Source organism: Mesocricetus auratus, unplaced genomic scaffold (assembly GCF_017639785.1).
Source record: "Mesocricetus auratus isolate SY011 unplaced genomic scaffold, BCM_Maur_2.0 Super-Scaffold_100038, whole genome shotgun sequence".
Lineage (NCBI taxonomy): Eukaryota > Metazoa > Chordata > Mammalia > Rodentia > Cricetidae > Mesocricetus > Mesocricetus auratus.
In genome coordinates, this window is record NW_024429216.1 from 75,296 (window position 1) to 190,827 (window position 115,532).

Here is a 115,532-nt window from a genome sequence, read left to right on the forward strand (position 1 = left end):
ATAACTAAAGCACTAAAATTGCAAATGTTTTGGACCCTCTGATTGTGCTTCAGAAGGAAAAGCACCAGGTAATCACTGACCCATGTCATGATTCCCAAACACATGGTAGCAGATGAGTTAAATAGGATTGCATGTAATGCAGACATTTAGCTTTGACATTTGGTCCCAGGACACTATAGAAAATCTCTAAACCCAGTGCACGTTTTTCCATTGCACGTGTATGTAATAAGCATAGGAATGAAGCCATTTATCATCAGTTGAAAAAACCAGCACAGGCTGGAAGAAAGTTAAGTGTGATGACGAGTCAAATGGTCCTACTCTGGAAACTCTATGAAAATAAAATAGAAGCTTACATGCAATGAAATTGAAAGAATGTGTCTAACCAAGAGCAGCCATTGTCTATGGAATTCCTTTATGGAGAAGATCCATGAAGTTATCCCCAGTCAGGTGTTTGACAATTAGCTCTGTAGACCTGACTCTGATCCTAGAAAATTCATTAATGCTAAAACAGCAAAGTAAGGTTGAATTACCCAGTATTCCCAGTGCAGTCTGGTACAGGAAGGATATCCCCTTGGCCAGGTCTGAAGATGACGTTCTGTTTATTTCTGTGCCTGTCACTGAATGTGAGATCCAGACAACTTTTTACACACATGATGGATTACTCTTTCCAGGCCATGCTAAATATTATTCCTACCAGCAACAAATGCATTGCATTCTTTTTTGGTTTTTTTTTACGAGGCAGGGTTTCTCCGTATTGTTTTGGAGGCTGTTGGTCCAGCCTGGCCTCGAACTCAAAGAGATCCGCCTGCCTCTGCCTCCCGAGTGCTGGGATTAAAGTCGTGTGCCACCACCGCCAGGCAAGTGCATTGCATTCTTGAGGAATTAGAATGTCTTTCATTTTCACAAGTAGCTTAATCAGTTTGAAAGTGTCCTGGCTGTGGTAAAGTTCATCTATATAGCGTCCTTCACATTGAGTTGGCATGTTGCACAGTGCCCATAATCAATATGCAATTCAAATTTATTGCAGCCTTGTTGCAGAGGTTCCACTGTGAGATGTTTAAAACTGTTGTCTATAGTTTAGAAACAGATAAGAACAGACAAGTTAAAAGAGAGTAGAGGAGAGGAGAAGAAAGAGAAAGAGAAGAGAGAGGGGAGAGAGAAAGCTTACAGGAAAACAGGAGACAGATCTGACTTACAACCATGTAATCCCCTCAAGCTTGAAGGTAGGTAATTTCCCCAGTACCCAACATGCTAAGCCTCAGATTCACAAGACGCCACCCATTGTAAGACAGATACCTAGCAGGGCTGAGTACATCTGGGGCAAATAAGATTATGATCATTGGAATTCATGGAACACTGCTCTATATCACCTGTTAAAATAATTCTTATTTGAATATAAAAATAATTTGTTCATCTGATTGTTGTTTTCTTGGTTCCAACAACCAAGGGGTTGCAGACAGTTCTATTGAATTCTGAAATATTTTGTAGGGCTGTATTTTGTAGATATAAAGTACAATTGCCCAAAGACAACACTTATTGTCATGTAAAGACAATTTTTATATAAAAGTTGAACTCAATAAGGTAAAAAGAGCATCAATATCAGAATGTATTGCCATGTGAGGTTTTAATGTGGTATCATAATTCATAAACATATAATGAACACTAATATAGTTTAGTCGTCTGAAAATATTGGAAATTTAATTATATGTAAAAATTATACATCATATTATATTTCATATTACAAAGGACAAAATATTGTGATCTGTCTGTACATATATTCAAGGAAGTACTGAGAAGAGACAATCTTATCTAACAATTAGAAACTTAAACAGCATTGCTGTGTACACTTAAGTGCAGCTATGAAAATGGAAATTTGGTATACAGAGCGAAACCCCATTAGAATTATTTGCTATTGGTAGCTACAGATGTCTGACTTTTCCACATGTCACATATAAACATAGTTTCTCATTACTATTACTTATATTTACAAAGGGAATATAGTCCTTAATTTCCACTCTGCACTGATGACTGCCATACAGTGTAGCATATCACTGAATAGAGCCTGAGATTTCTTCAAAGGAAAGAGAGAGGTGGTGAACCCATAAGCACTGTCAAGATTTTTTTTCTGGTACAAACCTACAGATATATTCATAGCACATAATTCCAAGAATTGCTGAGCAGGATTGAAAGGTCATCACACATACAAGTTTCTTAAATCCTTATTATGTTAATGCATCAGATCCCTATGTGGGTATTTTGCTAGTGCTTTTTTCACTAATGAATTAGAAAAGATCAGTTCAGAGCTGCATTAATGTGCTTGCAGCAGACTGTCCTCAATTCTGCAGGCAGCAGGAAAGAAATTAAGACTTGCCTTTGAGTCAAGGGAAGGATAGAGGAGAGCAAGATAAGAGGTAACATAATAGAGGGAGTCATTATAGGTTTAATGAGAACTCAGGAAATGGGAAAATGCCCAGGATCTACAAGAAAGACAGCCAATGACAATCTAAGCAATAGTGGAGAGGCTAACTTAAATGCCCTTCCCCGATAATGAGATTGATGACTACCTTATTTGCCATCGTAGAGCCTTCATCCAGTAGCTGATGGAAGCAGAAGCATACACCCACAGCTAAACACTGAACTGAACTCCTGGAGTCCACTTGCAGTGAGGGAGGGGTGATGAGCAAAGGTGTCAAGACCAGGCTGGTTAAACCCATAGAAACAGGTGGCCTGAACAAGGGGGGGCTCATAAACCCCAGACTAATAACTGGGAAAACATCACAGAACTGATCCAGACACCCACAACATGGGTGTCAGTGAGGAGGCCTCAGCAATCCCTGGGACCTCTGGTAGCAGATCAATATTCTTCCCTAGCATACAAATGGACTTTAGGAGCCCATTCCACCTAAAGGAACACTCTATCATTCTAGACACATGGGGGAGGGTCTAGACCCTGATCCAAATGACATGGCAGACTTTGAAGATGCCCCATGGAAGGCCTCACCATCCCTGGGGAGCAGAAAGGAGAAGGGATACGGGATTAGTAGGGGTCACGTGAGGAGGGGAGGCATAGGGAACTGGGTTTGACATGTAAAACAAACTTGTTTCTAATTTAAATTAAAAATAGAAAAAGGAGATTTCTATGAGATAGCAAATACTGATAGGACATCAGCGATCAGAGAGACAGACAACGTGTCTCTTTTTAGGAGGGAGGCCCTAATACAGTGAGACTGACATACTGACATGCTGATAACTCATCTCCCTGGTGGTCTAGATGATGTCATAGGAGACAGACATGCTATTGTCAGGTGAAGGAATTGATGCCACCCCTGAAGAACACTTATTCCACTCACAAAATTTGAGAAAACTTCAATTGGATTTGATCTCCAGAGAAACAAGATGAAGAATAGTCTTGGTTCTGTTCTCCTGGGTGTTAGGACCAAATGGATCCCAGGCAGCTGGAGGAGAGGGATGAAGTCTGACTAAGAGTGAGTTATAGAGAAAGGCAAATCCATTTATGACCTTTAAATTGTTGAATGATCTCCCCAAAAGTTGTGTAATAAACCAATAGAAAATGACCATCCCACTACAGAAAAGTTATATCAAGACAAAATAGATTTTCCAGGAAGCAAAACACTCCTTTCAGACATTTCTTTAAAGTAGCAACACTTTAATTCATTAAGGCCACTTTCCTAAAATTCTTTCAAGATATGTTATTCTAATTTAATGACAGAGGAATTCTAGTATTCACTCTGAAAATGAAACTCTGCATAGCATAGTTTGCCTTTGTTATGAGTTGTGGGTTAATCAGAGATTTACCATGACTATGAATTGATTTTATTAAGAAGAGGATTGTTATATAGTTACCTGCACCTGTAGATATAGGTCTACACTGAAGTGCTCTTCTAAGATGAACAATCTAGCCATTTGCACTCAGGGATTGTAATGGGAGACCAAAGGATTACTTGTACTCTGTCTATGTGTAGATAGTGGATAAGCTTAAAATATATGACTTGCAGATGTCCTAGTCATCTTTGTGAGAAGAATAAGTAAGTTTTGTTACAAAGGCAGAAATAACAGTTAGACTTATGGTGTACTATCTTAAAAGAACAGAAAAATTTGGAGCCACTGGAGACCTGAGGACTTCGCACTGCGGATCCAGAACCCAGCCTGACAGGATTCAGCCTGCCCAGAGACTGCCAGCCTCCAAGTGAGAAATAAAAATCACAAGATCATCTCACTAGTTGCTAAAATATCCTTTGACAAAATCCAACACACCTTCATGATAAAGGTCTTGGAGACATCTGGGATAACAGGAATTTACCTCAACATGATAAAAGTTATTTGCAGCAAACCAACAGCAAACATCAAACTAAATAGACAAAAACTCAACATGATTTCTCTGAGATCAGGAACAAGACAAGGCGGTCCACTCTCTCCATACGTTGTCAATATTGTACTTGAATTTCTACCTAGAGAAATACGACAACAAAGGAGATCAAGGGGATACAAATTAGAAAGGAAGAGGTCAAACTTTCACTATTTGCACATGATATGATAGTTTACATAAGTGACCCAAAAAACTCTAACAGGAACTCCTGCAGCAGATAAATACTTTCAGCAAAGTGGCAGGATATGCGATCTACTCAAGAAAATCAGTAGCCCTTCTATATACAGATAATAAAAGGGCTGAGAAAGAAATCAGAGAAACATCACCCTTTACAATCACCACAAACAACATAAAATACCTTGGGGTAACATTAACCAAACAAGTGAAAAACCTATATAGCAAGAAACTTGGGTATTTAAAGAAAGAATTTAAAGAAGACACAAGATGTTGGAGAGATCTCCCATGCTCTTGGATAGGTAGGATCAACATAGTAAAAATGTCACTTACCAAAAGCAATACACAGATTTAATGCAATCCCCATCCCAGCACAATTCTTCACAGACCTTGAAAGAACAATAGTCAACTTTGTATGGAAAAACAAAACAAATAGGATAGCTAAAAAAAACCTTATTCAACAAAGCAACATCTGGAGGCATCACCATCTCTGACTTCAAGATCTATTGTTGAGCCTTAGTCCTGAAAACAGCTTGGTTTTGGCACAAAAATAGACAGGCAGAACAATGGAATCAAATTAAACACCTTGATATTAACACACACATGTATGAACATGTGTTTTTTGACAAAGAAGCTAAAAATATACAATGGAAAAAAGAAAGCATCTTTAACAAATTTTTCTGGCCTAACTGGATGCTGGCATGTAGAAGAATGCAGATAGATCCCTGTCTATTGCCATGCACAAAACTTAAGTCCAAACGGATCAAGGACAACAACATGAATCTATCCACACTGAATCTGTTAAAAGAGAAAGTGGGAGGCACCCTTGAACAAATTGGTACAGGAGACAGCTTCCTGAACATTACTCCAGTAGCACAGACACTAAGATCAAAAATTAATAAATGGGACCTCCTGAAACTGAGGAGCTTCTGTAAGGCAAAGGACACAGTCAGCAAGACAAAAAGGCAAGCCATAGATTGGGAAAAGATATTCACTGAACCCACATCTGACAGAGGACTGATCTCCAAAATTTATAATGAACTCAAAATGCCAAAGGATACAATCAAAAAATGCAGTATAGAACTAAATAGAGAATTCTCAGTAGATGAGTCTAAAATGGCTGAGAAACATTTGAGAAAGAGCTCAACATCCATAGCCATCCGAGAAATAAAAATCAAAACAACTCTGAGATACCATCTTCCTCCTGTCAGAATGGCTAAAATCAAAAACTCCAATGACTGTTTATGCTGGAGATGATGTGGAGAAAGGTGAACATTCCTACACTGCTGATGGGAGTGCTGACTTGTACAGCCACTTTGGAAATCAATATGGAGATTCCTCAGGAAAATGGAAATCAGTCTACCACAAGACCCAGCAATCCCACTCTTAGGCATATACAACAAGGATGTCTGTTCCACTGTGTTCATAACAGCATTATTTGTAATAGCCAAAACCTGGAAGCAACCTAGATGCCCCTCAACTGAAGAGTTGATAGAGAATATGTGGTACATTTACACAATGGAGTACTATTCAGCAGAATAAAACAATGGAATCTTGAAATTTGCTGGCAAATGGATGGCACTTGAAGCAACCATCCTGAGTGAGGTAACCCAATCACAAAAAGAGAAACATGGTATGTACTCACTCATTTATGGATTTTAGACATGAATCAAGGGAGTGCCAGTATACAATCACACTGCCAGAGTCTAGGAATCAGAACCTTCATCCAGCAACTGATGAAAGCAGAGGCAGATACACACAGACAAACACTGAACTGAACTCCTGGAGTCAGGTGTGAGAAAGAGAGAACTGATGGGCAAAGGAGTTAAGTCTGGGCTTGTTTATCCCACAGAACAGGTGACCTGAACAAGGGGTAGCTCTTGGACCCTAGATTGTTGACTATGTGGAAAGCAGGGGACTGACCCTGACCCACTTGAATGTGGGTGTCAGTGGGATGCCTAGGTAATCTATGGAGCCTTTGGTAGGATTTATCTTTGACATACAAATAGAATTTGAGGGCCCATGCCACAATATGGGAGGCTCTCTCAGCGGGGACTCTTGGGGGAGGGCCTAGGCCCTGCCCAGGATGAAATGATAGTCACTGGAGATCCACCATGGAGGGCCTCACCCTCCCTGGAGATAGGAGTGGGGGTTGGGGACCGGACCAGAGGACCTAGTGGGGAGGGCAGTGGAGGAGGGGAGAGAGAGGGAGCTGGGATTGACATGTGATACAAGATTTTTTAACCTAAATAAAATAATAATAAAAAGAAGAATAGAAAAATTTACAAGGTTGGTGTATTTTAGAAATAGATGGCCAAGTCTGGAAAATTGGGAATGATCTGTTTTGGTACAGATTATTAATTTAGAATATATATATATAATAAGTGTAGCAATTAAAACCTCAAATGTAGTGTCTGATAACCTATTCTTTTGTGTATTTAAACTGTGAGTTATGGAGAAAATATTTCAGAGAATAACATGTTCAGTCTCATACTATGGATACAAATGGAAGGTTTATAATGTGTTACACTGTGGAATTTATGGACCTATAGAATCATACAACATAGAGAATGGCCCTTTAAATATCTGGTGGGACAAATTGTCTGGACCACACTGGATATGGTAAACCAGAAGAGGTGAAGAAAACATTTGGAATCATGTGGAAAACAAACCTGAAATGAACTCACACAAAAGCATGGGGTTCAGGAGGTAAAGCAGCAGAGTGAGTTAACCTATAAGATAACTCTGAAAACCACTAAGTTGTGTTTTTCTTCACTCATGATTATCCATAAGAAACTCAGACAGGGTTGAGGGTTTTTAGTTTCCAGTCCTCCTCATGTCTATGGACACAATAAGTCAAAGCACACAGAGCTGCAGAAAGATGTGAAATTGCTTATCACAATACAACTTTAATTGAATATTTTTATTTCCAAAATAAAACCTACAAGCTATTGAAAGTAACAGGAGAACCGTGTAAGTAAAGTTGCAGAAACCAGACAAACTCTGGTTACAACTAAAAGCTGTATTTTATCTACTTGGAGCTCTGTTTTCTCTGGTTTGTCAATGATTCTCTTCTCTCAATTATTTAATCCACCTTTATCTCCCATCCTCTCCAGTGTCAGCTTCTTTGCTCTCTGTTGGGAGCTGCAGAGTACCACACCCATAAGATGGCACCGGTTAGCTGGGCGGTGGTGGCACATGCCTTTAATCCAGATACTGCTATGCCATTGATTAAGCAGTTGGTTTATGAACAGTGCACAAAGGAGTGTAAGGCTGCTATAACCCCATATAAGGGTAAAGGCCTTAAAGTCTGGATGAAGGTCTATAGAGAGTTAGGAGGTCCACTGACCAATGCAGGCCTAGCAGCTGTGGTGATGCAGCTAAGAAAGGACGAAATGCAGTGGTCTGTTTCAACTGTGGCAAACAAGGACACCTTAAAAGGCAATGCCCTGAAATAGGAAGTAGTAATAGAGGCAGTGGCTCCACCCTGTGGCCTAAGCCGGAGTTGTGCCCTAGGTGCAAGAAAGGAAATCATTGGGCTAGTGCCTGTAGATCAGTGAAAGACATTAAAGGACAGCCTTTTGCTCAGGGCAATTGAGGAGTTCGTCCAAAAAATGGACAGCGGGGCCCACGACCCCAGGGCCCACAAATATATGGGACCAAGGAGAATCAAGCCCAAGAGCAGAACCCCGAAACCTGACCCTCTCTTCGACATCCGAGGAACAGAGGAGAGCCACTTCAGGCTCCGCGGGGCTGGACTCATGCTCCACCACCAGACTTGTATTAACACCCAGGATGGGGGTCCAACATGTAGACACTGACTTTAAAGGACCCCTTGAGCCTGGTACAGTGGGCCTGCTTCTAGGAAGATCATCTGCAACTGTAAAAGGGCTACGAGTACATCCAGGAGTGATAGATCCTGATTACACAGGTGTGGTAAAGATTATGGTAGAATCCCCTAAATGGATTACAGCCATTTCTCCTGGAGACAGGATAGCACAGTTGCTGCTTCTGCCAAGCCTACATGATACATTTCCAGCTCAAACCAGGGAGAGGGGAGAAGGAGGTTTTGGTTCCACGGGATCAGACTTGACCTTGCTTGCCCTAGATCTCGACCAGCGCCCAACTTTAGAATTACTAGTAGATGGAAAAAGAATTCTAGGCTTATTAGATTCCGGTGATGATAAAAGCATCATAGCCACCAAAGATTGGCCTTCTGGCTGGCCTATACAACTCTGCTCCCAAACTTTACAAGGGTTAGGCTATGCTAAGGCCCCTGACATCAGTGCCCGACAGTTGTCTTGGAGAGATCAGGAGGGGAACTCTGGCACATTTCAGGTATTAGAGTTACCAATTTCACTGTGGGGTAGAGACTTACTTAAAGCATGGGTTTGAAGCTCACCAATGAATATTCCGAGACATCTCAAAATATCATGAAAGGAATGGGATATGTCCCAGGTTGGGGTCTCGGAAAACATCTGCAGGGTCACACTAGTCCCATTATTCCACAGCAAAGACCAAAGAACCTAGGTTTGGGTTTTTCCTAGGGGCCACTGGGGGAGGTATTCCCATTACCTGGAAAACGGAGGAGCCAGTATGGGTTCCCCAGTGGCCACTCTCCTCTGAAAAGCTGAAGGCTGCCAGAACTCTAGTGCAAGAACAGCTAAATCAGGGACATATAAAGCTCTCTGTGTCTCCATGGAATACTCCCATCTTTGTAATTAAGAAAAGTTCTGGCAAGTGGAGATTGCTTCGGGATCTTAGAGCTATTAATCAGCAGATGCAAATTATGGGCCCAGTACAACGCGGCCTTCCACTTTTAACTTCTTTGCCCACAGCCTGGCCTATTATTTCTATAGATATTAAGGATGGTTTCTTTTCTATACATTTATGTGCCAAAGATTCAAAGTGCTTTGCATTTACATTGTAATCAGGAGCAGCCCAATTTGAGATATGAATGGGTAATGCTGCCACAGGGAATGGCCAATAGTCCAACTATGTGTCAATTGTTTGTTGGGGAGGCTATCACCCCTTTAAGGGAAGAGTTTCCGATTAGATGTATCCATTATATGGATGACATTCTATTGGCTGCTAAGGATGATGAAACACTCAACAAGGCATACTTAGAATTGGTGAAATTACTTGAGATATGTAACTTAGTCATAGCTTCAGAAAAGGTACAAAGAAACACTGTTATTAATTATCTATGGGCTAAGATTTTCCCTCATACAGTTATCCCACAAAAGATAGAGATTAGAAAAGATAATTTGAGAACACTTAATGATTTTCACAAGTTGCTAGGAGATATAAATTGGATCAGGTGTTATTTGAAATTACCTAATTATGAGTTAAAACCATTGTATAACATCCTCAATGGGGACTCAGCTTTATATTCACCTAGGCAGTTAACCACTGAAGCCCTAGAAGCACTAAAGAAAGTAGAGACAGAATTACAAAATTCCAGCCTTAAACGCCAGTGAGAAAATATGGATATTCTTTTGTGTGTGCTTCCAACATTTTCTCAGCCTTGCTATGGCAAAATGGCCCATTGCTATGGATTCATTCCCGATACTCCCCAGGAAAAACTGTTGAGCATTTTCCAACAGCGATTGCAGAATTAGCACAAAAGGGAATGCAACAAAGTCTCCAATACTTTGGGAGGTTGCCAAGTAAGATCATAATCCCATATACAGCTCAACAAGTTAGGGTCCTTTGTGGGGCAGTAGATGAATGGGCCATTCTACACTGTGGATATTCAGGAGAAATAGATAATCATTATCCAAAGCACCCTTTCATGTCATTTTTAAGGAACACCCTGTCATATTTCCTAAGATGACTGTGACTGCTCCTATTCCTGGAGCCGTAAACATTTTCACTGATAGGTTGAAGACAGGCTGCGGGGTTTATATGATAGAACATCAGGATCCAATACAATTTCAGTATCCACCTGGTTCCACCCAGATTATTGAGTGTAAAATTATTCTTGAAGTATTTAGAAATTGCCTGTTTTCCTTTAATATGATTTCTGATTCTGCATATGTTGTGAATGCTGTTAGAGCCCTAGAGGTTGCAGGATCTATTAAACCAAACAGTACAGTTTGCAAGCTCCTACAGGACTTGCAGATGTTGATTTGGCATCGCGATCAGAAAGTTTTTATACAGCATATTAGGGCTCATACTAACTTGCCAGGACCTTTATCAAAAGTCAATGAAGCTGTAGACTTGTGCACTAAAAGAGAATTTTTCGCTTCCCCCGTGGAGTGAGCACAGCAATTTCATAAACTATTTCATGTATCTGCAAAAACTTTACAGCAAATATTTCAGCTATCCTGAACAGAAGCTAGACAGATAGTATCGAATTGTCAACAGTGTGTAAATTTCTTGCACCCCCCTGGTATGGTAGTTAACCCCAGAGGGTTACTACCCTTGAAGATTTGGCAGATGGATGTCACTCATTTTTCTGGGTTTGGGAATCTTAAATACATTCACGTGTCCGTGGACACATGTTCAGGCATTGCATTATTCATGATATGCTATGAGTGGAGAAAAGACTCACAATGTCATTAGGCATTGCCTTGAGGCATGGGCTGCCTGGGGTAAACCTCAGCAATTGAAAACAGATAATGGACCGGCCTACACGGCTCAGTCTTTCCAATCATTTTGTAAACAGATGGAGATTCATTTAAACCACGGCCTACCCTATAACCCCCAAGGACAAGTAATAGTTGAAAGAGCTCATTGCACATTGAAAGAATGTTCATTAAAACAAAAAGGGGGAATAGGCCATGGTAGAACACCAAAGGAACAACTATCCTTAGCTCTCTTTACCTTAAATTTTTAAAATTTGGATGTTCAAGGTCTGTCTGCTGCAGATAAGCATCAGAATCAGACCCCTGTGGAGAAGGGTTATGTCAAATGGAAAGATGTCATCACGGGACTATGGCATGGACCAGACCCAATGTTAGTGTGGGCGAGAGGTTCTGTTTGTGTTTTTCCCCAGGATCAACAAGATCCAGTGTGGATCCCAGAGAGACTGACGAGGCAGTACAACAAGCAAGTTGAAGCATCTGATCAAGTTCCTGTTAATGATGATGGCACTGGCATCCCCGCTGCTGATTCAGGCCAATGAACAAATTCTGTGGGCCATAGCAAAAGCATGGCCAATTACCTTACCTGTTCATTCTATGTCTAAGATTTTGCCTGTCTTCTTTTCCACTAGTTGTGAATTAGGTTTGCCCTTCGTGAATTTAGATCCCAGCAAGGCTATATATAATGCAACCAATGGTTTTCTTCAAGGAGCCTTATGCTTTTCCCTCATAAATAATTCTAATCCATGCATATGGGTGAAAAATGGCTCGGTTGGCAATTTGCTTGATCCCCTGAGTCAGAATCATATTCCTGTTGCAATGCTCAATGAAGTGTTAAGTCAAGTAAGTGCCGGTGCTTCCTCGGGCTCAGGCAATGGCAGTGGAGGTAGTAATGCTACGAACATTACTACCCTACTAATGCTGATAGAGGGGCTCCGACCCTCGAACTCATGATTTGGACTAGGGAATCCCACCGCCCATCAAGTATTATGCTATTGTGCCCCCAACCTAGGGTACCCTCTTCAATGGACGCCCTGCCAAAGCCCAGACCGTAAGGATAGGCAGATCGTGCCAGGGTTTGAGTTTTCCACTCCTTTGGGCAAATATTATTTCAACGTTGCCAATCAGACTAATCAAAAGACAAGTAAGAAAGATACTTGGCCCTGGTTTCAATGGGTACTATCTAATGAATGGGGAGCCTTCACATTCCTGGAACCCTTTGTTGTTCTTCAAAATGTGTCTGTTCAGCTCCTTAACATCTCTGCTACTAGAGACCCAAAAGACCCAAAAGGTGTTCTTAAGAATGTTACTATATATAAAATCATGAACAATTTTACTGTTCCTGCCAGTCCAGTGTGCTTAAAAGCACCATTCTTCTTTTTTGCTGGCTAATGTCACCAATGCCACAGGAGATGCAATCTCTTGTAATACATCTGAGGCAACCTGCATCACAAGTCAGTGCTGGAATGGTACTTATAATACAGCTGTGGTAATGACGGTTCCCACATATGTTCCTATCCCAGTCAAATTAGATACTGGGTCTTTCCCAATCTCTCACCTGCTCAGAACGAAAAGAGATTTTGGGATAACGGTGGCCCTAGTCACAGCAATAGCTATATCTGCCACAACGGTGATGACAGCTGCCATTGCCATGGTTGCGACAACTCAGACTGCTTAGAAAGTTAATGAAATTGTGGAGAAGACGGCCTCCACATTGACCACTTTGAAATCTATTGATGGTCATTTGAAAGCTGGCATCTTGACAGTAAATCAAAGAGTGGATCTTCTGCAAGAACAGGTGGATGACTTGGTAATATTGACCAACTTAGGATGTATTCATTCCCTCTCTTCTTTGTGTATTACCTCCATGGTGGCTGAGAACTTCACAAGAAATAGTAACCTGAGCTGGCAATTTAGTGAATACCTCCGGGGTAATTGGAGTAAGGAGTTTGAGAACCTGATGGATACCCTGACTAGTCAGATCATTTCCCTGAATGCTACGCACATGGAGATGCCCACTGTCAATGCTGTTTTAAATACGCTTAAACAAGCTTTTAGTTATATTAAGGAATGGGCTGGCATGGGTGTTATGCATTCCATGATGTTGTTAGCCATTTTTGTCTGCCTGTGGTGTCTATGCAGGATTAGGAAGTCACAAAAATCCCAAGCTGCCATGTTGGTACAGGCCTTTGCTGACAAATAGGCGTTTGTCTCTCATTTGCTGAGTGAGTGATACGTATCTGATTCAGTCATGCTCAATGACATGCACCTACCCTTCTTGCAAAATGAAAGTATTCCCTTCAACCTAAGACATGAGCCTGTAAGGGTGACACAGAGACTCTATGACAAGTAAGATAGGGACACTGGGGTTGAACCTAAGACAGAGATGACTGAAATCTAGTAGCAGATAGATACAGCTACTCCTCTTATATAAAAACAAAAAAGGGGGAACTGTTGGGAGATGCAGAGTACCACACCCATAAGATGGCACCAGTTTCCACATTCCGCCAGTCCCCCTGACAGCGAGTGCTCCCAGTAAGTAAACAACTCCTTATTAGGAGTAAGGTCACATACCCTTCTAGATCTGCTTGGTGACAACCTATCCTAGTGTGCCACCTGGGTGTAGTTGATTGGCTATCGCTGAGTATATTAAGCCCCGAGTTCCTGGAGTTGGGGCCACTCCCTGTAAGCAAGCTTCCCGAATAAACTGTGAGAAGAAGATTCCTCGTTGCCACGTCATTCTTGCTGGTCAAGGGTGGTCATGACACCTCTCTACTCTCTACTCATGATTTACTCTCCTCATGTCCTGTCATCTCTTCTTTGCTCTAATTCTTGCTGAATTATTCATCCTATTAAGAAACAAATTCTGTGATCCAGGATTTTCACTTTCGAGGATGAAGGTTAAAGTTGACTCTTCAACTCTGGATTGTGTGACCTGATGTTTTCCTAGTTTAACTCCTTTTGCCAACAAGTAATTTCACAGAAGTTCTGCTCCTCCTTCCAAACCATCAGACTTTTTATACATTGAGCAACACAGAATGTAATGGACTTTTGCAGAATACAATGATTGTTTCAAGCCACAATTTATCAGTTTTCTCTGAATTCTAGGGAACACATAGATTCCACGTGGCCCAAATGCTTCAAAGTCTGGGGGACTACCTTTGTTTCTTAGAATGTGAAAGACACACAGTGCCCCAGGAGCCATGAACACCACCCTGAACAAGGCAGCTCTACTGTTCAAACTCAATGATTCCCCACAAAAGACAAAAGTTGTTAACACAGAAGCAAATGAGAAAAGGAGAGGAAAACCGTTGGTAACTGGAGTTTTGCTATGATGAGGAACAAACAGCAGTTTATTTTATTCTGTGTCATGACACAAGAATATAATTCACTAAGCATATTTCCCTCATACTCTTCAGATGCCATATTCTTGCTGCTTCCATAGGTCTGCATTGTTCACCTGGAGACTTTTGCTTGTGTTTTCATATATACATATTTTTGTGTCTATATAACATCTATGAACCATACATGGGTAAAAAAATTGTGTGATTCACTTTTCAGTATAACAAATCTCCATAAAGTTTTCACTGTGAGCCAGGTGTTGGTAGCACATGCCTTTAATCCCAGTACTGGGGAGGCAGAGGCAGGAAGATCTCTGTGAGTTTGAGGCCAGCCTGGTCTAGAGAGGAAGTTCCAGAACAGCCTCCAAAACAATACAGAGAAACTCTGTCTCAAAAAAACAAAAAAAAGTATTAACTGTGTGTTGGACAGTGATGTCTGATACAACTATACACTCCAACTTCATCTACAGCATGGGGTCAAAGAAGAACATATTTTTAAAGGTTTCAAGAGAGAAACAGGAAGTTTGATGGGAGATTGTACCATCTAGAAATTCTGTTTCCTAAGGCCTGAACAGGGTTAATAATGACAGACATGATAACATGGAAGATAGATTCTTATGAATTGTTAACTATCAAAATCTTTAAGTTGCCTTGCTTTTAAAATTTTGCTCAGCATTGAAATAAAGGAACTACAAATAAGTGAAGGAACTAACATCCGAGGGAAGAAAGTATTGATTCACACACAAGTGCGTCTCTGTACCTTCCTTTATTCTTCTGCTGTTATCTTTCTTCTTTTTTCTTTTTTTTCTGTTTCTCTGGTTTTTCACAGTTCTTGGGGATACATTTACAATAGTAATTATTTTTACAATACAATGGGAGTCTTGAATTTCTCAGGGTCATCAAGGATGACAAAATTTCCACATACAGCAAAAAAACTAAAACTGCTAAGAGAAATTGTTAGCAACAATTGTTTAGGGTTATAAGTCAAAAAGGTTCTAAGTTTAATTTGCAAAAGGAACAAAACCTGGCACCTTCCAGTGCTATGACCTAAGTTGTGTCACAGGTCTTCAGGAAAGTTTACTTCTCCCTGAGGATGAGTAAATGGACTGATTACCTTTGTCTTTATCTTCTCAGGGGAAACAGGAGGGAGCAGTTAATCTCTGAACTAAAATATTGAGTTAATAAAACAAGAACAAGAAATTTCAGAATCTTTTAGTGCAGGGTTAGTTTAGATTAATGTTTTTCTATATGCCAATGAGATAAAACAAAAAATGCTTATTTTTTTCTATCCATTAGACAGCTATAAATCAACAATTGTGGGCATATAGTAATTATATGTCCTTGGATATCTGAGAAAGACTTAGATGGAATGAATGCTTTTGCCTAGGCACTAAATATTGACAAAATGGCTGTCTGTAAGGATAATTGCAGGAAGTCAGATCTCTACAATGCAGAAGGAAGAAGGACATGATAGCTGGAAACAGGTCTCATGCATGGCTAATAAACTCAATCAGTAAACTAGGACCTATTAATGGGGAAGAGGTTTTATACATATCTAGGAAGTGTACTCAGTAAACTCCAAATGCATGGGAGAATTTGTTCCTAGTAAATTATCAGATAGTCCTAAACTGTGGTAAGTAAATATGCAACAGGAAGTATCTACACCAAGACACAATCAATTCACTCACAAGACTTAAATGACAAATAGAAATTTTGTACTGGTTTAATCCATTAGAAGAATCCTTGTTTCTATTGAGTTGTCTCATGATATGGTAGCTGTATAATTACTTTGTGATCTTGCAGCTTGTATCAATTAGCTATAGACAAATACTGCAGACAACTAAGGAATGTTAAGATTGGGGGAGATAGTCCTCCGTAGGGAGGAACCTCCCAGTTGGTCAACAAAAACCAACTGATCAGCACTGACATGTTGTATATGATAAGACAGTGTATGGATTATGGAGGTAATATTTTTATATTTAGGAATGTGTGTGTGTGTTTGTGTAACAACATAAGAAGAAAAAGGCAATGAAGTTGACAAAATTGTGGTGTGTAAATATTATGGCTTCCAGGCAGTTAAGAGGAAATGGGAACTGACTCAAGGATTCTTCTATCTCAACAATAATGATAACATACTTAAATTTGTAATGTTATAAAATTAAAATTAATTTGTACTCCATGATACAATGTATTCTAATACCCTCCTTTCTAATTGCCATATAATGTTTTTCCTTTTACTCCTAATTCATTAGATGTTCTCATATTTGAATGACTATGTTTTTAAGCTGACTACTAGAAAAATGGGAAAGATTAGATATTTGAATGTTTATAAATAAATTTAACATAAACACAAACAATTCCAATATCCTATAATGTTTAGGCCTCTATGGTTTTTAGATGAAAAGTCCTTATTCCTGAAGATACCATATACTTAAGTGATAGACCATGAGGAATCAAGACTGAAGTCAACTGGAAGCTTCATCCCTATTGGGTAGTATTCATAGTGCTGAAAGTAATCCTAAATCTTCTACATGTGTGAACCCTGAGAGTTATAACAATAAGAAACCTGGTACGATAATTTAGTGAATACCATTGGCATAACCAAATATTTTAATTGACATTAAAGCCCACTTCTTATGATGTAATGTATGCCTGGCAATATTATCAGAGACAAGGCCATGTGGATAGAGAGTACATAAACCCTGGGGAAGAACATAATATTATTACTCTGCTAAATGGATATACTAATGAACTGTATCATATGCTCTTATCTTTATACAAGATACTAGGATTAGTATATCTCTCAACCCTTATTGGAAAAGCTTCTTTCAGAAATATATTGTGATTAACATGTGGGTCCACTATTATTATAGGTGCTTAGCATAAGAGACTTTGAAAGATTCACAATAAAATGCTACATTTATATCACTCCTTTTCCTCTGAACACTCAACAATCATCAAGGAAAAAGAGGCAAAAAGAATTTAAGAACCAGAGGTGACAGATGATCTGTGGGAAAAGGTTTTGCACATATGAAATTATTTGTTAGAAATCATGCATAAAACCTGCAGTAAATTAGTCTAGGCAAAATTACAGCACAGTGAAGGGTGTCAAGCATGCATAGGGTTCCCTGAATTAAGCATAATAGCATCAGTCAGTAGACTCAGTGTTTATTTTCTTTGGCTTTGAGCACTTGAGATTTAGACAGAGTAGAAGAGGGAAGATATAATAAAAAAGAAAATGATAATAAATATAGGGCATTCACTGAACTACAACTCATATTCATCCATGAAATAATCATAGAAACATTTTATGTACTAAGTGGTATAAATCTTTTTATTTTAAAGCCCTATTTGGATTTCTGATCAAGTAGTCAGTGAAAACTGTGTCCACTGAGAAATAGAAGCTTCCCAAACTTTGTTGTGAAATAGACCTCAAAGTTTCTACCACTTTTCACAAGAGATTGATCAGCCTTTGTGGATCATAAAAACTCAGTTACTCCTGAAAAGACTGTGTCTCTGTGGAGATATTCTCATGAAAGTCTTAAGTACCTTTGTTTATGAGAAACTGGATAAGTTTCATGAAGTATTTTGTCTCCCAAAGATAGCACTTCATTGCCAGGTGAAATGAAAATTTTAGATCTGGAGGGAGATGAGGTCACAGACCTCTAGGGAAGCCCTTAGACTCTCTTACAGCTGCTTCTTAATGAGTTAGGAACTGCCAAATGATCCAACCATTCTGCAGAGGCATGAAGTCAGGTGAACACTGTGCATTGCAGTTGGACGAGAAGAACCTTTAAAGGAAAGAGAACTGTGTGGAAATGGGAATTTGGGGTAGAAAAAGATCCATGGAACACAGAGAGAAAGCAGAAGATTAATAACATAACTAAGAAGTGACTGATAAATATAGAAGTGTTTCTGATCTTGTGACAGTTCCTTTTGGTCCTCACTGCAATGTCAGTCCCCTTGGGTACACGAGGATTATTCAGGCCATCTTTGGAAGTGCTGAAAGACTATTATAATAATTCAATGTGAAAATTCACCTTACACTCCATGAAGTATTGGCTTTCTTTGAATTATTACTAAATTTCCTTTTACCATGGTTTCATGCCCATAGTCACGTTAAAATGGAAATATAAGAAGAATACAACCCTGGGAAGGTGCAGGATGTGAATAGGCTTCTGGAATAAAAATGTATTCTATGTGACAATACATTTATCATCTGGTTATAGAGGCAGTAGTAACTTTGTATTGAATGTATAGTGGTAAAATGACTGTTAGAAACCTGTCCCTCCCAAAACAATACAGAGAAACCCTGTCTCATAAAAACCAAAAAAGAAAAGAAAAAAAAAGAAACCTGTCCCTCTTGAACTTGGAATTGTAACACACAATGAAAGATAGAGTATTGGGCAGTGACAACCATAAACATGTGACCTTAGCCCCTGGGTTAGTCTTACTCTAATGTTAAGCAGAATCTATTCTATGCCTTCCCTCACTGTTTTTTGTTGTTGCTAAGACAACACACTGCCTAGTGCCCAGCAGACATGGGCTGGGCTCCTCAGCTATGTTCTATCCACATTAGCGCTGTATCCCATTGGGAAATATTTAAGGTTTCACATTATCCTCATTATACTTTATTATCTAATGTGCACCTACTCTGTTTTAATACATCATGAATTTCTTCATAATAGATAAATCAGCATAAGAATTATCAAGTAATGTAGTTGTAACAATGCATATTTGTGGTAGAATCATATTTCTGTTAGAATCATAAACACTGGATGTATCTTGTACTTGTGAAATATATCTGGAAGATGGGACAACTTTCTATGATTTCAAATCACACTCAGAACTCTGTATGTAGAAACAACCTTTAGAGATTTATTTGCACTTGGCATTTCCCTGTGGAGTGAATGTTCATGTTGAAATAAAAATTTATTTTTAAAAAGGTCTATTTATTTATATATTTTTATTTAGTGTGTCTGAATATGTTGCCTGCATGTATGTGTATGCCCTATGGGAATTCAGTGCCTTCAGTGGCCATAAGAGGATGTCAGTACGTACTGGAACTGGATTTGGTGCTGGGGAGAAAAATCAAGGTTGTCTACCACAGCAGCAAGTGTTCATTATCACTATACCACTTCTATATTCCCTTCAGATTAAAACTTTTGCCAGAAAGCTTGCAACTGCCTAACAGCAACATGAAAAATGAAAGGTGAGGAACACAAAGTTCATATTAGAATTAAATATGTGTGAGAAAAGCTCTCATAGCACTGTGATCACAGACTGAGGTGACAGTTTTGGAGTCACACTATCCATGTTTTTGACCTTCCTGTACCTACTCTGCATATAAACATCTTTTGAATTTAAAAAGTCACTCATCATCAGGGTTTCTAAGGTCAGATCTTGACAGTGTTCACATCATATAGTTATGAAAATCAACAACGGTGTCAAATTAAGATAGATGTGAATCAAACTTTTAACTACTATCAACAATATGTGCAATTACCTCATAAAATTTTTATTTGCCATTTTGTAACACAGAAAGATATTTGGGATAAGGCTGAAGATTAGAGAAGTAAATTGGCTAGTCACTAGAGCGTTCTCACTTCTACCAATGTTCAGACCAAAGGGGCCATCTATCAAACCACAGACTCCACTGCTCTTCACCACACCACAGAGTATCTCAGATCCTGTCTTCTGCATCATTTTATTCCTCTCTAGTTCTGGGATTGGAGGTGTGTACCACTACTGCCTGACCTCTATGGATAGCAAGTGTGGCTACCTTTAAACTCTAATGTTCAGGCAAGCATTATTAATTATATCATAAACAAAATATCACCAAGCCATATACAGTCGATTCTTAAAAATAAACCAAGTGAATATTTACTAATAAGAATATTTGTTTTCATATGAAATGACAGATTATGGACACCCCCATGGAGGGCCTCACCCTCCCTGGGGAAATGAGGGGATAATGGGAGGGTTAGGGGAGGGCACGGGAGGAGGGGAGGGAAAGGAAGAGGGACCTGGAACTGACTTGTGAAGCAACCTTACTTCGTATCTAAATTTAAACTGAAAAATTAAAAAAAAGAATATTGGTTTTCACAGGACATACCCAGTACCTTCTGTACCATGTGTGCAGTATACTAAGGCTGTGAAGGCAAATATTCATTAACAAAATTGGACAGAATCTCCCAGGTCTTCTCTTCCAACAAGGAGACCACGGGACCAGCTGGTCCAGTGGGACCAGGTAAAACAGGCCCTGCATCTGGGCCTGCATTCCAGTGCCTGGGGATTGACTGGGAACTACCCAGAGCTTCCAATCCTGGTGAGAGTCAAACACCCCAGATCCCAGGTCTTTTCTTCCACCAACGAGAACAGGAAACGAGCAGATCCAGGTAAAGAAGACCCCGCATGCCAGCATGCCTTCCAGTGACTGGGGACAGCCACAGAGCTTCCCATCCTGGCAGGAGCACATCAGATACCAAGTCTTCTCTTCCAGCAAAGGGACCAGGGGACCAGGTAGGAGGCTAAGCATCCCAGATTCCTGTTATTCTTCTCCACCCACTGAACAAGAATGAGGACCAGGAATAGAAAAACTACCAGATTATTGGACTTGTTAGCACCCACCGAAAGGGAACTTTGGTCCTCTAACCACCAGACCAATAAGGGGCTCTTTCTGCACCCACTAGAAGAAGAGATCGGAAAGAGACAATACAAAAACACTCAACAACAGAAAAACAAATATGACACCGACAGATTCTAGAGACTCCACACTAGCAAGACTCCAACATTCTAATGCAAATGAAGCAGAAGAGAATGACCTTAAAAACACCTTAATGAGGAGGTCATTACATACTCATCACAGGCTAAATCACCAAGATGAAGTGTCTATCCTGAACATCTATGCCCCAAATACAAAGGCATCCACATTTGTAAAAGAAACATTAATAAAACGTAAATCACATATAAAGCCCCACACACTTATAGTGGGAGATTTCAAAACACAATTCTCACCACTAGGCAGGAATACCAGATAGAAACGCAACAAAGAAGCAGTGTCAGCCTACAATCCCATGGCCAGAGTCTGGGAAACAGAACCTTCATTCAGTGGCTGATGGAAGAAGAGGCAGACTCCCACAGCAAGCACTGGGCTGAACTCAGGAAAGCCAATGACAGAGAGGGAGGACTGATGACCAAAGGGATTAAGACTGGGCTGGTTTAAGGCCCAGAAACAGCTGACCTGACAAGGGTTAGCTCTTGAATCCCAGGCTAATGCCTGGGAACCCATCATGGTACTGATCAAGACCCCCTGAATGTGGGTGTCAGTGAGGAGACCTAGGTAATCTATTGAGCCTTGGGCAGTATATCAGTATTTATCCCGGGTATACAAATGGACTTTGGACTCCTGTCCAACAATTTGAGATGACTCTTACCCTGAATTCTTGGGGGAAGGACTAGGACCTGCCCTGGATGAAATGACAGACTGTGGACACCACCATGGAGGGCCTCACCCTCCCTGGGGAAATGAGGGGACATTGGGGGGGTTTGGGGAAGGGCACAGGAGGAGGGGAGGTAAACGGAGAGGGACCTGGAATTGACTTGTGAAGCAACCTTGTTTCTAATTTAAATTTAAATTTAAAAATAAATAATAAAAAACAAAAACAAAACAATAAAAAGATTAGCTGAAATGAATATGAGAGTTTTGTCAGCTGGTTAAATCAGCAGCCTACATGATCCAATCCTACTTTATATGGCCAATTGTATTCTTCAACTTGAAGGTGTGAGAGTCTCCCTTTTTCCCACACGATGTTCACAGACTCCATCAAAAAACCATCAGTAAATATGCCATTCAGGTGGCTTTCATTCTGTCAGAGAACCTTATTTGCTTGGTAACTTCACATACAGGGCTGTGTAGTATATAACAGCACAAATACTGAAATAGTCCATGAACTTGTGACTGAGGCTCTAGTTGCAACACTACTGCTCTTGCCTGCATCAATAAAAGAAAACAAGAGGATCAATGTATTTTTCCTTGTACAAAAATCAATTCAAAATGACCTGTGGTTTTGGTGTAATACTGAATTTTGTTTCCTAGTATTTTATTGAGAATTTTAGCATCATCAGGGATATTGACTTATACATGTCTTCTCTGTTATTTTGTCTTTACCTGGCTTGGCATTAGTATAATGGTGGCTTCACCAAAGTGGAGGAGGGAAGGGAGAGGGAACTGGGATTGACATGTAAAACAAGCTATTTAAAATTAAAATAAAAAAATTAAAAAGAAACAGAGAACTCCATATCATACCCTAAAGACATTTCTGCTCTGTGTACTAGAACAATGGGGCCACATACATGTTAATAAACAGATCAATTTGATGATAAAATATGTTTTCATATGCAAAATGGAATATTGACAACAGTAAAAGATGAAATTACAAAATGTGTAGGAAAGTTGATGGATTGATAAGGGAGAATATTAAGCCAGGTCACACATCTCATAATGAAATTTTTCAAGAAATCAAGTTTTCCATTATATGCAGATCCTATCCAATAATGCTCCCAGATATATATGCAAATGAGTGTAAGTATAACTTTAGTATCACATTAAGAAAGCAGGTATAGAAAGTAGTAAGTGATGACCTGGTGAAGGGGTCCATGGGTAATGAAGAAAGAAGTAAGCATGATTATTTTATATTATCTATTCTACCATTTTGTCATAATTTTGTTTCAAGGGCCATAAAATGTAATTTCCAGTGACAATGTAAAACTCTAAAGCAATGTTGTGATTCTAACTCTATGAAGATCAGTGAAATGTACAAATGTTGGTGGGGGCAAGTGTTGTTATGATTGGCTATTTCATTTTTGATCTTTATTGCTTGTATTTGTGAGTTCATTGCAGTAAACTGATATTCATTTAAAATAAAAAAACATCATGATCTTTACAAAGATGTGGGCATGGTTCCATATATGGCCATCAGTAAATGCAATGCATTATACAGATGGACTCAATGACAGGAATGAAATTATTATCATATTATATGTCAGAAAAACTGTTTCTTTTCTGAACATATTATGGAAAATAAATTCTATTCTCATATAATATATTATGATTACAGTTTCTACTCCCTCAACAAATCCCAGCTTCTCCCCACCTCCTCTTCCATGCAGAATCACTCTTTCTGTCATTACGAAAGAACAATCTTCTACTACACAACAACAAATATAACAAAATAATATTTAATAATCTAAAACCATCATATGGAAGTTGGAAAAGTCAAACAAAAGGAAACAGCCAAAGAGAAGGCATGAGAACCCGAGATCCACTCATTCATATATCCTGAGTCTCATAAAAATATGTAACAGAGCCGGGCAGTGGTGGCACACACCTTTAATCCCAGCACTCAGGAGGCAGAGGCAGGCAGATCTCTGTGAGTTCGAGGCCAGGCTGGACCGACAGCCTCCAAAACAATACAGAGAAACCCTGTCTCGTAAAACCAAAAAAAATGTAACAGAAACTTATTTTGTTTCATTCTCCTTGAATTCATGTGGGATTCCCTGTAGAACACAAAAAACAGATATTGGAGTTCAAACTTCAAGCTGAAGATCAGAGAAATAAAGCAGACAAGCAACTAGCTCTTACCTCTACCTCAGACTGAAGTAGCAATTCCATCTCCACTAAGCATCAGAATGTAATCCCAGAATGCTGCTACTTTTCAGTGTGGCTGGAGACTAATTATCTCATGAGACCCTTTATTCTTCCTTTTATTCCACCCTAGTGCTAGGATTAAAGTTGTGTATCAGTGCTGCCTGACTTCTATACCTTGTGACTGGCTTTGCATCCTGAACTCTCAGGCAAGCTTTATGAAATCATAAATAATGTCACCACAATTCTCCTGTTTTGACTAATACAAAAAGAAGAAGGCTACAACTAACTAAATACAATGAGTACAATAGCTATGTAAATATTTACAGGCAATGAATACATCAACAATGTCTAGTTCATTTACATTTGACAAATTCAGAGAAAATATCGAGACAAACATTGTAAAAAGGTCAAGTGTTCTGGGCACATGGTAGTAGCTATAGATCCTCAGAGTCCCTAAAAGAGTGAAAATAAGGAATTAAGGTTGATGAGGAATTGGGAAATACCAGTCACTTTATTAGTATGGACAGAGCCATAATCTAGGGGATAAGAGGGGCTCCAGAGATGGGAGACCCCTTCAGGGGATTCTCGTTGGCTCCTGGGGCATCTGCACTCCAGACTCCCTCTCTTCCCCTTCCTGTACTGCCCAGTCTTGGTCTCTTTCCCAAGATTGCCATTTCGATATGCTTGCAATATCTAGGCAGAGGATTGGGGAGAGGAGTTTCCTAGGAACAATTAGTAACCCTCTTAAAGTGGACAGTGTCTGTTTTACAGGTTAGCCTAACTTCATATGGTCCGCCTTCAATGTATTCACTAGTTGATCGAAACACTATGGCAGAGCTCACAAGGACCTAACCTTTCCCTAGGAGCACTTGCAAATCTGCTTCAACCCTTACAAGCACAGTGTGAATAATGACATTAGAGAACAGACATTTGAATGCCAGGATAGCACTATTAGAGATGATGGTAGAGAGGCGATGTAACACATAGTCTAGTTATTTGGTGTAAACAGGTTAAGGGAGGTTTTTCTGTCATCTAGATCACCTGACAATGGTATTCTGGCATCCTGATTTACAGGTCCATTTCTCCATGCAAGAGCAGGAAGCCCATGTGTCTCAGAACATGTCTTTAAGAGAAGACATCAAACTTCTGAAACAAAAACAGTCAGCAACAACTCCAACAAAAGACAATGCAGATGCCCCAACATAGGCCCTTGACCACAGGTAGCATAGAACTGGAACAGCAATGTGCTTTTGTGTGCAGATACATTCTTAGGCACAGTTTCATAGATTATCTTATTTCCAGATGGCATAAAAACAGAGAAGATGCCTACAGCACTCCCTGGAATACTAGTGATGAAATGTCAGGGTTAGTATTCTCAGAACTGTGATGGAATCCCTTCTCATAGTGCAGTAATTGCAGCATGCAGATCCTGTAGAGGTGCTGTTTCTAATGTAATCTTTCAGAATGTCCCAAGGGCAAGTGAAGGTGCTTCCAGATACCAGTCAGAGTTCCAAGGGACACCTTCTTCTGAGGATGTCCCTATGGAGGTATAACCAGTGATTTTTCTCCAGGCCAGACATTTTTGAAGACAGAGAAATCATCTGCACCACTTCCTAGAATGCTACTGAAGTAAATAATGATGGTAATAGTCTTGGAAATGAGATGGAAACCCTTCTCTTTATACAGAGAGGGCAGTATCCTGATATGGAAGAGAAAGGATTTTCTTAGGGAATTCCTTAAGGAGGCAGAAGAGCAAGTCAAGGCACCTCCAGGTGCTAGGAATTAAGCTGGAGAGCAACTTTGTCCTCAAAGATGACCCTCAGTTTTTTCCAGGCCAATATGCCTACCTCTGTACCTTGCTCTGGTTCCTTATATTCCCTCAGTCGACCAGAGAAAACACAGGATGGGAAGATCATTTTTCTGTACCCAGTGACATAAATGCTTCTTCAAATCTCAGATCTCTGTGTGCATGAAGTCATACACAAGTGAAAGAAGCAGCACATGTGAATAGTACTTCAGCCACAGGACCAATCTGCAGGATCATGAGAGCATTCACACAGGAGTGGATTCACACACCTGCTTCCACCAGTCACCCTCATACCACTATCACCTGAGAAATTACACAAATCAGACTGAACTGTGTCCGTTCCTTACCAGAGGCTAGCCGGGCTACTGCCTCAGTGTCTCGTCTACATGAAGAAGCATGTAATGTCTAACTAGTACTCAGCCAGTGAAAATTTGTCATTTAAGTTCTTTGTTGCTCCTTCCATATGTTGTCCCATCCCATCAATATGTGAGGGTAAAGAAGATGAGTAGTTGATCAGTGTGTTCGCTGTTTTCCAAATGCCTAAATATTGTCTGATATCTTATTTCCCTTAAAATAAATAAATGTTTCATGTGTATCCTATATGTTAGTGAGTGACTCTGTGTAGGGCTGTTGGGCCTTACTTTCCAACTTATTTGAGACAGATATTATTGTCATAAAATCTGAACCCAGGCAATGTGGTAAGCTCATAAGGACCTCTTGTCTTCATTTTCCACACCTCTTAGGAAGCTGGTATCACAGATGTCTCTGCTATTGAATCTGCCCTTAAATTTTTTATTTTAATATTTCATGCATGTGTTTCTGAGTGTGCATACATGCACCACATGTGTGAAAGAGCCCTTTTCTGCCCTTCAGATCTTCTGAATCTTAAATTATAGCAGTTGTGAGCTACTGTGTAGGTGCTGGCAGCTGAACTTAGCTCATCTGCAAAACAGTACAGGCTATTTACCACTGAAACATCACTATGATCCTTAGAGCTGGGTTTTAACTCTGTGTTTTAGATCCTAACTCAGGTCATCATATTTCTACATAAAGCACCTTTATCCACCCAAGTATTTTCTCACCCATAAGTGCTTCTTAAAGTTAAACAATGTAGCTCATGTTAGAGGACAGTTCCTCCTTATGAAAGTAACAAACATGAGAAGCTCACAGTAATCAGAAGATACTTTCTCTGAGTTACTCCACTGTGTGGGAATGAGTTTTCTCCTATAACCTTGGGGGACCCTCAAGTGGAATTCAGATCCCCAGATTGAGGGAAGGAAGAAGGGCTCTTACATGCTAAGTCATTTCTTTGACCCCTTTCAGAATTTTGAAATGTGCTCCAAGTAGTTGGAATTAAAAAGGGGGTGAAAATGGATGTGTATTGGAATATTATCCATAGATAGTTACCAAAAAGGCAAATGTTTTCCAATGAGTGATTCCACAATGGCAGTAGGAAGGGAAACAAGTGGACTTTCAGAATCAGGTTAAACAGGTTAGAGAAAAAAAATTGTGAAGATGGAGGTAATGGACCTAAACTGGTTAAATCGTATTCGATGTTAGTTTATTTCTACTGTAATCTCGTGCTTAACAGACATGGAGGAGGTGTCCATGAAGAAAGGCCTAAATGATGACAAGGAGGGAATCCTGATGTCCACCCGACAACTCCTGTGCAACCTAAAAATGACTAATTATGCAGCTATGCAATGTGCAGTACTTGACGCCAGGAGAAGCTGATTATTCTAGACTCTCACCAGATGTTCTGCTGTTCTTCACACTGTTGTAAAAGCATCTTTGCCCACAGGAGAGAATTTATTTTCTTTTGGAAACTGATTGCAGTGGTTTGCTTTTATTTGTAGGGCATAAATGGCATGCCTATATGTATATATGTTTATATGTGTATAAGTAAATGTGTCTATACGTATGTATGTATGAATGCATGCATGCATGTAAGTATGTTGTTATTACTGGGTTAGTATTTTGAGTTTAGTCATTATACCCCCATTGGCGACAAAATCTTGAATGTGCAAATCTTCTCCAATAGTTGCTAGAGCATTGCTCAGCACTGAACATTTCCATCACTAGGCTTCTTCCTTGCATACAGTGAGCCCTTCAAAGATTCATGGTAAATGTTTCCACCACACTTTTCCAAATAGCTTTTTATAATTTGTGCATGTAATTTTTCCTCAATATATGTTTTCATTTAAATTAGAAACATGAATGTTTCACATGTCAATCCCAGCTCCCCCTCCCCCTTTGTCCTTCCACCAGCCCCTCACCCCATCCACACATCATTCCCCAGGGATGGTGAGGCCCTCCTTGGGGGGATCTCAAAAGTCTGTCATTTCATCCAGGGCAGGACCTAGGCCCTTCCCTGTGTGTCCAGGATGAGAGAGCATCCCTCTATTTGGAATGGGCTCCCAAAGATCATTCTCACACCATGGTAAACACTGATATACTACACAAGGCTCCAGTGATTTCTGTGGCCTCCTCACTGATACTACATTCATGGAGTCTTAGATCAGTGCCCTGTTGGTCTCTCAGGCATCAGTATGGATTCAAGAGTTCCCCCTTTTCCAGTCAGCTGTCTTTGTAGGTTTCACCACCATGGTCTTGACCTCTTTGCTCATCACTCCTCCATCTCTGTCACTAGGTTCCAGGAGTTCAGTTCAGTGTTTAGCTGTGGGTATCTGTCTCTGCTTCCATCAGTCACTGTATGAAGGTTCTAGGATGGTATATAATTTGTTCTTATTTTTACTCCAAGAAAATATTAAGGCCAAGTGAATTGAAAATAATTCTCAATCCTTCCAGTAGATGGTGCTAACAACACAAACTTGCTATGAAAATAACAATTGATCCATTTAGAAAGAGGCCCAGGCATAATAAATCCATAAACTGGGTGCTCAGAGTCTGATCCCAATCACAAGTTAGACTGAACCATTCAGCAAAGAACACAAATTATGTTCCAGTATAAAACAGTTGAGCATTTTTCCTTTCATATCAAGACACAAGAAACAACAGAGTGAAGACATAGATGTAGTGTGGCACATTGGTTCTCAGTCTAGATTTGGAAGGATGACCCTTAAACGATGTTCATGGGTAATAGGACCCACTTCCCACTATGTGGAGGCTACTTTCTGATAGGCAGAGTGCCCCCATTCTCTATACTCTCTGCAAATATGATCTCATACAAAGCCAAATCTCCCCTTTATTTTACATTTTTAATCTGTAGTATCTTCTTCTCTTTTGTTTTCTCCACCCTTTTGTTCATTAAAAGAATGTATGCTTCAAATCCTAAGTAGAAAACTGGACATTCTGAATTCTTAAAATAATTTAACTAATTAACCATTTTATCTTAAGGAATTTTCTTCTGACTTGTTTTGTTTTAACTTATTCCTTTAATTTAGAAACAATGTTACTTTACATAGCAATCCCAGTTACCTCTCCCTCCTATCCTACCATGCCCCCCATCAAATTCCCCACCCCATTCTCCATCCACTCTCCAGGGATGGTTAGGTCTTCCATGTGGGATCATCAAAGTCTGTCACATCATTTAGGGGAGGGCCTAGGCTCTGGACTGAGAGACCATCTATCCAAGGGGCTCCCAAAGTCCATTTGTGCCCTAGGTATAAATACTGGGAAATAAGAGGACAGATAGGGGTGCAAGAGAAGAAGAGAAGAATTAGAAGAGAGGGCCAAAGGAATGAAGATAAGAATGTAGAAATGGAAGACCCAGAGAAAAACTAAGAGCCCAGGAGCACATGGCCAAAATATCTGGGTTTATAGGAAAGAAAAGCAGGGGAAATTAAAGTGAAACTCAAGAGCTAAAGTGGTTAAGCTTCGGGCTTTGGTGGGGGAGAAGTGCTGAGAGGAGCCAGGATTCTAAGAAGGACTTGCAATGCTTTGAGACTCTGGTAGCCAGCATGTATTTTGGCATGTTAATTTGTCCTGAGTTTCTTTCCAACACAGCAGTATTGAGATGTTAAAATAGTCTAGGACACTTGAAGATAGGGAAATTCTCTCCAGGGGCAAGGGTATGCTACTTGTTTATACTTTAATAGCAATGGAACCCTGTTCCTTCTGCAGGGCTCTGCCATACCCCTTGTGCTCCAACGACTGATTGAAAAGCTTCCACCGGGATTCCAAATTGCTTCCTTGGAGTTGCTCATGCAGTTTGTGCCTCTCTTGTGCTCACTCTTTTTGTTTTGTTTTGTTTTCTGACAGGAACTCAGGACCCAGGTCTTTCAAAGTTACTTCAGACCCTTGTGGAGATGCTGTCATGTGTCTAGAGTTGAACTGAAAATCACCAGTCTACAGCAGGAGATCAGGAATATTTAAGTGAGGGACAGTGTGTCATCACAGTTATGGCAGTCTCCTCTCATGGTGACACACCCCATCACGATGCCATCCAGCCCCGAGGTGAGTGACCAGAACAAGTCATTAGAAAGAAATCCTTGGAGAAGCCATGCTCATGCTCTTGAATGCACCTTACTTTCTTCTCCATTACCCCTCTGGATCTTAGTGGTTCCGAACATCTACATTAAGAAATTCAGCAGCTCTACTAAAATAAAGGAAGTTAGGAGGGGGGAAGGAATCAGGATAGAAACAAGCAGATATGATTCAAAGAACAGACAGGTTAGGGGAAGGGGCTGTGGTATTGGTTATGGAAGTGGGAACATGAATGGGCTTTTGAATGAAATTGGAGCTGTCTCTAACTCAGGGAAAAGTAGACAGTCTCCAATTGTCCCTAAGATGTGTAAACTCCGTTCCTCCCATAGCTACTACCGAGTTTCTCTATCACTAATATTACCTCATTTTCATGCTTCTATCTGAACTTAGTTGACCTCTCTCTCTGCCTCCAACTCAATCTCCATCTCCCTCACCCTTTCTCTACTTCTTTTTGCATGTCTCTTCTTAGTTTTTAGTTTATGATTTGGATAGGTTTTTAGTTTTTCAATGTAGGGTTTCTCTGGCTGTCCTGTAACTCAGTAGACCTCCATTGGCCTTAAACTGTCATTATTAAATAACAAGATTTACTAGGAAAGCATAATCTTTTTTAATTTAGTTTGTGTTTAATTAGCATACATAGTATTAGATTTCATTGTGACATTCCCAAAGAAATATACTTTTGACTCTCCTCTTCTCCATTCCTCTGACACCATCTCACCCCTCTATATATACTTTATAATCCTTTACACTTTAATGACATATTTGTCCTATTACCCTACTCTAGATTCTCTAAAACCTCTTTTTTTCCCTTCATCTTTTGATCTCTTTTCTGGTTTAATAGCCCATAACCACTTTCTTTAGCCATTTAGATATATTTGGACATTATAATCAATATCCCTTTTTAGGAAAGAACATGGGACCCCCAACCCAAATCTGTCATCTTGTTAAATTCTTTGCAAGTCCATGTAGTTCCAGAAATTTTCACTATTTCATTTCCCTTTACAGAGGAACAAAATTCGACTGTGTATCAATACCACAGTTCTATTACCTGCAGATATACATCTAGAATGGACATAATTTCCTTACTATTGTGGCTGCAGCAACTTGCAAGGATGTACAAGCATCTTTGTGGTATGACATAGCATCCTCGGGTGAATGACTAGAAATTACTTAGCTGTGTTATACTGTAGTCCTATTTTTATTTTATTGAGAAATCTTTGTATGCATTTCTTTTTTTCTTTTTCTCTTTTCTTTTCTAATTTCTGTTTTTTTCTTTGGTTTTTTTTTGTTTTTCTAGACAGAGTTTCTCGGCATTGTTTTGGAACCTGTCCTGAAACTTGCTCTGCAGACCGCGCTGGCCTCTGCTTCCTGTCTGCAAGGATTAAAGACGTGCGCCACCAGTATCCAACCCCAGAAAGCTTTTAATTTCCTGTAATCCCATGCATTAGTTTTTGATGCATTTCCCATGGTACTAGTCTTCTTACCCTTACTTACATCCTATGTTTTTCTCTGGGAGTTTCAAAAAATATAGCTTTTTTTCTGCACCCTGCTGAGACTCAGCAGGACAACGGCCAGGAAAGCCAGATCTGTCATTTATCCTTCTTTCTCAACTCTGGTCATTGCCTGTGAACTTTGTATCATTTCATGTTCTCAGTCCTTGTACAGCATTTGCTTGTGAATAACAAGAGTTGATGACACAACACATGGGAGATGCAGTAATTGGAACTTGTTAGTTATTTTTCAATTTTCCTAAATAATAATACTAATTTGAATAGTTTCTACAACATTTTAATTTCCTATATTGTCTGCACTATGATTCTTTTCATCCATATATTCAGCAGCTTTAACTCCTGCCTTCACATACATTAATTTGTTTTATTTATACCTATTAAAACAATACATGATGATCTCTCATTGCGACCTTGTTAGGCATCTCCTTAACTATTGGTTATATTGAGCCTCATTTTGCACACATTTTGAAATTTTTTGAATTGATTTTAAGAATTTTAACAAAGTCTGCAAACCAATCGCTCATTTGTTTTATATTTTAGGTCTTTAAAATTTAGTTTTAAATATTCTTTTTGTGGTAGAGTGAGGAATCATTGGTTAAGACTGCATACTACAGTTACTTTGGGTCTGTGTTCCTTTCATAGCTCCTGCCCTTGGCTCACAACTGTCTACAGATCCAGCTGTAGGAGATCCAAGCCTCTAGCCTCTCCTGACATTCACACTCATATGCAAGATCACAAACACACATATGATAAAAAACAGGGAAGTCTTCAAATAAAATATTCCATAAGTACTATGAATGTTTAATCAATCATTGTAAATATGATTTTCAAATAATTTCTATTGTTTCTTTTGGTGAAATTTGAAATCTATTTCACGAAAAACGTGTATTTTAAAAATTCTTTCTTTAAAAATTGACAAAAAATCAATATTTATAAATACATAAATATTTTTATTTATTTGTTTGTTTATTTATTTAGGTTTTTTCAGATTGGGTTTCTCTGTATATAGGCATCACTGTCTTGGAACAGCCTCTCTAGACCAGATTAGCAACAAATTCATAGGTCTGTCTGCCTCTGTCTCTTCAGTTTTAAAGTTAAAGGTATCTCCCAACACGTCTGTGTAAAACATAAATCTTTACTAAACATATCCAATATTTTCCATTGTAATAATAGAAAATACCTACTTTGTAATAATAGAAAATACCTACTTTCATAAAGTTAATACTTTTAAATATTCTTTTTCAGTAAGAGCTATATAAATGCAATAAAGTGATGTCTTATTTAATCTAACTTCAAGAAAATATGCATACTCATAATGTATTCCCAGGGTATGCTGACTGGAATTAATTTATTTGCCTTTATAAAAGGTATGAAAATGGCTCCTGCAAACTTAGCAATAGGAATTTTTCTCTTCTCCCAGACTACAGTGGGCATGCTTGGCAATTCCTCAATACTATTTTATTATGTCATTTTGATAGTCAATAGGAAACATTTAAAGCCTAAAGACCTGACTATAGAGCATTTGACTTTTGCCAACTGCTTGTCCCTCATCACAAAAGGCATTCCTTGGACGATGGCACATTTTCAGTTTAAGGATTTCCTAGGTAACACTGGATGTAAATTGATAGTGTATATTTACCGAATTGCAAGGGGGGTGTCCCTGTATGCCATGTGCATACTGAGTAGCTTCCAAACTATCACGATAAGCCCTAAAACCTCCAGGTGGATGAAGCATAAACACAGAGTCACCAAGTACATCGGTCCCTCCTGCTCACTCAGCTGGCTTGTGCACCTGCTTCTAAACATCTCCACACCAACAAGTGTATCAGGTCTCAGTTACAAGAAAAATGTGACAAACTGGGTGAGTTATGGGTATTGCTCATGGATTGCTTCCAGCAATGTGACATCCTTAGTATATATGTTCTTTGTGTGCTTCACTGATGGCCTATGTCTTATTCTCATCACCTGCTCAAGTATCTACATGGTAATCATCCTTTACAGACATAAGAGACAAGTCAAGCATGTCCACAGTGCTCAGCACTTTCGGAATGTCTCACCTGAGGACAGAGCCTCCCAAACTATCCTCACCCTGGTGTGCACATTTGTCATCACTTACTCGGTATCTTCCCTTCGGCTCGTTTTTGGGACCTCCTCCAAAGGTCCAATAGTATGGGGAGAAATTATATTTTTGTTTCTAGAAATATGCTTTCCCATAGTTTGTCCATTTGTTCTCCTCACTAATATCAAGCCTATTTCTAGGCCATTTTTAGTTCACTGTGGTAAGCGATAGCTCCTTCCAAGTTTTATATGAGCTCTGTGTGCCTTTCTTTTCTTATATATTGACATTTTAAAATCTGTTTTATAATGCTAAGAATGTATTTTGTAAATATTGAGTGTCCTATAACTGACTCCTATGTCATGTAGTCTGATCACTAGCCATTTTGGTATAGCATTTTCTTACAGAATATTCTATTCAACAAAGGGAATTTTTCATATATGTAGAATCACCACAGTATACAAATTACTGTATGACGATAGGTAAAAATGAGAAAATATGCTTGGGAGTCAGATCTTATTTGAAGAATCAAAAAAAATGGCCAGCTCTAATGGGTGTGTGTGTGAGGTATTTTGTGTGTATTCATATTTTTCCCATATGTATGTCTGCGCAACACATGCATATCTGCACAGGTGACAAGTGAGTTTTCAACCTCTAAGGATTGGAGTTGCAGGTGAATTTGAGCCACAGTGAATGCTGGAGACCAGGTCTAGATTCTCTATAAGAGCAGTCAGTGCTCTTAAGCACCAAGCCATCTCTCCAATCCTGAGAAGCTTGATTAGATTTTACATTTTTTTTATTTTGTGTGGCTGTGTATGCCTCAGAATATGTATCTGTATCATAGGAATCCTGCTGCCCACAGAGTCAAGAACAGCATTCCGGATTAGAGAACTGGAGGTACTGGTGGTTTCAGCCACTGGGTGTGGTTACTGGTAGGTGAACTCATTTCCTCTGGAAGTTCACTGCGTGCTTTAAGCACTGAACCAGCTCTCCAGCTCTATGCTGTTGAATTGCTTCTATATATGGAAACTACAACCCTTCAAGAATAATCATCACTGGTCTGAAAATGTTGTAGGAAAGTTGATAGAACAGAATTCAACTTACAAATTTTAGTTTCCTTTTATATGGAAACAAGAAAGTAAAAAAAAATCAGAATACATTCACTACTGAGAACAAGAAAAGAACTGGTAAACAGGAAAAGGAGACATAGATCAGATGATGCAGGATAATATGTCACAAGTACATAATACACATGTATGACAGAGTCATAATGCAACCCATTACGTATACAATTAATGCTGGGACTAAAGACATGTGCCACCACTGTCATAGCTGTTGTTGAAACAGATCCTTAAGTCATAAGACAGATATGGAACTGCCATAGGTGAATCTTTATCAGGATCCTGAGCAAAATGTCTTCACAGCTCAAAGAAGCTTTCAAGTCAGAGTCACCAACAAATGAATTTGAATTAGACAGTGCAGAGGACATTCCAAGACATCTCTAACTCCTCAGGTACACAGCTCAACTTTCCCCCAAATGACAAAGGCTCCTGTGCAAAGAAGGAGCTGCAAACCCTCTGGGAGATGTTCACCTCCTGGTTGAGCCAGAAAAGCAAAGCAAGGAGCAGAGGAGCTTTCAACTGATCTTGGAACAATTTCTCAAAACTGGGTGCTACAAGGACAATTTGCCATGAAAGAGAAGTGGGAAGAAGTGGAAGAAACATGGGGAGATTCATGGAGGGTCTGACTCATGAGTGCATGAAGCCTCCTGTCATAATGAGTACCTGGGGTGAGAGATGGCTAAGTCAGGAAGACAGTGAATTTCATTTGAAAAGAAGTTCTGAGAAGATGTTGTAGGTTTTATTATTCTTGAGAATGTACTACCCTCAAGAAAATCCTTAGAATGGAGAATATTCAATGCCCTAAATTAGCATGAATAAAGAAAAATAAATGCATTGATGGTTGGATGGATGTATTTAAATTTATATGTATGTTGGCAGAGGCTGGGGAACTGACATTTGGGAAGAACCTTAGGCTGAGTCTTGAAGATGACTCAGTCAGAGAGGCACTTACATTGTAATAATGAGGACTGGGTAGGAACCTCAGCACTCACTTAAAAATATGGCTTGAGATACTAGCATGTGATCCCAATGCATGCAAAGCAGAAAGTGTGTATCAAAGTAGTTACATGTCTTTCACATTGACTTCAACATGTCATTAAAACACTTTGTCTACAAATCTGAGTTGGAAGAATTGTAGAGTAAGGTTTCACAAGTGAATCTGGCTCTTACATGCATACACAACAGAGACACAACCGTAAGACATGCCTTCAATGGGCTGTAGAGATTGTTGAGTGGTTAAGGGAACTGATTGCCCTTCCAGAGTTCTGAGTTCAATTCCCAGCAATCACATGGTAGCTCATAACCACCTGTAAATGAGAGCTGGTGCCATTTTCTGGCCTTCAGGGACCCACACAGGCAGAACTCTGTATACATAATAAATAAGTAAATCTTTTTTAAAAGAAAAATGAAATGTCTTCAAGATTACTGGTGCTTTAGCAAAAATTCTCAAATCTGGAAAGGCTTAATATAGAGGTAATTACATTGGATCCTTTTTTGGGGACTAGATATTCATACTTTTCCAACACTGCAAAACTGTCCTAGGTAGTGAAAATTTTTGAATACCTCACACATATATTCCTATGACACAAACCACCACACACTGCTGTTTGCTTGAGTTTGTTACTCCATAAGCAAGTTCTCATTTCACAATTTTTATTCCACATTTACATTCCTTTGATCTTTGCTTTAAATTAAGAATTACATGACTGAAACCAATTCCATGTAAACTATTACTGTTATGTTCAATAATGTTCTTAACAGCTAAAGCAGTCTGCCTGTGTGGAGACAACGCATGTTAAGGAGGATCAGATGAAGTTAGGCCCCTGTGAAAACAGTGACTGGCCTCTTAAAGAAAGGCCAATCCTCCTTCTATGTCTTGACTAGTTAAAGACAGCATTGTGCTCAGAGCTCACAAGAAACTGTTTTCCCCAGTAACAGTGATTCAGCAATTTCAAACACAGTTTGCTTAGTTACTTTAGGGAACAGAACCTGTGAATGCTGGAATAACATCACTAGAGGTTAAGGACAGACAGATAAACCAACTCATACCCTGAGAATCCTGTGCAAGAAAGTAGAGGGCAGGTTTTCTCTCATCTGCAGATTTATTGACAATTTGGTCATAGTAGCTTTATTCATAATAACCAGAAACTTGAAATGACCTAGATGGTCCCTAACAGAAGTATGGATAAACAACATGAAATGGATTTACATAATGGCATAACATCAGTAGTTTAAAAAATTGCCATCAGGAAATTTTCAGGGAAATGGATAGAACTTAAAAAAAATCATCTTGAGTGAAGTAATCTGATGCAGAATATTTGTTTAACTTTGTAAAGTTGTCTTGCATTTAACTGTTAAAGAGGTGTTGAAAATTTTAACAATGTAAATGTTGTTTCATTTATTTAATTATATAAAGATGTGTTACTATTTTATCTTTCCGACCTAAGGGACCTGATTGATCTATTAACAAGTGGAATGGCCAATAGTGATAGAGGAGGTATAGGCAGGACTTCCAAGCAGAAAGATTTAATTGGAGGAGTCATTTAGTCTTGACAAAGAAACAAAACAGGAGAAAAAAAGAAAAGGAGCCAACCAGAAGACACTAGGGACACGCAGGCCAGACATGGAGGAAACAGGAAAGCAGAACATACATAATGAAAGATAAAATGTCACGAAATAAAATATGAATAGAAACAGGTTAAATCAAGTTAAAAGAATCAGTAGGAAAATCCCAAATTAAGGTCAAGCATTCATAATTAATGATGTCTCTGTTTCTTACTGTGTGAACTAGTTGGTGTCCTAAAGAAAATGTCACCTTCAGTAACCTGTGCCTGTAAAGAAAAATGTGGTATGTGTGCACTTAATATTAGCTGTAAAGTAAAAGATAACCATGGTATAATCCACAGACCCAGAGAGACTAAATTACAAATAGAGTTCAAATGGGAACACATGTATCTCCTTGGGAAGGGAAAATCAAATAGATTTTGCAGGTGGACTGGGGGCAGGTAGGGATGGGACTGACAATATCAGGTATGGGTGAAGGGATGGAGGGAAAGTGTATGGGGAAAAACAACTGAAATTAGATGGCATTTGGGAGGCTATCTGGACAACTGTTGCACTGGAAACTCCCTTGAATATAAATGGTGACCCTGATGAGGACTCCTATTAATGGAGGTAATGAAGCCTGAAGTGTTCATCTTTTGTAACTAGGAAAGTCTTCCAGTCATTAGACTGGGACACCAATACACCCAATCTGTTCTTAAGTCTAGACAGGAAAACATATGCATGCTTGCACTACAATCCACTTACAAATAATTTCAGAGCGGGACCCCATATTAAGTATCCATATAAATTAGTTTATGTGCATGGAGAAGAGTTCATAAAGAATGAGTGATAAGTGTACAGTAAAATAAATCTATCTTTTAAAAATATGGCTTGAAGACAGGGAGACAAAGACTATTCCTTGCATCTCCTTCCTTCATGCCTGACACTTAGGTCATTCTTCAGAGTTTAAATTAACCTCCAAGGATGTCTGAGCATAGGGAAAGACTCGAAGTTTGTGCCTTACCCATCATGGACATATAAACAATTTTATTTTTCTATCATTAGCCCTTTGTGCCTTTTGCAACCCTCCTCGTAGAACTAAGGGTTCATGGAGGTGTTTTCTTCCTAATAACTCCTAATTGCTTTATTATATTTGTTCCTGTGATGTGAGCACATTTGCAGTGACATGTAATTGGTGGAAAGTCATTTGAAAGTTTTCTCGTGCAGTTATGTAGATGGTGTTATGGATCTAGAGTTGAGCTGAAAGTCACTCTGTAGTAGAAAAGGAGACCTGGGAATAATAAACTGCTAAATCTCATCTCAAAATAGAATGACTCACGCTTTCAGCCCAGCACTTGCTGCTATGGTATCACACATCATGCAGATGAGAAAGATCTTCATGTCAAGTCATGGATAATTGTAAATGTCAGGCTCTCGTGGTTGCGGGGACTTGACTGTATTGCTTAAGATCAAGACTTCAATATATTTTAATAGGGATTTCAGGGTATTCTGTTGGTACAAAACAGCCTGTGTCCCTTGCTTCCTTGAAAATTCTTATTACTCCCACATAATCCAAAAGGTTATCCCTATTTAAAGTGGAATACTTCTCTTAATTTCTTAATTCTTTCCTGAATCCTTTTATTCATTCCTTCTCTTTTATGCACATTCATTCTGCATTTGATTAAAGTTTAAGTTTCTATGTGGCAGCAGTAGCACACAGCTTTAATCACAGAACTTGGGAGGAAGAGGCAGGTGGATCTCTATGAATTCAGTCAAGCCTGGTCTACAGAACCAGTTCCAGGACAGGCTCTAAAGCTACCGAGAAACTCTGTCTAGAAAAAAAAAAATAATTTAGATTTCAATCCCTATACAAGAAGCTGTTTGCAATTGAATGATTCTAGGAGAGGTAAATCAGTTTTCTTAAATGGAGTGGTTTTTTTGTATTAACTGGATATTGAGAGCAGGCTTTGTAATCAGGAATAGGTGGTCAACACACGTCCAATACATAATCTTCAGTAATTTTTTAATCCATTTTTTTAAAATTTAAGTTAGAAACAAGCTTGTTTCACATGTCAAACTCTGCTTCCTATCCCTCCCCTCCCTACCAGGTCCCCCAGCCCCCCACCCAATCTACACTCCAATCCCCAGAGAGGGTCAGGCCATCCATGGTGGATCTCCAGTGACTATCATTTCATTCAGGACAGGGCCTAGGCCCTCCCCCCAAGAGTCCCGACTGAGAGAGCATCCCTCATTGTTGGATGGACACTCAAAGTCTATTTGTACGCCAGGGATAAATACTACCCAAGCCCCATAGATTACCTAGGCCTCCTCACTGACACCCACATTCAGGAGGTCTGGGTCAATCCCATGCTTTCCACAAAGCCATCAATATGTTCAGGTCAACTGTATCTGTGGGTTAAACCAGCCCAGTCTTAACTCCTTTGCCCATCAATTCTCCTTTTCTGACACTAGATTCCAAGATTCCTTTAGTGTTCACCTGTGGATATCTGCCTCTGCTTTCATCAGTCGCTGGATGAAGGTTCTGTTTCGCAGATTCCCTGACAGTGGGACTGTATTCTGGCACTCCCATGATTCATGGCTAAAATACATAAATGAATGAGTACATACCATGTTTCTCTTTTTGTGATTGGGATACCTCACTCAGTATGGTTTTTTCTAATGCCATCCATTTGCCTGCATAATTCAATAATCCATTGGTTATTTTTTCCTCTGAATAGTACTCCATTGTGTAAATGTACCATATTTTCTCTATCCACTCTTCAGTTGAGGGGCATCTAGGTTGTTTCCAGGTTCTGGCTATTACAAATAATGCTCCTACAAATATAGTGGAACAGACAATATTATATGAATGTGCATCATTTGGGTATATGCCAAAGAGTGGAATTGCTGGGTCTTGCGGTAGGCTAATTTCCATTTTTCTGAGGAATCTCCATACTGATCTCCAAAGTAGATGTACAAGTCAGCACTCCCACCAGCAGTGTAGGAGTGTCCCACTTTCTCCACATCCTCTCCAGCAAAAAATGTCCTTGGACATTTTGATTTCAGCCATTCTAACAGGAGTGAGATGGTATCTCGGAGTTGTTTTGATTTGCATTTCCTGAATGGCTTGGGATGCTGAACACTTTCTTAAGTGTGTCTCAGCCATTTTAGACTCCTCTACTGAGAATTCTCTATGTAGTTCTTTACTCCATTGTTTGATTGGATCCTTTGGTGTTTTGGAGACTTGCTTCTTGAGTTCTTTGTAAATTTTGGAGATCAGCCCTCTGTCAGATGTGGGATTAGTGAATATCTTTTCGCAATCTGTGGGTTGCGTTTTTGTTTTATTGACTGTGTCCTTTGACTTGCAGAAGTTTCTCAGTTTCAGGAGGTCCCATTTATTAATTGTCGATCTTAGTGTCTGTGCGACTGGAGTTATGTTCAGGAAGCTGTCTCCTGTACCATTTCACTCAAGGGTACCTCCCACTTTCTCTTCTAAAAGTTTCAGTGTGGCTGGATTTATGTTGAGGTTTTTGACCCATTTGGATTTAAGTTTTGTGCATGGCGATAGACATGGATCTATCTTCAGTCTTCTACATGTCAGCCTCCATGTATGGCAGCCCCATTTGTTGACAATGCTTTCTTTTTTCCATTGTATTATTTTAGCTTCTTTGTCAAAGATCAGGTGTTCATACGTGTATGGGTTAATGTCGGGGTGTTCAATTTGATTCCATTGGTCTAGCAGTCTATTTTTGTGGCAAATCAAAGCTATTTTCAGGACCATAGCTCTGCAATGGAGCTTGAAGTCCGGGATGGTGATGCCTCCGGATGTTGCCTTGTTAAACAGGGTTGTTTTGGCTATCCTGGGTCTTTTGTTTTTCCGTATAAAGTTGAGAATTGTTCTTTCAAGTTCTGTGAAGAATTGTGCTGATATTTTAATGGGGATTGCGTTAAATCTGTATATTGCCATTTTTACTATGTTGATCCTACCTATCCAAGAGCATGGGAGATTTTTCCATCTTCTGGTGTCTTCTAAAATTTCTTTCTTTAAAGACTCAAAGTTCTTGCAATACAGGTCTTTCACTTGTTTGTTTAGCTTTACCAAAAGGTATTTTATATTGTTTGTGGCTATTGTAAAGGGCAATGTTTCTCTGATTTCTTTCTCAGCTCTTTATTTTTGAAGCTCAACTGAAAAAGATAAATTTTACTTTTTTATTTTTTCTATTAATTTTTTTAATTTTTAATTTTAAATTGTGAGCAGCTCTGGCACCGCAAGCACTGAGAAGTAGGATGCTATTGGATAGTAGTGCTAGGTCATCCTCAATCAATTAGTGATTTTGTGAACAGAACAGGCTATAAGGCCCCAATTTGCAAAAACAAAAAATCAAACACTGAAAACAATAGCAAAGGCATGAAAATGGAACAGCAAAATCCTCCTCGTTTTTGAACACACATTTTAATTACTGTCCAGAGAAAAACGTTTATATAATGTCTGTCAATATTATATATTTCCAAAACAACACACTTCCTCTTTGTTGATAGAGATGAGCCCTGTCCAGACTGTCCTTTCTATGTTGCCCTTTAACATCACCTGTATACCTCTTGCCCTTTGCCTCAACCTCCTGCCAAGTGTATTACATTGTTCCCTGGAACATTTGGGACTCAAAACTCTCTGGATATCAGGACGTTTTAACAAGATTAGAATATGCCACATATCTGAAAACAGGATCAGAGGTCCTGGAAGATAAATGCCAGGCTTGATGTTCCCTCTCAGTGTGGTACTTTTCATTTTTACTCCATTGACTTAGTATTCTGCTTATGAACTGTCCTCCTTCCAAGAAGCATCAGGGTTGAATTGGAGATAAGAGCTGGGCCTGAGTTGGAAGTCCATCTCTCACTCGCTCAATGGGAAATCTGTGTTTCCAAGTTTTGATTGTTTGCCTGCTTTTTTGGCTCTAAATAGGCAGCATCTGTTATCATAGACCAGGCTGTCATTGGTCTTCCTCTGGTACTAGGCTGAGCTGCCACTGGAGATCCTCCTGTAACTTGTATCAAAAAGTCATGGCTGCCATAGCCAGACACACTAGGTCTCATCCAATTTCATTCTCAAATCAAATAGCATCATAGATTGACTCAATGAAGCCAGGAACCACAAAAGGAAATGACCTTGAATAGAACATCAGATGTAGTAGATCAGTAGAATAGAGAGTTATCAACTACCAGTACTTTCTTGATTCTCCCTTGAAATTCACCTTAGGAAGATGGGACTTTGGAGAATAAAACATTTCCATTCCTTGTGCCCTTGAGTATATCACTGTGTGTATGTGATTATTTGTAAGTTGTGGGAGATTCTGCATCACAAATATGGTGATGTCTCAAAGGTAGAGAGTAGTATTTACTAGGCTTTAAAATTCTGAAGAATTTCAAGGACAGTGATGACTTGTCTTTTTTATTGACATGTATTTATTGCCTTGTGAATTTAAGGTTGATGGTCCCTCAATGTTAACATTTTTCTTATAGGAGTGCTACAGTGTAGAATGGGAGACTGGGTGAAGCTAAAAAAAATTGAGGGCCAGCAATAGTAACTTCACCTTTTACAAGGGATGAACAGAGATAAACCTGTTCTACAACACACTTTACCATTTTCTTATTTCAGGTTTTCCCATCCTTAACCCAGAATTTTTCTTCCTGTTGTATAAAGTGTTGTTGCATGAAACCTACTTGATCCTAGTGAAGGATTGTTTCTTATTTCAGGTTTTCCCATCCTTAACCCAGAATTTTTCTTCCTGTTGTATAAAGTGTTGTTGCATGAAACCTACTTGATCCTTGTGAAGGATTGTTTTGATGTATTCTTGGATCCAATTTGCCATTATTTTATTGAGTAATTGTGCTGGGATTTTAATGGGGATTGTATTGAATCTGTAGATTGCTTTTGGCAGGATTGCCATTTTTACTACATTGATCCTACCTATCCAAGAGCATGGGAGATCTTTCCATTTTCTGAGGGCTTCTTTAATTTCTTTCTTTAAAGATTCAAAGTTCTTGCGATACAGGTCTTTCACTTGTTTGGTTAGTGTTACCCCAAGGTATTTTATGTTGTTTGTGGCAATTATAAAGGGTGATGTTCCAAAGTCCATTTGTATACCCGGGATAAATACTGATCTACTACCCAAGGCTTAATAGATTACCTATGCCTCCTCACTGACACCCACATTCAGGGGGCCTTGATCAGTCCCATGCTGGGTTCCCAGGCATCAGTCTGGGATTCAAGAGCTAACCCTTGTCAGTTCAGCTGTTTCTGGGGGTTAAACCAGCCCAGTCTTAACTCCTTTGCTCATCAGTCCTCCCTCTCTGTCACTGGGTTTCTTGAGTTCAGCTCAGTGCTTAGCCATGGTAGTCTGCCTCTTCTTCCATCAGCCACTGAATGAAGGTTCTGTTTCCCAGAGCCTCTGCCCATGGGATTGTAGGCTGGCACTCCCTTGATTCATGTCTGAAATCCAAATATGAGAGAGTACATGCCATGTTTCTCTTTTTGTGACTGAGTTGCCTCACTCAGGATGGATTCTTCTAGTGTCTTCCATTTGCCTGCAAATCTCAGTATTCCATTGTTTTTTTATGCTGAATAGTACTCCATTGTGTAAATATACCACATTTTCTCTATCCACTCTTCGGGTGAGGGGCATCTAGGTTGCTTCCAAGTTATGGCTATTACAAATAATGCTGCTATGAACAAAGTGGAACAGACATTCTTGTTGTATGAATGGGCATCATTTGGATATATGCCTAAGAGTGGAGCTGCTGGGTCTTGTGGTAGGTTTATTCTCATTTTTCTAAGGAATCTTCATACTGATTTCCAAAGTGGCTGTACAAGTCGGCACTCGCATCAGCAGTGGAGGAGTGTTCCCCTTTTACCACAACTTCTCCAGCATAATTTGTCATTGGTGATTTTGATTTTAGCCATTCTGACAGGAGTAAGATGGTATCTCAGAGTTGTTTTGATTTGCATTTCCCGGAAGGCTAAGGATGTTGAGCACTTTCTCAAGTGCCTCTCAGCCATTTTAGACTCCTCTATTGAGAATCCTCTATTTAGTTCTGTAGCCCAATTGTTAATTGGATCCTTTGGTGTTTTGGAGACTTGCTTCTTGAGTTCTTTATGCAATCCCCATTAAAATACCAGCACAATTCTTCACATACCTTGAAAGAACAATAATCAATTTTGTATGGAAAACCAAAAGACCCAGAATAGGCAAAACAACCTTACCCAACAATGCATTCATATTCCTCAGCCTTTTAAGTTGTTCTTAACTGTGACTCTGATTTAGAATGTAACACTCCTCCCTCTCTTCAAGTGGGTTCCAGTATTTCAGTTCAGCATTTAGGTGAGCTTATCTGCCTCTGCATTCATCAGCCACAGGATGAAGGTTCTAGGATGTCATATAAAATAGTTATCAATCTCATTATAGGGGAAATACATTTTAACTGTTGCTCTTATTTGGTATGTATATACCACACACTGAGTAAGTTTAAAAGCTTATGTATTTCTCATAACAGAATTTATTATGAAGTCTGTCTTATTATATTCCTTAAAATGCCTATTTTGAGAGTTTGATGCCACTCTTACATGTAGCTAGATGAAGTTTTTTTGTAAAAAAAAATATACTTTTTGCAGATACATATGTGTCAATTTTTTAACCTACTGGTCCTTTCCAATGAAATGACTCTTACAGTCCCCATTTCTTACTGTTTTAACTTATATGCCTGCCTTAGGTTAAATGAACAGCATTGGGATGTAGTCACCAGACCAAAGCCTTGTCAGACCTTTCCAAAAATTCATTAGCTATTCTGGGACATTTCACTTCATTGCAAATTTTGCAATAATATTTGTCATATTACGTGAAAATTCTTCTGAGACCTTAATTGTGTTTGATTAGCTGATTAGAGCAGGACTTGATTCTTTCCAAAATCATGTTTTGTCAAACAAGAACATAGTTAGAAACAAGTACAGAGAGCACTCATAGAGCATGGGAAACGGGTATGATCAAAATTCCTCATGAGCATGTACGAAATTGTCAAGACCAGCTACAAGACAAAATATACAAATTTTCTGAAACCCAAAAGTCCTTTCACTAACAGATTCTCCTTTCTAAAGTTTATGATATCAGATCCTTATCTCTTCACTTTGCTGATGCTTGAATCCAGGGCATCATGCATACTTAGCAAGTGCCCCCACACTGAGTTAAACAGTCAGCTGCGGCAGATGTCATTTTGACTAAAGGAAACCCACAGATTCAGTTTCCCTTTTTCAAACCAGATGACATTTCCTAGTAACAAGCACCAATCAGAAAATGGTGTCCCAAATTTGATTCAGAAGATATGCTCTTCTGTTGCCAGCACTGGTCTGTTGCCACCAGATTGTTCAGAAACCTTTGTGAAAGGATATACAAGGTATTTTGTACATGTTTAATCAGAGATGTTCTTATTGAGACTAAAAAATCAAGACAATGTGCTAATAGTGAGCTAGAAATCTGAAAGAATACTCCAAAATGGTAACCAGATGAGATGGGAATGTTGGGAGAAACCATCACAGAAAGGAGGAAGCCACTGTGCCAAGCAAGTATGTGGTTCTGGGCACTCTTATCCCAGCACAGCATGGATAAGAGGACCTCAGATGCAAGCAGGTTACTAACTGGCAAGGCCCAGCAAGTAAAGCACACACATAAGCCAGGTAGGCCAAAGGTTAGAGAGCCTTTGATAATCTCTGAATGTTTGGAGGGGGCAGATGATATCGCTGCCCTGGAGAAATACTCTAGTGCATAATCATGCTTTCTAGAGACAATACATGCAAGTCAGTAGTAAGAAACAGAATACACTTTAAAAAGTCAGCACCACAGAACAAGAAATGCATACCTATGAAACAAGTATGATTGATAGAGAATAAACAAAATGACAACTTTGAAGCATGTGTGATTGACACATTCCTGGGATAAGAATAGATATTCGATCCACAAATCACTGATAAATCAGAATGAAAGAAAATCCAGGGAAATAATCTGAGCCTGGGTCTGTTGGGAAATGCCTTTAGTCTCAGCACATGGGAGGTAGAGGCAGGTGAATTTCTGTTAAGTCCAGGACAGCCTGGTCTACCCAGCAATTTCTTGGATATCTAATTCTACTTAGAGAAAACCAGTCTCAAAAAAAGGAAAAGAAATAAAACTATTCTGTTGATTACAAAAATAAAGGTAAAACAAAGCAAACCACCAAAATACTACAGAGGATTGGCTGTTATGTAAATGGTCACATGTAAAGTGCAGGTCTACAATTCAGAATGCACAGTTGAGTAATACTCGCAAATAGCCAGAACTGAAGTGACCAGGTCTGTAATCTCATCACTTGAGTGGTGAAATAGAAGGATAGCTAGGAAAAGTAGGCCAAACATAGCCACATATATCACAAAGAGAAGGAGGAGTAATAGGGAGGGGAAGGGAGGAAGGAGCGAGGGAGGAAGGAAAGGAGGAGAGGGGAAAAAGAATGAGATTAGGCTGGAAGACAGACAGGGAGGGAGGGATGAACAAAAGAAACAAAGAAAGGAACAAAGGAAGGAAGGGAGAAAGAAAGGGACAGATAAAATAAAAAAGAAAGGATGACAGAATGAAATGAAGGAAGGGAGGGGTAGAGAGTGAGGGAAGAAGAGAATGGGGAAGGGAGGGACAATTGCTCAGCAGGTAAATTGCTTGCTGTAGGCAAGTGCTGATTTCCATTGCTGGAACCTCCATGGTCGACAAAGCGAACGTACTCACAAAGGTTGTTCTCTGACCTCCACACGTGAACTGTTGGGATATGCTTAGCTAAACCATAGGAAAGAACCTCAAGATACGCTCTAGTTTGAACTGTGTGTGTGTCCTGGCCATTACAAACATTACCACTGTCAACATTTGTGCTCAAGGTGTGGAAACACATTTTCTTTCCATGGCCTGACATCTAGAAGCTGTGGAATCTACAATAAATATCTATTTCATGTATGGAGGAGCTACTAGAATATTTTCTAAAGCAGCTACCCTACTTTGTTCCTCAGCTGCTGTTCATAAGGCTTCTATTTCCTTGGAATGCTTCAATATAATATCTGACTTTTTAAACTGTACCTCTTCAAACCTCAGGATGAAGTGATACCTCCTGATTTTGATTTACATTCTAATAAGTAAGTACGTATGAGATCTTTTCATGTGCTGATTGATGGTTTTTGTCTTTAAGGAAATTGTTCTTCGAAATGGGCCAAAAGTTGTGTTACCTATCTTTATGCCGGTTCTTTGTATGTCCTAAAGGACTTTGTCAGAGAGATTCTTTGCAAACCACTTCTTCTATCTTTCCAGGTGTTTTGAATTGTGTTTTTAATTTAAATGTGTCTTTAAATATCCCTTGACACATTTTTCCTAATATTCAGGGCAGTTTATGAAGAATTTGTTTTGATTCTTTAAATATTTGGTAAATTACACAGAAAAGTCACCGGGTTTCCATTTTTGCTTATTACCAATTGAATGAATTTTCTACATATAAATTAGCCTGTTCTGCTTTTGAGTAAACCAAAATATACATGGGGAAGGAGGGGCTTATTCTATGTTTTAGAGATATGAACTGATGTAGACAGCATAGATGAGTGCTGCTTACTGACATTCCTCAGGACCTATTCAGCCTCATTTCTTGTAGAAATCAGGAGACATGGGCTTGAACCACATACCATGGGATAGGCCCTCCAATATGAATAATTAATCAGGAAAATACCTTACAGACTTGTCAATGTACCATAGCTGTTTCCTTAACTGAGGTTTTGCTTCTCAGATAATTCTACCTTGTGTCAAGTTCACAGACAGCTATTCAGGACAAAAATCTTTTCAGAATTTCTGGGCAGTTTTGGTTGGGATGAGTTTGGGTGTGTACAACATGCACACATGCACATGAATGAGAATTCTCATGTCCTTCTGTGTGTGTGTGTGTGTGTGTGTGTGTGTATGTGTGTGTGAATGCTGATGAATGTGCACTGGAGGTGTTACTGCTACAGAGGGAAATATATCCTGACTTGTCAGATTCAATCACAGCAAAGCTTAGCAGCCTCCTTCTTCATTCTTCACACTAAGATGATCTGCCCATCCATCAATTGTCAATATAAATTGTTTCATTTATATACAGCGGGGTTCTCTACAGCATGATTGTCCAGAGTGACACACACAGCATGGATGAACCATTTCAAACCCTGATATGAAGGATGTAATGCACAGAGACCTATGAACTCTAACTTCTTCCATACTCCTTAATACTTGAACATTTGAAAATATGGACATGACCACCCCAAGTCATCACTGAGCAGAAGGTTTTTTTACTGTAAATAATTTGGAGAGAACAGTCACTTGTATCTGTAAGAGTCCAGAACAGGGATAGATAGTAGTACACTGTATATGGCAAATAGACTGAATGGGCCATGAGAGTGGAGAGAAGGGTAGAGGTAGAGAAGAAGAAAAAAACAAGGGAGAGGGGAAAGGGAACAGAGAGTACAAAGTGCCTAGAAAATAACCAAGAGCCCAAGAGTGCATGAGCAAAAACATCTTGGCTTATAGGAAAGAGAAACTGGGCAGGGAAGTGAACCTCAGACACTAGAGAGGTAATAAGCAGGCAGGGACATTGTTGGTGGTCTAGAAGTGCTGAGAGGATGCAGGACTCTGTGTCACTTGCAATGCTGTGAGAATCTAGCATCCAACATCCACATTGGCATGTTAAAAGGCACCCAACTTATTCATGTGTCCTGAATTTCTCTGGGACAAACAGTATTGCAATGCTGAAATGGCCTAGGATGCTAGGTGACAGGCAAAATCTCTCCAGGTGAAGGCCATGCCACTTGCTTATACTCTAACAGCAGTGAATCCCTATTTCTTATGCACGACTCTGTGTCATACCTTTTGTGCTCCAAGGACTGACAGAAAAGTTCCCATCTGGATTCTCACTTGCTTTCTTGGAGTTGCTAATTAAGTCTGAACTTCTTTTACTCTTTTGTTTTATTTTCTGTTGGGAACTCAGGGCCAAAGTGTTTAAAAGTTAATTCAGCCCCTTGTGGAGATGCTGTCATCACAGGATTACAGTTGAGGTGAAAATCACCAATCTACTGGGAAGGAATACCAGGAGATCAGGACCCTTTAAGTCAGGGCGAGGGTCTCATCACGGGTTTAGCAGAGACTTATTTCTCTTGGCAATACCCACCATCACGGGATCGTGGAGCCCAGAGGTGAGTGACAAGACTAGCAAGAACTCAAGACATTAGAAAACACTCCTTGTAGAAACCATTCTCATATTCTCTGACTCATCTGTTTTAATTTGTATGTTCCCCTATTTAATCGTAGTCGTGCTTAAAATCTATAGGAAGATTTTCTTTCAACAGCTCATCTAGAATCAAGCAAAGAAGGAAGGATGGTAGCAAGAAGAGAGAGAGAAGAGAGGGAGGGAAGAAGACAGGAGAGAAAAAATTCAGTGTATAGTCAGGGTAGAGAAAAGGGTCTCTGCTTTTGATTTAGGAAGCATGAACTTGAATGGGGTTTTTGATGAAATCGGGGCTATTTTCAATTAAGGTCAGAGTCAACTAATTCCAATCATCCCTAGCCTGTGTGAACCCGTTTCCTCCCATAATCTGATGCTGTGTCTCTCTTATGACTGATATCACCTCGTTTTCTTTTTTCTTTTCTTCATATACTGTGTGTCTCTGCCTCCATTACCTCTCCCTCTACTTCTCACTATCTCTCTCCATGATTATTATTAATTTGGGGGGTTTTAAAAATGAGCATTTATTTGCATTCTTCATCTTTCTTTATTGATAACACTAGGAATTGCACTCAGGGACTTGCACTAGTTGGGGAAGCCATGAACTACATGCCTGTCATATGCTATATAGATTGAAGTACTTTTATTCATTTCTTTTCTCATACTCACTAATTTATATACTTCAGGAAAATCCTACATTCTTTTTTGCTGAAAAGCTGGATTATAAAAAATGGTGGAGTAGAATACTGATACTTGTACATATTAATGAGTTAAGGAAAGAAAAAAGGATGATTTTCTACTAGAAAATATTAATTTTATTATTGATTGAGGATTAAGAGTTGAAAGCTGTATGAATCACAAGAAATGAGTAAGCCTATGTCAGGAGTATTTTAATTTCTTGTTACTTCAGCTATTTTGAAATAGAACAGATGTTTTGCTGATTCTATTTTTTCTGTGTATATTTAGTTTATAGATGTAGATAATAGAGCTAGATGGAATCTCACAGCCATATAACATGTAATAGCACTTGACACAGGATTTACTGTGATTATCTATGTAATAGATGTGTCAACCTTATTTTTAGAGGATAAATGTTATACCATTGTATGTACACACCTTGTTTTCTTCCGGCCCGGGTTTGTTGATGGGCATGTGGAATTATTTTATCATTCAGCTCTTTTAAATGACTTTGCTATAGAAGTGACTAAGGAGGTATCTCCTCAAGACCCTTATTTTCATTTTTCTTAACTCACATTAAGAAGGGGGAACTGGCGCATGATATAGCAACTCTTGTTTGGTATAAAATAACATTTTATGCATCAGATATACACACTGTGAAAACTTTCAGAGAGGTACTTGTAATAGCATCAAAAACAAAAAAAGAATAAGAAATGTCTTAGGAAATACATTTTATTTTGGAAGGCAATTAACACAATTTGAAATATATTGTATAGAGGACAGACACTTATACCATGTTCTTTAAGAAAACCTTCAGGTACCTTGTATTGGATAGATTTGCATGTCAACTTAATACAAGCTTGAGTAATCGGAGGAAGTAGGAAGTGCCTAGGTGAGAACCATTTGTAAGGCATTTTCTCATTTTGTGATCAATGCAGGAGGGCCCAGCCCACGGTGGGTGGTTTCCTTAAAAATTTAGTTAGCATACATTGGATTTCATCATGATATTTTCAGACAAACTTTTTGTTTTTGTTGACTGTAAACTTCCACTTTTCTTCCCCATCCCCCATCACCTACTCACAACTCTCCATATCTTTCATAAGTCTCCTTTTCACCTTAATGACACTTTTGTCCTGTTACCCTCCCAGTGAATCCTCAACACTTCTTCTTTCTCCTTCATTTGATCTTTTCGTTTCTCTGAGTCTGATCACCGTGATGATTTCTTTGCAAATCAAATAATTTCTTACAACGGTCATGGTTTCATTTTCATTTGTGGATAAAAATTTCACTCTGTGTAAATAGTACACTTCCATTACCTGCTGATGAACATCAAGGCTCTTTCCCTTTCCTGACTATGGTGAATAATGCAGCAGGTTGCATAAATGTACAAGTATCTCTGGGTTAGGACCCAAGTCCTGTGAGTATATGCTTAACAATTAGAGCTGAGTTATGTGGTCATTCTATTTGCAGTTTTTTGACAAATCTTTGTACTTATTTCTATGATGAACTTAACACCATACCCTTTCACCAGCACTGAATGAGAATTCACTTTTCCCACAACATTGTCAACATTCATTGTTTCTTTACTTGATGTTAATCATTCTAAGGGTTGTGATGGAGTCTCAAATTATTGGCAATATAGTCAAATGCACTAATATTTCTTTCTTCCTTCCTTCTTTCCTTCCTTCCTTTTTTTTCCTTTAATTAATTTTTTTTGGAATGGTTTACTTTGTGTGTAGCCAGCCCTGAATGTACTGGAACTGACTCCATATACAAATCAGCCTCAGAATTAAACATCTGTTTGCCTCTGTCTCTTGAGTCCCAAGATTAAATGCCTTCACCACTACATGCAAGAAAAACATTAAACTTAAAAAACATATGCAATAATAAAGAATATCTACTTCTTTAAATAAAACAATTTTTAAAGTTCTTCTATAGTGAAAGAGCTATGTAAATACAATAAAATGGTGAATATTTTCCTCAAGCTAATCATGAAATAATACATACTCATGATATATTTAAAGATGTTCTTGATCATAATAAATGTACTTACCTTCTTAATAGGAATAAGAATGAATCCTGAAAACTTAGCAATGGGAATTCTCCTCTTCTCCCAGATTACAATGGGCATGCTTGGAAATTCCTCACTACTGTTTTACTATGTCATTTCGATATTCACTGGAAAGCATTTAGTGCCCAAAGACCTCATCATAGAACACTTGACTTTTGCCAACTGCTTGTCTATCATCTCAAGAGGCATTCCACAGACAATGTCACATTTTGGATTTAAGTATTTCCTAGATGACATTGGATGTAAATTGATAGTGTATATTTACAGAATATCAAGGGGGGTGTCCCTGTATGCCATGTGCCTACTGAGTTGCTTTCAATGTATCACAATAAGCCCCAGAAACATCAGATGGATGAAGCTTAAACACAGAGCTACCAAGTTCATCGGTCCCTCCTGCTCACTCAGCTGGCTTGTTCACCTGCTTCTAAACATCGCAACACCAGCAAGAGTGTCAGGACCCATTTACAACAAAAATGCAACCAGTAGGATGAGTTATGGATACTGCTCATGGTTTGCTTCTGGTAATGTGTCAACAGCATTGTATATGTTCTTACTGTGCTTCACTGATGGCCTTTGTCTGGGTCTCATGGCCTGCTCAAGTGTCTCCATGGTAAATATCCTCTTCAGACACAAGAGACAAGTCAAGCACATACACAGTGCTGAACACTTACTGAAAATCTCACCTGAGGACAGAGCTGCCCAAACTCTCATCACCCTGGTGTTCATATTTGTCATCTCTTACTCATTTTCTTCCATTGTGGTCATTTTTACGACCTACTCCAAAGGTTTAATGTTATGGGCAATAAGTATATTACTATTTCTAGAAATATTCTTTCCCACAGTTAGCCCCTTTGTTCTCATCAGCAATATCAAGTTTAGTTCCAGCATATTTTTACTTTGCTGCAGTAAAAGAAAACCTCTTCCAAGTGTGACATGAGCACTTCTTATCTGTCTTTGCTTATATATTGGCATATTTTCATCTTTTTGTAGAATGATAAGAATACAGTTGCAAAATATCGAGTATCCTATAACTGACTCCTATGTCATATACTGTGATATCGAGATATTTAATATTAGTATTTTTCTTACAACATCTACTATCCAATGAATAATTTGCTATCCAATTATTAATTTGCTATCCAATAATGATAATTTTTCAAAAATGTAAAACCAGCATATTATACAAATTGTTATGCAACAATATGAAAAGTATATGCTGACCTAGAAAATGTACCTGGAAGGCCAGCACTATCTGAATACTCAGGCAATATAGCCAATTTTGTTAAGTGGTGGCGTTTTCATTTTATGTGTATGTGTATTTTTCCTGCACGTGTGTCCATGCACCACATGTATAAAGTCCCTGCAGAAGTCAGAACTGGCATTGGACTCCTTAGGACTGGAGCTGCATATGGTTTTGAGTCACCATTGAGTGCTGTAAGTAAATCCTGCATCCTCTGGAGGGACAATCAGTGCTCTTAACCACCAAGCCATCTTTCCAGCCCTGAGATGTTTCTATCATAGTTTAAGATGTTTATTTCATGTATGTGTATATACCTCAGAGTATGTATTGCACCACATATACTGCCTGCTGCCCGCAGAGGCAGGAAAAGTATGTTGGATCCTCTAGAACAGAGTTACAAGCACTTGTGGGCCATTTGAACTCGTTTCCTCTGTAAGTTCATGTAGCTCCTATCTGTCATTTATTGCTTCTCATATGGAAACACCACAATTATTCATGTGTCATCACTGATATGAAAATGGTATAGAAAATTGATATATTTCACCTTAAGAAAAGTAGCTAGTCTCAAAAAGGCGAATATCACAGGTTTTTTTCATGTGAAATGAAAGAACAAAAAGGAATTGGAATAGATTATTAAATACTGAGAATAATAAAAGAATGAGAGATCAGAAAGAGGGAAAATAGACGATATAATAAGGTATAAATATGACACAAGCACATAATTCACATGTGTGAAAATATCAAAATGTAATACTATATAATATTAATATATGGCTTAAAAATTAACCTGTCACCAAAGTCCTGTAGCCAGTTTGATTTATTTTACTCCATGACTCCAGCTGTTATACTCCATGTGCTATAATATGTACTTTCTAAGGCTCATCAAAATGTTTTAGTTGTGTATCATTCCATTCTTTACATATATTAAGTTTTTCAAAAAGCACATGTCTGGCCTCCTGCTTTGTCCTGAAGAGTTACATTACTAGCATAGTTTATGTATAATAACTTTTCCTAGGAAATAATTTCTCTTTTTCTGAAAAAAAGTACTAGATCTAGCCTGGGGTCCTCTGGTCACTAGAGAATGCACACCCAATCATCAAAGTCCTCCCCACTGATGGATAAAACCTCCATCTTCCACATGGTGTGGGGTAGGGACTACATGTTAATACATGGATTTGGTAGGGAGACCTTCAAACCTGACTTTGCCACCATTGTTAACAGGTATTGTAATATTTCTACATAACAATGACACCCCATAAACATGAATACCTCCTCAATTCTACTTAGAGAGTCTGTATCTACACTTTTAAGATTTTTCATGCAAATATCTCATTTTTAGTCTTCTTTCACTTGCCCATTTCACAACAACGCACAATTTTCCTCATTTTTTTATCTAGCTGAATACTATTTTAAATCTTCTCTAAATTAATTCTTGGCCCCAGGTCTAAAGCATTATCTGTGAGTTTTCTCAGCATATTACAAAGATTAACACTTGATCCTCCAGCTCCAAATTGTCTGAGGATTTGATCCTCATTTTGTTGTTTTTTCCGGTCAGGAGTTTGTCTTATCTTACTACTATACCTTTTTCTCCATAAAACACAATTTGGATGTGAACATGCTCTAAAAAGAGGAAGGTTGCTAAATGCTACAATTATTCTTGGCTTAGATTTTTCATGAGAGTGCTTTGTTTTCTTCCATCACAAAAGGCACCATTGTGACTATTGGGAAATTGTGAAAGGTGATAAGAGAGGAGATAATGTTGCTCCATAGATACAAATACTCTGAGTTTGATAATTCAGTTGCACTTGCATGCTATAATATGGTTTCTGGTAGGAAATGTATTGTGAGCTCTGTGTATCACATGCTGAAAATAGCATCAGCTGTGCATCCAAGGGCACTGCATTTGTCATGGAAACATTCTAACTCACACTCAGAAAACTGTCTTGTCTAACATGTTATTATGAGTGAATTTGACTAGGAAAACTCTATATTAATTTTTGCAATTTTTCAATGAGTTCAAAATTATCTCACACAACAACCCTCTTTTTTTCTAATAAAACTGTATTTACTTAGAAACATTCAGAATGTCAACAAAACAACTGCAATTTTTCAATTACAGGGTGGTTTTCACTTAATAGAATGACAATTATCTGCATACAAGCTACATCAGAGAAAACTGAACGTTACAAAAACAGAAACAAAACAAACAAAAATGTCGTCCTCACATATAACCAATTTGTGCTGTGCACCAACAAGAATCTGCTTTAAGTCCCTGCAACTCACCCTGTTAGCACAGGTTTGGGTGAGCCAGCCTGAGCTAGTTAGCAAGGAAGAGCTGTTTCCATTACCCATCTGTTCTGTGATAGCATGGGTGACAGAGATTTATTTTCCTCCTCCTCTGGCCTGTCAGTGCCTGAGGCAGGTGTGAGAACTGTCCCTGAGGTCACAATAGCAGGAGAGCTGTTCCTGAGCCCCACCAGCTGCAAATCTTGGGAGAGAAAGCCCTGTACCTCACCTGAGTAACACAATAGAGCCAACCTTGTTGGCAGAAGTGTGAATGAGCCAGCCCCGAAGCTAAAAGCATAGGAGAGCTATCCACACTACTAGTCTGTCATGTGACTGTGTGGGAGGTTTAGAGATGCCCCTCTTTACTCCTTGTCCCTTACTGTCTGCAACAAAGTAGAGAGCTGACTCTCTCCTTTACAAGCTGCAGCAATCTGGAAACAATCCTGCCCCTTATCTATGCAGCACAGCACAACTGGCCAGTTGTCAAAGATGAGGGTAACCCAGCTCTGATGTTATGAGGAAAGGAGTCCTGTCCCCATTACTCATCAGAAATGTGGTAGCATGAGTAGAAGAGAGATGCCTACAATCCACCTTCCATTCATTAATGCCTCACATAGCTGGAAGAGTTTTCCCTGGGGTCATAAGTGCTGGAGAGCTATCCCTACCCCTCCCCAACTGTAACACTCAAAAGGATGAGCCCTGTGCCTCATCTAGGCAACACAACAGAGCTGGCTCTAATGGTATAGGTGTAGCAGAGCTTACCCTGAACTTGTGAACTGTGTGTGAACTTGTGATCATCTCGGCCCAGTCTCCACAATTGCTTGACTTGCAGACCCACATCATCAGCCCTGGGGTTGAGTATGAGGAGCACTGCATGTGGAGCACGTTAGAAACTGTTCCTGGAACAACTGCTTCTAAGTTTATCTTCTTCTCTAGGTGAGTATCCTCTGTCCCCAAGCTCCCCTATCAGTTCTGTTGAAATTACAACTTTGAGAATATGCATGGATTAGGAAAATGAATATTTATGAGTTATTAGCTACTCTATGCATATTGTGGAAGTAAATGACTTGATATAGTTTTTTAAATCCTAACATTTCCTAATTCCTGCTTTACACATTCAAAAGCCAACTCCACTACTCATGTAGTTCTTCATTTTCTAGAATTGTTCAGTTTTGAATTTGTAATCTTTAATTTGTACCATAATGGTTCTCCTTCCTACTAAATCCCTTCTTTCCTTACTTTTCTTCTCTGCTCAGTGTGATCTGCCATCCTTTCTTATTCTATACTGAATATTTTCTCACTGTTTTCCTGGGCCATAACTATACCTAATGACATAAAACGTATTAAATGATCATGTGACTCAAATGTAACTTCCATGAGTGGAGGGATGGGCATGTGAGAATTATCTGGACTGTGATTCAAGATATGACATTCTCCACGTGTCTTGCCACTACAAAAATAAATGTCCTTTAGCTGGGTTCAGGAGATGGCCTGAAATGTCAGACCTCTCTTTCTCTTGCCATCTTTGTGTGATGTTTTAATCATTGTTTTAGGAGAAATGAAATCACAACAATAATCCTTTTACTTAAAAGGAGATTGCATTGTGCATCCAATTAATGTGGTGCATATGAGTGTACAAGTGGGATCACTTACTGGGTCACGGTCCATCTACCAGTTTCCACATCCCTAAACTCAAGTGACTCTCTGCCCATCAGCAGCCACCAACTGTCAGCCACTCTTTAAGTAGAACTGGGGCCTCAGGAATCTCTCTCCCATTCACACTGGAAATTTAACTCACTTGATCTTGTGCAGGTCTTATACAGGCAGCTGGAGCTGCTGTGAGTTCATAAGGGAAACAGCCATGCTATGTCCAGATGTCAGCATTTCACAGTCATCCTCCCCATCCTCCAGTTCTACCATTCCTTCTGCTCCCACATGTGATTGTCGCTGCATGGGTACATGAAATCCTCAAGAAGAAATAAAAATATTATAAAATATAAATTAAGTGAGAAGTGTGGAGTAGACACAAATCCATGGAGTTTGAAAATCATGACTGAAACAATTTCATTGTTGGACTGAAATTCTAAGACTTCATAATGTGCAGGTGTCTAAATCATTACAATTTATGAAACATGCATGCACCAGCGAGATCACTATAAAGTACTGTTCATATGAACATACTTAGAGTAATACTAACAAACATCATGAAAGAAGAATATTTTAATGCAAGTTGTTCTGTTTTGAGTTGCTGGGAATGCCACATGGGGCCTTGCTAAGCAAGTATTCAGCACTCAATTACATCATCTGCTGACTTTAAAATACTTTAGCAAAAGTAGTGCAAGCTCCTCCATTTCTGCCCTATATCTGTTTAACCTGACATATATAACATTTTGCTAGTAAGAAAATGAACTCAGAGAATGGGTGTTGTCTTTGTCCTTCAGACTGAAGTAGGAATCCTGGGCAATTCTTCAGTTCTGCTTTGTTATTTAATCCCAGGATTGCCAAGAAATGGGTTGAAGATCAAACCCTGATTTTAAATCACGTGACGCTCACCAGCACCTTTTCTGTTATCCCTAGAGAAATACCTCAGATAATGGCAGAGTTTGGGTTAAAGTATTTCCTGGATGACATTAGGTGTAAACTTGACTTTACCTTTACCGAGTCTAGGGGGATTTCATTGTATACCATGTGCCTTCTGAGTTGCTTCCAAGCAACCACAATCAACCCCAGCAACACCAAGTGGATGAAACTTAAACACAGAGCCATCAAGTACATGGGTCTTTCCTGCTCACTTAGCTGACTTGTGCATCTGCTTCTAACATCATGACACTTGTGACAGTGACAAGCACTGGTAACAGAAGCAATGCCACTAAGAAACTGACTTTTGGGTATTGCTCCGCCACTTTCTGGCACTATTGCAACTGCATTATATATGCTCTTGCTTGTCTTCACTGATGATCTGTGTTTGGGTCTCATGTCCTGAGTCAGTCCCTCCATGGTAAGCATGCTCTACAGGCACAAGAGGCAGATACAGTACATCCATGATGCCCAACATTCCCTGAGAATCTCCCCTGAGACTAGAGCCACCCAAACAATCCTAATCCTTGTGTGCACCTTTGTCAACTTCTATTCCATCTCTTTCATCCTGGTTCTGTATTCAGCCTTATTTGATAATCCAGGATTGTGGGTCATAAACATCATTGCGATTTTAAAAACCTGTTTCCCTATATTTTGCCACTATGTGCTCATCAGTAGTAACAGCTCTGCCTCCAAGCTCAGTCTTCCCTGCTGATGGAAAAGGTAACAGTCTATGAACTTGTGTCTGTTCTCCTGATGGTTCTCAGATGCATTTCTATGTTCCCCCAACCACCATGGTAGTTAAGGGCAGTGTCTGTCAGGTAACTCATTAGCAAATTAAATTAGAAAGCCACAGTAGTCTCATAGAAGCTGCTACACAAATTCATGATTTTTCTGCTACAAGAGATACTGCACACTGAGGAGGACCTCATACCTCAGCTGGCCACGAAGAAGTTGTGACTTGAATTCCACTCTAATCTTGTTCTAATGTTCCAGACAATGAGAGAAATTAATGAAAATAAAAACTGCAAGACATCTATCAACTCGGGTCATTTAAGAACAATTTGGTGTGACCAATAGCTCATCCAAACTGACCCTTAACCCTTCTACCTTATCAGCATTTTTCTTCCAGAGCTGCACATACCATCCAGGCATTTTTAGGCAGTGTATGGAAAAAGCATGAATGTGTACAAATTATAACTTAATTTGAATAACACAATTTCAGTTACTTGTACTTTAGTTGGCCAAGACAAAATACATTCCTTGTATTGGTCATGTTTGAAGGTTCAGGATATCACCCCATAATCACAAATACTCATTACATATTTATTTTCATTACTTTTTAATTATGTATTTGTTGTAAGTATACACTTGTGTGTGGGTACTCATTAGAAACTAGAGATACAGGAATGCCTGGGAGCCCAAGATGTAGCTGATTGTGATCTGCCCAATGTAGGATTTTGGAACCAAACTTGGGTCCTCTGCAAGAGTAATACAGGCCCTTATCCACCAAACTATCTCTCTAACTCTATAATCCCATGGTTTACATCTGTGAAGTGACCATTCTGGAGTGTTTGGAAAGAGCATGCATTTGTTGTGCAACATTATCCTTGGAGTCAAATATCTGCCAGCTTCATAAGAACAGCTCTGATTGCTTGCAAAGTATGATCACCAATGGACTGTTGACTGTTGATGTTACATTAAGGAAAGGTGGGGGAGCAGTTCCAGTCATTGCCAACCTCCTCCTCAGTCTCCAAATGTCCAGCCTCTCCTTCCAGTCACTTTTATGCTATTCTGCCCTAATTGCATGTGGCTCTGGAGGGACTTTAGGGAGGGGCTTGAGTATATTGACTGGAGAGGACTATGGGAAAGGGACTCAACTTCATGTCTACAGGGAAAGCCTCACCCATGCAAAGAGAAGACTTTCCAATACAGTTGTTTTTGGGTCACCCTTGCTCCTGATAGTAACATCTCACACATGCTCTGTGAATAAGTGCAATAAACTCATTCGTTTCCCCACTGGGAACTTTAGTGGAATTGAATGTGGTGATAAATTATTTATGATTTAACCAAACCTGCTTGAGGGTTCAGGATGCCAAGTTAGAAATGAGCTATAGATGTTAGGCTATGGTGATACACACCTTTAATCTCAACAGTTAAACTAGCTATCCATAGAAGGTAGGCTGTGGTGGTACTTTAATCCCAAGACTCATGAAGCAGAGGCAGATGTATCTCTCTGAGTTCAAAGCCACACTGGCCTACACAAGAGTAAATCAGTCTAAAAGAGAATTAGAGCTCATGCCTTTCATTCAAGCCCTAGATGGCACAGTACTTTTTTTGTGTATGTAAGGCAGGGTTTTGCTGTATCGTTGGAGCCTTTCCTGGAACTGGCTTTATACAGCAGGCTGGCCTTGAACTCACTGATACCTGCCTGTGTCTGCTTCCCAAGTGCTAGGATTAAAGGCATATGCCACCACCATCTGGCTGACTGTCTCTTTTGTCGATGGCCTTGTGTAGATAATGAGTAGATTTGCTTGGGTGAATTGTATAGATTGTTGTTCAGATATCACTTAACATATGACTTATCAATTTATGTTCACACATATATATTTTTAATTTAAAGGCAGCTTTTTACTCAAGAACAAGAAAACAAAAAATAGAGATCAGATGCAAAAAATATTTCTTGCTTACAAAAATAAAAACAGCAATGAAATTCAGAGCCTATACAGTAACAAAATTAAAGTTTGAAAAATGGTTCAAAATTACTTGGTATGTTAAAAACTGAAAAAGAAAATCTCAATTTGAACAGAAAACTAAAATGTGAAAATTGAGGTACCGTGAAATTATTTCATAAATGACTTTATAAGCTATTGTGAAAAAGCTTCATCAAATACTCTTGAATTAAATTTGAATATTATACATATATTTTTAATCTACCCTTTGATTGTTTGTTGGTTCATAGAGATAAAACAATTGAGAATAATCTTGCTATTTTTTCCTGACCATTCACAGCTTACCAATTCAAATGAACTTATGATTACAATGCTTTGAGTTCACTTATATTTTCAAATTTCAATCAGTTTTGCTATAAATTTTCATAAACTATCTGGAACTCTGTAAATAAACAACAGCCAAATAGAAGTACCCATGTATGTTCATGAGAACCATCCCTTAAAATGGCAAAGCCTCTAAGCAGGCAGAGCCTGGGAAAGCTTGACAGCACAGTAAAAATCCAGGACTCCAGGGATATCACTTAAGAAGTTGTAGGTAAATGAAACAGAATTGGAACACTGCATTTGACCAGGAGTGTGTACTGGGCTCTTTCAGTAATTCTAAGATATTCATGAGGCAGTCAATTAGGTGCCACCTGCCCCTGTGACTGTGATGTCCTGTGTACTCAGAGGGACCACAAAAAGTTGTTGGAATCATGCTAATCACTTGTTTGCATTTGCTCCTATAAATTATGTTTGTTTAAAATGACAGTTAATTGTGATAGAGTGCTTAAAACTTATTTTCAGTCCCTAATGAAGTTGCTGTCATGGTTCTAGAGTTGAGCTAAAAATTAGCGGTCATGAGGGGAAGGAGACCAAAGAAATTAAAAAGCCTGTAACTCACTGACCAGAGTCTCATTCCAATCAGAAGACAGACTCAGCACCTTACTTTAACTCCCACAACACAGGTGAGTCAATTTTCCTTCCAATCCAAGACAAAGGTGAACGGAGAATCTAGATGTAGCTGATGAGAAGGGAAAAAAACACTGTTGCTGTCTCTGGAAGTGAGACTCTGAAAAGGGCCTTCATGTGAAATGGGAGCTCTTCCCTGCAAGACATGGGATGGACTGTCTCCAGTCCTCTTCACTATGCACAAAGCAGGTTCCTACAGCAGTTCCAGAATTCTCCTCGGTGTCACTCATATTAAGGGGTGAATTCCTCTTCTTTTCCTTCTCCCCTTAGTCTTTCCTCTTTTGTTAATTTCACTTTATTAACTTAAAAATGATACACATGAATGAATATTATATAACTACTCAAAATAGCTTAATTAATGACATGAAATTCAAAGAAAGATTTGTTTGCAACTGAAGTTTTTATATAACTGTCTTGTTCCTGATTTTCTTGGCATACATCAAGTTTTTAGTCATTTAGCATGAAGTTAGCTTGCTGTATACTGCCTTTGTTATATTGACGTGGACCCTAACTTCTCAGATTCCCAAGGACTTTTATTTAGCAAGAGACAGACTTTGTCCAAGGCCTTTTCTGAGTCTAATGATCATGTGGTTCTCTCCTTGAGTCTATTTATGTAATATATTTGATTTTTGTGTGGTAAACTACCCCAGCACCTCTGAGATGAAGCTGATTGATTAACAGTGATGATCTTTTTTATTGGATCCTGAATTCAGTTCATAGTTATTTTACTGAGAGTTTTTGTAACTATATTCATCAAGTAGGTTGGCTCATAATTTTGCTTGAAGATGGGTCTTTGTCTTGATTTTTCAGGTTGGATATTCTTCAGCATTTCTACCTTTATTTTCAGATCTTGCGATTTCTTTTCCCATCTCATTCATCTCTTTGTTTTTTTCTCCTGGGTTTTATTTGAATGTCTTTGAATTACTTGAACATACTTATAATCATTCCTTGAGTCAATCAGTGAGTTCTTTGATAGTTCTCGGTAATTTTCATTTGGAGTCACTATGATGGGATCAATGTTTTATAGAAGAACCATGTTTTCTTCAGTTTTCATGCTTCCTGTGTTTGTGGGTTGGGACTTTTACCCCTGTGGATACTTTGTTGATTGAAGTTTTCTGCCTCTCTTTTATTGCATTTTTATTGTAAATATCCTAGTCACTTTTTGTGATGATGCTTGCAATGTTCAGAGAAGAACTAAGACCTAGTAAGGTTGGTGTGTTCTGTCCCTGTGCTAGCCTAGCCTTTAAAGTCAGACCCTCAATTTCCAGTCTTCCTCTGAGAGTATGGCTTTGTTTTGTGAACTCTAGGACCTTACCTCTGGAACTGTGACTTTTCCTGTGATTTATTGATCTTTTCATACACCTGTGAGCCTTAACTAAGGTCAGATCTAGTCATGAGCAGATTTGAGATTTATAGCTTCAAACACACTTGTGGATTTTTAGTAAAATCTGCTTCCCTCCCCTGGGTTGCAGATTGCTGAAGCCATTGCAAGGGGTAGAAATCCCCAAGTACCAGTAAGTTTTATAACAGCTCATGATTAATGTTCAAAAAGTCTTTAAATCCAATATTATTTAAATGTCTCCCTCAATCATTTACATTTGTTAGCTGTCCATCATAAATGATACCAATCTCATTATAAAGTGTAACAATGAAAAAATTGTTTAGAAATGTTTGTCACTGGGAATTATTTATAATGTTGATGATGAGATAATTATTTATCATACATAAAATTTATGGATATTCCTATTGGGGAGAAAGCTCAGCCAATAAAGTCCTTGCTGTACAAACATGAGAAACTGAGTTATGTTTCTAGCTCCCACATAAAAAGCCAGGTATGAAAGTTCATAACCACAATCCCAGTGCTGAGGAACTAGAGACAACAGGATTCCTGGGGCATTGTCACCAGCTATGTACAAGCTCCTGGTTCATTTAGAGACATTGTCTCAAAACACAAGGAGTGTTTTAGGGAGACATTTGACATCAGCTGTGGTGACCACATGTGCTTACACAAAAATTCAGACACTCCCTTTACAGGTATATAAATACAAAGACAGGTGAACACAAACACAAAATTAATACTGGCTAAAATATTTTATTTTTCTCTCTGTTGATGTGAATAAATTTGTATTTTTAGATAACAAGAGGATGGTTCCTGATTTGCCCATTACAATTATTATGTTTTCCCAGATGTTTTTAGGAATCCTGGGCAATTGTTCACTTCTCTTTTATTATTTCATGTCTATATTCACTAGAAAGAGGTTACTGACCAAAGATGAGATTATAAAGCATGGGGCACTTGCCAACTTCTTGTATATGATCTCAAGAAGCATTGATCAGACAATAGTTGATCTTGGGCTGAAATATTTCCTGGATGTCAATGTTTGTCAATTTGTTATATACCTGTATCGTGTAGCTCGAGGAGCTTCTCTTCATTCTTCAAGTCTCCAGAGTTGCTTCCAGGCCATCACAGTCAACCCCAGCAACTCCAGGTGGATGAAGTTTAAACACAGAGCTGCCAAGTACATTGTCCCCTCTTGTTCTGTCAGCTGGTCTGGTACATATACTTCTAAACAGCAGCATTATTATGAGTATGACTGCCCTCAGTCCCAACATAAATTTCACTAAGAAATTCAATGTGGGCTCCTGCCTAGCATTTTTTTTCTGGCACCAATGCATCCCCACTATATATGTTCTTGCTCTGTTTCATTGATGCTGTCTATCTTTGCATCATGATCTGGTCCAGTGTCTCCATAATGGGCTTTCTCTACAGGCATAAGAAGCAGGTAGAGTATATCCGCAGTGTCCAGCATTCTGATCCTAGTGTGCATCTATGTCACATACTACTCAATGTCTTTCATCCTTACACTCTACATAATGCCCTGTGACAAACCAAGGATGTGGCTGATGTGCTTATTTGCACTTTTAGATAATTGTTTACCTACACTTTTCCCATTCATAGTAATTAATAATATTAATATTAGCAACTCTATTTTCATTATTCTTTTACCCTGCCATAGGAACAAGTATTTTCTCAAAACTTAATACTTGTTCTAGTGGTTTATGTATTCTGACATATTCATATGTTCTTTCTTCATCTATGGAAGGTTACCTTCAGTAATGATGAAACATTGCAAAGCAATTCTGTAGTACTGGAAATTAGGTGCCAACAGTTATCCCAACTGTAGTACATACTGGCTGAATGTTTTCATGATATATCACTGATTTCATTGCCCAATGTTCTGACATGGAGTCATCATTTATTAGAGTATCTTATGATATCAGATAGTTAAGTTATTGTGATATATATATAGGATTCTCAGCAATCACAGGCTTGTTCACAGAGGTAAGACTGCATTTATGTTTCTAATTAATTTACTTGTTTTAAATTACATTTTACATTCCAACCACAGTTCTCCCTCCCACCCTTCCTCCTGACAGCCTCCCCCCATCAGGTCACCCCCACTCACTCCTGCTAATGGGTAGTCAAGAAAGTCTGGCTCATCAAGCTGAGACAGGAACAAGCCCCTGCCCCTGCATTGAGGCTTAGCATGGCCTCCCAACATAGGGAAATAGCTTCAACAAGCAAGCTCATACACCAGAAATTGATCCTGGACCTACTGCTAGATACCTCTCAGATAGTTCAAGTTTTATAACTGTAGGACTGAATTTAAATGAGAAAATCAAAGGAGAAACTTTGAATATTTTGAAAATAATGTACTTTTTGCCAGACTCTTTGACTCCTGCTCTGTTTCCTGATATTCTGTATTTTTACCTCACATCTTGGGCTTGTGGCTTCCCTGTGTGTTTCAACTACCAACTAAAGAGGCAAATATAGCATGTTCCTGATGCCCACTATTCCTCAGTGCCCACCTAGTAGCCAGAGCTGCTACCATGCTGATGAACTGTTTGCCTCTGTCAACTTTCTCAGTGTTTCTGTCATAGTATTTATAAAGCAGTCTGTGATACTCTGAGGTTTTGGGTTTCAGGAAATACATTTTCCCCATCCTGCCATACTTATGAGCAATGCCAACTCTGTATTTATGCTCCATTTTCTCTATCACAAAAAATATTTTTGTCTGAATGAATCACAAGGTCTGGCGGTCGCTGTTCTTCAATAGGTTCATGTGTTCCTTCATTTTTCATCAAGTCTGCCCTCACTGTGCACCAGACCCTATTAGGGACGGTAATTGCTAATACAGTCAACTGAATAGGACTAGAACCCAATACAAGACTAATCTCTGTACAGAGTGGAGTAGAAGTTTATAGAGTGTAGCATCATTTCATGGTTTGTGTCCTGGACAGAATAAAAAGGAAAAAGAAAGCTCAGAATCAGTTTTTATCTTCTCTGTTTAGTGACTGCTGGTACATTGCAACCTGCTGCCACTATTACTATCCTGTCAAACTGAAAGCTAAAACAAACACTTTCTTACCTTGATATTGTCATCTATTCTGTCACAGCAATGAGAAATGTAGACCTGTGAAATAGAGGGAAAAGAAGGGGTAGGAAAGAGAATCAGGTTGAGGAAGTATAAAGATTATTTGTTAAAGCCTAGTAGTTTATAAGTAAATATTATTTTCAAAAATTAGGATGAAGATTCCTTGTGTAAGTGAATAATGCCAATTTCAGAAGGCATGAGTTACTAAACAATGAAATTTAATCAATTGAAAAGACAGCCCAAAGAATGTGAAGAAAAAAAACTTTGCCACTTATGTTTGATAGAAGATTTGTATCTAGAAAAAATAAGGAACTCAGAAATAAACACAAAGTAAACAGCTATATTAAAAAGTGGTTTGTGGAAGGGAACAGAATTCTGAGGAAAAAATACAAATGGCTGACAAATACTTTTAAACATGTTGGGGAAATGCAAGTTAAACTACCTTAAGATTTCATCTTATCCCAATTAGAATGACTAATGAGGGGGTGGGGGTAGAATAGGGGGAAGAGGGAATCATAGAATCGAAGACAGATCAGGCACCAGAGTGACCTCGAGTGATCTAAAGGGATCACATCAATTGGCAAGCTAAGCAATAGTGGAGGGACCACCTCAAATGCCCATTCCTGATAATGAACTTGATGTCTATAACCATCCGGGAGCCTTCATCCTGTGACTGATGGAAGCAGAGGCAAACACACAGCTAATCACTGAACTGAACCCAAGGAACCCAGTGACAGAGAGGAGTGATGAGCAAATTGGCAAAGAATGGGCTGGCAAAACCAGCAGAGACAGCTGATCTGAACAGGGGAGTGCTCTTGGACCCCAGACCGACAGTGGGGAGGCCAGCATGGGACTGATCTGGACCCCCCAAATGTGAGTGTCAGTGAGAAGGCCTGGGCAACCTATGGGGCCCTGAGCTGTGGATCAGTGTCTATCCTTGGTATACAAACTGTCTTCATGTGCCTATAGCACAAAGAGAGATGCTCTCTCAGCCTGGACTCTTAGGGGAGTGCCTTGACCCTACCAAGAGTAAAATGACAGACTCTAGATATCCCCTATGTGGAAGGATTTGGCAATAGGGTGGGAGGGAGGGGGGAAGGGGAGTGCGGGAAGAGGGGAGGGAGAGGGAACTGGGATTGACATGTAAAACAAGCTATTTAAAATTAAAATAAAAAATGATAAAAAAAAGTGAATCTGAGGCCAATCCAGGTACAGGAGAACCCATCTCAAAAACTAAATAAAAGGACAGACATGCAAAGGAGCCCAAACGAGGCTGTAACAAAGGATACTCTCAGTGTTGGCCAGTGTCCTTATTGTGTCTCCACCCATCTGCAGTCACAGCTGCAGTATTCAAGACTCCCGATGTCCTGTCACCCAGCCTGACTATTGGTGAAGCAGCCCGGAGTTTCCTCCGCCTTGTGTGCAGGAGAGAAGAGGGAAGTGGAAAGGGTTTTCAGAGAGGAAATTAGAGTCTCTTTTCTTCCTCTCAAGTTTGCCCATGCTATATAAATAATGTCAGAAGTTGCTAAGTTGGGCTTCCCCAGGTCATTCATGTTTCTGGGTAAAATGGTTCTGGGCCAGGGCCAGCGAACAGCCCTTACAAGGAACATTTTGTAGCAGACGAGGTGATGACTCTGAGGCAGTCTATTTTGGCTCCCTGTGGGGAGCGGATGAGACATGAGGTCTGACTCACGGAATGAAAAATGTCTGCTCCCTCAGAGAGGGGCTTATAAAAAAAAAAAGAAATCAATAGAAGCTTCTTTTTGCAACAGATGGACATGACATAGCTGTTACTCCATGAACTAAAAGCAGATGCTGTTATCTGCACAACAATGGCCCTATCAATACACAGTCATGGATGGTTGAGAGGCACATGAGAACTCGGTCCTTCCTGGCGAAGGTGTTTGTAGTTTATGGATACTGAATGAGGAGGACTGATTGACATCACTGGTGATGAGTTACTCCTGTTCTAATGCATATCTTCACAGCCATGTGTTCACAAGTGATCCTGGGTATGCTCAATGGGGAACAAAATAACAATAAAACAAAAGACATAAAAAATTTGTGGGAAGATGACGAAGGGCAGGTTAGTAACAGTGTGGGGGTTTGAATGTGATCAGAATGAATTATATACATGTATAAATTTTACAAAGAATAAATTAATGCAATTAAATTTAAAAAGAGTAAAACTTGAGAACTATGTTTATTTCAACATGCCAATTTTAAACTGAGTTATTTGTTTTCTTCATATTTAGTTTTTTGAGTTCTTTTTATATTCTTGGTAATAACCCCATCAGGTGTGTAATTGGTAAAGAACTTCTCCCATTCTGCAAGTTACATCTTCACTTGAGTGATGACGTTCTTTGTTCTTCAGAAGTTTGTAGTTTTGTGAGGTCCCACCTAATGGATTGCATTGATGGCTGTGTTTCTGGAGTCATGCTTGGGAACTTTACTCTGTGAATGATTCACGCACATCCCCTACTTCATTCTCTATCATATTTAGGGTATCCTTTTTTTGTTGGGGTCCTTGATTCCCAACATGGAGTGGGGAACTGGGCCCAACCTGCCACCCTTTGGTAAAAAAAAAGTAATTGGAAATGATAGCTTCTGGGAGAGGAAGAGTTAGTTTGATCTAACAGTGAATCTCTTGGAAGCTGGACCATGCTCTAGCGGAAGGCCATGCACTCCAGAGTATGTGGGCAGCACGAACTGCACCCAATGAACTAAAAAACAACAAAACATAATGTAAGCCTGAGTGGATAGGAAAGGGATGTTGGACAAGGAAGAGGTTGGATCTGGGAAAAGTTTATGATGGGACGTATATACGATCAATAGACTCTACAAAATTATTGAAGACCTAATAAAATGAAAAAAGTAAAAATTGAAAACATCATATTTTCTCTCCTTTGTAAAACATAAGGGATAAGTCAAGTAGTAGAAGATAGAATATTAGGAAGAGGAAGGAACCCGAGGCATGTGTAGAAACAACATGGTGATAGGGGATGAATTTAATTAAAAGATACAGTGTACATTATGAAACAGTAACGTGAATTTCATTATTTTGTGTTGTTATTATACGCATAAGAAGAGAAGGAAGGTGAATTTCATCAAAGCATATTACATGCATATATGAAATTCTGCAACAATGAAAAAGGAGAAAAGCAAAAGAACCATGTCACCACAACCCTGTGATGGAAGTTAGCTTTCTATTGTTCACCAGTTGATCTCTGGATCTCCAACTTCTATATGCAGTATTCTTTTTTATAACCTGGCATGCAGCATATTGTGTTTTATTTTATTTTTAAGAATAATTTATTAACTTTTTATATCCTGACCTGTACCGCTTCCTCCTCTCTTGCCAGTCCCTTCCACCCATCCCCCGCTCTGTTCCCCCACCAAATCCACTTCACTCCATCTCTGTCTAGGAAAGGGCAGGTCTCCCATGAGTATCAACAAAGCATTCCATGTCAAGCTGCAGTAAGACTAAGCACCTTCCCATGTATTAAGGCTGGGCAAGGCAAGCCAGTTTGAGGAGTAGGGTCACAAAAACCAGAAGAAGAGTTGGAAATACCTCTGTTACCACTATTAGGAGTCCCACAAGAAGACCAAGCTACACAATTTTAACATATTTGCATAATGCTTAGGTCAGTTTCGTGTAGGTTCGCTCATGGTCAATTCAATCTTTGTTAGTCCCTAGGAGCCTAGGTTAGTTGATTCTGTGAGTCTTCTTGAGGTGTCCTTAACACCAATGGCTCCTTCAATCTTCTTCAGGATTCCCCAAGCTCTGCCTAATGTTTGCCTGTGGGCCTAAATCTGTTCCCATCAGTTGCCGAATGAAGTCTGTTTGATGACAATTGGTCTAGTTACCAATCTGGTCAGAGGAGATGGCCAGTTACAAACCACATATCTCCCATTCCTAGGAGTCTTAGGTGGGATCATCTTTGTAGATTCCTGGAAGATTCCCTTGGACCAGGTTTTTACCTGACCCTGAAATGCCACACCCCTTTCCAGTACTGTCTTTCAGTACTCTTCTCCTCTGCCCCCAACAAACATGATAGTTTACATTTCCATCCCCACTTATTCTCAATCCACTCATGAAATCCCTTCTGCTTTCTCTTCCCAGGGAGAACCACTCCCCCCCCACCCTTGAATCACCCTTGATATCTATTCCCTCCGGGTCTGTGGATTTTAACATTGATGTCCCTTATTTGATAGCTAATATCCACTTATGAGTGATTACATGCCATGTTTTTCCTTCTTGGTCTGGGTTACCTCAGGTGGATGTTTTTCTAGTTCCATCCATTTGCCTTTACATTTCCTGACAAAACAGCAACCTACAGTATGTGCAGTATTCTTTAACATAAGTTCTCTGAAAGACTCATATAAATGCTTGTTTTGCTTGAAACTTTAATTCTTCCAGACATTCATTTCAGTAAGAGATATTTTTCCTTCTTCTTTTTTGAGGAATGGTACTTATATTTAATTTATAATATTTTTTTCTGGAGGGGAGTAAGGACACAGCTTAGGCTCCTACACTTACCAGGAACTTAACACACTATGGATCTACGGACTTCCCACTGGGGTGGCCTACTTCCTAAAGGATCTACCACCCCTGTGGTCACACAGAGGACTTTAAGGGGACATTCAATATATAACTTTACAGTATTCCTTTATTACGTTCAAGATTTATGTTGAGCTTTGTTCCTGCAGTGCCCATGGAGGCCAGAAGGGGGCCTCAGAATCTCTAGGGCTGCAGTTACAGCTAGTTGTGACCCCAGTGTAAGCGCTAGGAAACAAATGTGGATTCTCTGGAAGAACAGTAAGTTCTTGTAGCCACTGAGCCATCACTCCAGCCCCTCTTTTTTTCCCCTCCTTCTCTTTTAGATAGGGTCTCACTGTGTAGCACTGGCTGGCCTGGAACTCATTTCATATACTAGCTTGAACTCACGGAGATCATCTGTCTTTGCCTCCTTAGTGCTGGGATTAAAGGTGTACTCTCCCACACATTGGCGATTTGACATTCTTTTCCTTCTGTTTATGTTTTCATTTTTGAAAGAGACTCTCTTGTAACACTAGTTCCAATAAGTCTTAATAATAAAAGTTGGGAGTCAGACATGGGGGGAAATGCTGAGGGATTAGGAAGATGAAGAAGCAAAACCACAGTCACCTTACTCACTCAACTTCCCAGTGGAAAAGACTGAGCACCTGTCTCTTCCTACCTTTTCCCTTCCTCTCTCTGCCCAGCCAGCTCATTTCCTGTCTCTGTGTACAGACCTCCAGACCTCTATGGTTAGCTTGTGGCTAGCTCTGCCCTCTAATCTTCAGGCAAGCTTCATATGTACAAACAAGATAACACTACACTCTCTATGTAGTCCTGGCTGTCCTGGTGCTTGATGTGTAGATCAAACTGACATAAAACTCACAGAGATTCACCTGTCATTGCTTACAGAGTTTAAGGCAGGGTTCAACAATTATTGCTAAATATTATTCTTAAGAGCTATTGATATATTCCTTTCTAATAACTGATAAAACAAGAAACCATAATTAATACATTCTGGACTATTTAGGAAATCTACACAAGCATTTTTATGTTTTTTCATTGTGTTCTCTTATTATTTATTTTACTCCCATTTTCACATTTCACGAAATGAAACTTTCCTTTAATTGTGTTTGTAGTATAATAGATTTTTCCCTATCATCTCTGGTTTAATTCTATCTCTGTTGTATATTGCATTATTTGTGAGAGCTTTCTGCATATTACAGAAAAGAGGTCTTGGTTTTACAACTTCATAACATCTGAGAATTTATTTCTACTTCATTGTTTCTTACGGTCAATATTTGTTTTATTTTTAGGGTATCTCCCCCTGCCCCAATATCACCTAACTTAGATGACAAGTTACACTTAAAGGGCTAGGAAGTAAATGCCACATGTAATTCTGTTTTGGATATTCATTCATTGGAATATTTTGTTTTTCTATGACATTATTGTGATTTCTGTCAAGTGTAAAGGTACCTATAAGAAGGGATAATGTTGCTGCTTGATGCAAACTAATGCCCTAAGTTTGATAAGTTAACTGTTCTTATATGTACAATGTTATACTGAAAACTTCATTTTCTAATGCTAGGTATGAAACCTAGTGCCTTTCACCTGTTTGGCAAGCACTGTGCCATTGATAAGAGCCCACAGGTCAAAACAGCATCCATAAAGAGCTTTGGAATATGAGTAATGGCCTATAGGAAAAGTTTTTGGTTAACTTTTGAAATTTCTCCAGAGTATGAAATTATCTCACATAATAATTGAAATATAAAAGTTATAAAAATGATAAAATTCATCATTTTTATTCTCGTGTTAAATTTTCCATAGATTTAGAGAAAACATTTACTGGATATTAGATTGAAAAGAACTTATCTAAAAAATGCACCATCATGCATACATACACAGCATGCCACTCCCTCCATTACACGCATTCTAAAACTCAGGAAGGCAGACACATGTAGAAGACGAGCATGTGTCTGACTGGTAGATGTACTAGTCACTTGTTATCTGACCAAATTCCTGATAAAAGCCACTTCAAGCAGGAAAGATTTCTTTCAGCTCATAGGTGGGTGGTAACCATGGTGTCAGGAGTATAAGGCAGCTCATCACACTGCATCTGTGTTCAGGAAGCAGGGAAAGATGAATGAGGAGACTCAGAAGTTGTATTTGTTCCTTTTTATTAAGCCCAAAACCACAGTCCATGAGATACTGCTGTCCACATTTCATGGTCTCTCCTCAGACCATGAAAATACTCAGATTTCTTACCCATTCAAATTGACAATGATGGTTATCAATCACAAGCCCAACCTAGGTCAACATGACACCTAAATACACAACTTCTAAGCACAAAATGTTTCATTTAATACTAAAAATGATTATATATGATCAGAATAATGGAGAAATTACTCAATTTTATTTTTCATTGACAAAATGTGTATTTATCCAAGAGGAGATCAATGTACATGTACCACAAACTGACAAAAGTAAAAACTTCCATCATATAAATTGTCAGTCTTAACCATGAATGAACACCCTCAAAAACTATAATTTGAATATGTTATCTTAATTATTTTGAAAACTGTCATTACTTTGTAGAAGACATATCCCAATACTAAATGCTACTTTTCTGAAATCTTTACCTGCAAATACTTGTGTATACTGCATTGATTTACATGATCCTTCAGTGCATAATAACCCCAAGAGGAAGAGTCTACCAGGGTCTACGTTTTGCCTGATGTATATGGAATGACATCCTCTAAAGCTTGAAAATGAACTACAGATGTAAACAAAGTGTGAACAAATCTTTTAGAAAATGTGGCTTCAACCGTGGAAACACAGACAACCCTTTGCATCTCCCTCCTTCATGTTCCTTTTTCCAGATGTTCTCCAGAGTCACAAAATCTGCCCCCCCAAAAAGGCTGAGCCTATTGCAGATCCATAAAAAGGCCATACAACTGACTTCACTTTCCTAGCATTGAATTTCTGAAACTTTTGATATTGTTTGTTTTCCATGGACTCAAAGAGAAGTTCCCTTCCTAATTACTCTTAATTGTTTCTTTGGATATGCTGGTGCAATCTGGAAATGTTTTTATTGATTCATAACTGAGGAAGAATTACTACATAATCTCGTATGTAGAAGACACTATGGAAATAGAGCTGAGATAAGTGCCACTCATGTGATGAAAAAGGAGAACAGGAAATAATACTCCTATAAATTAGGGCCCGTAGTCTCATGCAACATATGACAGACTTTCCTTTTAGCTCAACACATACTACTGTGGCATCACAGAACACACAGGTAGGATCTGTTTCTTTTACACCAAGACATGGCATAATTAGAAACTTGAGACATAAATGAGTAGGAGGAAGCACTTTGTTGTTGAGATTGGAAGTGAACACTACGAAGCTTTTTTCACAGGCAGTGAAAGGTGTCGCCCACTGGATGTACAGTGCACTCTTTTTCCTGTAACATGGGCAATACTAGTTCCTTCCACAAATTCCAGAGCTGAATACGTTTCCTGTTTCCCTAGTCTTCTCGAATATTTGTTGTCAGATGTTTTCATGATAGCCATTCTTACCGGAACTGGATGGTATCCTCAAAGTAGTTTTAATTTATTTTTCCTGTTGACTAAGGAAATTGAACAACTATGTTTTTAGAGACAGGTTCTCACTGTGTATCCTTGACTGGATTGGAGTTGACCATTTATGTAGAGGAGGCTGACCTTGAACTCACAGAGATCCATCTGAATCCAAGTTCTGGGATTAAAGATGTGTCAGCCCTCAGTGAGTAAACTGTGTAGCCCAGGCTAGATTTGAACTACTGACCTCCTACTACATCCCTGCCACTTCAGTATATTCTACCATCATGCAACATCACAACTGACAGGACACGTTTTTAAAAAGTTGCTGGTCATTCATGTTTCTTCTTTTGAAAAACACTTCCTCATTTTGTTAGTCCATTTGTTAGTTGGCAGTTCTGATTTCTTCTTGTTTTTTTTTTTCAGTTCCTTGTGAATTTCAGATATTATCCCCATGTCTGGAGTTTAGCCGGTAAAAGTTCTCTCTCATTCTGTTGACTGTTTGTGTACTCTGTTGTTAGTTTCTTTTGAGGTGCAGAAACTTTTTAACTTCGTGTAGTTCAGTCTGATGATACTTGTGTCTAATTCCTCTTCTATTGAAGTGTTTCTCAGAAAGATGCTGCTTACCCCAATGTCTTGAAGAGTATTCCCTATGCTTTCATCCTGCAGTTGTAGATTTCTAACTGAGGTCTTTTATCCTTTCCAAAATGATTTCTTTTTTGTTTTTTTTTTGAGACAGGTTTTCTCTGTATTGCTTTGGAGGCTGTCCTGGAACTCACTCTGTAGACCAGACTGGCCTCTAACTCACAAAGATCCACCTGCCTCTGCCTTCCAAGTGCTTGGATTTAAGGCATACGCAGGCTCAAATTGATTTTTGTACAAGGTAAAAAAAAGAATTAAATTTCCTTGATGTGTATGTGAATATCCAGTCTTTCCAGAACAATTTGTTGATTGACTCCATTTTACTTATTGCAATCTATGAAATCTTTGTAAAAGCAAAAAGTCATGTGACTATAACTTTATTGGTTTAGTCCTGGGTCTTATATTCTTTTCCATTTGTCTATCTGATTTTATGCCAGTATCAGGCTGTCCTTGCCAGTTAATTATACAGTATTATTTGAGGTCAGCTATCATGATACCTCTAGATATGTTATTTCTCCTTGGGATTGCTTTAGCTATTTATGGTCCATTACAGTTCCATATGAATTACTGCATTCTGTTTTTTGTGAAAGATATGATATGGGGATTTTGTCGAGTTTTTGATTGAATCTGTAGGCTGATTTTGGAAGTATGGCCATTTTCACAATATGAATTCTGTCAAACATGAGCAGGAAGTTCTTTCAATTGTTTGGTATCTTCTATGTTTCCCTCTTTTAATATATTAACAGAAATATCATGAAAGTGGAAACCATATTAGATAAAGAAAAGACTTTTGACAAAGTCCACCATCCTTCATGATAAAAGTCCCTCACAGATTATGGTACAGGAAACCATCTGCATACATTAAAGACAATTTATAGCAAGCTTATCATTTTAAAGAGAGAAAACTCAAAATGAATCTCACTGAAATAAAAAACACAGCAAGGTTTTCCACTCTTTCCATTCCTATTGAATATAGTACCTGAAGACTTGCCTATAACAATAAGACAGTGAAGGAGGTCAACAGGATACAAATTTTTTTTTATCTTTTCTTTTTTTTTCCAGTTTAAATTTAGATAAGAAACGAGGTTGCTTCACAAGTCAGTTCCAGGTCCCTCTCCCATTCCCTCCCCTCCTCCCGTACCCTCCCCCAACCCCCCCCGTTATCCCCTCATTCCCTCAGGGAGGGTGAGGCCCTCCATGGGGGTGTCCATAGTCTGTCATTTCATATAGGGCAGGGCCTAGACCCTTCCCCAAGAGTCAGGATACAAATTTGAATGGAATAAAATAAAATATACTTACCTTCAGATGATAATTATTTTATACATAAAAGACTCAATTGGTTCCTCCAGGTAACTTCTACTGGTGATTAACATTTTAAGCAATGTAATAGGATACAAAATAATACAAAATTTCAGTAACCTTCCTAGAAAGAAATCAGGGAAAGAACATCTTTCAAAATAGATTATAAAACAAAACATGTGGGCTGGAGAGATGGCTCAGAGGTTAAGAGCACTGGCTGCTCTTCCAGAAGTCCTGAGTTCAATTCCCAGCAACCACATGGTGGCTCACAACCATCTATAATGAGATCTGGTGGCCTCTTCTGGCCTGCAGGCATACATGAAGTGGTGTATACATAATAAATAAAATCTTTAAAAAAAACATGTTAAAATAATTAACCAAGTAAGTGATAGATTTCTATAATTAATATTCTAAGGTAACAAAAGAAAGAAATTGAAGAAGAAAATAGGAGCCCATGCTCTGCTATGTTCATGAGTCAGGAGGGTTAATATCACCATACTAGCATTCAGTAAAAATGGCAGTTTATATATTCAATTCAGTCTTCATTATGATGTCAACACAATTATTCATAGAAATTAAAAGAGTTTGAAGCCTCACGTGGAAATACAGAAGACCCAGAATAATAAAAAATCCTGAACAATAGAAAAACAAGCTGGACATTTCACAATGCCATATCTCAAATTGTAATACAGAGTTACACTAATAAAGATAGCATGACATTGGCATAAAAATGGACATGTTGATCAGTGGAATATAAGTGAACTCCTGGAGATAACTCCACACATCTAAGGGCATTAATTTTTTTTCACAAAGAAGCAAAAAATACATAGTAGAAAAAAAGACAGCATCTTCAGCAAATGGTGCTGATCAAACTGGATGGCTGAACAGAAGAACGCAAGTAGGTCCACATCTATCACTCTGCACAATACTTAATCCAAATGGATCAAATACCTCACCATAAGACAAGACACCCTGAACTTAATAATTTTTAAAGAATATAATTGAGCTTATTGTTACATTAAAGGTCTTTCTGAGCAGGACTTTGTTAACATAGGCATTGAAACCCACAATTAGTGAATGGGACCTCTGAAGATAAAAAGTGTTTGTACAGAAAAAGACACCATCATTTGAAAAAAGTGACAACTCTTGTCTCTGCCATCCTTGTGTTGGGATTTACCAAGTGTTCTAGCATGCCCAGATGTTACATTAATGATGTGGATCTTTTTTAATTTTTTATTTAAATTACAATCTTATTTTATAGACCTCTTCCTCCCTTCTTCCCTCTCTCCACACCATCTCCCCATCCCATGCCACATCCACCCCTCAGAGAGGGTGGGGTCTTCCATGTCATATCATCAAACTCAGTAACATTATTTGGGGCAGGACCAATGCCCACCCCATGTGTCCAGGCTGAGAGATTATCCCTCCAAAAATCAGTTCATGCATTAGGGATAAATACTGGTTCCACTGCCAGGGGTCCCATATACTGTAAGAGAGAGGTAGAGTTGGGGAGAGATAGTTGGCCCCCCAGAAGACAAAAGGTACCAGTTCTTCTGAGTAAATTGGGAGCATGGGAGTCGAGAGGGAAGAGAGATATGCTGGGGTTCTTAACTCACCTCCTCATGCTTGTGCTTAAAATACTTTATTGACCAAGATTTCTACCCAATCCTTACAAAACACTTTTTACAGGTACACCACTAAACAAATATTCTAATGACTTTTTCCTATATGCATGAAAGATTTGTGTCTTTATTCTTTAGAAAATTAACTTTTTTGATGATTATGAAGAGGCTACATTAATATTTTCCACATATAAGAAGTATTTGATTAATGGGCAGCCATTTTAAAATGAGACTTTTTAACTGTATTGATCTTGAAAGTTAACACAGTGACCATAGAAAATTCTACTGATGTCACAATAAAACTCAGTGTAACAAATATCTTGTAAACACTTATCAGAGGGAAAAGTAGATGAAGAAAATGATGAGATACTGATTTAAGGTACTAAGAAATTACTGCATGTGTTCATTTCTCTCCTTGCTTCTGTTGATATGAATACATTTGTCTTTTTTAGATGCCAAGAAGATGGTTCCTGAAAGTTTTTCAATGGGGATGTTTTGCTTGTCCCAGACAGTTGTGGGAATTCTGGGTAACTGGTCAATTTTGTTCCATCATTTTGTATCTTTATTCACTGGAAAGTATCTGATGCCCAAAGATGAGATTTTAAAACATCTGACTCTAGCCAACTCACTGTCGATTATCTCAAGAGGAATTCCTCAGACAATGGCATTGTTTGGTTTAAAATCCTTCCTGGATGACATTGCATGTAAAGTTATTGTCTACACTAATCGAGTATCCCGAGAGATTTCTTTACATGCCATGTGCCTCTTGAGTTGTTTCCAAGTGATCACAATCAGCCCCAGCAACTCCAAGTGGATGAAGCTTAAACATAGAGCCACCAAGTATGTCGGTCCCTCATGTTCACTCAGCTGGCCTGTATACCTGCTTCTAAACAGCAAAATTGCTATTAGTGTGATTGGCGTTAATACCAACATAAATTTCACAAGGAAATTCAATACGGGCTACTGTTCCTCATTTGATTCTGGTGGCAACCCAATATTTTTATTTTTGATCTGTTTTATTGATGTTCTCTATCTGAGTGTCATGGCCTGGGCCAGTGTCTCCATGGTGAGCATCCTCAACAGGCACAGGAAGCAGGTACAGTACCTCCACAGTGACACCCATTGCCTCAGAGTCTCACCTGAAGCCAGAGCCACCCAATCCATCCTGATCCTAGTGTGCACCTATGTCACCTTCTACTCAATGTCATTCATTCTGATTATTTATTCAGTGTTCTTTGATAAACCAAAGCTGTGGTTGGTCAATATTCTTACATTTCTTGAATCATGCTTCCCCACCTTTTGTCCCTTCTTACTCATCACCAACAACACGTCTTTTTATAAGATCTGCTTTCCCCGCTGAAAGGTTTACAAGTTCTGGTCACCATTGTTCTATATATGCATAGATCCTTTTACTCATTTGGGAAATGGAGACTCACTAATGACTAGATGATTTAGGCAATTCAGCTGCACTGTTAAGTTAGACATCAGCATTCATCCTAGCCTTCATAATATTGCCTAGAGATTTATACATGTTAAGACATCTTTTTTTATTTGCATTGTAAGAGCTCTGAAATTTGGGAGTAAAAATGAATTGGAGAACATCTTATCCTTACAGATGGCCAAGCAGCTATTGTGGGTTGAATTTCTCTGCAGAATCAGGCAGGACTCCAGTCCTAATAATGTAATATCAGTGAGAGAAATGAAGGAAGGCAAATTTTTGATACAAGAGGAATTTCATGTGTTTTGAAAATATGATGTTTGTGTGACTGACTCGAGTCTACATGTACTCTGCGACAGTGAACTTCTCCTCTGGAATGTGATGAGCTAGGTTAGTGGCTGCATGGTGACTTTATACCTACAAAGGCAAGTGAGGCATTTTGTATCTCTCAGATCCCTCTAAGCCATCTTGATCTGCTTTGCTTGTCCATCCCCTTCTGTTAGGTATCTTCCACCCTTGCACACTGTAGGGAAGGTTTGATTATCCAAGGTTTTGGGTGATACAAGTCTTTCCATTTATAGAAATAGATTTATTGTATCTTGTCCCTTTGGATTTATTTTGCCATGGGAATTATTTCTGTCTGAGTGTTCCACAGGTTCTGGTGGCTTCTGTTCTCTGATGAATTTGTTTCTTCTCTCTTGTTGCAAGTATAATCCTCACAGCGGATTAGACACTGTTATGTCATAGAGAGACATCATCATTCCCACTGTCATACAGGCTTCAACCTACTTGAGTAAGGCTGCTGCCATACCTCAAAGGGTACTTGATAGTTATATGTGGCTGTGGCACAGTTAGAACATGCAGTGTCCTTCATATGACATGATTATCACTTGAATACTGTATTGGGTGACAGAAATGAAAACAAGAGACATTCTAGCAAATGTCTAGAAATGTAATCAGTCAAAATTTTAAAGAACCAGTGTGAATGAGTTGTGTATCACATAAAGTGGTCTTAGTCATTTAATAAAAGTGTTCTTCTTAAAGAATTGCCTGTACAAAAATGTGGATTTTATGTGTTATACAAACTTTAACAATCAACATATACACATTCATGTGACTTGAGACATTAAGGTACTGTGACACTGGCAAACAAACATTCTTGAATCAGCTAAAGTAAGACATAGATCCATAGAAACACTCAAACTCTGTTTAAGAGAACATAGTTTGTTGCAATTGTTATAGAAAACGTTTGTCATGGCCTTGTGAAAATTATAACCCATTATTAAACATTTCAAATTTTTATTAATCTACTTATAATTAAGTTTTTCTTTGACTTCATATATGAGCACTGTATTTATATAATTTACACCCTCCCTCTTTCACCTCAATTCCTCCCATATCTACCCATTCCCTTTCAAATTCATAATCTTTAACTACAATTGTCACACATAAAAGAACCTATGGAATATTTTAGAGTTGTTTGTGTGTGTGTGTATGTGTGTGTGTACATGCTTGTTTAGAAATGAACATTTTAAATCTACAATTTCCCTCATCCTATGCATCTGGATAATAATCCACTCTCAAGGAAGGTCATTGCAGATCCTTCATAATACCTTAAAATTCATATAGTATGAATTATATGTACATAAAGTGTTCTCTTGTGTGGGAAAACAAATGGACTACAGCTACATGGAGAACATGACAGTATTTTGGAATACATTACTTAGAAGAGAGACAAGCCTGGTGGTGGTGGTGGTGGCAGTATGCTTTTAATCCCAACACCCAGGAAGCAGAGGCAGTCTTAGCTCTGTGAGTTCAATGCCAGTCTGGTCTACAAAACTACACAGAAAAATGAACACTGTCTTGAAAAGGAGAGAGAGAGCCCTTCCAAGACCCCAACTCCAGTGAGTACAGCTTCAGGTGAGATTGGGTCTCTGGCAGGACCCCCTGCCCAACACCCATCCCCTTGATCTTCCAGGGCCGCTCCTGGCATCCAGAAGACCCGCCCACACAGAAAAGACATCAGCCCTTTCAACCCCCAAACCGCAGCGAGTCCAGCTTCAGGTGAGATTGGGTCTTGGGTCTCCGGCGGGAACCCCCCCGTCCAACACCCATCCCCTTGATCTTCCGGGGTCCGCTCCTGGCATCCAGAAGACCCACCCACACAGGAAAGACATCAGCCCTTTCAAGCCCCAAACCCCAGCGAGTCCAGCTTCAGGTGAGATTGGGTCTCCTGCGGGAACCCCCGCCCAACAACCATCCCCTTGATCGTCCAAGGCCACTCCTGGCATCCAGAAGACCCGCCCACACAGGAAAGGCATCAGCCCTTCCAGGCCCCAAACTCCATGTCAGCATCCCCAGCTTCAGCTGCAGGAAGGAAGGAGACCAGTGGAGACAGAAAGACCCCACCAGCACCCACTGGAAGAAGAGATGGGAAGAAGACAGAATAAGAGCTCACTCAGCAATAGAAAGACCAACTTGACCCCACCAGAATCTAGGGATCAAACACCAGCAAGACCCGAAAAGCACTACATAGACAAAGAAGAGGAGACAGACCTTAAAAATTATTTCATGAAGATGATGGAGACCCTCAAAGAAGAAACGAGGAAATCCCTTAAAGAAATAGAAGAAAAAACAAACAAAAAAAATCCATGAAATGGGGGAAAAATTCAAGAAATAAACAAATCTCTCAAAGAATCTAAAGAATAGCAAGAAAAAACAACCAAAAAAAAATGAAGGAAACAACTCAAACAGTTGAAGGATTGAAAGCTGAAATAGAAACGATAAAAAAAAAACACAGAATGAAGGGATGCTGGAAATAGAAAAGCTGGGTAAATGATCAGGAACTACAGATGCAAGTATAACCAATAGAATACAAGAAATAGAAGAGAGAATCTCAGGTGTTGAAGACTCATTAGAGGATACAGAGGCGTCAACCAAAGAATATCTCAAAACCAACAAATCCTTAACACAAAATATCCAGGAAATATGGGACACGTGAAGAAGCCAAACCTGAGAATAATAGGTATAGAAGAAGGCGAAGAAATACTCAAAGGTACAGAAAACATATTCAAAAAAATCATAGAAGAAAACTTCCCTAATCTAAAGAAAGATATGCCTATGAAAATAAAAGAATCTTACAGAACACCAAATAGGCTGGACCAGAAAAAGAAGTCACCTCGCCATATAATAATCAAAACATCAAACCTACAGAGTAAAGAGAAAATATTAATAGCAGCTAAAGCAAAAGGCCAAGTAACATACAAAGGCAGACCTATCCGAATTACACCTGACTTCTCAATGGAAACAATGAAAGCCAGAAGATCCTGGACAGATGTCCTACAAACACTAAGGGAACAAGGATGCCAGCCCAGACATCCAGCAAAGCTTTCAATTACCATATATGGAGAAAACAAAATATTCCATGACAAAGCCAGATTTAAACAATAAGTATCCATGAATCCAGCTCTACAGAGAGTGCTAGAAGGAAAACCTATATCCAAGGAAGATAACTACATTCACAAAGACACAGGCAATATATAATCCCACTTTACAAAACACCAAAAGAAAAAGGGAGGAGAAAGTACACAAAGTAACTTCACTAACAATAAATGAGGCACAAACAAGAATCATCAATCAATGGTCATTAATATCCCTCAATGTCAACGGCCTCAACTTACCTATAAAAAGACACAGACTAGCAGAATGGATACGAAGACAGAACCCTTCCTTCTGTTGCATACAAGAAACACATCTCAACCTCAAAGACAGATGTTATCTCAGAATAAAGGGTTGGGAAAAACTCTTCCAATCAAACGGTCCCAAGAAACAAGTGGGTGTAACAATCCTAATATCTAACAAATTATACTTCAAATTAAAATCAATCAAAAGAGATGAAGAAGGACACTTCATATTCATCAATGGAAAAGTACATCAAGATGAAGTCTCAATTTTAAACATCTACGCCCCAAATACAAAGGCACATACTAAAGCTCAAAATGCACATAAAATCTCACACACTAATAGTAGGAGACTTCAACACTCAGCTCTCACCGCTAGACAGGACCTCCGGACAGAAACTTAACAAAGAAACAAAAGAACTAATAGAAGTTATGACCTAACTGGGTTTAACAGACATCTATAGAACATTCCACCCAAATACAAAGGGATATACTTTCTTCTCGGCACCACATGGAACCGTCTCTAAAATTGACCACATAATAGGAAAAATAGCAAATCTCCACAAATACAAAAGATTGGAATAACCCCCTGCATCTTATCAGACCACCATGCATTAACATTAGAATTCAACAATAACACAAATCGCAGAAACCCTACAAACTCATGGAGATTGAACAATGCACAATTGCACCATCCCTGGGTAAAGGAACAAATAAAAAAAGAAATTAAAGACTTCCTCGATTTCAATGAGAATGAAGACACAACATACATAAACTTATGGGACACTTTGAAAGCAGTGCTGAGAGGAAAGTTTATAGCACTAAGTGCCCACATGAAAAAACTGGAGAACAGTCATACTAGAGAATTAATAGCACAGCTGAATGTTCTAGAACAAAAAGAAGCAAACTCACCCAGGAGGAGCAGATGCCAGGAAATAATCAAATTGAGGGCTGAAATCAATCAAGTAGAAACCAGGAAAACACTGAGAAGAATCAATGAAACAAAGAGTTGGTTCTTTGAGAAATCAACAAAATAGACAAACCTCTGTCCAAACTAAACAAAAAACAGAGAGAGAGCATGCTAATTAACAAAATCAGGAATGAAAAAGGGGACATAACAACGGACTCTGAGGAAATCCAGAGAATCATCAGGGCATACTTTGAAAATCTGTACTTCACAAAATTTGAAAATTTAAAGGAAATGGACAATTTCCTGGATAGATATCACTTGCCAAAACTAAATCAAGAACAGATAAACAATCTAAACAGACCTATAACCCCTAATGAAATAGAAGCAGTCATCAAAAGTCTCCCAAACAAAAAAAGCCCAGGCCCAGATGGCTTCAGTGCAGAATTCTACCAGAAATTCAAAGAAGAGCTAATTCTAATACTCCTCAAAGTATTCCACACAATAGAAGTAGGAGGCTCACTGCCAAACTCTTTTTAGGAGGCTACAATTACCCTGATACCCAAGCCACACAAAGACACAACTAAGAAAGAGAACTATAGACCAATTTCCCTCATGAACATTGATGCAAAAATACTCAATAAAATACTCGCAAACCGGATTCAAGAACACATCAGAAAAATCATCCACCATGATCAAGTAGGCTTCATCCCAGGAATGCAGGGATGGTTCAACATTAGAAGATCTATCAATGTAATCCACCATATTAACAAACTGTGAAAGAAAAACGACATGATCATCTCACTAGATGCTGAAAAAGCCTTTGACAAACTCCAGCACCCCTTCATGATAAAGGTCTTAGAGAGGTCAGGGATAACAGGAACATACCTGAATATAATAAAACCAAAATACAGTAAACCAACAGCTAACATCAAACTAAATTGAGAGAAACTCAAAGCAATTCCTCTAAAATCAGGAACAAGACAAGGCTGTCCACTCTCTCCATATCGCTTCAATACTGTACTTGAAGTTCTAGCTACAGCGATAAGACAACAAAAGATGATAAAGGGGATACAAATAGGAAAAGAAGAAGTCAAACTTTCACTATTTGCAGATGGTATGATAGTTTACATAAGTGACCCAAAAAACTCCGCAAGGTTACTCCTAGAGCTGATAAACACCTTCAGCAATGTGGCAGGATACAAGGTAAACTCAAAAAAATCAGTGGCCCTATTATATACAAATGATGAAGTGACTGAGAAAGAAATCAGAGTAACATCACCCTTTACAATAGCCAAAAACAGCATCAAATATCTGGGGATAATGTTAACCTAGGAAGTGAAAGACCTCTATATCAAGAACTTTGTGTCTTTAAAGAAAGAAATCAAAGAAGATACCAGAAAATGGAAAGATCTCCCATGCTCTTGGATTGGTAGGATCAACATAATGAAAATGGCAATCTTGCCAAAAGCAGTCTACAGATTCAATGCAATCCCTATCAAAATTCCATCACAATTCTTCAAGGACCTGGAAAGAACATTAATCAAATTTATATGGAAAAACAAAAGGCCCAGGATAGCCAAAACAACCCTATACAATAAAGGAACTTCAGGAGGCATCACCATACCTGACTTCAAGCTCTATTATAGAGCTATAGTCCTGAGAACAGCTTGGTATTGGCACAGAAATAGGCAGGTAGCCCAATGGAACCGAATTGAAAGCTCTAATTTTAACCCACACACCTATGAATACTTGATTTTTGACAAAGAAGCTAAAACTGTACAATGGAAAAAAGAAAGCAATCAACAAATGGTGTTGGCATAACTGGGTACTGGTATGCAGAAGACTGCAAATAGATCCATGTTTATCGCCTTGTACAAAACTTAAGTCCAAATGGATCAAAGATCTCAACATAAATCCAGCCACACTGAAACTTTTAGAAGAGAAAGTGGGAGATACACTTCAATGAGTTGGTACAGGAGACCACTTCCTAAACATAACACCAGTGGCACAGACACTGAGATCGACAATTAACAAATGGGACCTCCTGAAACTAAAAAGCTTCTGTAAGGCAAAGGACACAGTCAACAAGACAAAAAGGCAGTCCACAGAATGGGAAAAGATATTCACTAACCCTACATCTGACAGAGGGCTAATCCCAAAATTTACAAAGAACTCAAGAAGCAAGTCTCCAAAACACCAAAGGATCCAATTAAAAGGTGGGGTACAGAGCTAAATAGAGAATTCTCAGTAGAGGAGGCTAAAATGGCCAAGAGACACTTAAGAAAGTGCTCAACATCCTTAGCCATCAGGGAAATGGAAATCAAAACAACTCTGAGATACCATCTTACTCCTGTCAGAATGGCTAAAATCAAAAACACCTAAGACAATTTATGCTGGAGAGGATGCGAAGAGAGGGGAACACTCCTCCACTGCTGGTGGGAGTGCCACCTCGTACAGCCTCTTTGGAAATCAGTATGGAGATTCCTCAGGAAAATGGGAATAAATCTACCACAAGACCCAGCAATTCCACTCTTAGGCATATATCCAAATGAGGCAAATTCATACAACAAGGGCATCTGCTCCACTATGTTCATAGCAGCATTGTTTGTAATAGGCAGAACCTGGAAGCAACCTAGATGTCCCTCAACTGAAGAGTGGATAGAGAAAATGTGGTACATTTACACAATGGAGTATTACTCAGCAGAAAAAACAATGGAATCTTAAAATTCGCAGGTAAATGGATAGCACTGGAAGAAACCATCCTGAGTGAGGTAACCCAGTCACAAAAAGACAAACATGGTATGTACTCACTCATATATGGATTTTAGACATGGATCAGGATAGTGCCAGTCTGCACTTCCACTGATAGAGAGTCTGAGAAACAGGAAAGAACCTAAAAAATATGTATATATGCATAGTACCCAAGAGAAGAGCATTGAGACAAGATCCTCTGAAAGGATGGGGAACACAGCAAGGGGTGTGGGGGAGTGGGAGCTGGGAAGAAGAAAGGGGGAGAAGAGGAAGAGAGAGTAGATCATGGGAGAACAGGAAGTTGAGTGGGTGGGGGTAGAATAGGGGGAAGAGGGAATCATAGGTTAGAAGACAGAACAGGCACCAGAGTGACCTCGAGTGATCTAAAGGGATAACACCAATTGGCAAGCTAAGCAATAGTGGAGAGACCACCTCGAATGCCCATTCCTGATAATGAACTTGATGTCTATAACCATCCGGGAGCCTTCATCCAGTGATTAATGGAAGCAGAGGCAAACACACAAGTAAGCACTGAACTGAACCCAAGGAACCCAGTGACAGAGAGAGGAGTGATGAGCAAATTGGCAAAGAATGGGCTGGCAAAACCAGCAGAGACAGCTGATCTGAACAGGGGAGAGCTCTTGGACCCCAGACTGACAGCGGGGAGGCCAGCATGGGACTGATCTGGACCCCCCAAATGTGAGTGTCAGCGAGAAGGCCTGGGAAACCTATGGGGCCCTGAGCTGTGGATCAGTGTCTATCCCTGGAATACAAACAGTCATTGTGTGCCCATAGCACAAAGAGGGATGATCTCTCAGCCTGGACTCTTACGGGAGTGCCTGGACCCTACCCAGAGTGAAATGACAGATTCTAGATATCCCCTATGTGGAAGGATTTGGCAATAGGGTGTGAGGTTGGGGGGGAAGCGGAGTGCGGGAGGAGGGGAGGGAGAGGGAACTTGGATTGACATGTAAAACAAGTTATTTAAAATTAAAATAAAAATGATAATAGAGAAAAAAAGAAAAGGAGAGAGAGATACAGAGAGAGAGAGAGAGAGAGAGAGAGAGAGAGAGAGAGAGAGAGAGAGAGAGAGGATTCTCAGTAACTCTCTTTCGTATCAAGAGCTACCAGTGTTCCTCAGGTGTGTGAGAACTCCACATGGTCTCAGATTGATTCCCATTCAGATGAAGTCATGCGGCTGTCTTCCTTTCCTCATCATTGGATGTCTGTGTCTTTTACCCTGCTCCCTTGGCTGATGACATGTATATCCTAATGGAAGCTTTCATAAGAAATTTTCTTTTCAATTTCTCCTAATGGCTTCTCTGCACTTGCCAAACAATTTGTACTTTTTGCACTGACAGTGAATTGGGACAAAAGTGTTTAAAATTTATTCCTAATCCTTTAGGTAAATGTTCTCATGGATTTAGAGTTGAATTTAAGAACACCAGTGTAGTGGGAAATGGGACCAGAAAATACTATACCAGTAAGTTAAGGCTTTGTGGGACCTCTTCCACCTCATAGTCCATATCTACCATTGGGGTATCACAGAGCATGTGTAAGAACCTTTGTTTTGTTTTCTCAGTCCCTGTCTTTTCGTCCATCTCTCCATCTTTCCCATACTCTCTTTCTTCATCTACCCTTCTTTCTTTTTCTTACTCTGTCCCTCTCTCACCACTTTCTCTCTTTTTCTTCCTTCATTTCCTGCTTCTTTACCTCTCTTCCTTACCTCTCTCTTTCTCCCTCTTCTATGCCTCCATTCCTTCCTTGGTCTTTTTCTCCATTCCTTCTTTTCTCCCATGTATTTCTTCATTCTTTCCTTCACTTCCCTCTCTACCTGTCTTCTTTCTCTCATTTTTCCTTTCCTCTCTCTATCCACGTATCTTTCTATTCCTCCTTCCTCTTTCCTTCCTCTTCCTCCCTTCCCCTCCATTTTCTTCTTTCATTCTTATTTTTTGTACTTTTCTTAAATTTGCATTATATCACCCCAAATTTCTTCATCCCACCTTCTTTCCTTCACTTTCTCTATCCTTACATTCTTATGTCTCTCCCTATTTCCTTTCTTTCATTTGTTTCTTTGTTCCTTCATTTGTTTGGGTTTTTTGTTGTTGTTGTTCCTTCCTTCTTTGCTTCCTTCCTCAACCTGAGAAACTTTTCCTTTCATATCAAGGCAATTATAACTGTTTTTAAAATGTAGATGGTGTAGGAGTAAAGGCCTAACTAACTTTCTAAAAGTGCTATCCTGAGGTTTATTTTCTTAAATTGGAAGCTATTTTTTTCAAATGTAGGATGAACTGTTTCCATATCACCACACCTTTGTAAGCCCAATCTTTTCTAGACAGTGATAGGAATCTTCTGGAAAAGATCTTTTCTTTTTCAAGACAGGGTTTCTCTGCATAACAGTCCTAGCTGTACTGGAACTAGCTTTGTATACCAGGTTGGCCTTGAAGTCACTGAGATCTGCCTGCCTCTGTCTCCCAAGTGCTGGCATTAAAGGCATATGCTACCACCACCTGGAAGAAAACAACAAGGCAAGATTCTCTCCTGAAAATTCTCTCCTTTGTTTTCTGTCTTTGCTAGTGTTTCTATTGCTATGAAGAGACACCAGGACCACAACAACTCTTACAGAGGAAAACATTTAATTGTGGTGGCTTATAGTATCATAGGTTTAGTGCATTATCAGCAAGACATGTGACATGCTTGCATGCATACATTGTGCTGTATAAAGAGTTGAGATTTCTACTTCTTGATTTATGAGCTAAAGGAAGTGGACTGAGTGTCACACTGTACATAACTTGTGCATAACTTGGGTGCAATTCTTTCTTTGCTTTTATGTTTTTGTCAGGGATGGATGTGATTGTTCAAGTCTTCCTATGCTAACTCATACAAGGTATTTGGTGCTTAAACAGGTTTGTCAGACACCAAGTTGAGTTGCAGAGGAATGGTTGTATGGCCCCTGCAATGTCTCCTAATATGTGAAACTGGGGGTGATCTGTGTTAGAGTGCAATATAAAGGTGGTAAATCCCAGCATGGCTACTCCTACTCATGTGGTGTGGCATGGTGTGACTACTTGTTGTATTGGTGGTTTCATGTTCCCTTTGATAGTAGATAAGACAATCCAACTGAGGGTGAAACACCCTTTGTGAGGCCCTGGGATGTCTCTTTACTTTTCTTTACTTTGATTGAGGAAGTAAGCCTTCTTGCTGAATGGACCTACCATGTGAGTCCTTAAACTCACATGGATATCCCTTAAACTATTAATGACCTTGAGATGATATGGTCATTCAAATATTTGTATTGGATAGGATCATAAGCAGGCCATGGCAGCAACTGCATGGTCTTTGTTTTAGGTAATTAGATATACAATTGAGGATAAGTTGGCTACCAAGAAAGAAATCACTTCTGTAAGGCAGGAATTACAATAGGAAATTGCAATACACTAGAAATTTACAATTGCAATAGGAAAGAGGCATCCTCTATTCTTCCACATTAGCCTCTGCCTTGTCAGGGAAAAGATAAAAGGTAGCATAAGATAGAAGCATTGGTCTGTAATTTATTATAGTTGGTGGGATGCCAAAAATAAAGAACACAAATTGGATTTGTGCTAAAGAGCTGTTCTCAAAATACTAAATCTTGGGACCCATGGAAAGTGTCAGACAGTGAGGAGAATGAGAACATGGTGAAAGTGATAAAAGATAGCCCCTCAGTCTAATCATGAATTTAGAGCAGGGAAAATTTCATGAGTCAGCATACGGCTGGGGCCTTAACAATGACCCAATTCAGTCACTGATTTCATTAAACTTTGAAAATCAGGGGATGGTCTGTGTCTAAACTGTTTGGATTGGGATGACTTTTAGACAAGAAAGTCTCTCATAGAATGGTTTCTGAGGCTGTGGGAAAAGGAAGGACTAGTCTGAATGATGTGAAGATAAACAAAGAACCTTGAGTGATATAATTACCAATTTCTCCTTAAGACAAAGGATGTGTAGCATGAGGCAATATGAAGGAAATCAGTCCACAGTGGAAGGACTTCTATAAGCCATTAGGTGATGGCAGATGTCCTTCTGTATATATGTTTCTCTTATTGTTTGGTGAATACAACACTGTTGGCCAATAAGGCAGGAAGAGAGGCTGGGCTAGGAGACAAGGAGAATTCTGGGAAAGGTAGGCAGAGGGTGTCCTCCAGGACAGTGGCTGTGTAGACTACAAATGTGTAGCAAGTCCAGGCATTCTCTGGTAAGCTAAGACCACATGGAAATACACAGATTAATAGATATGGGTTAATAATTTAGAGTTAGCCAATTAGAAGCCCAAGCCATCAGTCAACAATGTCATAGTTAGCATAGCATTTGTGTGCTTAATTGGGGCTGAGAGGCCAGAGGGATCTGGCAGGACAAGAAAATAGCCACAAGAATTAGGACCACTTGGTTATCTCTTAATGAGGTTCCTATGGATCTGAGGGACTGGAAAAATTATAGAGAAAGGATAGGTGTTACTCATGGAACTAGACAGGGGAGAGATAGGTTTGCTAGCCAGTTCAGTTGGTCAGACAGGAGTATAGTCACAGCAGGTTTAGAAAGATGTTGATTCAGCAGATACTATAGGACTTGGTTGGAGCTTTAGTGGCAGACCCCAAGGTGAGTTTCAGAGGAATGGTTGTATATAGTCATCTTTACAGTCACCTATACAACCAAATTATTGACATTTTCCTTGCATATCATCATAAACATTATGTCAAGAAGAACCAGACATTGGATAAGTTACAACTGTGCAGTATCATAACTTCATTTTTGTTCATTTTTTAAATTAATTTTTACATTCTAATCTCAATTCGCCATCCCTCCTTCACTCCCAAACCCTCCACTGCCCCCCCTCCCATCTGCTCCATGGAGAGGGTAAGACTTCCCATAGGAAGTCTACTAAGTCTGTCCCACCATCTAGTTGAGGCAGGGCCAAGGCACCACTCCACCCCCAAAGCCCTGTGTCTAGTCTGGGAAAGGTATCTGTCTACATGGAATGGATTCTATTAAATCAGTTTGTGCCAGTATCATAACTTCTATGTCAAAAGGACAATAAACAGTCCTTGAAAGGTACATCAAGACCTCAAGCCAGATTTCTCAGGCCAGGACCACAGAATGAATCCTATGGATTATTATGATGTATAACACAGAAAGAATTCATATAAATAAAATTAATGTGGAAATTTGATAAATATACATTTTGTAGAAAAAGCACCATGTGTTGGTACATCAGCACACACAAGAGCTTACGATCAATCTAAATATCTTTCCAGTGTTTATTAAAGACCTTATTTTAGGTCCTCAGAACATCTTCACTTGAGTACCAGAATGAACCAGTAATTTCATTTAACTTATATATTCTTTTCTTGATTTCTGCATCTGATTTAATTGGTTAACTTCTATCTGGTAGTCCTTGAATGTCATGTCCAGTGAACTGTTGTTGTAGTTTTGTGCCTTATTGCAGCCCTTTTTGCTTGCTTAGAAGGCTCTTAAATCTTCACCTTCTATGTGCAACATTCTGTATATTTTGTTTCCAAAAAGTTCATTAAATGCTTAACATTTGGGTAAAATGCGTAACTGTGGGATCCTCTCATCACAGTTGTGTTCTGTATCCAAGTTGATGTGAAAAAACAGCTTGTAATGAGTATGTCTTACAGTTTGTGGACTGAGAAATGTTCTTGGGCACAATTTCTTTCCCCACTGAACAGGCAGGACGAGAGCAGACTTAAAGTCAAAAGGAGAAAGTTGATTATTAATCAGTGGTGATTCCAGTTGTCTCTGGTGGGGGAGTTGTGTTTGTGGGGCTGCAGTTAGAACCAGCTGAGCAGCCCAAGGTTCCTACCTGAGAGGGGGAGTGTGGATAAGAGAAAGTCTAGGTGAAGGGTTTAAGAATTGAGACAGAGGCAGAATAGCTGTCAGGAGGGCCACTCAATCCATATTGAATGTGCTCCTAGTTTATTCTTTCAACCAACAGTGGGGACAAAATGGCAGAAGGCTTCTATTATCATGTATAAGAGGCAAAGAGCATTACTTCCCTTAATCCTCCAGGTATTTGGTAGCCACACCTGCCATCTTGCCTTCAGGGTTGAGAGTAAACACACTTGGTCCCAAGTCTATTGTTGTTTAGATAAGAGACATTCACAACCAAGGCCAAAACATCCTACAGCTGCCAAACTAATGTATTAAAGTTAATAAGACAGATTTGAGCTCTCTGAACTTGAGGTAAAATGGAATGGACTCCTTTTCATGGGTCCTGACAGTTGTCCACTGACTTTAGGGAGGATTTTCAAACATGAGCTCAGAATTCTAGGATGAAGGTGAGGGCAGACTTTTAGAAGGTTCCAGCCCATACATACATAGCTCTACTCATTGTTCTTGTTATAGCCAGATCTTGGAACCACAAAAATCCACCACCAAGGAAGGGACACACTGAACGTAAAAACAAAAGTTTATTACAAGTTGCACCTTGGACCCTGCCCATTCAGGAACAAGCAGAGTGCAAGCATAATTGAGGAAGTATTCATGGTTTGGCAGTGTCATTGTTATGAAGAAATATTATAATGCATATTAATAATTGTACCAAAATCAGGGTTGAAGGTCTCCCCACTGAGACCATGTGTTAACAAGTAACCCTCAACACCAGAGAAAAGATGGAGATATTATATCCCAGTGGGAAGGACTAACTTGATTGGGTTCCCATTCTCTAGGGACCAGAGGACCCCACGCTAGACCCATTACTTCCTTGCAAAGAAAGAAATTTTCTCCTAGAAAAAATTATCATACATAAAGTAAGCTTGTACGGTAACTCCTCAGAAGGAAGCAGGAGGCCAAAGATGGACTTTTTGAAAGAACTTAATATATGTAAAGAATAGAATTATGCACAACTGAAAAATTTTCTAAACCTTAGAAAGTGGTTGTTATAGCATGGAATGCAGCAGCTGGAGTCATGGAGATAGGTATGTGAGGATAATAAATCAAATAGACCACAGCACTGTGGTGACAGGTTTTAATTACTTTTTAAATCACATATTAACATAAAATAGTATTATATTTTGATACTTTCATACATGGTCATTATATGCTTGTGTAATATTTATCATTCATCATCTCATCTATTTCCATCTTTCTGCTCACTGTTTCTTTTCCTCTTCTCAGTAGTTCATAATTAACACTTGTTCCTTGGTTTCACATGAATGAAAGTCTAATAGTTGCCTTTGTGAGACTGACTAATTTTATAAGGTGAAATCCATCCATTTTCTACTCCATTTTCGTACCAGTGAAGACACTTGAGTAATTGTGGTGTCTGCATATGAGAAACAACAAAGACAGATTGGAGTTGCAGAGTTGGCTCAATGAACTTCCAGAGGAAATGAGTTCAAGTGGTTCACAATTGCATGTAACTCTGTTCCAGAAGATCACACATACTCTTCTTGCCTCTGTGGGTGGCATGCAGTGCATGTGGTGCACATACATACACTGCAGTACATACACATACATGAAGTAAGCATTTTAAAATATGACCAAAACATCTCAGGACTGGAGAGTTGGCTTGGTAGTTAAGAGCACTGATTGCCCCTCCAGAAGATGCAGGATTTACTTCCATCACTCAATGGTGGATCAAAGCCATATGCAGCTCTAATCCTAAGGAGTCCAATGCCCTCTTCTGACTTCTGCAGGGACTTTAAACATGTGGTGCATGGACACAAATGCAGGAAAAATACACATACACATAAAATGAAAACACCACCACCAACCATGAGCAGGAAATATTGCCTGAGTATTCAGATAATGTCTGGTCTTCCAGATACACTTTCTAGGTCAACATATACTTTGCATCTTGTCACATAATAATTTGTATAATGTGCTGGTTCTACATTTTTGAAATATTATCATCATTGGATAGTAAATTATTCATTGGATAGTAGACTATATAAGAAAATACTAAAATGAAGGATCTCGATATCACAGTGTATGACACAGGAGTCAGTTATAGAATACTCAATAATTTTGCAACTGAATTCTAAGCATTCTACAACAGATAAAAGAATATGTCAGTAAATAAGTAAAGAAAGATGAGCAGGGAAAATGACAAACTTGGATGGATCTACCTCTTACCACAGCAGGGTAAAGACAGGCTGGAAATATATTTAAAATTGCTCATGAGAACAACAGGGTAAAATATGGGAAAGCATATTTCTACAAATAGAAATATACTTATCCCCCACAGCATTAGACCTTTGGAGTAGTACATAAAGATGACCATAATGGAAGAGAATGAGTAAGATATGATAAATATGAACACCAAGGTGACAATAGTTTGGGCAGCTCTGTCCTCAGGTGAGACTTTCAGAAAGTGCTGAGCACTGTGTATGTGCTTGACTTGTCTCTTGTGTCTATAGAGGATACTCACCATGGAGACACTTGAGTAGGCCATGAGACCAAGACAAAGCCCATCAGTGAAGCACAGTAAGAACATACACAGTGCTGTTGACACATTACCAGAAGCAAACCATGAGCAGTAGCCATAACTTACCCTGCTAGTTGCACTATTGTTGGAAATGGGGCCTGATACTCTTACTGGTGTTGAGATGTTTAGAAGCAAGTGCACAATCCAGATGAGTGAGCAGCAGGGACCAATGAACTTGGTGGCTCTGTGTTTATTCTTCATCCACCTGGAATTGCTGGGGCTGATTGTGACAGCTTGGAAACAACTCAAGAGGCACATGACATACAGGGACACCCCCCTTGTTACTCGGTAAATGTACATTATGAATTTACATCCAATGTCATCCAGGAAGTACTTAAATCCAAAATCTGACATTGTCTGTGGAATGCCTCTTGAGATGATAGACAAGCAGTTGGCAAAAGTCAAGTGTTCTATGATGAGGTCTTTGGGCATTAAATGCTTTCCAGTGAATATCAAAATGACATAATAAAGTAGTATTGAGGAATTTCCAAGCATGCCCACTGTAATCTGGGAGAAGAGGAAAATTCCCATTGCTAATTTTGCAAGAGTCATTTTTATTCCTATTAAGAAGGTAAGTAAATTTATTATGGTCAAGACACCCTGGAAATACATCATGAGTATGTATTATTTCATGGTTAGTTAGTAAAATATTCACCACATTGTTGTATTTACTTAACATTCTCCCTAAAGAAGAATTTTCAAAGATGTTTTATTTAAAGAAGTAGATATTCTCTATTATTGGATATGTTTTCTAAAGTTTTTCTTGCATGTAGTGGTGAATGCTTTAACAGTAGGACTTCAGAGATAGAGGCAAACACATCTTTGACTCTGAGGGTAATTTGTATATGGAGTCAGTTCTAGGACATTCAGGGCTACACACAAAGTAACCAATTCTCAGAAAACCAAAATAAAAGAAAGAAGGAAGGAAGGAAGGAAAATATTAATGTATTAGACTAAACAATGATTTAGGGTCAGTGTTCAAAGAAAAGTAATTTAAAACATGACATTATTTCTAAAATTCACATGAAACAGAAATCAAAATTCATCAAGAAAAACAACAGAAAATACCTGAAAATCATATTTACAATGAATGATTAAATATTCAAAATATTTAGAGAATACTTTTATTGTAATATTTACCTTGCTTTTAATTATGTGTACGCTTGGGAAGTTGCATGTGAGTGTGAGGGCCAGCAGAGGATAGAGTCATGGGATCTCCCACATCTGGATTTGTAGACAGTTCCATAGGAACTAGGAACTTAACTCAGTAGTAGCAGTATGTACTGTGAATCGCTGAATCATCTCTTTACCCTAAAAAGAATATTTAAAATTAAATTTGAAAAAGCCAAAATTATAAAATCACTGAGAGATAGGTTCAAGACTTTTAAACTTTCTTTTTTAATTTTTTTCTCTTTATTTTATGTGAATTGGCACTTTGACTATGGGTGATGGATAACCTGGAACTGGAATTACAGACAGTTGTGAGCTACCAAGTGGGTGCTGGGAATTGAACCTGGGTTATCTGAAAGAGCAGTCAGTGCTCTTAACCATTGAGCCACTCTCTAGTCCCAACTAAAATGTGAGTAAAATGAGGCTCAACAGTTATTAAGGGTACACAGTGAAGGGACAGAAATAAGGGCTGCAATGTGAGTTCATCACAGACCCTATAAAGTCAATATTAATCAAAACAAATTAACAAGCTAGTTTTACATGTCAATCCCAGTTCGCTCTCCCTCCCCTCCTCCCCTGCACAACACTAACGCCTTACTCCATCCTCTTTTTGCTCCCTAGGGAGGGTGAGGCCTTCCATGGGGGATCTTCAAAGTCTGTCATATAATTTGGAGCAGAACTAGATCTTCCCCCTCCTGCAGGATTCTCTGAACTTCACCTAATGTTTTGCTATGGGTATTGACATTCTTTTTTTTAATTTATTTTTATTTAATTTAAATTAGAAACAAGTTTGCTTCACATGTCAAACCCAGATCCCTCTCTTTCCCCTCCGCTCCTGCCCCCCTTCAATCCTCCCCCAACCCCTCCTACAATCCCCACTCCGCTCTCCAAGGAGGGTGAGGCCCTGCATGGTGGATCTCAAAAGTCTGTCATATGATCTGGGGCAGGGCCTTAGCGCTCCCCCACCTATCCAGGCAGAGACAGCATCCCTCCACATGGAATGGGCTCCCAAAGTTCATCTGGATGACTGGGATAAATGCTAATATATTGCCTGAGGCCCCAAAGGATGCTGAGGCCTCCTCACTGACACCCACATCCAGGGGGTCTGGATCAGTCCCATGCTGGCCTCTCAGCTATCAGTCTTGGGTATATGAGCTGTTTCTGTGGGTTTCACCTGCTAAGACACAATCCCTTTGCTCATCACTCTTCCCTCTCTGCAGCTAGGTCCCAGGAGTTCAGTTCAATGTTTAGCTGTGGGTGTCTGCCTCTGCTTCCTTCAGCCACTAGATGAAGGCTCTAGGATGGCATACAAGAAAGTTGTCAATCTCATTATCAGGGAAGGACATTTAAGGTAGCCTCTCCAGTATTGGTTAGATTGCCAGCTGGTGTCATCCTTGTACCTCACTAGTACCAGATCTCTCGTCAAATCTATAATGGCTCCTTCTATTATTGTATCTCTCATCCTTCTCTCCTCTATTCTTCCCCCTACTCAACTATCCTGCTCCCCCATGTCTTCCTTTCCCCTCCTCTTCATCCCCTCTCTTTCTCTCATCTTCCTCGCCCTCTGCTCTCATGCTCCTAATCCCCTCAGAAGATTATGTTCTGTTCCCCTTCTTTGGGTTACCATGCATATCTCTCTTAGGGTCCTCCCTGTTTCCCAGAATCTCTGGCTGGGGATTGTAAGATGGCACTCTTCTGTTTCAGACCTATAATATTCTTAATGGCAAGTGCTGTAAAAGGATCTGGGACGCTAGAGGAGACAAAGTCACAAATGGAAATGACAGATGTTGAATAAGAAGGATAAATGAGGAGACTGGCTTTCCCTGCCATTGCCCTACTGAGTGTCAGTAGTTCTCATAAAGAATCTCAGGAAGATATAATCACATTTTTGTGAATGTTTGGTGGTTATATCTTCTCATCCTGAATGACTTTATGTATACTAGATATCGACCTGCAGAAGAATGAGATTATGTCTACATCCCCTCACCATAAACACAAATTAATGTTATTCTATAGATAAAATGTTAAAACTCCCAAGAGAAATATTACCTATATAAGACATAGGCAGATAAAACAAGATTAACAGTACAGAATGCACCAAGAATTAAGGCATTCAATTGTGGGAAATTAAAAGCTTTCTGCACGTTAAAAGAAACTACCATCTAAGTGGAGATGTAACCTAGAGAATGGGAGAAAAGCAATGATTTCTCTAATTAATTCAGGAATTTAAACCTAGGATAGGTAAAGGAAAATAAACATTAAACAGCCTATTCACAAGTCTTCCAATCAACTAAAGGTTAACAAAATGGACAATGTAAGAAATGACCTGAATATTATTATCAGAGAAATGCAAGTTGCCCATACTCTGAGACTCCACTACAAACCTTAGAATGATTAACATCAAGAAAAGAAACAACAAATGTTGAAAATGGTGTGTGAAAAGAGAATTCTCATTCAGTGCTGGTGGAAGGATAGGACGTTAAGTTCATTATAGAAATAAGTACAAAAATTTGTCAATACTTTAAACTAAAATCAATCAAAAGAGATGAAGGAGGTCATTTCATACTCATCACAGGAGAAATCCATCAGGATAAAGTCTCAATTCTGAACATCTATGCTCCAAATACAAAGGCACCTATGTTCGTAAAAGAAACATTACTAAAACTCAAATCACATAGAAAAAGCACTCTCACCACTAGACAGGACCACTAGACAGAAACTTAACAAAGAAGCAACGGAACTAACAAGAGTTATGACCCAATTGGGTTTAACAGATATCTACAGAACATTCCATCCAGACACAAAGAATACACCTTCTTCTCAGCGCCACATGTAACCTTCTCAAAAACTAACCATATTCTTGGCAACATAGCAAACTGCAACACATACAAAAATAATTGGAATAACCCCCAGTATCTTATCAGACTACCATGCTTTAAAGTTAGAATATGACAACAACACAAGCTGCAGAAAATCTACAAACCCATGGAAATTGAATTATTTGCAATTTCACTATTCCTGAGTCAAAGAAGAAATAAAAAAGAAAGACTTCCTAAAATTCAATGAGAATGGAGACACAACATACCCAAATTTATGGGATATTTTGAAAGCAGTGCTAAGAGGAAAGCTCATAACAATAAGTGCCCACATGAAGAAAGTGGAAAATAGTCACACTAGAGAATTAGCACCACAATGGAAAACTCTAGAACAAAGAGAAGCAAACTCACCCTGGAGGAGCAGATGTCAGGAAATAAAGTGAGGGCTGAAATCAATAAAGTGGAAACTAGAAAAACAATACAAAGGATTATTGTAACAAACAGTTGGTTCTTCAAGAAAATCAACAAGATAGACAGTCCTTTATGGAAACTTACAAAATGGCAGAGAATGAACATGCAAATTCACAAAATCAGAAATGAAAAGGGGAGCATAACAAAGGACACTGAGGAAATCCAGAGAATCATCAGGTCATAATTTGAAAACCTGTACTCCACAAAACTCTAAAAATTAAAGAAAATGGACAATTTTCTGGATTGATATCACTTGCCAAAATTAAATCAAGAACAGATAAGCAATCTAAACAGACCTATAACCCCTAATGAAATAGAAGCAGTCATCAAAAGTACTTCTGGAAAACCCTACATTTTGTGTGTGTGTGTGTGTGTGTGTGTGTGTGTGTGTGTGTGTGTGTGTGTCTGAATAGCAGGATTGTAGGAAATGATGGAATGGAATACTGATATATATATATACATATATATATATATTAATGAGTCAACAATAGAAACAGGGTGATTTTTTTCTACAGAAGTATACAAATTGGTGAGTAGGAGGAGAGAAAATAATAAAAGTACTTCAAGTTATGTAGCATAAGATGGGGATGTAACTCATGGCTTGTCCAACTGCTGTAAGTCCCTGGGTGTGATCCCCAGTGTCATCATTAAAGAAAGATGGAGAACCCAAATAAATCATCATTTTCAAATTCCCAAATTAAGAATTATGGAAAGAGATAGAGAGGGATAGAGGGAGAGGAGATAGAAACAGAAACAGAGGCGTTATGAAGAAAAGGAGGTGATATCAATCATAAGACAGACTCAGCACCAGTTTATGGGAGGATTGGAGAAAGTTGATTCTGGCCTGAGCTGAAAATAGCACCGATTTCACCCAAAAGTCCATTCAAGTTCCCATTTCCTAAACCAATACCAGAGACTCCTTTTCCTACCCTGTTAATGCATTGAATTCTCTCTCTTGCCCTCTTCCCCTCCCTCACCCCTCTCTTTCTCTCTTCTTCCTACCTTCCTCCCATCCTTCCTTCCTTTCTTGCTTTGAGGTGAGCTGTTGAAAGAAATTCTTAGTATAGATTTTAAACACCACTAAGATTAAATGGGTAATTTGGAAGGAAAATAAGATGCATCAGAGAACACGAGTATGGCTTCTCCAAGGAGTATTCTCTAGTGACTTGAGTTCTTGCTAATCCTATACTCTGGTCACTCACCTCTGTACTGCACAACCCCATGATGGTGTGTATTGCCAGGAGAAGTGAGTCTCTGGTAAAACTGTGGTGAGACACGTGCCCTGACTTAAAGGTTCATGATCTCCTGGTATCCCTTCCCAGTAGATTAGTGATTTTTCACTCAACTGTAACCCCATGATAACAGCATCTCCACAAGGGTCTGAAGTAACTTTTAAACACCTTGCTCCGGAGTCCCTGTCAGAAAACAAAACAAAAGAGAAAAAGAAGTTCAAACTTCATGAGCAACTCCAAGAAAGCAATTATGAATAGGGATGGGAACTGTTTTATCAGTCCTTGGAGCACAAGGATATGACAGAGAGTCCTGCAGATGGAACAGAGCTCCATTGCTATTAGAGTATAAGCAAGTGCCATGGCCTTGCCCATAGAGAGACTTTCCCTGTCACCTAACATCTTAGGCCATTTCAACATCTCAATACTGTTTTGTTGGAAAGAAACTCAGGAGAAATGTCTCATTGGGGTGTCTTTTAACATATCAATGTGGGTGCTGGATACCAGACTCTCACAGCATAGTAAGTATGTCTTAGTGAATCTGGGCTCTGCTCACACTTCTCCCCCACTCCCATTGCCCCTCTTTATCATAACCTCTCCAGTCCCTGAACTGAGCTTCTTTTTCCTATACTGTTAGATGTTTTGCCCATGCACTCTTGGGCTTTTAACTCTGCTGTAGACACTTGGTCCTCTCTGTTCCCTTTGTCTTCTCTCCTGTCTCTTTTCTTCTTCTCTAGCTCTCCTCTCTACTCTCAGGGCCCATTCAGTCTATTTGCCACATCCAGTGTATTACTTTCTATCCCTGTTCTGGACTCTTCCAGATGCCTGTGACTGTTCTCTCCATAATATTTACAATAAAAACCTACTCCTCAGTGATACCTTGAAGTGGTGTTGTCCATATTTTCATTGAAAAATGTACAAGTATTAAGGAGAAGTTAGAATTTATAGATTTGTGTGCATCGAATCCTTTAGGTCAGGATTTGAAATGACACATCCATGCTGTGTGTGTCACTCTGAGGACACTTATGCTGTAGAGAACTCCACTGTATATAAATGAAACAATTTATATTGACAGGTGATGGGCAGATCCTCTTAGTGTGAGCTATGAAGAAGGAGGCTGCTGAGCTTTGCTGTGATTGAATCCATGTGCACGTCGACATGCATTCTGAAAGAATAGCTTTCTTTAAGTAACTCTATACGTTGGGATTTGCCTTTCTCAACATAATGACTGAAGATTTTTTAAAAAATGACTCCAACAGTAGCAATACTTCTACTATCAGTATCAGAGAGCTAGCTGCTCTTTGGTCTGTCTTTGGTGACTTGATGGCAGACTTTTAAATGTTTTTAGACTATATATTAGGGATTAGCAAAATTACACTTTCATGTGTATGTTCCTAGAACATGATGAAATTGAAGATTTAATTTATGAACTTTGTCCATGAAAAAAATGTAAATTTCTAAAGATAGATACCCTGGTGTTTGAGAGGTAGCTCAGGATTTAAGAGCAGTTGTTACTTTTGCAGAGGATCCAGTTGAGTTACCAGCACCTACTTGGGGTAAACAGTCATCCAATGTGATCTGATTCTCTCTTCTGTCCTCCATGAACCTCTGGTACTCACATGGTACACATACCTACATAAGGATAAAATATACATCTACATAAAAGTAAAAATATTTTCAATGATATAGTTATCATTATATATAATATAAATGTATATTATATGTACATATACACAAAAGTAAATATATTTTTAATGATAACTATCTAGTCATTGCTTCCTCCCTTTGAGTTAATTCAGCAATTACACTCAGGATCCTGATGTATGTGAGGAACGTAAATCACAGAAATTTCTTTTTCCTGTGATCCCTACTCAGGGAGAAGGAAGATGAGTGTGCATAAAAACTGGACTGTGCTCTTCACTGCAGAAATTCCCTCTTTAAAGAAACTTCACATGGATTCTCCTGCAGCACTGAGAAAGAGTAGACCTACTTGTCCATTTCTCACCTATTCACACAAAAAGTTTTTATATACACTGTAAAATTTCCTTTAGATAGAATTGTGATTGTTTAATCAGTTACACTATTTTAAGGATTCTGTAAATGACTAGTTCTGTTCTGAGGATTTGAAGCCTAGTGTCCTTTCGTGAGCATAAGGGGTGGGAGAAAAACAGGAAAAGGCATGACAGCCTAAAAATGTGTCCAATCAAAGGGAAGCTCTGGCTACATAAGGAACCATATTTTCAAAAAGTATAGAGAATGGTGCACTCTACCTATCAGGAAGTAGCCTCCAAATAGCAGGACGTGTTGCTATTACATATGAACATCTTTTTAGGGTGTCACTTCAAAAAATAGAAGGAGAATCAGCATACCCTACTCTATTTCTTCACTCTGTTGTTTCCAGTGTCTTGATATGAAAGGGAAAGTACTCAACTGTTGTGGACTGAGACACTGTTTTATGTCCTGTGCAGAATGGCTCAGACTATCCTTAGACTCTGAGCACCCATCTTATAAATTTATGACTCCCTGGTCTCTTTTCTAACAGATAAATTGCTATTTCATAACAAGTGTGTGTCCCTAACACCATCTCCCTGAAGGGTTGAGAACTGCTTTCAAATCATTTTCCTTTAATATTATCTTGGAGGTAAAAATAAGAACAAGTTATACAAATATATTAAAGCAACTAGGAAGAGCGGGGAGGACCCTTTCTCCATGAGTCCTTGGAGTGCTCAGTGTATTCCAGGAAGAAGCATGGTTGACACACTGGTTCAATGCTAAGCAATGCCATAGCCAGTGTTGGAGAAAGCATGGACGTTCAAGAATGTGTTGCCAATGGGGATTTAGCAACTAACTCCAAACCACCAACACATCAACAACAAAATGTTTATGCCATGCAAAGAAAAATAAATTACAGCAAATATTTTTTAAAAAATATAATGTCTGATGGTTGACACAATGCTTTTTTTAACAGTGTGAAAAACTACAAAACAAATGGTGATGGTCTAGAATATGCAATTTCTCCTGGCAGCAAGAACTAAGGACAGCTTTCCTGCATAATTAGTAGATTTAACATTGTGGAGAATATCAGGAAAACTTCAGCTTATGCCCCTTGTGGTTGTAATTTTTTGTCATCTAACAAATAAACCTTGTCTGAAGATCAGAATGTGGAGCTAGCCACATTAGTTAGCCATAGATGCCAGACAGTGGTGGCACACACCTTTAATCTCAGCACTTGGGAGGCAGAGGCAGTCACATCTGTGAGTTCAAGGCCACCTTGGGCTACATGAGATTGGTCCAGTCTCAAACAGAAACAGAGGCAGGCAGTGGTGGCACACCTCTTTAGTCCCCGCACTAGGGAGGTGGATACATGAGTAATATGGCTGAATGGAGAAAGGAATATAAGGTGGGAGGAGACAGGAGCTCATGGAAGCTGTCTGAGGAGCAGTGCAGTCTGAGTAGCTGTCAGTCTGAGGATGCAATCTGAGAAGGCAGTCTGAGGACAGGATCGCCCCTTTGGTCTGTGGTAGAGGTAAGAACTCTAGTCTCTGGCCGCTCTGCTTCTCTGATCCTTCAGCTTTCACCCCCTGATAAACTGACTCCGAGTTTTTATTATTAAGACTAATTAGAATTCATGCTACACTTCCTACCATTATCTAAGTCTTTCTACATAGATGCCTCCTCCTTGCCTGTATAGTACCAATTTACAGAACAAGAGAACTGACAGTGTTTCTCAGAATAGCAGTCTAAGCACATTACCTCTATCGGCATAAAATTCCTTTTCTGGAACCTGCTTTGCTACAGATTAATTTCTTTCCCCTGTTACTGTCACCATGGAATCACTTATTGGGAAACATTTGCCCCTTTGGTATCTTTCTGTGGATAATAGTGCACAGCTTCCATCACCAGTCACTTTCACCTCCTATTTACTTACTAGTACTTGGAGTATGTTTCAAATGTCTGAAAGGGGCCAGAGAATTGGCTCAGCTTGTACCAGCCCTTGACCTCTAATCTAAGGGTCAGAATTCCACTTGAGAGACCCACAAGGTGAAAGGAGAAAACTAGATTCCACACAGTGGAGTAGATAAGAGGAAGCCTCTCTGGAATACTGTGAGCTTCTGGTCTTTGTTTCTTCCAAGTTAGAACTCACTGTTGTCACATGAGCTACATTCTTGAATTTTAAGAAGCATTTATTGGATGGTGAGATATTTTCATGGATAACAGTGCTTCATGTAGAAATCTGATAACCTCAGTTCGTATCTAAAGTAAAATTAAAACCCAGATTTAAAGGTTGGAGAAATGTCTCGGTGGTTAAGAGCCTGTATTACTTTTACAGAAGACCTAGGTTTGGATCTCAGCACACCTATATGGCATCTCACAACTACTGTAATTCTAGATCTAAGGGATCCGATGCCCCCATGTGACATACAAGGTCTCCTTCACATTCCTGGTGCTGACACACGGAGAGAGAGAGAGAGAGAGAGAGAGAGAGAGAGAGAGAGAGAGAGAGAGAGAGAGAGAGAGAGAGAGAGAGAGAGAGAGAGAGAGAATTAAATGAAATAAAATAAAGTAAAATGAAATACACTTTTCTTGAAAGGTAGATCCAGTGACAGAGAGAGGGAGTGAGATCTGCATAGAGAATGCAGACAAGAGAATCTCTATGATCTTCAGACAACCTGCCAGGAGTTCAAATTTTAGAACAAGAGAATCTGTCTCAAATAAGGTGGTAGGTAAAGCCCAATAGCCCTACACAAAGGCACCCACTAACACATAGGACACATGAACACACACGGACATAACACACAGGAGAAACACAGATGCATCAACATGTATTTACTAATGACAATTAAGATAGCAGCCAATATTTAGGCATTGGGTAAACATTAGTGAACAAACTGTTATATTACTCATCTTCTTTACCCTCATATGCCAATGGGATGGAACAACAGAAGGAAGGAACAATCTGGAAGTTAAAAGACAAACCTTCACTGGCTAAATGTTAGTTAGAAACTACATGCTTCTTCATGTGCAGATGAAACCCTGCGGCTATTGTGTCAGCTAACATCTGCTGAGGAAGGGACACAGTTCAGTCTGATTTGTGGCAATTCCTCAGGTGATAGTGGTATGTGGATAACTGGAGGAAGCTACAGTTACACAGGGAATAGTGTGGGGTTTCTCTCCTGTGTGAATTCTCAGGTGAGCCTGCAGGATGATCTTGTGGCTGAAGGACTTTCCACACTAGATTACATAGGATACTCCTGGACAACAACTGAACTAAATACAACCCACTCCTGCCAATGGGAGGCTTGCCTTGCTACAACAGATGGCCAGTTGAGACTCTATAATGCTCATTACTAAGAGTACTCATTAGGGTCAACTCAAGCGATTTCTACTGCATTAGATATTCACCCTCTCCCGCAAAATGCCCAACAATTCCAGACATCTTTCCTTTCCCCGGTCTTCTTGTAAGATCTATCCCCTTCCCTCATCCCAAGGTGACCCATAGGCGCCATATATTTCTAACCACTCTGGGTATACAGAGGGTAGCTCAGTTATTACTTACTTACAGTTGGTATCTATTTATAAGTGAATACTGTTATAATATTGCATGAGGGTGACCGTGGTGGGGAACAAACCCTCCAGGCAGACATACCTTAAGTGAGAAGTTTTATTAGAAAGGAAAGGGACACACACACACACACAGAGAGAGAGAGGGGGGGGGAGTCCTACCTGCCCCCCTCAGAGAAACAGCAGGAAAGAGGGCAGAAGTGGGTGGAATTTTTCTCTTAAAGGCCCTTTGCACCTTCCTGCAGACTACATAGGGATGCAACAGCCTCAGAACCCTGGCCTAGCCCATTTCTATAGATCTTTGACATTGTTAATAGTGAGAAATCCAGCAATTCTTTCACTGTTCAGGATTGCTTTAACTACCCTGGGTTCTTTCTTTATTATTATTATTATTATTATTATTATTATTGTTACATTGAGAATTGTCTCTTTTAGGTCTGTAAAAACTATGTTTGAATTTGGGGGGCATGCATTGGATCAAGAGATTGCTTTTGGTAGAATGACCTTTTTGCTATGTTAATCCTACCAATACATGAATGCTGGAAATCTACCCATCTTCTGGCATCTTCTTCTACTTCTTTCTTCAATGATTTGAGGTTTTTGTCACACAAGTCTTTCACCTGCTTGGTAGAGTTACCACAAGACATTTTATATTATTGTGAAAGGTGGTGTTTCCTTCATTTCTTTCTTGTCCTGATTCTGATTTGTACATACAAAGGCTGCTGATTTATGTGAGCTAACTTTGTATCCAGCTACTTTCCTGAAAGTATTTACCAGCTTTAAGAGTCCCCTGGTAGAATTGTATGGTCACTTTTATAGAATATCATATCAACTGCAAAAAAAAGACACCTTGACTTCTTCCTTTACAATTTGTATCCCCTTGATTTCTTTCATTTGTCTTATTTCTTGAGATAAGACTTCAAGTACTATATCGAATAGAGTGGAAAACATTGTCTTGTTCCTGATTTTAGTGGAATTTCTTTGAGTTCCTTTCTATTTATTTTGATGTTGGTTTGCTGTAAATTGCCTTTACAATGTTTAGGCATGTCCCTTCTATCTCAAAACTCTCCAGAACTGTTACCATGAAATAGTATTGGATTTTGTCAAAGGCCGTTTATTCATCACATTCATTATCATTTTTTCTTTCAGTTTGCTTATATTTATTGTGGGGGGGGTTGAACCATTTCCGCATCTCTGGAATGAAGCCTAATTGATCATGGTGGATAATCTTTCTGTATCTTGGATTTGGTTTTCAAATACTTTATTGAGTATTTTTCTATCCATGTTTATAAGTGAAATTGGCTCATAATTCTCTTTCTTTATTGAGTTTTCCTTTTTTTCTTCAGCTGTTTGGGCTTTCTTTAAAGAATTTATTCATTTCCTATAAGCTTTAGCATGTGTTTTCCTTGATTTTTTTAAGGGATTCACTTATTTTTCTTTTTAGGGACCTCTATCATCATCTTCATATAGTTGGTTTTAAGGTCTTATGATTCTTCCATGTTGAATATTCAAGGCCTGCTGTGGTAGTGTAGTTGGTCTCCAGTAGAGACATAATTTCCTGGATATTATTGATCATGTTTTTTTCTGCTGGTGTCTAGGCATCTGGATTAGACCTTTGTGCTGATTTCTAGGTGGGTATTTTGTTCCTTTATTTTTGTTTTCTCCCTGAAAATTTTGAGAGTGTGACTGCAGTACATTACCTGTTTTCCAGGCCTTCTTAGTTCATGTGTTCATAGGGAATGCTTGCTGGTGTTAGAGGATGTGATACTGGAATGAGCTGGGGGAATGAGTTAGAGGAAAAGATCTTTGTGATATTTTGGAGGTTGAGTCAGAGAGACCACAGGGGATTTTCTCCTACTGAGCTGAGAATTAAACTGGGAGCTGGATCTTAACCGCAGTGAAAAGTTGTATATCTGCTTTCAGCCTACTCATTGCCCTGGAAGGGGCAGCCCTTGGGTTACCAGTGGTTGCCTGCTTGAGCCAGCATCTTTGACAGAGCAAAGACGGGGGAGGAAGGTTAGAGAGGAACCTACAAGAGATGAAAGCAGAGATGCAGGGGAGGCTGCCATGGCTATTGTGATGCAGAGCTGGAGATGACACTGGAGATGGGAATTGACATGAAGGATGAGATAGAGAGAAAGGGAAGAGAGAGAGAGAGAGACACAGAGAGAGAGAGAGAAACAGAGAGAGAGAGAGAGAGAGAGAGAGAGAGAGAGAGAGAGAGAGAGAGAGAGAGAGAGAGAGGGCCTGCTCCTACTATGTCTTGTTTTCTGGCAGACTTCTATTATATTCTTTCACATTCCCTAACTGCTCATAGCTTCCCCTTCTCCCTAGCTAATGAACTTTATTTTCTTTCTTCTTAAGAAGATAAAATGAAAGAGAAAAACAAATGGAGTGAAAAAAATCACTGAAGATTATGGGTTGAATGTGTGTTGGCCAACTATTCCTGATTACAAAGCCTGCCCTCAATATCCAGTTGATAGAAAAAAAAGTCACTCCATTTAAGAATACTGATTTACCTCACCTGGAAGCCAATTGCAAATAGCTTCTTGCATAGGGGTTGAAATCTAAACTTTTTTTTCTAGACAGAGTTTCTCTGTAGCTTTAGAGCCTGCCCTGGAACTGGTTCTGTAGACCAGGCTAGCCTTGAATTCAGAGATCCACCTGACTTTGCTTCCCATGTTCTGTGATTAAAGGCATGTGCTACCACTGCCACGAAGAAATTTAAACTTTAATCAAATGCATAATGAATGTTCATGAAAGAGAAGGAATGAATAAATGGATTAAGAAAAGAATAAAGAAATGAAGAGAATAATTCCACTTGGAATAGGGGTAACCTATTGGATCATGTGGGAGTAATAAGAATTGTCAAGGAAGCAGGGGACACAGGTTGTTCTGTACCAACAGTATATACCCTGAAGTCCCTGTTAAAATATATTCAAGTCTTGGTCTTAAGCAATACAGTCAAGTCCCCACAACCACGAGAATCTGACATTTACAATTATCCATGACTTGACATGAAAATTATTCTCATCTGCATGATGTGTGATACCATAGCAGTAAGTGCTGGGCTGAAAGCATGAGTCGTTCTATTTTGAGATGAGATTCTGGTCCCTGATTTAGCAGTTTATTATTCCCAGGTCTCCTTTTCTACTACAGAGTGATTTTCAGCTCAACTCTAGATCCATGACACCATCTACATAACTGCCTGAGAAAACTTCAACCAATTACCTGTCAGTGCAAATGTGCTCACATCACAGGAACAAATATAATAACTCAATTAGGAGTAATTAGGAAGAAAACATCTCTGCGAACCCTTACTTCTACAAGGAGGGTTACAGAAGGCACAAAGGGTTAACGTTATAAAAATGAAGTTGTTTATATGCCCATGATGAGTATGGAACAAACTGCAAGTCTTTCCCAATGCCCAGACATCCTTGGAGATAAATTTAAACTCTGAAGAATGACTAAGGTGTTTGGCGTGAGGGAAGGAGATGCAGGGAATAGGCTTTGTCTCCCTGTATTCAAGCAATATTTTCTAAAAGATAGATTCATTTTACTGTACAGTTATCACTCATTCTTTATGAACTCTTCTACATGCATATAAACTAATTTATATGGATACTTAATGTGACATCTCATATTGGGCTATTCGGCTCTGAAATTACTTGTAAGCGGATTGTAGTGCACACATGAATATATTTTCCTGTCTAGGCTTAAGAACCGATTAGGGCTATTGGTGTATTTTTAAAACACAATCCTTTTATTAATTATTTGAGAGTGTTACAAATGAATGCAATGCACTTTGATAATGTTCACCCACTTACCTGTCCTCCTAGGCCCTCTATATCCAACTCCACATTCCCAAACTCTTCCAACCTCATATCCTCTATCTTTAATAACCTATGAAGTCAATGTTAGTCGTCCAAATACTCAGTGGTGTGTGAGGTCATTCACTAGAACTTGATTTATAGGGGATATACCCTTAAATAAGACTGACTATCCCTGTCCAGAAGCTATGACCTGTTCATAGTTCCTCAGTTAGGTTTGGGGTATACCAAAACCCTCCATCATTGTAAAAAGTTGACTTTCTTAATTCTGTGCCTGTCTTATGCAGGAAACCACAGCTGTGGAGAGTTTGTGAGTGCAGTGGTCCTGTCATAGCCAACAGGTATTGTTTTTCTCAGATCCTCCATGGCATCTGGCTCTTATAATCTTTCCAGTCCCTTTTCCACGATGTTACCTGAACCTTGTGGTGAAGGAGATGAAACAAATGTCCCATTTGTGACTGGGCCTTACAGAGCCACTTATTCTCTGCATGTTGGCTAGTGTGATAGCTACCTACACAGCACAAAGAAACTTCTCTGATAAGTTTTGAGTTTTGCACCAATCTATGGCTATAAACATAAGAATTTAGAGGGTAAATTGACACTGTGTATTTTTTGCAAAATAATGGCATTCATCCCATCCATGGGCCTGTGAGGTCACTTACCTTGGATTCTGGCCCCAAATTGCAACACCAGACTTCCTGTAAAGCTGCAGTTCTCAACCAGTGGTACACATGGAAAACACATTTTATGATTTATTTAAGCACATTTATTTTCTTTGCTCCTTTATAACTGTAATTTTGCCACTGAGTAGTGTCTCAGTTCCCAATACATTGGGATATATGTTTTCTGATGTGGAGAACCATTGGTTAATAACTCTGCTCTGGAACAAGTCCCTCATCCAACCAGAAAGTGACTGGTTACTCCAATATTAGTTGTGCTACCAATGTACCCATGGGAGTATCTTACTATGCTGATAATTTTTGTAGTTTACAGTGTTTACAGCAGGGTAAGATACGAAATTTACCTAGTAGGGATGAAACATCTTGGTCAATGTGACCTTGATTTCTAACATCCATTTTCAAAGTGGGTGGCATCTTCAGCAAAAGGGTCCTGCCACAAATTTTCTTAAGGCGACCAAGAGCAGTGGTAGTAATCTGTATTGTTTGGGGTCTCTAGGACCCTTGGACCAACAACTCAAGAGAGGGCATCTCACACCTGACATTTAAGTTGTCAGCCTGTGCCTTCTGAGATGAGCATAGTATTCAACATAGGATAACCCCAAATAAACACTCAAGGTTTCTTCACAATTCAGTTCCAGGTCCCTCTCCCTTTCCCTCCCCTCCTCCCGTGTCCTCCCCCCAACCCCCTCATTATCCCCTCATTTCTCCAGGGAGGGTGAGGCCCTCCGTGGGGGTGTCCATAGTCTGTCATTTCATATAGGGCAGGGCCTCGACACTCCCCTAAGAGTTCAGGGTGAGAGTGCACCTCACAATGTTGCATGGGAGTCCAAAGTCCGAGTGTATACTCGGGATGAGTACTGATCTGCTGCCCAAGGCTCAATAGATTACCTAGGCCTCCTCACTGACACCCACATTCAGGGGTTCTTGATCAGTCCCATGCTGGATTCCCAGGCTGATGCCTGGGATTCAAGAGTTAACCTTTGTCAGGTCAGCTGTTTCTGGGGGTTAAACCAGCCCAGTCTTAATCCCTTTGGTCATCAGTCCTGCCTCTCTATTACTGGCTTCCTTGAGTTCATCTCAGTACTTAACTGAGGGAGTCTGCCTCTTCTTCCATTAGCCACTGAATGGAGTTTCTGTTTCCCAGACTCTCTGGCCATGGGATTGTAGGCTGGCACTCCCCAGATCTATGTCTAAAATCCATATATGAGAGAGTACATGCCATGTTTATCTTTTTGTGACTGGGTTACCTCACTCAGGATGGTTTCTTCTTGTGCCATCCATTTGCCTACAAATCTCAGGATTCCATTTTTTTTTTTCCTGCGGAATAGTACTCCATTGTGTAAAGGTACCACATTTTCTCTATCCACTCTTCGGTTGAGGGACATCTAGGTTGCTTCCAAGTTCTGGCTATTACAAATAATGCTGCTATGAACATAGTGGAACAGACATCTTTGTTGTATGAATGGGCATCTTTTGGATATATGCCTAAGAGTGGAGTTGCTGGGTCTTGTGGTAGGTTTATTCCCATTTTTCTGACGAATCTCCATACTGATTTCCAAAGTGGCTGAACCAGTTGGCACTCCCACCAGCAATGGAGGAGTGTCCCCCTTTCACCACATCCTCTCCAGCATAAATTGTCGTTGGTGTTTTTGATTTTAGCCATTCTGACAGGAGTGAGATGGTATCTTAGAATTGTTTTGATTTGCATTTCCCGGATGGCTAAGGATGTTGAGCACTTTCTCAAGTGCCTCTCAGCCATTTTAGACTCCTCTATTGAAAATTCTCTATTTAGTTCTGCAGCCCACTTTTTAATTGGGTCCTTTGGTGTTTTGGAGACTTGCTTCTTGAGTTCTTTGTAAACTTTGGAGATCAAACCTCTGTCAGATGTGGGATTAGTGAATATTTTTTCCCATTCTGTGGGCTGCCTTTTTGTCTTGCTGACTGTGTCCTTTGCCTTACAGAAGCTTCTCAGTTTCAGGAGGTCCCATTTGTTAATTGTTGATCTCACTGTGCTAGTGGCGTTATGTTCAGGAAGCTGTCTCCTGTACCAGTTCATTCAAGGGTACCACCCACTTTCTCTTCTAAGAGGTTCAGTGTGGCTGGATTTATGCTGAGGTCTTTGAACCATTTGGACTTAAGTTTTGTGCATGGTGATAAACATGGATCGATCCACATTCTTCTACATGCCAGCCTCCAGTTACGCCAGCACCATTTGTTGAAGATGCTTTCTTTATTCCATTGTATATTTTTAGCTTCTTTGTCAAAGATCAGATGCTCATACGTGTGTGGGTTAATATCTGGGTTTTCAATTCGATTCCATTGGTCTACCTGTCTATTTTTGTGCCAATACCAAGCTGTTTTCAGGACTATAGCTCTATAATAGAGCTTGAGGTCAGGGATGGTGATGCTTCCGGACATTGCCTTGTTGAACAGGGTTGTTTTGCCTATCCTGGGTCTTTTGTTTTTCCATACAAAATTGATTATTATTCTTTCAAGGTCTGCGAAGAATTGTGCTGGGATTTTAATGGGGATTGCATTGAATCTGTAGATTGCTTTTGGCAGGATTGCCATTTTTACCACATTGATCCTACCTATCCAAGAGCATGGGAGACCTTTCCATTTTCTGTGGGCTTCTTTAATTTCTTTCTTTAAAGATTCAAAGTTCTTGCGATACAGGTCTTTCACTTGTTTGGTTCGCATTACCCCAAGGTATTTTATGTTGTTTGTGGCAATTGTAAAGGGTGATGTTTCTCTGATTTCTTTTTCAGCCCTTTTATCATCTGTATATAGTAGGGCTACTGACTTTCTTGAGTTGATCTTGTAGCCTGCCACTTTGCTGAAGGTGTTAATCATCTGTAAGAGTTCCCTGGTAGAGTTCTTTGGGTCACTGATGTAAACTATCATATCATCTGCAAACAGTGAAAGTTTGACCTCTTCCCAATTTGTATCCCCTTGATCCCTCTTTGTTGTGGTATGGCAATGGCTAGAACTTCAAGTACCATGTTGAGAAGGTATGGAGAGAGTGGACAGCCTTGTTTTGTTCCTGATTTTAGAGGAATTGCGTTGAGTTTCTGTCCACTTAGTTTGATGTTGGCTGTTGGTTTACTGTATACAGCTTTTATTATGTTTAAGTATGTCCCTGTTATCCCAGATCTCTCCAAGACCTTTATCATGAAGAGGTGTTGGATTTTGTCAAAGGCTTTTTCAGCATCTAGTGAGATGATCATGTGATTTTTGTTTCTCAGCTTGTTTATATGGTGGATTACGTTGATGGATTTTCGTATGTTGAACCATCCCTGCATCCCTGGGATGTTTTCTATATCTTTGAGCTGTATTTCTTCCCCTTCTTCTATACGTATTATTCTCAGGTTTGGCTTCTTCAAGGTGTCCCATATTTCCTGGATATTTTGTGTTAGGGATTTGTTGGTTTTGAGATTTTCTTTGGTAGATGACTGTATATCCTCTAATGAGTCTTCAACACCTGAGATTCTCTCTTCTATTTCTTGTATTCTATTGGTGATACTTGCATCTGTAGTGTCTGATTGTTTATCCAACTTTTATATTTCCAGCATCGCATCATTCTGTGTTTTCTTTATTGTTTCTATTTCAGCTTTCAATCCTTCAACTGTTTGAGTGGTTTCCTTCATTTGTTTGGTTGTTTTTTCTTGGTACTCTTTAGACTTTTTGAGAAATTTGTTTATTTCTTGATTTTTTTGGTTCACCTTTTCCCCCATTTCATATTTTTCTTGTTTGTTTTTTCTTATATTTCTTTAAGGGATTTCCTCATTTCCTCTTTGAGGGTCTCTACCATCTTCATAAAATAATGTTTAAGGTCTGTCTCTTCTTCTTTGTCTATGTAGTGCTTTTCAGGTCTTGCTGGCGTTGGGTCTCTAGATTCTGGTGGAGTCATGTTGGTCTTTCTATTAATGAGTGAGCTCTTATTC

The 115,532-nt window shown here is 39.2% G+C and overlaps 4 protein-coding genes and 1 pseudogene across 4 annotated transcripts; 4 read left to right on the forward strand and 1 right to left on the reverse strand.

The window, feature by feature from the left end:
- The first annotated feature begins 33,235 nt into the window (after positions 1 to 33,235).
- Positions 33,236 to 34,192, forward strand: LOC101827390 (vomeronasal type-1 receptor 4-like). Its single transcript, XM_005087746.3, has one exon. The coding sequence runs from the start codon at positions 33,272 to 33,274 to the stop codon at positions 34,190 to 34,192; it is 921 nt and encodes a 306-aa protein (XP_005087803.3). The 5' UTR covers positions 33,236 to 33,271.
- An 18,445-nt stretch (positions 34,193 to 52,637) lies between these two features.
- Positions 52,638 to 53,603, forward strand: LOC101827648 (vomeronasal type-1 receptor 4-like). The gene has a single exon (XM_021223913.2). It carries the CDS (start codon positions 52,668 to 52,670, stop codon positions 53,601 to 53,603), a length of 936 nt encoding a protein of 311 aa, XP_021079572.2. The 5' UTR covers positions 52,638 to 52,667.
- Positions 53,604 to 58,609: 5,006 nt separating this feature from the next.
- LOC121135491 lies at positions 58,610 to 59,496 on the forward strand (annotated as a pseudogene).
- A 19,533-nt stretch (positions 59,497 to 79,029) lies between these two features.
- On the forward strand, positions 79,030 to 87,030 carry LOC101827907 (vomeronasal type-1 receptor 4-like; the record flags this gene model as incomplete). Its single annotated transcript, XM_040734223.1, has 2 exons — positions 79,030 to 79,912; positions 87,017 to 87,030. Coding segments are annotated over exons 1-2 (897 nt in total), but the record flags the coding sequence as incomplete, so codon positions are not given.
- An 8,437-nt stretch (positions 87,031 to 95,467) lies between these two features.
- LOC101826341 (vomeronasal type-1 receptor 4-like) lies at positions 95,468 to 96,442 on the reverse strand. The gene has a single exon (XM_005087742.1). It carries the CDS (start codon positions 96,440 to 96,442, stop codon positions 95,468 to 95,470), a length of 975 nt encoding a protein of 324 aa, XP_005087799.1.
- Positions 96,443 to 115,532: the final 19,090 nt, after the last annotated feature.

Coding starts and splice junctions, on each gene's coding strand:
- LOC101827390 (XM_005087746.3), top strand. CDS start 33,272: ATGAAAATGGCTCCTGCAAACTTAGCAATAGGAATTTTTCTCTTCTCC.
- LOC101826341 (XM_005087742.1), bottom strand. CDS start 96,442: ATGTATTTCCAGGGTGTCTTGACCATAATAAATTTACTTACCTTCTTA.
- LOC101827648 (XM_021223913.2), top strand. CDS start 52,668: ATGAATCCTGAAAACTTAGCAATGGGAATTCTCCTCTTCTCCCAGATT.